The sequence below is a fragment of the Anolis carolinensis genome, chromosome 1 (assembly GCF_035594765.1).
Source record: "Anolis carolinensis isolate JA03-04 chromosome 1, rAnoCar3.1.pri, whole genome shotgun sequence".
Classification (NCBI taxonomy): domain Eukaryota; kingdom Metazoa; phylum Chordata; class Lepidosauria; order Squamata; family Dactyloidae; genus Anolis; species Anolis carolinensis.
Genome location: NC_085841.1, coordinates 8,513,048 through 8,657,226, shown reverse-complemented (window position 1 = coordinate 8,657,226; position 144,179 = coordinate 8,513,048). Strand labels below are relative to the sequence as shown.

General features: G+C 39.5%; 1 protein-coding gene and 5 long non-coding RNA genes across 9 annotated transcripts; all 6 read left to right on the top strand.

Annotated features, from left to right (window-relative positions):
• Positions 1-27,305: 27,305 nt before the first annotated feature.
• On the top strand, positions 27,306-37,378 carry LOC103280089 (uncharacterized). Of its 3 annotated transcripts, none has more exons than XR_507163.3 (4): positions 27,306-27,551; positions 31,504-31,585; positions 36,003-36,132; positions 37,144-37,378. It is a non-coding gene; the product is annotated as an uncharacterized LOC103280089 (long non-coding RNA). The 3 variants fall into 3 exon arrangements; XR_507161.3 differs by having other exon boundaries at positions 27,311-27,547; XR_507160.3 differs by lacking the exon at positions 27,306-27,551 and adding an exon at positions 30,750-31,066.
• A 17,200-nt stretch (positions 37,379-54,578) lies between these two features.
• bd9 (beta-defensin-like protein 9) lies at positions 54,579-58,225 on the top strand. The gene is made up of 4 exons (XM_062970003.1): positions 54,579-54,913; positions 55,780-55,846; positions 57,238-57,364; positions 57,999-58,225. Exons 1-4 carry the CDS (start codon positions 54,896-54,898, stop codon positions 58,012-58,014), a joined length of 228 nt encoding a protein of 75 aa, XP_062826073.1. The 5' UTR covers positions 54,579-54,895; the 3' UTR covers positions 58,015-58,225.
• A 24,862-nt stretch (positions 58,226-83,087) lies between these two features.
• Positions 83,088-92,556, top strand: LOC100562898 (uncharacterized). 2 transcript variants are annotated; one of them, XR_507159.3, is made up of 4 exons: positions 83,088-83,649; positions 88,916-89,003; positions 91,239-91,368; positions 92,133-92,556. It is a non-coding gene; the product is annotated as an uncharacterized LOC100562898 (long non-coding RNA). The 2 variants fall into 2 exon arrangements; XR_010002643.1 differs by lacking the exon at positions 83,088-83,649 and adding an exon at positions 86,345-86,421.
• A 4,710-nt stretch (positions 92,557-97,266) lies between these two features.
• On the top strand, positions 97,267-103,324 carry LOC134296071 (uncharacterized). The gene is made up of 4 exons (XR_010002641.1): positions 97,267-97,431; positions 99,174-99,261; positions 102,721-102,850; positions 103,000-103,324. It is a non-coding gene; the product is annotated as an uncharacterized LOC134296071 (long non-coding RNA).
• Positions 103,325-104,019: 695 nt separating this feature from the next.
• On the top strand, positions 104,020-115,566 carry LOC134296070 (uncharacterized). Its single transcript, XR_010002640.1, has 4 exons — positions 104,020-104,167; positions 110,287-110,369; positions 113,113-113,236; positions 114,581-115,566. It is a non-coding gene; the product is annotated as an uncharacterized LOC134296070 (long non-coding RNA).
• A 1,795-nt stretch (positions 115,567-117,361) lies between these two features.
• LOC134296067 (uncharacterized) lies at positions 117,362-124,599 on the top strand. Its single transcript, XR_010002636.1, has 3 exons — positions 117,362-117,481; positions 119,775-119,904; positions 124,021-124,599. It is a non-coding gene; the product is annotated as an uncharacterized LOC134296067 (long non-coding RNA).
• The last annotated feature ends 19,580 nt before the right edge of the window (positions 124,600-144,179 follow it).

Below are 144,179 nucleotides of genomic sequence, written 5' to 3'. Positions count from 1 at the left end.
ATTTGTGAATTGTCTTCCAGTGTGATTAAAAGATCATTCTATGATTCTATGAAGTAAGGCCAAGTAAAGTCAGGAAAAAAGGCAATGTAGTGACTAAATCACACCAGCATTTTAGTGGCTGCATTAAAAACACTAAGGGGACTTTAAATAAACTTGCTAGGGGCCATAAAAAAGAGTATAGGCTATTGACTAAGAAATTGCATAATCTTGTATGGATTGCAACAAAATGGAAGAACTCAATTTTTCAATGTATTTCCTGGTATTTCCCTGCCTCTCACCTTTACTGTTAAGTTGCTTTAAAGGGGGATTGGAAAGATTCAGCTATACTATCTGCAGTTTAGCAGTGATGAATGATAAAAAGCCACATTTTCTGGCTTAAATTCAGTTGCTACCCTCAAATAAAGTTGTTGAATTGTCTCTCAACATTTGTCACCCAATGGAAGTACTTTACCAGTTTGACATCTTCCTACCACTCAGCAACTGCCAGTGTTATTGTTGGCTTACTGATGTGAAGATGGTAGTGAGGATAATTGATTCAGATTATGGAAAAGCAGATAGACTCACCTTTGCGGGAGGGGAAATGAGAGTATGTTTTGAAATGGATTCTGTCCTCTTTTTTTGCTTGGGAAACCAAAGCCAATGGATCTTCGTGGTGTGAATTGTCTTTCGCTCACTCCAATTCCCACTGGTATAGAATAATAGAATTATAATAATCGAGTTGGAAGAGACCTTGTCAACATCTAGTCCAAACCATCAAAGTACCCTTGACAGATGGCCATTCAGCTTCTGTTTAAAAGCCTCCAAAGAAGGAGCTTCCACCAGACTCCAAGGAAAAGTGTCACTGCTGAACAACAATCATGGTCAGGATGTTCTCCTAATGTTCAGGTGGAATCTCCTTTCCTGGTAAATGAGTCTTCCAAGGACATGGCATCTGCCAGATAGTGGGAAGAGTTTGGTCTGAGAACAAGAACAAGGGAATAGATATGTTGTTCATTGACAGACTTGAACATTCAGAATTTCCCAAAAAAGTACCCAAACCTACAATTTGCTCGCTAGTTGCTTTGGGACTCTTTTATAGAGCTAAAGAGGGATAGAAATAATAACAACAACATCAATTCCATTCAAACCTCTCCTGTTCTTGGGGAATCAGTGCTCTGAAGCCTTAATGCACATTCTTTCTCAAAAAGTATTGGAGTTGGAAAGCCCTGGGGTTTGTTCTCACTACAGATTTACAACACTCACTTCCTTTAACTGCCATTCTATGGATTTGCAATTGAAGGAGGGATGTTCCACTGCCTCACCAAACTACAGTCTCAAGGATTTCATAGAATGGAACCACAGTGCTATGGTTTTGTTTGGTTAGAATCTAGAACAGTCAGTAAAAAAAACTTTACCTCTTTGCCTTCTCCTACCTGATGTCTTCTTTAAAAAATAGCTTGGCGTGAGACATATACATTTTGTCAAATGTATTTTTTTTGTTTCACTATGTTCCTCCAAATCACTTTTCAGGAGTATTAAAGTTAAAACTTTTGGACACCTATGCAGAGGCGGTCCAACCATAAGGCGAACTAGGCACTCGCCTGTGGCGCCATCGCCCCGGGGGCGCCATCGTCCTGGGAGGAAGGCGCCACTCTCTGCCTCCTTCTCCTTCGGACCTCCCGGTGCCCACGCTGGGCCTTCCAGCCGGCGTGGGCCCACCTTCGCACCACGTGAGCCCACCTTTGGGGCCTTCAGAGATTGTGAGGTCTGTGGGAACTTGGAAGCTAGGTATGTGGGGTTTATATATCTGTAGAAGGTCCAGGGTGGGAGAAAGAACTCTTCTTTGAAGCAGGTGTGAATGTTGTAATTAATCACCTTGATTAGCATTTAATGGCTTCAAGGCCTGGCTTCTTCTTGCTTGGGAGAATCTTTTTTTTAGGAAGTGTTAGCTGTCCCTGATTGTTTACTGTCTGTATTTCTTCTGTTTTCAGAGTGTTGTTCTTTATTTATTGTCCTGATTTTAGAGGGTTGTTTTTTTTAATAGTGAGGGCTATCTGGGTTATCTAAGTCCACACTGCCCTATATCTCTGTTCAATATTTAGTGCTAAATTTGCAAATACAGTAGAGTCTCACTTATCCAACATAAACGGGCCAGCAGAATGGATAAGCGAATATGCTGGATAATAAGGAGGGATCAAGGAAAAGTCTATTAAACATCAAATTAGGTTATGATTTTACAAATTAAGCATCAAAACATCATGTTATACAACAGATTTGACAGAAAAAGTAGTTCAATACGCAGTAATGCTATGTAGTAATTACTGTATTTATGAATTTAGCACCAAAATATCACGATATATTGAAAACATTGACTACAAAAATGTGTTGGATAATCCAGAACGTTGGATAAGCGAGTGTTGGATAAGTGAGACTCTACTGTATAGTAATTCCTACATAACATTACCATGCATTGAACTGCTTTTTCTATTGATTTGTTGTAAAACGTGATGTTTTGGTGCTTAATTTGTAAAATCATAATGTATTTTGATGTTTAATAGGCTTTTCCTTAATCCTTCCTTATTATCCAACATTTTCGCTTATCCAACGCTTTTATTTTTCAGTGATTGGCTTTGGGGGGGGCGGCAAAATTCTTTTCGCCTACACTTGAAGAATACCTAGGGCCGGCTCTGCACCTATGTATGAGTCACGATTTGGTTCTCACATTGGAATATGCCGGAATTACCATGATTTTATTTTAAAGTTGGAATTTAGTTGAATCCAAAGCACAACCCTAGTCATAACATAGTGGCAAGGCATCAGGGTTTATAATGGGTGTCTGAATCATTTCTGAATTCTGTAGCAATTCTTTTTATAAAAAATCCCTTCTAAACCAATAAGAGATGTGGGAAATGCTCTAGAAATTTAGGTCTAGAAACACAGGAATTTTCCTTATGTTGAATCAGGCCATACAGGCTGAGTATTCCTTACCCAAAATGCTTGGGAACAAAGCTGTTTTGGATTTTGGAGTTTTTCCTCGATTTTGAAATATTTGCATATACATGAAATATCTTAGAGATGGAACCTAAGTCTAAACATGATGGTCATATACACTTCATGTACCTAATTCCAAGGTCATTTAATGCAAAACGTTTTAGATTGTTTTGTGCATGAAACCAAGTTTGTGTACTTTAGAGAACAAAGGTGTCACTATCTTAGCCAACCTTGTGGATAGTTTTGATTTTAGTTTCATATTTCCAGATAAGGGATGCTCAACCTGTACAGCTTAGTGTTTGTCTATTAACAGAGAGAGTCCTTTCAAAATTCTAGATATGGAGCTTTCCTGGGAAAGTTTGCATGTGCTCCATCACTAATCTACAGCCTCTTCTGACAGTCAGTTTCAATCTATAAATTTTAAATTGGCATTTTATTGGTATGTCTATGTCTTTTAATATATGTACTCTTAATGTTGTAATGTTTTGATCTATGTCTTTTAACTATGTTGTAGTTTTGAGGAGAGGAGGGTTAGGAATATTTTTGTTGTTATTGATAATAATAGTAATGAAAATAATAAATATTAGTATAGGTGTAATGTGCTCGCTCCCATGACTAATCCATGTTTTGAACTAGTTGGAGCTTCTGATCTTGGTACAGAGTGTATAGTGTATTGTTCACTACTATCTTTAGGACTTCTGATTCTGGAATGGGTCGCGGCTGGCATAATGGCCAATGCTGAGAAGAAGCACAGCTCGGAAAACATACAACAACCCTGCACTCCTGACTGTCAAATGTATCTGAGCTGACATTGGGACAGATGACTCTAGGAGCACTTCCAGGCTGCAAACATGGTCTTTCAGGAGGCATGTAACTTTTTGGATTCAGTTACAAAGGATAGACCATAGTGAAACTGGAGGAAGGATTTGAGTAATTCTTTACCCTTGAAGCTGTTCCTAATTATGACCCTGATGGACAATTTTTTTTCCATAGCTAGTGTTTTTCCCGTTTTGCAACATCTCAGCTTGCCATGGCCCTCAGAAACCTTTAAATAGCCCTGTATTGCATCCCCTCTTTGTTCCAGTCTGTTTTCTTCTGTAGCGGTGGACAGTTTCAATTGAATTTCCAACCATGAGACTCATGTACCTTGTCTTTGGATTCCTGTGCCTGATGCTGCTGGTTGTTCCAGGTAATATATGCAATATGTAGACCCCATAGTGTATATAATAAAGGTTTTCTAAATTGGCAAAACTGGACCAACTTTCTGGAGTACTGGGGGAGCTTCAGCTGTGCTGACATCCAGTTTTGATAGCTGGAGAATACTGGAACGAGAGGAATGAGTTGAGAAAGAATGCTAACAAATTGTAGAGGTAAGACTGGTCAGAAAGTAGGAACCAATGGGCTCTGGGCATGTGCAGCGGGTCTATAGAAACTGAATTAGCTCATCACAGAGTTGGAAGGAACCACAAAGTTGTTGAAAATTTCCTTTAAAAATGATGAGAAATCCTCACTTACTAGATGATTGTATCAGATCATCTCTGATCAGAAGGCTGATCATTGTCTTCTTGATTTCCCAGTTCTGATCCAGCCTTATGTGTGTTTAAATGACAGAGTTTCAGATGTAAAGTTATCATTCTGTGTTGCATTGTGTAATAGATAGGTGGGCTATTGGCAGGGCCGTAGCCAGAAAATTTTTTTGTGGAGGGTTTTGAAAATTTTAATATCTGCTTGAGATAGTGCCTGGAGGGACTCTTAATTTTTTTTGCATCCCATAGACTTAGTATGGGGATTTGGTTAACCAGTTAAAATTCATGAGTAAACCAGGTTTTTTTTAAAACTGAAAACTTGGGGGGGGGGGTTGAACCCCTAACACCCCCCCCCCCCCGGCTACAGGCCTGGCTAGACCAGAAAAACGGTGCAAAAGAGATGATTTTCCACAAATGAAACTATCAGGAATTTTGAAACCATATATGCCAGGGACTAAAAATGTAATATCTGGATGGTTGTGGGCCTTCGGTCCTGCTGAAAAGGAATTGGAAATTTTACTTTATGCTGAAGTTGCAAACTAATCTGCTCAATTCTGCTCCATTTTGTTTTTCTGTGTTCACAGGGCTTTCTAAAATAGATAGTGCCAAGGAATGCCGATCTGCCAATGGAAAATGTTACAAGCGCAAATGCCCAAGTAGTTACAAGAACATTGGAAGGTGTTACAAAAAGGTTTACTGCTGCCGGTGAGAGCCAAAAACCCAGGCAACAATGGAATGTAATGAATGATTTTGCCAGGGTGTTCTTTAATGTATATATAAAACAGGCTTGGTTGGTGCTCTTCAAAAAGTAAAGATACCCTGAACAGGATGAAGAAACTCAAATCTTCAGAGAAACATGCAGGTTTTATATCCAACTTAAACTTTTCTTTTTCTATTTTATCTGATCAGAAAACAGTCCTTAGAGATAAGAGTCTAATGGATCTTTGTTCCCAGTGCCCCCATGACTTTTTCCCAAACTGTATTTTGTATTCTGGGATGGAATTCCTTTCCTAGAATGAAAAAAGCCCACCACTCTTGCTAGAGCATGTGTAGCAAACATTGCATCTGCAATATAACAGAATCCTATGGACCACACACAAATGAGTGCGTGAAGATTTTTCCAAAGGAAGAATGCCTGTAAACCAAACGTATAGCCACAAAGCAAAGTGAATAATCCCAATGCACTCTTATCTCTAATCACTGTCTTCTGATCAGAGATAAGAGCAAAACAAAAACTGAAGCTGGATACAGAACCTTCAGACTGCATGTGGCCTGAAACCCAGAGTTGATTTTTCTCTGCTGTTGGTTACAATCTTAGTTTATGTGAGATACCAACCAAGGGAATATCAAGTCATGCTAGTTATTGCTATATGTGTAATAAGCCAGAGAACTTAGGGCATGAGTTTGAAACCAGACTTCCCTGAATGGCAATCTGTCCTTCTGCACCATGATACCTTCAGCTGGTGGTTTCCCGGCTTTTGCATTTTTCCCCATTCTGAAAGGTTGACATTTCTAAAGCTTTATTAGTAGTGCTAAGAATTTTAAAACAAAATCTGCTGGTGCTTTTAGCACTGACCTTTTGTGGCCAGCCCCTTGGAATACATTGAGAATGTATCTGGAATTGAATCCAACCCTTGGGCCAGAAGAGATCATAGGCTATCACTCATGGCTATGATTGTCTTCAAAGTGTAAAGTCTCAGCAGTGGGTCCGCAAATGACTGTAGAAACCTATTTTGGATCTGCATGATTTTTCTCAGTGAAGACATACATTTCCAGATGGAAGGCGGTCCCAACAAGGGTTGGCTTGATTCACCTTCCTCTTGACATATTTCTCTTTTTCACCCTTTATTTATGCCTCTTCAAAATCCACAGCACTGTTTGTAGTAGCTGATCTCCAGTTAGAGTTCTCGAGTGCTACTCAGTTTTTATGACACATTTTTAAAGTTCACTATTTCCAAGATTGCTATCTCATAATTTCTGGGATTCACATTTACAATCATTAAATGACTAAACATAACCCCCTCCAAAGAAAGAACTATTTTTCAACCAAGCTGTACTCCAACCAAAGTGTTTCTGAAGCATTGCAATTTGGAACACTGCAGCATACCCCGGTTGTGAAATATGCTGAGAAAAAGCAGTTTTAACAGATCCCCAAGGGTTCATTGCTGCTTGGTCACAATGTGTCCTGTGACTGGGAGAGGACAAATCTCTTTTGCTGTCTCCCAACATTCAGTTTTCCATTCTTGGGCTGAGAATAAAGTAGCTACTTTGGGAGACAGTGATTGGGCATTCTGACAATGTAGCCAGTCTAACAAAGTTGATGGCAGAGAATCATCATTTCATTGCTTGTGATCTTTGATGCTTCCAGAATACTGACATTTGTCCATCTGTCTTTCTAAGAGATTTGCAGGATTTTTCAAAGGCAACACTGATGGAATCTTTCCAGAAGTTCAGTGACATTAGTAGACAGTCCAGGTTTCACAGGCATATAACAGAATTGGGAGGACAAAAGCTTTATATACAAGCATCTTCATGTCCCTACTAATGTCCCAATTTTCAATCACTCTCTGCTTCATTAAAAAAATGCTGCACTCGCAGAGCTCACGTGGTATGTAATTTCAGCAATTTTCTACCTGCTGTAAGAAAATATTTGAGAACTACACGATTTTCAAAATGTATTCACTGTTTAGAACTAATTTTGTGCAAAATTTACATGTGGCTTTTTTGCAGAGTAAAAAGTTTCATCTGTGCAGAAGACATCATTTTCTGCACAAAATAGCATGTCTCTACAGAAAATGTGGTTTTCTACACAAAATGCCATATGCAAACGCTTATCAGTTGAGGATTTTCTTGTCAGGGTTTTCAACTCTTGGAAAACATGTTTTTTCTTACCATGTTGCAAACATTTTTAATATGCTCTATGAAACACTGGGCAAAAATGATGTTTTTTAAATATGAACTATCTCAACAGGATTCTAGCTGTTGCTTATCACCTTCTGGTTATATTTGCCTAGAAATCTAGCTCTCTCCTCATACATATTCCCTCAAAAGTTGGTGTTGATATCTTTACTGGGTTTCCGTTTGTGCTCAGCCAAACTCTACTTATGTATTTGTGTAGCTGGATTTAAGGGTTGGATTCAAGGGCAACAAGCAGATTCCATGTAAAGGAGTGGTAAATCCATCCTAGAGTTTGAAAAATATGATCCAAGGTGGTAAACTCTATCTTTACAATATGTTTAGTATTTTAGGCAGTGCCTTGATAGGTCTAAAACCCAGAGTGGATTCACCAGCCCATTAACATGGAAAGTACCAGCTGTCTCTGGCTGGATTGCTTAGACAAATCAAGCAGAAGTCTTGTGAAACATAGTACTTTGTCATTTGTGAAAACATAATTTATCTCTCTTCTTTTTATTTTAGCAAGAAGTAAACAACAGGAACATGACCACATTCCAGCAATATACTCAAAATTTATTGGATCCATCTGTGGTGGTAATCAGGAGCACCTTGCATTTAGGACATATGTTTTCCCTTTGACTAAAATAAAATCAAGTTGTAATATCACTTTGTGTCTGTTCATGTAAAGATTTAAATTTTCACTTCACAGAGCTACATGGCGGTTTCAAAATTCTGGCTCATGAATGAATTACAATCTTGAGGGACTGGATGTGCAATAAAAGATTTCTTTGTGCATAGGGCACATCCACGAGTACCTAGACTGCCTCGGAGGAAAATGTTCAATGGCTTGTGTAGGAGAAAATGCATGTGCATAAAGCATCAAGAGGTACTGACTGTTGACATCTGGACATTACAAACAATGTCTGAGATCCTGTATCATCATTGTAACTAGTAACTACGATGGAGTTCTATCGTCACATTTATGACTGGCAGTACCAATGCCCTTTTAGCTGGCAATACCCTGAGTGAAATATTTCTGAGTGCCTGGAGACCAGGTCAGTAGGAAATGACTTCTATTTTTTTCTAGTTATTGGGTGACTTGAGAACTGGCAGATAGAGAGATCACACAGGTTTCAGCCAGAACTGCTTCATCCAAGGAACCCCACAACCAGTAGCATGAGATGGACATAGTTTCCTAATAATAATAATAATAATAATAATAATAATAATAATAATAATAATAATAATAATAATTTTATTCTTATATCCCGCCCCATCTCCCCGGAGGGACTCGGGGCAGCTTACATGGGGCCATGCCCAGACACGACAGCACAAATCAGATAAAACATTAAACCGAGCAGTAAAACTTCAACATGATTAAAAACAGTCATAAAAGTCAATATACACAATAATATTAAAATCCCGATTTGGGTCAAAAGATCCAGGCCAAGGTGCAAAGCAATATCAAGTTATCAGGGAGGGATAATTATACAGCAGGTGTAATACTTAAAGTGCTGAATGAATCCTAAAAACAATCCAGAGGGTCTACTGCTTAATAGGTAAATAAAATGATCCCACAAGGATCAGTCAACGAAGGCCTTCTGGAATAGCCAAGTTTTCAGGCTCTTCCTGAAGGAAAGTAGGGTAGGGACCTGCCTAATCTCCCTGGGGAGCGAGTTCCACAGCCGGGGGGCCACGGCGGAGAAGGCCCTCTCCCTCATCCCCACCAACCGCAACTGCGAAGTTGGTGGAAGCGAGAGGAGGGCCTCCCCCGACGAGCGAAGAGGTCGTGCGGGTTCATAGGGGGAAATGCGGTCTCGAAGGTAGGTGGGTCCCAAACCGTTAAGGGCTTTCCTAACACATTGAAAACCATTTGGTTGGGTGTTGCTAGGCGACAAGGCTGGTTTGGGGATTCACATTTGTCCATTCCAATTAAATGATGAATCCCCAGCATTTAAAATGTATGTGTGTATCGCAGTTACTATATGGTAGGTCTAACTTACATTATCATAAAAGTTAAATAAAATGCCAGCCTACATTCCCACATTTTAGCCACTTGTTGCATGTGTATATGTAGAAATAATAGCTAGGATGAATATTGTTTATTTTTGCTGCTGGACTCTTTTTTCTGGACTTAGTTAATGTAAGATATTAGGACTAAATATCCTATAATGTTTGTCAGAAAATCATGATACCAAGAGGCAGAAATGACATATTTTGATTGACAAAAGGTTGATCCCATTTAAATGGAACACTGGAATTATCAGTGGGTTAGTATGTGCCTTAGGCCATATTGCAAACACTAACTCTTATCCTAGACAACAATATACTGGAATGAAAAGTACTCCATATTCTTTCAATGCATTTTTTAAAAAAGAAGTTCTCCTACATGACATGTAAATTATTGTTGTCTTGGCCAGAGGTGTGAGACCTATAGCTGTGCTCATGGTGTAATATCATGAAGATACATATAAGACTAGCACAAAACCACATGGAGAAAAGTACCGTAATATTTGCTCTTTTTCTTCCAGCTCGGATGGAGAGAAGGCTGATTTTTGGCATGATTGCAAAGGTCTTTATTGAAGCATGCAAATCATAGGAATTTTTTGTCTTCAAAAGAAAAAAAAAATCCTCAAATGTAGAACATGCTTCAAATCAGGAGAAAGCAAAGTAGTGAGAAGTGAGAAGATTTGATATTCAAGTTAACACCCACCATTCAGTCATCCTGCATTAAAGGGTTCCGTCTTGATGCTGCAAATATCCATCTAGATCAGGCATGGACAAACTTTGGCCCTCCAGGTGTTTTGGACTTCAACTACCAGCTGTTGGGAATTGTGGGAGTTGAAGTCCAAAGCACCTGGAGGGCGACGTTTGCCCATGCCTGATCTAGATGCTCCAGTGTTTGCATCTCTTCTGTATGCAGCATTTCCTCAATAGGCAGTCTCCTTCAACCTGGAGTTCTCCAGATGTTTTAGACTGCAACTCCTAACATCCCTAACTTTTGTAAAGGCTGATTGTGTTTAATCGAGTTGAGGCCCAAACCATCTGAGGAGCATTAGGTGAGAGGAGGAAAAGAGGAAAAAATAATTCCAAGAGGGGGACATTTTTCTTCTCTTCCTTCGGCACCTCTCTGGCACCTTGAACAACCGAATGGTGAGCACCCAATATGAACAACCTTGTGTCCACTTGTGAAACATGAGCAATCTCGTGCAACAAAGAGAATGGGAGAGGGATGGTAAGAGTGGCCATTTGGGAGTGCTGAACTCAGTTTGACACTCTTAATTGTCATTTTGCCAAATTCTACAGCAGCTGAGATTGCAGTTTTGGGCAGTTTTCTAAACTATCCCAAGGCTGATATGATCCACTCTGGATTGGCCACAGGATAAATGGACAGTGTAGATCCTTCAAGATGGTTGGCATGACTGTGTCTTGTAGTTTAAGATATGGCGCAGTGTGTTAAAGCACTAAGCTGCTGAACTTGCAGATTGAAAGGTCCCAGGTTTAAATCCCGGGAGCGGAATGAGCGCCCGCTCCTGCCAACCTAGCAGTTCGAAAACATGCAAATGTGAGTAGACCAATGGGTACCGCTCCAGCAGGAAGGTAACGGCGCTCCATGCAGTCATGCCGGCCACATGACCTTGGAGGTGTCTACGGACAATGCCGGCTCTTCGGCTTAGAAATGGAGATGAGCACCAACCCCCAGAGTCAGACATGACTGGACTTAACGTCAGAGGAAAACCTTTACCTACCTTTTTTTTATCTCCCCTTAATCCCTCTGAGTGCTAATCTAATCTGAAACAGTTTCCTTTGTGTACTTGTCAATTTATAATTGGTCTAGACCATTGGTTCTAAAACTTTGATCCTCCAACTCTTCTGGACTTCAGCTCCCAGAAACATCCACAGATTGACCAATGGGCAGGATCAAAGTTTAGGGGGAAAAAAAAACTTAAAACAACACTGTATTACTAAAGGATGTCTCTTCTTCTCCCTGGTTTCACAATTGTGGCTTAATGGTGACCAGATCCAAACAGCAACTGATCAGCCTTTGAGGTTTCTGGGAGCCATACTACTGTGTTTCCCCAAAAATAAGACAGTGTCTTATATTAATTTTTGCTCCCAAAGATGTGCTAGGTCTTATTTTCAGGAGATGTCTTATTTTTTCACGATTCCTTTCTTGTACTCAATGGCTCCTTCCTCCTCCTCCTAGTCTTACTTTCGGGGATATCTTATTTTCGGGGAAACACGGTATATGCCCATCTAGCAACTACTGTATTTACTCGAATCTAATGATAACCTTTTTTGGCAAAATTTCCTTGCACAAATAGGGTGCACATTAGATTTGTGTAATATGTTCATCTTAGTGTTGAGCCAAAGCAAAAGGGGGAGCTACTTCAGGAGCCTCTGGAGCTCCTATTTGAGGGACATCATCTCTAATTTAATTGTCATTGCTCAATGCTATGTAATCCTGAGATGTGTAGTTTGGTGAAGCATCACCATTTTTTTTTTTTTGCCAGAGAAGGCTCAAGGCTTTGCAAAATTACAGCCCCATGACTCCATAGAATTGAACCAAGGCAGTTGAAGTGGATTCATTTTACAGCAGAGATGCGCCCCAAGGTTTTCTTTTCCATTACTAGAAGTTTTAGTGTTCTAACACTTTTGTTATTAAAGAAGGAATTCTACGCAGGCAGCAACTGTAATGGGCATATTACAAAGAGTGCACCATTTGCTGCTGCACATTACGTTCATCAGTAAATACTTTTTTGGTTTCAGGGTTTTGAAAATTGCGGTGCACATTAGATTTGATGACTCATTAGATTGAAGTAAATACAGATATTGCTCTCTCCTACATCAACATAAGTACACTCCCAGAGGTTTATACCCTGCTTGGACTTACCTGGAAAAAGGAAGAATGGTGGAAAACAAAAAGAGGAAGGAAAAGGCTTTCGCAGTTTCAATGCTGTCTTGTCTGGCAATATCTGAGCCTCAATCATGGTGCAGATCTGTCTTCTTCCAATATTTATGAGTAGATTGACAATTGTAAAAGCCTTGATTGTGAAATAGTTGAAATGCGTGGGATATATATGTCAGAGATTTAAAGCATTTTGATGTTCCAACTGAAATGTAAAGCAGAGGCACGTCTATATCTTTTTACTGCTCAGAATTTATGTGATGGGTTGATCTTGGATCTCTCTCTATCTTTCTACATATATGTCTGTTACAAATGAGGCTGAAATGCAATGAATTGTCCAGAGATACTTACAGCTGGCAAAGAATGTAGTTGAACCACATTATATTTGCCTCCCAAACCTGTCCTTGAAGTCAATTTATACAGAAGGGCATATGGTAAGATGTGTGATTGATGATTTCCACATCAGTGGGACAGTTCATCCAGGTCTTAGTCTGAATTTTCAGGTAACTTCCCAAGAAGCTGAACTTACTTGGTGATAGGGCCAACCACCATCGGTATCTCTTTTAGAGTTCAAAAATATAAAATCCAGATTATCTTTTGAATTGGATTATATGGCAGTGTAGATTCAGATAATCTAGTGCAAAGCAGATAATGTGTATAATGATATTCTGCGATGACATTCTGGATTATATGTCAGTGTAGAAGGGTGCTCTAGATATCATTACTTCATGCAACGTTCATCTTCATTTCCATGCCAAGTGGAGACTGCAAATGACAGATCGATGAGGCAAGGTAAGTGCCATGCCCTGTCCCCAGATTGCTCAAGCCCAGGAAAAGTGGGAGGAGGTATGATCCCTTCAGGGCTGTGTCAAGTGGCATTGGACTCATATAATCCAGTTAAATGCAGTTAAATTGCATTATATGAATATATACTGACCATATGGTACATTTCAATTTGCATTATAATGGCAGTATAAATGGGCCTTTATTTTGAAGTTTTTCATTCCCCACCTCACACCCCCTTGATAAGTTTGGTGCACCAGTTGAGTAAAGTCTGTAATGATACCATGCTGGGAATAATCATTTTCTTGAGATTAGTGTTTTTGAATCTGGTGTCTTCCATATTTGTTGGATAGGATGCTAGGAAACATGCTGACTGGGCATGATGGGAGCCTTAACCCAAGGACACTAAGTTGGGAATTGCTCTTTCATTTAGGCTAGTGTGGTCCAACCTGCGGTCCACGGGCCGCAGGTGGACCACCAATTCATTTTTGTTGGCCCTTGCCCTTCTTACTAGAAAAATATTTTAATTTAACATTTGGAAAAAAATCATTTACCCTTCTAACTGCTTTAAGTTTTTAAGAAATGTTTTCTTTCTGGAATGTCTCTGGCCCTCACATTCCTGTACTAAGGTTTGATTAGCCCTTGGGCAACTAAAGATTGGACCACACTGATTTAGGAAATCTGAGCAAACAAGTTTCTCAAGTTAAAGCACTGTGTCAATAAAATGAATATATCAGTACATTCCTTATTTGTTCAAGAAATGGACTGATAGCAGTATGACAGACACACCTGAGCAGCATATTTGAAATTTATTGTCTCTTGCTCTTCATATGGTCTAGAGATTTAGACTAGAAACAATGGAACGACTAGTTGAGCCTTGTGATTTTAATGGAGCATGGTTTTCTTTTTAAATATTATATATGCAAAGTAGAAAAATTGGAAGATCGGTCCTAGAGATATACCAAAATGTAAGAAATACATTATTTTTAAAACTGTAGTAACTGGTGATATTTTACCATAATTTGGGGGAAGGCTGTGCAAATAATAGAACTGAACCTGCATATTGGGTTTATATAGACACAACAGATGGACAAATAGATGTTTAAATATTAAGGAATGCATACAAGTCTGGTGGCAATCAACAGAGTAAACATATATTTATTAGGGTTGTGAATTTGTATGAAATTGCTTACCGTTCCTGTCTGTTTCATTCATATGGCCCCATTTCCATCTACCGCTAATGGAAACAGGCACCTATACAAATGAGCTTTTCCATCTAAGGTCTGAAAAAAACAAAAACAAAAAACCAGACCTTAGGCGGCAAAGTGCCAGGCTCTACGAGCTGGGCCTAGGAGCGCTAGTTGGTTTTTGTGTTGCCATGTTACTTTAAGCAAATAAAAAACACAAACATAGTGGGAAAAGACTCAGGGAGAGGGCCTTCTCTGTCGTGGCCCCCCAGCTCTGGAACTCTCTCCCCAGGGAGGTCAGGCAGGCCCCTACCCTCCTTACTTTTAGGAAGAGCCTAAAAACTTGGCTCTTCCAACAGGTCTTTGCCGACTGATCTCCATAGTAGGATCGACCTGTTGCCTATTTCATCTTATTGCATTCAAATTTTTAGCCAACAATAGTCCCTTGTGTATGCCTTCCCCAGCACTTTAATGGGTACGATAGCTTGGGTATCCACCCCTCCCTGATGATACCGACACAACTTGCACTTTCGGCCCAGTTTCTTTTGGAGCCAACCCAAGATTTTATCATTATATTTATTGTATGTGATTTTTATGACCTGCTTTATTGTTGATTGACTTGTTTTATTGCTTTGTTTTTTATATTGTTGATGTCCGGGCTTGGCCCAATGTAAGCCGCCACAAGTCCCTTCAGGGAGATGGGGCGGGGTATAAAAATAAATTATTATTATTATTATTATTATTATTATTATTATTATTATTATTATGTTGCTAAAACTATGAAAATGGGAAAAAGCCTCATCTTCTTCAATACAGGGTGTCTTTAAAGTCTCTTTACCATTTAAAGTCTCTTTACCATTTAAATGTTAAAGAGACTTTATGGACATCCTGTACACCAGATATAGGGCCGACAGAAAACAAAAGATCTTTCACGTTATTTTGATATTTCTTCAACTGAAAAAGGCAAGAGCATCCATGAAAGCACAGCAATTGAAATGCTTCTTCTGTGCATTGTTGAAGGGTGCTAGAGATCTAAAGCAAGATCACAAAAGGGAAAGAGTAAGACTAAATGTTCTGAAGATTGAGACTCAAGACTTTCCAATTACAGGGCTTATGTCATACTAATCCTGGTGTCTAATATTATCAATACAAGGAATATGATGGTAGAAACACTAGAGTTGTGCCCCTCTTTGAAGACATGATGTACCATCTGTACACTTTGAGATCTGATCTTTGGAGTGTGATACCTATCATAACATAAAGCCAGTTGAGCAAGTGTCCAAGAAACCACAAAGGACAGCATGCTTTGTAATTTTTGTAATAGGATTCAATCACAACTGAATGATCTCCTGGTGACCTTTTGAGAAACACTGGGATCATGATTGGTTGATATAATAATTTTCATGAAGGGGATTCCCGAGACATTATCCCAAGTGTTTCTTCAGGGTATATAGGCTGAAAAATGTCATACTACATCCTGCTGTCTCTTTCCTTGTAGACTTAGTACTGAATTAGTTTGGCCTTAGAGTTGTGTTATAAATAAATGTTATACATTTTGTAATGGATAATAATCTAATTGCAATAAAACATAAAATAAAACTCTTGTGCCGCTTTCCAACACACACAAAATAGAGTGACACACAATTATCATTTGCACCATTCTACTTTAGTAATTGTAAGTTAAAAGTCATGATATTCAAGAAAGTATTCAAACTGGAGACTAGGCTTGTGCACAGATTCGGGTTGGTCGGTTCCTTCAGCCAATCCAGCTTGTTCGGCTTGTTCAGACGGCCATAATGTCAAGGGATTAACAACCATATTTATTCACCTAAAATGGCCCATGTAACTTCTTCCCTTCCATTTGGGAGTACATAGCACATACTTCCTTAATGTTGCTGATTCCCTTGAAGGCAAGAAAGGAAAGGGTCCCAGGAAGGGTACTTCCTTAACCCCCTTGCTGAAGCCCAGACATCCCTGAAAGGAAGAAAGGAAAGGATCCCAGGAATGGAAAGGGGAGCCTTGTAAGTACCCCATTGCTGCCAATTGGCTGGAATTTCCCGGATATTTGGCTGCCTAGCTGAAAACAGATATTTCCATTAGCCGATTTTCGGGGTGCGCCCAAAAACGGATCTGGGTTCCCAATGAAATTCTGATACCAAAAATGGATCGCCCTCCTGCAGAATTGCACAAATCACTGGAGACAAATTCTGGCTTTCAAGCCTCCCAGGTCAAGTGTTTCCATGTTACAAATGAAAACTGCCATGCCAATTTTTCCATCTGGAGTTACAGCATCTATGTTATCCAGTGATGATCTTTATTGATCTTTGTTTTTAAGTTAAACTTTGTAGGAGGCATTGTGCCAATTTATCTGGGAGAAAGGCGTTCTGGGAGTTCCATCTGGTTAAACATGTACAGCAGACTCAGACATACTTGATGCTTGGAGAGATATGAGCAAGGAGGATCTAGTTTAAACAAAACTGTTCCCATCTACGTATGAATGCTAAATGCAGACCTCTTTCATATAGAATCATATTCCTTGGGTTCTCCAGTTATTCTACATTTAAGCTGGGTTCTCCAGTTATTCTACATTTTCTGGAGAGGAGGTGAGTTATTTTATAGCTTGGCATGGCCTGAAGGCATCAAATTCCATCTGATCTAGTTTAGTACTTTGATGGGACAACATTAAGGAATACCAGAGGAAAGCAATGCCAAAGCACTTCTGAATATTCCTTGCATAAAATCCATGGAATCACCATAAGTTGACAGGCAACATGGAGGCATGCATGAACAAAAATTAAAGAACTGAAAATCAGAAAACATTGTTATTATCCTGCTAACTTACCTTTAAAATATCTCTATTTCCTCCTTACAAGCTCAAGTAAGGATTTTTTAACATTTTAATTTTTGTTAGGAGAAGTACAAATGGTTCCTATTCTTTTAGAATACTGCCTATCGACTTCTCTTTTATTAGAGAAAGTTTAAAACAGTTTTAAAAAGCTCTTATAAAGATTAAAACACAACATAACAAAATATTTAAAGAGGCCCTTCTGCACCAGAGAGTTAACATTTAATCTATACTGGTGGTTACCCACAATGGAGTGTTCTCCAGATACACTTCTACCATCTTCCTAACTCACTAAATGGGTGTATGGTATGTTATTTCTGTTCCCACATTGGTTTCTTTGAAAACCTACAACAAACTGACTTCAATGACAATGTTTGCATGACTCCTAAGAATCTATTTCTGTGCCATGTTTAACTGCAGGGCTTCTTAAATATTTTTCACTCATAATCCTTTTTTTCTGATTTTTTTGCATGGGGACAGGAATACAGGTTTATAAAATAGGTATAAAAATCAAACATTTCAGCATTTGCAAAGCTTGCTAAATAGGCTGAGTTGTCTTTTTATGGAATACAGCTAAAGCATTTTCTGTAGAGCCCACTATAAACACAGCACCTTGTTGCTAACAGATTTCTGTAATTGAGTGGCATTCAGAAATGTTTTACTCTCACAATTTTTGTGACCCCAATAATTGGGATCCTCATTTGGGGATGGGACCCACGGTTTAAGAAGCAGTGCTTTGCTGTACAGTAAAGATCAGCTTATACTCAACATTATATAACATCAGTAACTTTGACCTGATAGTCATGCTTACGTTGGTAGAAAAAGGAAGAACAAGGAGGTGATAGGGCCACTGCGAGGAGAAGATGGGGTAATGCTGACAGGGTATAGGGAAAAGGCAGAACTACTTAATGCCTTCTTTGCCTTGGTCTTCTTAGCAACATGGACTCGACAGGGGATTAGGGAAAATCGAACCCCAAATAGGGAAACAAGTTGTCCAGGAACATCTGGTCACTCTAAACGAATTCAAGTCCCCAGGGCTGGATCAAATACATCCAAGATTATTGAAGGAACTAGCGGAAATTATTTCAGAACCACTGACAATCATTCTTGGAGAATGGGAGAAGTCCCAGCAGATTGGTGAATATGGCCCCTCTCTTCAAGAAGGGAAAAAAAGATGACCCAACCAATTACCATCTGGTCAGCCTCATGTCGATACTAGGCAAGATTCTGGAAAAGATGGTTAAGGAAGTGGTCTGCAATAATAGTCAAAACAGATTTAACAAAAACAAGTCATGCCAAACTAATCTGATCTCTTTTTTCAAGAGAGTTACAAGTTGGGTAGATCCAGGGAACAACGTAGATGTAGTGTATCTGAATTTCAGTAAGGCCTTTGACAAAGTCCCCCATGACCTTCTGGCAACAGACTAGTCAAATGTGGGCTAGGCAAAACTACAGTTAGGCGGATCTGTAATTGGCTAAGTGAATGAACCCAGAGTGCTCACCAATGCGTCTTCTTCATCCTGGAAAGAAGTGATGAGTGGAGTACTGCAAGGTTCCGTCCTGGGCCCGGTTCTGTTCAACATCTTTATTAATGACTCAGATGAAGGGTTAGAAGGAATGATCATCAAGTTTGTCGATGACACCAAATTGGGAGAGATAGCCAATACTCCAGAAGACTGGAGCAGAATTCAAAATAATCTTAACAGATTAGAGAGATGGGCCGAAATTAACAAAATGAAGTTCAACAGGGACAAATGCAAGATACTCCACTTAGGAAGAAAAGATGAAATGCAAAGACACAGAATGGGAGATGCCTGGCTCGACAGCAGTATGTGTGAAAAGAATCTTGGAGTCCTCGTGGACAACAAGTTAAACATGAGTCAACCATGTGATGCGGTGGCTAAAAATACTAATGGGATTTTGGCCTGCATAAATAGGAGTATAGCGTCTAGATCCAGGGAAGTTATGCTCCCTCTCTATTCCACCTTGGTCAGACCACACCTGGAACACTGTGTCCAATTCTGGGCATTGCAATTGAAAGGAGATGTTGACAAGCTGGAAAGTGTCCAGAGGACTACAATGATCAATGGTCTGGGGAACAAGCCCTACAAGGAGTGGTTGAAAGAGCTGGACATGTTTATCCTGCAGAAGAGAAGGCTGAAAGGAGACATGATAGCCATGTATAATGTAAGGGGAAGTCATAGGGAGTAGGGAGCAGGCTTGTTTTCTGCTGCCCTGGACACTAGGACACAGGACAATGGCTTTAAACTACAGGAAAGGAAATTCCACCTGAACATTAGGAAGAACTTTCTCACTGTGAGAGTTGTTCGGCACTGGAACTCTTTGTCCTGGAGTGTGAGGAGGCTCCTACTCTGGAGGCTTTTAAGCAGAAGCTGGATGGTCATCTTTGGGGGGTGCTTTGTGTTATGGTTCAGTCTGATGATGATGAAAGGGGATTTGGGGAACAGCAGTTTGTTCCAGGAAATGTGGATCTGCAGTTTGTCCCAGGGAATGTTGTTGATTCAGAAAGGCAGGTGGATTCGGGAGCTGAGAATGGCTTGGGAAAACAGACAGAAGGGAATGTGGAAAGTTCTCAGCTGAGCAAAGATAAGGATGACCTTCTACAGGAGTCTAAAAATTGTCAACAGAGCTCAGATGGGAGTAAGGGGGATGAATGCTTGTTAGACAGAGATTCCAGATTAAAGTTGAGATCAGGCCTCTGTCGCAGTGTGAGAATTGCAGGCAGACGCGGACAAGCAAGAGTGCACAGGAATGTGTTTATGTCTTGCAAGGAGGGTTAAAAGAGATGGAATTTGGGAAAGATTCCAGTCAGAGCAATCTCGCTTTTGGAGAATCAACTCTTGCCTTGTTCAGGCCTTGTCACATGCCTAGATTCTGTGTTTGGATTACTTTTGAAGCTCATGTATTCATGTTATCTTGGATTTTTGGGATTTTGGACTAACTTCTACGAAATCATTGAACTGTGCTTAAGGATTGCACTTACAATGGGTTTTTACTTATTTTCTGCTTTTTGATAAGTTTTGCTATCTTTTTTCCCCAATAAACTGAAAAGACTCAAGCCTGCTGTGGTGGAGTTTGTATGTTGGAGCAAGGTGAACGAGTGCTGGGGTTTGACACTTTGAATGTGATTTACTGCTTCTTGGAAGGGGGTTCTGTGATTCTATATGGTTGTACTGGGATTCATTGTGTGGGGGATCCTTATAAATTGAGATCAGATCAGGGGCTGCTGTGGTTTTATATATGTTTTTATGGATTTAATCTGAATTATTTCTAATACTAATGATTTTAATATTTGTTTATTTTAAATTGTATTGTAATGCTTTTAGTGTTCACCATTTTGAATCTCCTTATGGAGAGAAAAAGTGGGATATAAAAGAACAACAACAACAGTGTTGGAAGTACTGTTGTACAAAAATAATTTTGATACAGTCCTCTCTAAACACGTACTTCTAATGAGGACATGGGCAAGTTACATTTTTGGACTATATCTCTCTAGCTCCCCCATTCAGCATGGCCACTACCCATGCTGAATGACAAATTCTTTGAGTTCTGAGCCAAAAAAAAAAAAAGTAATTTCCAGTATTCTGTACCAGCTAGTTAGGGTGCATCTACAATGTAGAGTTTATGTAGCTTGACACCACTTCAAATCCCGTGGCTAAATGCTATGGAATCCTGGAAGTTGTAGTTGGTGAGGAACCAGTCCTCTTTGATGGAGAAGGCTAAAGACCTTTTGAAAGCAGAAGCCCATGATTTCATAGCATTCAGCCATGACAATTAGCTTGGTGTCAAACTGCACAAATTCTACCGTGTAGATAGATACATCCTTAGTTAAGTATCCCAGCTGGAGCTGGGCAAAGGCACTTCTGACCAATTTTGCATGAACATTTTTCTGTTGTTTCTTAGTCTTCACCTTTTGTGATGTATCGACTCTTGATTGCAGTGCCCAAACTGGACCAACAAGAAAAGCATGGCCATCCCCTTGTTACTTTCTTCCTCCCCCCCCCCCCCCCACTTTCAATCCTCATGATTTGTTGCATCACAACAAAATCATACATAGGCACATGAACAAGGCGTCTTCGACTCCATTCAAACCAGTTTTGACTTTTGATCCTCGAGGTATTTTGGAATGTAAACCTGAGAGACATGGACTGCAATCAGAGACTGTTGAAATATAAAATAATTATAGACAGTTTTCTAATCTCTCAGATTCGTTTTAGATGACAAGCAGTCTGCAAGTTACAAACTAGATAGGTTCTACAGATTTGTTCTTAAATTGAATTTGTATGGAAGTCGATAAAAGTAACTCCAGTACAGATACCCACATGTATATATGGTACTGTACCATTATGCTGGCAGAATCCAAGACGGGGCTAAACAGAGAAAGATAATTCATTTTAAAGGTGGGGAGGGGGGGAGTAGAAGGAGAAACAATTTTCCTCATTTTCGCTTGGTCTATCTCTCCCCCCCCCCCCAAACTTCCCATTTCATCAATGAGGGTTTCCCCCCATTGCAACATGGGTGGGGGGAATAAAAGGAAAAACAGGGAAATGGTTTCATTCCTTCACCCTCACTCTGTAAAATGGATTATCCTTTTCTGTTTAACTCCCTTTTGGATTCTACCAGTGTAATTGAACAATTAAGGTGGAATCAGATGTCAAACAGTGATGCGTTATTGCCCCGATCTCATGTTCTATCTTCACAGCTATGATACTGCACCTTGATGGGAAGCTTCCCACCGGTGTGGAGATCACCTATCAGATATATGGGAAGCTATTTAACCTCAGCAGACTGAAAGCCAAAGCCAAGGACACAACAACATCTCTTATAGAACTCCAATATGCTGATGATAATGTGGTCTGTGCTTATTCAGAAGAAGACCTACAAGCCACTCTAAACACCTTTGCATACAAAAAGCTTGGCCTCTCACTGAACATCGAGAACACCAAGGCACCAGCCAATCCCTATGCAATGCCAGAAATACAGCTTAATGGTGTAATGTTAAAAATGTTGACAATTTCTGCTATCTTGGCAAACACCTTTCTACAAAAGACAACATTGGCACTGAAATACAACACTGTCTGAGCTCTGCAAGTGCAGCATTTTTTCAAATGTAGCAGAGACTGTTTGAGGATCTGGACATTATTAGAGATACCAAAATGCTTGTTTCTAAAGCTATTGCCCTTCCAACTCTGTGAAACTTGGTCCACCTACAAACGTAACTCTCAACTTCTGGAATGATTCTTTCAGAGCTGCCTTTGAAAAATCCTGCAAATCTCTTGGGAAGACAGGAGGACAAATGTCAGCATTCTGGAATAAACAGAGACAACCAGCATTGAAGTCATGATCGTTGTTGGACTGGTCACGTTATCCAAATGCCTGAACACCATCTCCCAAAGCAGTTACTACACTCTCAGCTCATGAAATGACAAATGAATGTTGTTGAACAACAAAAGAGATTGAAAGATGGGCTTAAAGCTAACCTTAAAAACTGTGGCATAGACACAGAAGCAACTCCGGTTGCTCCTGACACACACACAAAAAAAAATAGACACAGATAACTGGGAAGGCACTAATGGAGGAAGAAAGGGAGAAACATGTCAAGAGGAAGGCACATCAAGCCAACCCTTGTCAATAGTTTTACCTCTGTCCTAGGAGCCCCGGTGGCGAAGTGTGTTAAAGCACTGAGCTGTTGAACTTGCAGACTGAAAAGTCGCAGGTTCAAATCCCGGGAGCAGAGTGAGCGCCCGCTGTTAGCTCCAGCTTCTGCCAACCTAGCAGTTCGAAAACATGCCAATGTGAGTAGATCAATAGGTACTGCTCTGGCGGGAAGGTAAGGGCGCTCCATGCAGTCTTGCCGGCCACATGACCTTGGAGGTGTCTATGGACAACGCCGGCTCTTCAGCTTAGAAATGGAGATGAGCACCAACCCCCAGAGTCAGACATGACTGAACGTCAGGGGAAACCTTTACCTTTATTACCTTCCTAGCAGTTTTGAATTTTAACTAATTTTATCCACTTAGAATATAGGTTATGCTTTATATAAAATGTTCTGCTTTTACTTGCACTGTTTGAGTATTTTAAAATTATTCTCATCAATTTCAACTGTTCTAAAATGATTTTATTGTACACCTTGCTGAGATTCTCAGACATAAATAGTAGAAGCTTAAGTCGCCTCTTCCTTCAACTTTGGATATTCTTGATGCCCCCTGCTGGTACAATTTGGGAACATTTGCTTTGTAGGAAAGACACATTGACTCTCCCTTTTCTAGAATTCTGAGATCTGAAATACTCCAGAATCAAAAATTCTCCACATGGGTGGTTGAGACAATGGCACCTTTGCTTTTGTGTATAAAAGCTATGTCTATATGATGTATATGAAACATATTTTGTGTTTGTGTCATATCTCTAAGATATCTCATTATGTATGTATATACAAATACAGAGATTTCAAACTCTGAGACAAAAACCTGAAATCCAAAATTACTTCTGATTCCAAGCATTTCAGAAAAGGGATATTCGACCTGTATTTTGTTCAGCTTCCAATGCTGCAAAATTGGTAGTAAAGCAAATAAAAATTGAACTCTCCCTATGAGTCAAGGTTCTAAAACTGAGAGTTTTGTATTACCTTCCAGCATTACAGGTAAATATATTCAGCCAACGAAGCCATGACCCTGAAACTGTAAGATCTGATCAAGGTGGTTGATGCTAGGGTGACTTGTAGGTCTCTCATGCATTGGGGGACGATGAGTCGAAGTTGACCTGACAAGAGTTTACAACAACAAACTGCTAATATTAAACATCCTTTACCATCCACTTAGGATCCTCCGGTGGCTTAGGGGATAAAAGCCTTGTGACTTGAAGGTTGGGTTGCTGACCTGAAAGCTGCCAGGTTCGAATCCCACTCGGGGAGAGTGCGGATGAGCTCCCTCTATCAGCTCCAGCTCCATGTGGGGACATGAGAGAAGCCTCCCACAAGGATGGTAAAACATCAAAACATCCAGGCGTCCCCAGGGTAACGTCCTTGCAGACGGCCAATTCTCTCACTCCAGAAGCAACTCCGGTTGCTCCTGACACGAAAAAACAAAAAAACAAAAACCATCCACTTCTTCAATATATGATAATGGTAGCAAGATTGGGTGTATAGCAGGGGAGTGCAATTTTTGTTAGTCATTGTAAGTCATATCAAATTTATTACATTCATACTTATGAGGCAATATCTGATATGTGGGTCTGGCCCACATCAAAAACTTAAGAATCAATACCTACCCAAAACTTTTTCATTTGAATTTTGTAAATCTGGGAAGCCTCCCAAAGTCAGTTTCATTTTTAGTGCGAGGAAGCAAAGCCAAGCCAAAAAAGTAAGCTCAATTAAATAAATGGCCTCTCGCCACGAGGAGAGGGAAGCAGCAGGGAAAAGGGACAGTTCGCCAGGAAAGAGACTGAGAAAGCACAGAGTTTTGGGAAATATAGTTTGGGAAGGTGAGGAGCCCTATGCCAGAGAATTCAAAAGGCCCTGCCCTAAACTACACTTCCCAGAATTCTGCTCAGCATCAGAAAGCTTCAATCAGGATAGGGGCGAGATTTGTTCCTCCGTAAGAGCAGCCAGTCAGAGTTCCAATAAATTGTTGAATCTATTTCTAGTAAATAAATCTCTGTGCTGGGCTGGGAAGAAATCCCTAAGTGGAAGTTCTCTTGGTGAATATGAGAGGCATTAAACAAGATAGCTGCCATGACCTTTTTTGTTTTAAAATGTTTTTGTCAAAACTTTGAAAAAAAAATCTCTAAAATCAGTAGATGTGTGAATATTTCTGAAATTTGGGGGAAATGATCTGTTATCTTGTGTCATTGTACAGAAAATTCTAAGAGATAGTTATTGAGTTTTTTAAAATGTTGTTTATTAAAAAAAATTCCTTAAAAATCTGTGGATAAGTGAAACATTTTGAAACTTGATGGGCTAAAAATGGTAAATTTGTTCTACCACTGCAGCAAGTTCCATCCCAATAGCTGTAAAAATGAGGGAGAAAGGAGCCCCTGAAGTTTCCCCACTTGAGCAATTACTATAATAAGAAAAGCAACAACATTTCATAACTTTCGTTACAGTAATGAAATTTTTATTAATGATCCTTTAGGAACACTTTAGAAATGAAATGCAGGTGCCCCTAATTTGGCAATGGCTTTTGAAACATATGTCAAACAGCACTAGTATATAGTCAGAATAATATATTAAATTTGGTCAAGAATTGTGTTGTTCAATCCTGCTTCAGCTATAGCTTCTATTTTGTGTGGGTCAGATGTCTCCTGTAATCTATGCCCAGTTCTGGGCCCCACAATTTAAGAATAATATTGGCAAGCTGGAACATACCTAGAGAAGGGCAATCAAAATGATCAAATGTCTAAAAACCATGAATCCTTATGAGGAATGGCTTAGGGAGCTGAATACATTTAATCTGAAGGAGATAAACTTATGGTATGATAGCCATGTCTAAATATTTGAAAGGGTGTCACATTGAGGAGGGGGGCAAGCTTGTTTTCTGCTGCTCTGGAGACTAGGACATGGAGCAATGGATTCAAATTTAAGGAAAAGAGATTCCGCCTAAACATTAGGAAGAACTGCCTGATGGTTATTGCTGTTTGACAGTGGAATAGGCCGCCTTGGAATATGGAGACTCTATGACCATCTGTCAGGGGAGCTTTCATTGGGCACTCCTCCATGGACTGGATGGACCTTGTGTTTTCTTCAAATTCTGTGACTCTCTGTTCCTGAGGCATCTTTAAGGACAACACCACATATTGTGAATTCCTAGAACATGGGATTTTGAATCGGAGCTAGTGTCAAACACTCTGAGAAGTTGAATCCACTTGGGCATCAAGTATAAGAGGTAAAACTAGCAGTGTTCGAAAATTATGCAGCAGCTCCTTCAGCAGGGACATAACACCACCCAGAAAGCAGGTTTCTTACCCATTTTTAGATTTGAGAGTTATCAATTCACAGAATTCCACCAGGACGTGGAACGTTTTGCCTTATACTATTGATTACATTTTCTGCATAGAAAATGTTTTTCCCCAAGCACAGAACAATTCTCAAACAGAATATTTGCAGTTTGGAACTAATTGTGCGCAAAATTCGCATGTAGCTGTTTTGCACCAAAAAAGAAAAAAAAAGAGAGAGCACTTTTTGCACTAGAATATTCCAAAGCAGAAAAGTTAATTTATGAAGAAAAAATGTGTTTTCTCTGCAGAAAATGTTTACTGTGGCGCAGACGGGAGAGCAATGAGTCACTGACCAGGAGGTCATAAGTTCGAGGCCCGCTCGGAGCTATGTTTGTTTGTCTTTGTCCTGTGTTAAAAAGGCATTGAATGTTTGCCTAATATGTGTAATGTGATCTGCCCTGAGTCCCCTTCGGGGTGAGAAGGGCGGAATATAAATGATGTAAATAAATAAATAAATAAATAAAACCCTAATTACATTTTCTGCATAGAAAACAGTAAGTATGAATCCTCATAAGGGTCTTGGGGTATAGAAGGTGTTGCCTTATCCAGCTCAGGGACAAAGGTTAAATCACTCCTCAAGTGATAGGAAAACCATACATGAGACACTCCTTTCCTGTCATCCCAGTTGGACCAAGCAGAAGGAACTGAGGATGAGTTTTCAATTGATTAACAGTTGAGCCACCTGATTCCCAAATCCAAATTCTTGTCTATATGACTATGACTGTTATCAATAAAAGTTATCACTTTGTTTGCTCCAAATAATAATTGTAGTGTGCATTATTTATAGGGAAAGCAACATGGATCAGCATGGTCTCCCATGGCTTGGAGTATATCCACCTTTTTTCTCAACCAATTTTACATGCAACTTCATGTTATGTCTCATTATAATATTGACTTTGAAAATAGTAGTTGAAGAAAGCAAGATTTAAGTTTAATCTCACGGCGGGGTAATATTTGTGTTTGCCTCTGGCTGCTTTCTTTCTCCCCACCCAGTCCTATCTTTCCACTCTCTGCTCCACTCATTTTTTATTGTCAAAACTGTCAAAAAGAAATTAATAGCTCAGATGGTGGGAGGTGCCAGATACGAAATCAAAAACAGAGGAGAAGCTGGTCTTTCATCCAACAAGGAAAAGACGCACCCCCCCCCCCCCAAAAAAAAAAACAGGTAAAGATAAATATTCCCCTCTTTATATTTTTGGTATGAATTGTACTCCCCTAGATAGCAAACAATTTGTAAAGATATTTTTACAAGGCGCTCCAAGGTTGGTGGATGCCTTCAAGTAACGTCACTGAAGCAATTCCCTGTTACTGGCAGCAGGACAGGGCTTGCTGGGATAGAATCCGGAAACTGGAACTCCTTCCATTCAGCAGCTTGCATCCGAGAACAAGTGAGTGTGGATCCATCAGCGTGCAAACACTGGTATGTAAGTATAATTCAGCAAGCGTACTGAATGCACACAGCTATACTAGTTATTCACATTTACACCAAAGAAGCCTGGCAGCTATGAAGCTGTCAGCTAGGACTGTAGTTTGGCGGCTCTGAAGCTGTTGAGCTACAAGTCCTCATTTTGTTTGCATACTCACTTTCACGTTCTCCTGCATTTTGAGATATTTAAATCTCAGTTGGTTATTATCAAATGTATGAAGAACTCTGCCCAGTCCAAAAAGTTTTTAAAAAGCAAAACAGTAGCAAATGTGATTCTTAGATATCCCTAAACAGTACCTGCTCTCTTTGCTTAGAGAAGGCTGCTGACTTTCTTCTTGCAGTGTTGCTTGTTTTGCTCTAATGCTACTTCTGTTGGGCTCAAGCTAACCTCACAAGTTTTGGGTGGGTGTTGATGGATGGAAACTTGAGGCAGAAGTCACTAGGAGTAGTATAACTGATTCCTGTATCCACAGAGTCTATATCCATGAATTCAGCCATCAATGTTTTAAAAATAATGTTTAAAAATCCAAAAAGCAAACGTTGATTTTGCCATGTTATATATGGAATAGTGTTTTACTCTGACATTATATATATAATGGGGCTTTAGCATCCTTAGATTTTTTTTGGGGGGGTCCTGAAGACCCAGTGGATACCAAGGATCCACTGTATACATCTTTAGGATTATGATTTCATTTTAACTATCATGACATCTCATGGGATTGACAGAGGGATATTTGGGTCTCGACCAAGAGAGAAAAGTGGGACAATGATGATGATGATGATGATGATGATAATTCTTAGTCAGAGTATTCCAGTGCTTTATAGGCTGAAGCCTTAATTCAGTTTGGTATTATCAAGCAAAATGATCTACTGCATTTTGAGTTTTGAAGCTCTTTTTCTAAGTTGTCCACTGAACAGTTACAATAATGAATTCCTGATCTTTTACATAGAATTCCATGTGCTTTGATAGTTGTCAACCAACCAATGGTTAGGGAGGTAGGTTATCTCTAGGCAGGAAATATCCTAGACATTCCTAATCAGTTCAAAGGCAGATCAAGGAATGGGGATCCAGCCTGTGCTAGATGAAGTTATTCTCCCTCTGAAGAAACAGGCTTTCAGTTTGATCATACTACTGAACTCGGACTTTGCACATTTAAAAGTAGTGTATCAAACATGCATGTTCCTTGAGACACTGGATTTGACCATAATGGTAGATGCTTGAGTTTCATCCTTTTGGATTGTGGCAACATGCTCTATGTGGGGCTGCCTCTGAAGGGTGTTTGAAAACTTCGACTGGTCCAAAGAGTTGGGACCAGAATATTAACTGGGGCTGGGTACAACTACCTTATTGCAATAGCTCCACTAGCTACTAGTTTGTTTTGGGATGCAATTCAAAATGTTGGTCATGAGCTATAAAGCCCTATATGGCATAGATCCAGGTTATTTGGCAGAATGCATCTCCTGCCCACACCTTGAGATTCTCAAGACAGGCCGTTCTTTTGGTTCTGACCACCATGGAAAACATGATATACATACTCTACAGACCTTCAGGAGAATTGGATGAAAATGTTCCATCATTGGTACATTACGCCAAAAAAAAAAATGGAATAATGTACAAAAATGCTTAAAATTTATGTTGGAAATGCAAAAAACAAGAGAGAACATTCTACCATGCTTAGTGGACCTGTCTGGAAACATTAAAATATTGGAGACAAATACATGAGGAAACACAAAAAATATTAAACAGGATATTTCTGATGAAGTCAGAGTATTATCTTGTAGAACTAACTGAAAGTATAAAGGACTTGAATAAGAATGACGACATTTTATTAACTTACATTATGACGGCGGCAAGGATGACCTATGCAAAATATTGGAAACTGTAAGAAATACCATCAAAAGAACAATGGCTAGAAAAAATAGATGAAATCTATGATATGGACAGATTGACCTTCCTGTTAAAAGAAAGTAAAGGAAAAATATTAAAAACAACAGATTGGAAGAAATATGAAGAATATAGGTGTGGGGGGGGGGGGGAAGCAAAGGTCTAGAAAATAACTAAGAGTTTCTGCGAATTCGAATATGGATGAGTCTAGAAAACCCTGAAAAGAATAAATTTAACAGAATAATAACAACTTGAAGAACAAAGAATGGAAGACTAAAATACCCTATACCCCGAAACCTTCCCTCTCCCCCCTTCCTTCCTTCCCCTATTATCATACTAGCTTCTAGAACTTAGATACCTAGTTCCCCCCTCTTTCCTTGTCATACCTTTTCTCCTCACAGATTGTACTTTTCCCTTTTATGTAACGCACTCGAAAATCAAATAAAATTATTTTTAAAAAAAGAAAAAAAAGAAAACATCATTGGTGGGAACATAAGAGTGGGCCTTCTTGGTGGCTGCCCCTGGATTTTGGGATTTCCTTTTCAGTGAAGCCAGAATGTTCATCACTCTGTTGTCCTTCTAGTGGCAGACAAAAACTTTTCTATTCAGGCAAGGTTTTAAAGAAGGAAGATGTATAGAATAAACTGGGGAAGGAGGTGCATTACAGCATTTCAATTATTTTTTTACTGTTTTTCAGTGCTTTAAACAATTCAAACTAATTTGTATGTTTAATTCTCTTTTTATATTTATATATTGTAGATTTTAAATTGCATTGTTTTTTAAAGTTGTGAGCAAAAAGGAAAAAAGGAAAAGTATGGTATATATTATACTTTAAAGTAAGTTATAGTAGCAAAGTTCCATGTCAATAGCAACAAAGTTCCATGTCAATAGCAACTCAAGTGATATAATCACATATATTATGACTGTAATATCAGTTTATATATTCCAACTGTACAGATAAGTACATATTTCAATGTCCAATTTTAACAAATATAATCTTGATAATATTCTCAAGGTTTGTGATACTCTTCTTCAAATTCGATCATTCAAAGTAAATCAAAGTTCCATGTCAATAGTAACTCATTCAAAGTAAATCAAAGTTCCATGTCAATAGCAACAAAGTTCCATGTCAATAGCAACGACTGGTCTCCCGGGTATGCATCCAGTTTTGGTGACCTTCTTCAGGTAGACCTTCTTCAGGTAATCCTGGAGTTCCCTCTGTTTGCTTTAGGTAGTATATCTTGCTGCTCTGCTGTCTTATTTCTTCTCATAGAAATAAATGTAAATTGAGTCAAAGTAATACAAACCATACTAGAAATAGACATGTATAATACACCCCAATAATATCTTATATAGTATACAAATATCAAGATTCACAACAAAAAAACTTACATGTCCTTGGAGGATCCTTACATGTAGTATTCTACCTCAAGTTGCGAGCATTCAGTAGTAGTTCTGTAAAGACTTAAGTATTTTTTATCCCATTATAAGAAACAGGTGAAATCTAGCCTATTGTTTAGGCCTTGTGGGGTTAAGGTCTTCAATTTGTGAATCCAAAAAGCCTCCCTGCAGAGGAGTAACTTCTTGATGTCAGTGTCAATTGAAGTCTGTAGTTTTTCTAGGGCAAGGTACTTAAGGTCGTTACAGGAATGAGTGTTGTCTTTAAAGTGTAAATACAGTGTGGATTCTGTGTTTCCTTTTCTAATTCGTTGGAATATGTAAACTGATATTACAGTCATAATATATGTGATTATATCACTTGAGTTGCTATTGACATGGAACTTTGTTGCTATTGACATGGAACTTTGATACTATAACTTACTTTAAAGTATAATATATACCATACTTTTCCTTTTTTTCCTTTTTGCTGTATATAATAGACATCTGTGCATATAGCTTTTAAAGTTGTGAGCCAGTTTGCATCTTAATTTAAAAGATAAAAGTGGGATACTACTGCTGCTACTAACAAAAATAACCATAATTTCCCCTGTAAGAAGATAATGATTCCCCAATCCCCGGATAAATATCAGAATCTGACCCATCTTTGCTTTCTTTCTGCTTCTAGGGCTTTGAGAAGTAAGGCAACTTTCAAGCAATGAGGCCCTTCTGTTTTATTATAATTTTTTCAATGCTCATGGCTTCATCAGGTATATTTCAGTCAAAAGTTGTTATGTTTTGTACTCTGAGATGTTTTGTCTTTGATATTTTTATCTTTCTTCCTTTTATGTATTCTACTACTTTATATGAACAATATCTGGAAGAAAGTTGCTCTTGTTATTACAGTAGAGTCTCACTTATCCAACATTCTGGATTATCCAAAGGATTTTTGTAGTCAATGTTTCCAATAGATCATGATATTGGTGCTAAATTCGTAAATACAGTAATTACTACATAGCATTACTGTGTATTGAACTACTTTTTCTGTCCTATTTGTTGTATAACATGATGTTTTTGTGCTTAATTTGTAAAATCATAACCTAATTTAATGTTTAATAGACTTTTCCTTAATCTCTCCTCATTATCCAACATATTCACTTATCCAATGTTCTGCCGGCCCGTTTACGTTGGATAAGCGAGACTCTACTGTATGTGCCATCACAACATCGCCTGATGCTGTCCATCAGCGATGTTTAGTACATTTGGCTTCTGTCAACTGTCCACAGTTTAGTACATTTGGCTTCTAGTGAGAAATTAGGCTTGGTTTCTTCTTGAAGCCATTTATTTATTTTGAGTGGCTTTTTTTTTTGGCAGACAGTGATAGATTTAGAGCTGTTCTGCAACATCCCAATTTTAAATGAGTCGATTCTCTTCCTGGCAACTCTTTTTACATTTCAGCTTTCACACCCATACATGGAAATCAGCTCAGTCTCAATGTATGAGATACAATTTGTCCTTCAGTTTAATTTCTTTCACTACATTATCCTACACAAACAACCTCTAAAGAGTCACACAGTCCCAAACTCTGTAGAATTTTCTGTCCTGGCAAATGGAGATCAAATCAAGCCCGAGCTACTACTAGAAGCCAAAACCCAACTGAGGCTATTGTACTCTGGATAAATGATTCATCATGTGGCATATCCCACCACAAAATATGATGTTTGGTAGAATAGGGGGACAAAGGAAAAGAAGAAGGTGGGTTACAGAAGACTTGGTATGTATACGGCTTTCTACAGTGTTACGAAAGTAAAATAGGTATGTAATTTTCTCTTAAGGTCTGAAACAGACAAAGTGGAATTAAAGAGAACACAACCAGGACCAAGGAAATGTCTTCATTATGTGTGAATTGTAACTTATAATTCAGCAGCTGGGTGGCTGAACTATGGTTGCTGCATGCAAGTTGCGAATAGTCAGGTAGCATAATTTGCATATTACACAGATTTGTATGATATGCAAATAAAATACATTATGAAAATATTAATGCTATGCAAACGAATCCCCTTAATTGTTGCTCTTGGCAGGGAGTTGGACTGGATGGCCCATGAGGTCTCTTCCAACTCTATTATTCTATCAACATAGGCTGCTTAGTCTATAGCAGTAACACTCTGAATTGACACCAGAGGTGGCCACCCGCTCTCTGCCCAACCCATGGCAAAGTGGCATCTAGCCAGACAGAAACTGGTTTGGTCCTCCTGGACTATTGTCTACCTTTTCCTGTTACTATTGCTGCTGCTGGATGTTCAGAGAGCTTTGATAGATCTCTTGGCTATCATGAGCATCATGTGCAGACATTGGTACTGTGCAGTTCCTTAGAAAAATATATTACCTCCTTCTCAATGGTCATGCAGGTGTCTTTGCTGATGAGCCCATGGTGCCCATAGAATCATAGAATCGTGCCCATAAACTCTCCTGGAGCCCTGCAGTCATCCAAAAATGTTGAACGGAGCAATATAAGGCAGACCTATTCCTTTTGCCACCTGTACAGGGAAAAAAGGATAATGGCAGTGGTTTGGGCAGACAGTGTAATTTATTTTATATTTATGTATTAAATTTATTTCTGTTCCACCTGTCTCCTGCGCCTTAAGTGACCAAGTAAAAAAGAGCGCCTGACAAAGAATTTTGGACATAGAAGCTCAAAAAGATATAGCTACTCTCAGTGGGGTTGCCAACCTAAAATGGCTGAGCCAATATAAATGTACCTTCCAAATTGCCAACTATCTAAAAATCCAAATGCCAAAACACTTTAGGGAGGTATTTACTCGAGATATTTATTTATTTATTTATTTATTTATTTACAGCATTTATATTCCGCCCTTCTCACCCCGAAGGGGACTCAGAGCGGATCACATTAGACATATAGGCAAACATTCAATGCCTTTTAACATAGAACAAAGACAAGACAAACATAGGCTCCGAGTGGGCCTCGAACTCATGACCTCCTGGTCAGAGTGATTCATTGCAGCTGGTTGCAGCTGGCTTGCTCTCCAGCCTGCGCCACAGCTTGATCCGCTTGATACAATGGTTAGATATGGGAGATTTAATAACATCCCTTATAATGAACGGTTCTGTATCTGTGGAGCACCTGAAATTGAGGATTTGGCACATATATTATTTGACTGTAAATTGTTCAGAAGGTGAGAGATTTGTTCCTTGGTCCATATATCAAACGGACAATGCACTGGGAATCGCACAGCAGAACAACATATTTTATGTGCGGTCAAGATCCAAAAATAACATATAAAACGGCTCTGTATTTGAGCAAAACAATTGTTTGAGATCCACATATGTGGGGCTGATTGGGGTAAATTGTAGGGGTGACAATGAATTATGATGTACACACTCAGTTTTATCATATTTATTTATTGTATTGTTACAAGTGTTTAATTTAATTTTTGTATAGAATGTAATCATCGGGTCTTTTCAAGCCTGGTTGTTTAGCTTGGTACTTTGATATGGCCTAAGGGCTAATCAATAAAATGTTCTTCTTCTATTCCACCTTTCTGCTCATAGCATGACACAACCCAATGAATGCACTGGATTCAAAGCCCTCCCCAGAGGATCTTGGATTTCTAACAGATTCATAGAGAGAGTTACGGTCCTCTAACTTGGCCCAAAACCATATGGGGCTTTCTAGGTCAAAACCAGCTCTTTTTCCCCCAAAACATGTTGGCAACCAGAGGAGCTGCTGCAACAGCGGAGTTGTCAATTCCCTGTAGCCAGCCTCAGTTAATAATCTGGCTGTGGTTTTTTGTGTGTGGAGCAAATGGAGTTTCAGAGCACAAAATGGTTTAGACAGAATCCAGTCATGCCAAATGTGGGTCTGCCCAAACACTGAAGCATTTCTCAACTTTCCTTAGCATGGAGCTGAACAGGTTTAACCCAGCTTACCACAAGATAAGGACCAGAAGTTCTCAGCCACTCTGGTTTTTTGTGCTGATGTAGAGAAGCCCTCAGATCTTTGGCCCAAGTCTGCCAAACCTGAACTAGGCTGTTCTTACAGTCATAGGGACATCATAAATTGAAGCAGGAGCATTAGGAGCAACAACAATGGATTGAGTGGAAGTCTTCTGTCCTTCAGTTCTCAAGTCTTTGGGCAACTGATAGGTGAAAGTTTTACCTGCAAAACGTAGCAGAGGAAGATTGCTGCAGTGATCCTTTGCTTGAGTTGAATTGGTCCTCTCCTCATAGTGTTATCTTTCAATGACAAAATGTGGAGTCTCTCAGTACCTTTGATCCTCAAGACAATGGCACAGGACTAGAGTAGAGATATAGGGACTAGATGGTATTTTGGTATCTTTGATGACAAAGCAATACCCCAAGACCTTAGGGCCCAACCAAGAAAAAGTGAACAGCTGCAAGTTTTTCAGCACTTTAGATGTACAGCTATGCTATAGATTTAATGCAGTTTGTCACCACGTTAACTATCATATCCCCATGCTATGGAATACAGGGAGCTGTGAGTTTACAATGTATTTATCCTCTTTTGCTGAATAGTGCTGGTGTATTACCAAATTACGAATAACAATATTACTGTGTGGTTAATAAGAAGGAATAAATAGGAGCCCCGGTGGCGAAGTGTGTTAAAGCACTGAGCTGCTTTAACTTGCAGACCGAAAGGTCCCAGGTTCAAACCCCGGGAGTGGCGGAAGTGGCTGCTGTTAGCTCCAGCTTCTGCCAACCTCAGTTCAAAAACATGCCATGTGAGTAGAGCAATAGGTACTGCTCCGACAGGAAGGTAACGGCACTCCATGCAGTCATGCCGACCACATGACCATGGAGGTGTCTAAGGACAACGCCGGCTCTTCGGTTTAGAAATGAAGATGAACACCAACCCCGAGTCAGACATGACTGGACTTAACATCAGGGGAAACCTTTACCTTTACCTTATAAGAAGGAATATGGAGAAAGGGTGGGTTGGTAGTAGCAAAGCAGTGCCTCTACTGACATGTTTTGGAAAAAAAATGCATATACCACAGTCTTGTTTATCAGATTCCTTGAAAGCCATGGCCAAAATATATTTGTCTCAAAGATACTACCAGATCCTTTCTTACCCTGGCTTTTTTTCTTCTTATGCTGAACTAGCTTAACAAGACCCTGACATTTTTATTTTCCCTTTTCTCTGTGTAGGATTTTCTACCAATATTCACAGGGCTAAGGACTGTAAGGTGGCTAATGGCATATGCAGGCTTTCAACGTGCCTGCATTATCCTTGGGAACGCATTGGAAAATGTGGAGACAAAAGGGTTTGCTGCATAAGGTAAAAGCGAAAGTCCTGAAAGTAGCAGAAGTCACTGAGATATCTTGGAGCTAGGACCCATGTCTAAACACAACATCCATTTATATTCATATACACCTTATGGATACAGCCCAAATGAAATGTTATATACAACATCTTAAATGTTGTTATATACAACATCTTAAACGGAAGCATCAGAAAGCAATGATGTCACACTCTCATACACTCATGTGGACAATTTTGGATTTGGGAGTATTCCAGATTTTGGAATTCTGGATAAGCAATGCTCGGCCTTTATGTTGAGTCTTCCTTTTAATAACCCTACATTATATGATTTTATAGTCAGATATTTGTTACAGTTTAACACGGGCCCATCTACATGGACCATGTACCCTGAAGAGAGTAAGAATTCGCTCTGTGGCTTTACATGATGCAAAGCACTATCTTGACTCTAATTTGGGACAAAGCCACTTAACACAATTTTGCTACACATTGGGAAAATCTGGGGTATGTTCCAAAATTTCCCTGAAGCTTTAAAGAAGCCCTGTTCATCTATACTGGCCCCAAACCTCATATTGAACCAGAAGTCAAAACTGGGTGTCTGGATGATGTCCAGGGACATCCAGAGCTTTGCTTAAAACCTGTGTTGCAAATATCATGGGTTTCAGCAAAACTTTGGAACAGACCCACAATTTGGAGTTAGCTTGGAAAAAGAACTGGCTCCAAAGCAAAATCAGTCGGCTGTCCACAGGGACCAATGCCATCATCCCCTTTCCACTGTGCTATTTCCAGCTGCAATTGCTGATGTCAATAAAGGTGGCCACACCACCAGAGAGAAAGAGGAGGGAAGGATGTTATAATTTGAGACAGAGTGTCTCAATAGCTCCACTGAATCTGGGATCAGTAGGAATATTTCAGCCCCAAATATTGGTGGACGTGTATAGGAGTCCAAAGTTTTCTGGAGCACTTATGTGCTTCTTTATTCAATATGAAAACTCTCATCTATTCCCATAAACTCTCTTCTCCTTGCAGGAAAACCACAGAGAAGCCATATCATAAGGCTCCTTAGGACATATCAGAATAAATCATGCTTTCAACACTGCTCTAATGTGACTAAGTAGCAAGCCTGCACACCTGCTTCTGAAGAAAAAAGCGACCAATGGGAGAAGATGTGAACAATGATCTTGCTTTGTGTTTTTAATAAATGCTTTTATTTGCTGGCCTTGAAAGGAACAGTAAGATGAATAAAGAATAATCAGCTCTGGCATCTCTCTTTGGTAGTAGTCATGCTTATGGGTCTTTGCCACAAAAGAAGACATTCATCTAAAAGAGGTCTTTAGGTCACCATAAGAAAGACAAATCCTGAAATATTATCATGTGTAAAAGAAGACTTGCAGTCCTTCAGGGATATATGTATTTCATTCAGAACAAAACCAAACAACATACTTAACTCTTTTAAAAAAGATTGGTGACCTTTTCCACATTGGAGCTGTTCAAAATCTCCATTCATTTCTTAATCCGTAAAACTCAATAAAGTAAAAAGATGCATTTGAACATTCTGGGAACCAAATAATATAAAGACTGTCTTATAATACACTTGGGGTTGTATCCATTGCTTCCTTTGTTTCCCTTGAAGGGCTTTTAATGTATCAGAAGATTCCAACAATGGAAGGAGAATACGCATATAATTCGGATTTTGTATGGCAGTGTAGAAGGGGCCTCAGTCTTCCAAAATCAGGGATATACCTGTGGATTACAGAGAAGTGTACAAAAGTGTATATTACTTCAAAACCTAGGGGATATTGTTGTCTTATTGGAATGTTTTTAGGATGCTTAATTCTAAGCATACTTCTTCAATTTGAACAAGACTCACAAAGATATTTGCTATGAGGTCAAATGGGCACTTCCTTCATACTTTAGGTTACTGGGCTTATAGTATAGAAATTGACCAGTTTAGTTTGGTTCTTCCAAAGAGGAGGCTTAGGATTTCCACATTTGAAACTAAACCATGATTCATGCCGATTAGTTTGAGTGACAGATTGGTGTAACCTGTTTTAGACAAAAATACTAGCACTTGAAGGTTTTGATTTAAGAAGTGGATGGCATGGTTATTTATGGTATGATAAGAGAAAAGTAGGAAAAAATGGAAATCATTTCACAAGAGCATCACTAATAAAAATCTGGGAAATTACAAAAGAAGATTTTATCAAAAAACACCATTGTGGATATCTTCCATGGAAGCCCAACAAAGAAGAGAAATAGGGTGGGACAATTGGCCAATACATGAGGATATTCTTGAAAAACAATTGGATACTTATTCCTTAAAGTCACGAGAGGAAATAAATTTGAAATATAAAAATGTGTCCTGGTTTCAATATATACCATTAAGGATTATTTTAATAAAGATAAACAATTAGGTTTCTCAGAAAGATTCCATACGGGATAAAATATTAAAGACGAATATGAAATTGATTACAAAAATATATAAAATTCTCCTGCAATGGTCAACAGAAATTGAGCAAGTAAAAGATTGCATAACTAAATGGGCCACCAATATTGGACACAATATAAAAATGGAAGATTGGGAAAAAGGTTGGCATAAGTAATTAAGATATACATATTCCTATGATTTAAAGGAAAATTGGTTTATTTATTTTGTGTCAAAAGCATTGGTACAGCAAATACATTTCAAATAATGGAAATAAAATAAAAAAGAAAAGAAATCACAAGCAACAAAATAGTTTTGGACCAAAAGCGGGCAACAGCAACCACATTGTCTGTAGCTTTAAACAACTCCTCCTCCGTACATGAGGCAGGGCATTGTGGGCAAGCATACATATGCTGAGTTGTTTGTTCAGCTCCACAGTCACACAAGGTGGAGGATTCCTCCAGGTAGTGCCACCTTGTCAAGTTGTCTTTTGATCTGCCCACTCCACTTCTGAGTCTGTTCAGGGACTTCCAAGTTGCCCATTCCTGGTTTGCCCCTGGAGGAAGACCCTCTTGAGGGGCCATCCAGTTAGAATTGCCAGGTTTAGCTGCCCAGAGGGACACCCTTGCTGTTGCTGGAGGAACATCAAGAGGAGTGGTGGTTCTCATGAAGCCCTTCCTTGATTTGAGTCTGGTGGGAGGAGGCTGATAGTCATGCAGTGGGTGGCTTTCACAATGTTCGGCCTTTTTTCTCTCACCGTTAGCAGCAACTTCCCGTCACACGTCAGGAGGGGCAATGCCAGCTAACTTGTAGAGTTTATCAACAGGTGTAGGTTTAAGGCATCCCGTGATGATTCTGCATGTTTCATTCAGTGCTATGTCCACCTGCTTTGCATGGGCAGACTTGTGCCAGACAGGACAAGCATACTCTGCAGTTGAGAAAGACAAGGCCAGGGCTGATGTTCTTATTACTTGTGGGTCTGCTTCCCATGCGCTGCCAGTCAGTTTCCGCAGGATGTTGTTGCGTGCAGCTACTTTGTGCTTGGTGTTCATGCAGTGTTTCCTATATGTTAGTGTTCTGTCTAAGGTGACACCAAGGTATTTAGGATGGAAACAGTGTTCGAGCTCTTGGCCTTCTCAAGTAACTTTCAGTTTCCTGTTGGCTTCGCGGTTACGTAGGATTTTTTTTTTCGTGTCAGGAGCAACCGAAGTTGCTTCTGGAGTGAGAGAATTGGCCGTCTGCAAGGATGTTGCCCAGAAGACGCCCGGATGTTTTTGATGTTTTACCATCCTTGTGGGAGGCTTCTCTCATGTCCCCACATGGAGCTGGAGCTGATAGAGGGAGCTCATCCGCACTCTCCCCAGGTGGGATTCGAACCTGGCAACTTTCAGGTCAGCAACCCAACCTTCCAGTCACTTAGTCCACTACACCATCTGGGGGCTCCGGTTACGTAGGTGGAAAGCGCACACTTGTATCTTGGCAGGGTTAGGCTTCAGGTGGTTCTCTTTGTAGTAGCTGGAGAGATCTTTCAAGGCATTGGTGAGTTGCTTTTCAACTGTTTCAAAATCTTTTGCTTGTGTTGTAAGGCCAAGGTCATCAGCATATATAAAGCTCTTTGTGAGTGGTGGTTGTGGCTGATCGTTCGTGAAGATGTTAAATAAGGTTGGTGCAAGAACGCTGCCTTGGGGTAAACCATTCTTTTGCCTCCTCCATCTGACTGAACATATCGAGGAAGGCTACGAGAAAGGCTGCATCACGGGAACAGTTTTTATGGACCTTACGGCAGCCTATGACATGGTGCAACATAGAAAAATGCTGCATAAAGTCTACCATATCACCCGGGACTTTGACTTTACAAAAACTGTCCAGACCCTCTTAGAAAACCGCAGCTTCTATGTGGAGTTTCAGGGCCAGAAAAGCAGATGGAGGAGGAAAATTGGTACAAGATGTGGTGGTATATGACACAGAATAAACTAGCAAAATGTTATAAAAATGTACAACCAAACGGTTGGAAATGTGAAAAACATATAGGTACTTTCTACCATATGTGGTGGACTTGCGAAGAAGCGAATAAGTTTTCGAGAAACATACATGAAAGAATTTAAAAAACCCAAACTAAAATTGAAGTTTCAAATGAAACCAGAATATTTTTATTAGGTATAACAAATTAATTTTTTAAATATTTACAAATTATTTACATACTTTACCACGGAAGCTAGAATAGAATATGCAAAAAATTGGAAAATTAAAGAAATACCCAACATGGAAGACTGGGTTATAAAAATTATGGACATTATGAACATGGACATCTTAACATATCACCTAAAAAACCATTAAGCTATTTCAATAAAAAATGGATTGGAAATGTTTTAAACACTATATAAATTCAGATAATAGTAAAATATACATTTCATTACATACAAGTTGTGAACAGAGGACTTTGAAAAGAAGGAAGACTATTAGGACTATCCCAAGAGGAAACGACTGGAAGTCAACAATCACCCCTGTTCTCCCCCCTTTCCCTTTTTATATTTACTTTTATAATTAGTTTTATATAAAGAAGAAAAAGAAAGAACTGTATCACTTTTCTTATATTTTATTTTATTGCATTTTTTCTATTTTTATTCTTTTTTGTGTTTTCTTTTCTCCTGCTCTCATTCCTACTATTCTATAATTGAATTGTTCCACCACTTTTATTGTAAAAGGAAAGATAGCACTTACTATTTTTTTCTTTCTTTCTCTTTCTTTCTCCACTATCTTATTATCAATAAAAATGAATTTTTAAAAAGCTGTTGTTTGATAAAGTATTTAGCTCCTTTTGGCCGTACGCATAGGACTTGAAAACAGTGAGTGAACAGGAAAAGGCCCCAAGTCACCCAAGCCAGGACTACTTTCTCCTAAATGGCCTACTCCTTCCAATTGCCACAAAGGAACCCTATCTGGGTTGAAGCCAACCAACAACCAACAAGCAGCAACCAAACAGCCAACCAACCACCTTGTTAGGTAAATGAGGAAATTTCCTTTGCAGAACTCTCTCGCCCTTGGTGTAGACTTAGTGCTGTGACAATGTGTATGCCTCAATGCAACATGTGGGAATCTGGAACACTTTAGGAGGATGGTTTGTGAGAATTGAGATGCTGGTAGAATATATGTAGTCCCATGCAATGGGCACGTCAGTGTTGAAAGGTTGTAGTTTCGTAGAATTGTTTGAGTACAGAATTCACTTTGTAACATTACTGGTGTTCTTTCCATTGAAGAACTCCCTCACAGTTGGTGAAATAGAAAGTCTGGAATTCTTATTAAAAACATAAAAATTGAAAGGGTGAGTGATGAAGTACTTGGTTGAACTACCAATGGGGCAGCTTTTCTAGCAGCATGACACTGGCGTGTACCACATAGATTTGGAAACAAATGTAAAAATAATCTTGTAAAACATTGAAAGTCTGGAAGAGATATCCTGGCAGTGTGAAATTGCCGTGCTCCACATGGGCTGTATGACAGCTTGTAAAAATTGTTGTGCAAAACATTGAGAGGCTGGAAGACCTCTCCTGGCAGTGTGAAACTAACGTGCTTGTAAAATGTCTAGTTTTGTGAACATTTAAAAATTTAAACATTGATGTTCAGCTCTGGGAACCCCAGGATGGGGAAGTTGGCTTTCTGGAAGACCAGCTATTCCATTGAGGCAGGGTCCAACATGTTCCGCCGCACTGTGATGACATCTCTAGCCAGGCTGAACACCCTCTCACTCTGCATACTGGTAGGTGGACAGCTGAGGCATTTCCAGGCAATCATCATCAGATCCGGCCATACTTGGCTACAGATCAACCAGATCAATTAGATAATGGATTGCTGACCAGATCCTCTACTGGCTCCTACCGGTAGCAATTTATGGAAGCCAAGTAAGTCTGCCTTGCAGGTATGGGTGGATGACAACCCATCAAGCATTGCAATGGTCTCTTCAAAGAAACCGGTCCCCTCCTCTTGCTGCTGCTGCTGCCACCACCTAACAGCTGTGGGGACATATGGCACCTCCCAGTTGTCGGCCCTGCCGCTCATGCTCGGGGTGACTGGCATTGCTATTGTGCTACTACCAGGTGTGCCAGGTACTACTTCACCTACTTCTCTGATTCTGAGACAGTATGTGTCCCTTACCAGTGAAACAAGTTTATCCTTCCATTTTGCAACCTCTTTGAGACAGACAATATCCTTTATGCACGGATTCTTCTGACAACATGTGCATCTCACGGTTTAACAAAGGGTCCTGATAGCAAAAGTCAACTTCTTCACCACCTCCTGAACCTGGGGTGTCACCCAGCCAGGGCTTCAAGCATATGCCTGCCCCCTAACCTATCCAGGTGTTTCTTCAGGCATAACACAAGAGGGACCACCTGGCTGAGAAAGGCTCTTGAAGCAGAAACGGTCTCGGTGGAGTTGAGAACGGATATGAGCTGGGAAATGTTTTCCTGCTCCTGTTTGCATTGCACAGCACTGTTGAACAGAATGTTAAGAGTCTGGGGTTCTTAGTAGAGTTGTGGATATGGGGTTCTACAATACAAGAACAGGGATTCCCACAAAACATGAAGCATATCTTGAGAAGCAATCTTTGACAGCAATAGGAGTCCTCAATAGATGGTGGACTACACTCCATTGGATACTTTCAAACAATGGTTTATAGTCTTTTTTCAAGAACACTTTAGGTGTGTGCTTCCTCATGGCAGGGGATTGGTCTAGAGGGTTCTTTTGATTCCTTTCAGTTATACAATCAGGGTTCTGTTTTCCATAATACCAGGGACACTACTAAAAAAATAAAAAAAATCATAACACAATAACTCTAGAGGAAGACACTTAAGATCAGGATAATGTTTTTAATGGTCACGATTTGTACAAAAGTTTAAAAGTCAAGAACAGGTAGTCCCCAGAACAATTAAACATAGTCAACTACAGGGAGACACAGTTGCATATATTAGGAAAATCTGAAGTGGATGTGGCATTATCTTCATTGACATATGGTAAGCAGAAGTAGAGATCTCTTTAGTGAAAGATCCTTGAGTCTATGTATCCTCTTGGGAAACAATGAGTATATTTACATGTTTCTGTATTTTCTTTCTCTTGTTAGTGAAATTGTGATCAACAATATTGGCTACCATGAAGATATATTACATAGCTGTCTTGATTCCCTGCATAACTTTCCTCATTGCTCCTGGTAAGTTCTGTTTAAACTTTATGGGGGAAATTAAAGGGAAGTTTATAATATTGTGGACATATTTCTTAGATAGATGTGCATGTTGGTTGGTTGGATTGAGAAGGGTAGTAACAAATTAAATCTCTGTTGGATAGTTAGGTTTTCAAAGATGGTTTCCAAGCCTGACTTGAACAAACATTCAAATTCTTGATTTTTTTGGTGGTCCATAATAAAAAGGGTGATCCTTGATGTTGGTATTTGGTGTTAAGTTGACTTCTCATAATTGTGACTATGAATGAGAGATCTCCAAGAGGTCCAGGCTAATTTATTTATATTTATTTATTTCAATTATTTATACCCCGCCCTTCTCACCCGAGGGGACGCAGGGCGGCTTACAAGTGGCAATTGATGCCGTTACACTGATATACAATAAACTAAAATGATTAAAACAGTTAAAACAGTCATAAAATAGTCATAAAATACAATATACAAAGTTTAAAACAATGCAAAGTGCTTATGCCATTCATCCACCAGATGTTATACAAGAGCTGTAATTCAGACCGCGTCGAAGCCAACACATGCTTATTCTTCAAATGCCTGCGTACATAGCCAGGTCTTCAGTTTTTTTCTGAACCCCAAAAGGGATGGGGCCTGCCGAATGTCACTGGGGAGGGAGTTCCACAGCTGGGGAGCCACCACCGAGAAGGCCCTGTCTTTCGTCCCCACCCGCCGTGCCTGTGAGGCGGGTGGGACCGAGAGCAGGGCCTCTCCAGAAGATCTTAAGGTTCTTGTGGGCTCATAGGGGAAGATACGTTCGAACAGGTAAATTGGACCAGAACCGTTTAGGGCTTTGTAGGCCAAGACCAGCACTTTGAATTGGGCTCGGTAGCATATCGGCAACCAGTGGAGTTGGCTTAACAAGGGAGTAGTATGCTCCCTGTAAGCCGCCTCAGTTAACAATCTGGCTGCCGCCCGTTGTACTAATTGGAGCTTCCAGGCCGTCTTCACAGGCAGCCCCATGTAGAGCGCGTTGCAGTAATCCAGCCGGGATGTGACCAGAGTGTGGACCACCGTGGCCAAGTCAGACTTCCCAAGGTACGGGCGCAGCTGGCGCACAAGTCTCAGTTGTGCGAAGGCTCTCCTGGCCACCGCCGAGACCTGGGGTTCCAGGCTCAGCGATGAGTCCAGGAGAACCCCCAGACTGCAAACCTGTGTCTTCAGGGGGAGTGCGACCCCGTCCAACACAGGCTGTAACCCTATACCCTGTTCAGCCTTATGACTGACCAGGAGGACCTCTGTCTTGTCTGGATTCAATTTCAATTTGTTAGCCCTCATCCAGTCCGACACAGCGGCCAGACACCGGTTCAGGACCTGAACAGCCTCCTTAGTGACAGGTGGAAAGGAGTGACAGAGCTGGACATCATCTGCGTACAGATGACACCTCACCCCGAAACTCCGGATGATCTCTCCCAACGGCTTCATGTATATGTTGAAGAACATGGGGGACAGTATTGAACCCTGCGGGACCCCACAAGTCAATGGTTGTGGGGCCGAGCAGGTGTCCCCCAATGACACCATCTGGGATCGACCCTCCAGGAAGGACCAGAGCCACTGCAGAACAGTACCTCCGAGCCCCATCCCAGCAAGGTGCCCCAGAAGGATACCGTGATTGATGGTATCGAAGACCGCTGAGAGGTCCAGCAGAACCAGCAGGGACACACTCCCCCTGTCCAGCCCACGGCCTAGGAAAAACTCTAGATCCATTCAGCTTCTGGACAATATATGACATACTGTTCAGTCATCATAAGATCATAAATGGGATGTATGACCTCATAAATCATAAAGAGATTTTCCTCTCTTTTTATAGAATGATCTCTTTTAGACACCAGAGACAGAATGCAAATTACTGGGCTGTAGCTTAATTTACCATTGCATGTTCACAATTTAGGATGAACCTACACTGTAGAATGAATGCAGCTTGACACCATTTTAACTGCCAAGGCTCAATGCTGTGGTATCCTGAATGTCATAGTTTTATACATTCTTACCGACTAATGACATTCTTACTGACTACATCTCCCATGCTTCCATAGCTTTGAGTCACGACAGTTAAAATTGTGTCAAACTGCATTAATTCTACACCCCAAGACAAAGTGTAATGTTGGGTTTTAGAGTTGAACTAGAATTTTGTGGCTTCATGATTAGAATCCATGAAACCCACCGAGCCATCTTAAGCATATCACGCGCTCTTCACCTAAGAGGAAGACAATGGCAAACTTCATTCGAACAGATCTTTTTAACAAGGCCTTATAGTACCACCATTATTTGGTGTTAACTTGAAGACACATGATAGCAACAAGGTGTTTAGCACTTACTACTTACCTAACTTGTTCAGTAGGCTTCCATGGCCGTAATGCAATACAGTTTGAAGGAAAAAGAAGAAATGTTTTTGACTTATCAGAAGGTACAAGAACATTGTTTTCCAGCAGTAACTTAATTTCATCCAAAGAAACGTCAAAAATACAGTCTGGGCTTCTATGATTCCGTTAATCCACCTGCTACATGGATGTGTTTTTTTCCTACTACCTTCTGCTTTACCAGGCATTGTTGTGTTTTCTGTTGAGTCATATTTCTCACGAGATGTCCAAAGTACAACATGCTCAGTTTTGTCATTGTGGCTTTCAGTGGGAGTTCAAGCTTGATTTATTTTAGGGCCATTTATTTATCCTTTTGGTAGACCATAGTATTTAGCTAGTATTTAATTAAATATAGTATTTCTGCATTTTGTTGAGGGGCAAAATTGACTAGCCCTTCTTTACATCTGCAGGGAACACAGAAGAGATCGCAGATACTATGGCGTGTTTCAAGGCTCAAGGCGACTGTGTAAAAAAAGATTGTGTTCTTTTAAAACAGATTGGCACTTGTGATCGTCAATTGCTGTGTTGCAAAGGGTAAGTAATATAAAGAAACTTTACATATGTCTTTTCTTATCCCAACTCCTGAATTTACCCTCTCCTCCTGATACTAAAAGGCAACTCATAAATCAGGACCAAACAGATGGAATCTTGTTGGTACCTTATTAGTCTTGAATTTCTTCTGTAGAACAGTAGAATATTTTGGTCTGATACACAATGTCTCTGTTGTTGTTGTTGTTGTTGTTGTTGTTGTTGTTGTTGTTGTTGTTGTTTGCTTTCAAGTCATTTCTGAGTTATGTTTATGGACAACAGTTAAACAGGCCTGTTTACAAACAATGGCTATGTCTTTGTGTGATATATGATGTTATTTTATGTGATGTGTTTAATAATGTTTAATGTTTTATTAGGGGATGGTCAATTTTGATGTTTTATACTGGTTGATTTTTTTTATCGAGGGCATTGAATTGTTGCCAACACTGTGAACCACCCTGAATCCCCTTCAGGGTTGAGAAGGGTGGTATATAAATACCGCAAATAATAAATATGTTGATTTTAAGAGGATACTATCACATAGTTCTGGGTCTGTGGTGTCCCCAAAGTCATCCAGTGGATTTCATAGCCAAATGGGGATTCAAATCCTGATCTCCATAGGTTTATTTATTTATTTCGTGTCAAAAGCATTGTACAACAAATACATTTCAAATAATGGAAATAAAAAGAAAAAGAAATCACAAGCAACTAAATAGTTTTGGACCAAAAGCAGGCAACAGCAACCGCATTGTCTGTAGCTTTAAACAACTCCTCCTCCGTACATGAGGCAGGGCATTGTGGGCAAGCATACATGTGCTGAGTTGTTTGTTCAGCTCCACAGTCACACAAGGTGGAGGATTTCTCCAGGTAGTGCCACCTTGCCAAGTTGTCTTTTGATCTGCCCACTCCACTTCTGAGTCTGTTCAGGGACTTCCAAGTTGCCCATTCTTGGTTTGCCCCTGGAGGAAGACCCTCTTGGGGGGCCATCCAGTTAGAATTGCCAGGTTTAGCTGCCCAGAGGGACACCCTTGCTGTTGCTGGAGGACCATCAAGAGGAGTGGTGGTTCTCATGAAGCCCTTCCTTGATTTGAGTCTGGTGGGAGGAGGGTGATAGCCATGCAGTGGGTGGCTTTCACAATGTTCGACCTTTTTTCTCTCACCGTTAGCAGCAACTTCCCATCGCACGTCAGGAGGGGCAATGCCAGCTAACTTGTAGAGTTTATCAACAGGTGTAGGTTTAAGGCATCCCGTGATGATTCTGCATGTTTCATTCAGTGCTATGTCCACCTGCTTTGCATGGGCAGACTTGTGCCAAACAGGACATAGGTCAATGATCAGACCACTGCAACACAGTAGCTGTACTCAATTCAAATTTGTGGAAGTAGATTTCACATGAGTACTGATATGGGCACTAATGAACATACACTTTCACACTAATGAATATTCAGTTGCATGCCCAAATTTGGTTGTGAATATTCACAATTCAATAATGGGCAATTGGACATTTAGTATGTAACTCATGGAGTAAAAAATTGCTCTCCATGTCTGAGATGTAGGATCTCTGCTTTTCAACTAAAGCTGAACACATTTTATCAGTCCAGAAAATTTAAATTTGAAAACATGACCTTATGGAGCAGAAGAGCAATTGTCGTACAAATGAATAAATTAAGGTTTCAAAATAATGACATAAGGGGTCACTCAATGAAGTCCCGTGGGGAAAAAATGAGACTTCCCAACTCTTAGCAAAGCAATATTGTTACTCCTTTTAGAATTATCTTTACATTTGGACAACTAAGTACTTCTGAGATAATTTGGATTAGTCCCAGTAATTAGAATTAATTACTTTTACTTCAGTTATTTTTAAAAAGAAAATTTCCAAATCTTGACATTGAGTTATGCTCTGCCATGCAGGATTTTAACACTGTATCACATGTAGAATGAATTGCAGAAAAAGCCACGTCTCCAGAATCTCACATGAAGAAGAAATGATAGGAGACTCATAGCTAAGAAGCTAGACAGGAAAAGAGAGTGAAATACAATCTTAGTTGTTTAGCAGAATTCATGGAGGTGCATGAGGATAAAATCTAAGAAGGAATCAGAAGTATGTGACTGAAAGATGACGCTGATAGAACCTCTTCTGAAAGACCACTTCATGCTGGTGGCTTCAATGGAGGGGGTGAATCTGCCCCAGGTTTTGGCTCGAACATTAAAGAAGTTATCCAAAGTGTGAACTCGACTCTTAAAATAGGCTCTGCATTTTTATTAGCTTTTTAAAAGTTCAGACTGCATGGAGATTCATAACACTACTGACCCAGGAGTTACCAGCTTCTGCTGCTCATACAGTAATAAATGTATTCCTATGAATATTATTCTCATAGAACTCTGCTTTCTATGCAGTATAAATATTCCTTTCTTACTTGTGTGTCTTCATGGTGGCTGTGAGAGAAGGTGAGGGAAACGACGTTGATGTGACAGGGAGGAATCCTTTTTTAATCCCACCGCTGCCACCAATTATGAAGTGATGTGGATGTGGATGATGGTGTGAGGTGAGGCAGGGAAATGGTGAATGCTGTTTCCACTGCTGAGGGGATTATGAATCTTTTAATCCCTCTAAATTATATATAAATCACCTTTATATGAGGGGAAGGATTACAGGGGGAGATCTCTATTCCAAGATCCCAGCCTCTGTTTCTGTATTTAGGGATTTAGATGTTGTGGTTCCCTTTCTGAGGTAAATGTGTCTATTATTCTTCCCCAATTAGGTGATTTATTCAGGTAACTGCCACCAACGTGAGGCTTTTGAATTATTCCCGATGAGATTTGGCTCCACAGACGCAGATGGAATGAAATGAGACAGTTGTTAACAAATAACAACAAGTTTATTTTGTACAAAGCTTCTGGTTGCAGGTTTGATTGATTAACTTAGGGAACTTTAAATAAACAAGTGTTTAATAACTCTTTAACCACCACACAGTAGTCTTTGGTGTAAATCCACTCTTACTCTCCTACTGGTGTTACCAATTGTAGCAAACTCTAACCTCAGCTGAGCCCTTTAATGGACAATGTCCCAACTACAATAAACTATTAATTTAATCAAATCCCTGATCACTAGTCTTCTCTCAACTAGAGATCTTACTAGACTCCCTTTAGTTTACCCTGACTAAAGGTTTCTGGCTAGTCAGCCCTTCCTGACTGAAAAACCTCCAGCCACGCTCACACACACTCTCTCCTTCTCTCCCACACACACTCAAAACTGGCTTCTCTTTTTAAAACTGCTCCTTTTTCCTTTCCTTGGCTCCGCCCACTTCTCCCTCTCATGAGCTAGCCAGCTTCGTCTCCATGGTAACGGCACCACTGTAGAATGAAACAAAATGGCTTCTGTTTCATTCATGTTTCAAAATGGCTACTGTCAACTAAAACACAAATACATACTCCAACAGACAAAAATTAAACACAATAACTATGACTTCTCTACAGTGGCCCAATGAATTTCATAGGGCATTTATACATCCTTCAGTCTCTCTCTCCACAGGGGTAAGGAATACTCAGGGGTGGTTTTGCCAGTTTCTCCCTCTGAAATAGTTTATTGCACCTAGTATTTCTAAGTGCTTTCCCAACTGAGTACAAACCATAGCAAAACCTACTTAGCTTCCAAGATCAGATGCGAATTGGTACATTTAGGATATTTAGGAGAATCTCTTCCTGCAAAGTTTATGTTTATTAATTTCTCCCATGTCTCTGTGTTGTGTTTCAGCTTGGCATGGCAATGAAGTTACAAGGATTTGAAATCTCATTCTAAAAGAAGCAGCAGAAACGAGAATGAGATCAACCGCAGATACTCCACATAACTTTCATGTTTACGTTCAGTTCACACAATTCAGATATTAAAATTCTCTAATTCTTTCCTTCTTATTGCTTGGACATGGTTCTGCACAGGAATGTTTACATATATCCAATAAAGTCTACCCATTTGTGCAATAAATTGGCCAAAGTTTTACATACACAACTAGCAACACAGTGGTTCTTTCTGCTTTACTCCATATGAGTGATCTGTGGATTTATTTATTTATTTCCAGAATTTATACCCCGCCCTTCTCACCCGGGGGGACTCAGGGCGGCTTACAACAGTTGGCAACATTTAATGTCAAGAACATAATAATAAAACAAAAACAGTGCATATAATCAATTAAAACTATAAAAATACATCTTTAAAATACATTATAAAAATTAAAACATATGTAAATTAGATCCATTTGTCTAAAAATCTCATGCTTCAGCCTTCAATCGGACCATGTTGACATTATCATATTACTCGTTAAAAGCTTGTGCACACAGCCATGTTTTCACAGCCTTTCTGAAACCCAGAAGAGTTGGGGCTTGTCGGATATTTGTGGGGAGGGTTGTAACATTCTTTTTCCAAACTCTGCCTAGGGCAAAGATGGGCAGCCATGACCACTTTTATGCTTTTATACTCTTCCCCTCCCCCATTAAAGTGATTGGAAATGCAAATACGGTTCTCAAAATGGTTTTTATTTGGTTAAAAAGATGTGAGAGATCTCATCAACTTATGAAGTAAACATTTCCACTTAGAAACTTTCATAAGCAGCAATCCACCTCTTTTTTTCTGCAATGTTTTATATCATTCATTCCGTCAGCGGCCACCCTGAATAACCAGGAATGTGGCAAAAATGTCCTCTGTGTCAACTAGGAAGAATTTGGAAGGTCCCATTTTTAGGATATGAAAGGTTACAAAAACAGTACTGGTAGGTGACATGTGGATAACAGATTGCACTTTGCCCACCTTTGCTATGTACAAAAGGCAGGCTTGGAGAAATAGTGAGCTTGAACCCAGTAGATTTTTTTATCTGGTTTGTCTCATCATTACAGTACAATCCCAGAAAAGTTGGAACTGCTAGTATAGTCCTCCAATAGGATTATGGAAAATCATTGATCAAATCCTCTTGCAAGTAGTGTAGAGAAGAGCCATCAAATCCATTGTTTTGATCATGGGCAAACTTTGGTCCTCCAGTTGTTTTTGACTTCAACTCCCAGAAATCCCAGCCAGTTTACCAGGAATTGTGGGAGTTGAAGTTCAAAACACCTGGAGAGTCAGTTAGCCCATGTCTAATCTAGTTCATATTCCCAACTCTGGAAGATATGGCAGTCTAAGATTTCAAGCAGGATTCTTTTATAGCATTATCTTGGAAATTCCTGAGTATTTCCTGGGATCTTTCATCCAGTTTTTAACTAATTCCCAAATTGCGCAGCTTCCAAAATCTGGAAGGATCTTTTGGGCTCTATCCCAGTATTCCTACCTCTGGCAGCCATGGCTGACCACGATTTCAAGCAGGAGTCTTTTCTAGCATGACCTGGAGATTCCTGGTTATTTCCTGGTGGACTTCTATCAATTTTTTGACCAGTTCTAATATTGTTCAACTCCCAGATCTGGTCACATGGATATGTTCTGGGTAACTTGTGTTTGTTATAAACTTAAGAAATATTTTTGTTCTGTTTTCTCTTAGCTTGTCACTAGGCCAGATGTCTTTCTTTGGGCTGATCTTAGTAGGCATAAAGTATGGAAACAGAAGGTGTCTAGTTCAGTTCCTCCAATGGTACAATCTCTGTGAGTGAAAGATTCTCCTGACAGCTAGGAGCAAAAGTTAGAAATTCATATTGGACAAAAAAGATATCAAAAAGCCCTTTCCCAAAGCAGCTAACATCAGCAAACAGAAAGTTGAGCTTATGACCCTAAAGTTTAAGGAGCATGGGATTGTAAAGTGTTTAGTTACAGTGTAGTTTTCATTGCAGAACACTGGTGGGCACCACAGTTCAAGAAATATATTGATTAGTTGGAAGAGAGTGACCAAGAGACTTAAAGTTCTGTAAAGAGAGCCCTATGAAGAACTCATTAGGGACCTGGGCATGTTTAGCATGGGGAATAAATACTATTTAAAAAATCAAAATGTAAGGGCTCTAGAGGAAGATAATTCAGATCATTATCTTGGAATAACAAACAATAATACTTTTCGTGATCATGGAATATGTCCAGAAGAGAGTGCCCAAGAGAGTCAATGTTCTGTAAAGTAAGTCCTGCAAAAAACTCATTAGGGACCTGGGCTTGTTTAGCATGGGGTATTAAACATCAAAAAAGGGTCATAATGTGAGGACTCTAAAGGAAGATAATCTTGGATTGAAAAATAATACTTTTTATGATCATGATTTATATAATAGTTTTACAAGTTCTGAACAGGAACTTTCCAGGACATAATTGTAAAGTGGCATTTTAAATACAACCAATGACAGGGAGACACGATGGCATATTGAGAACATTATATTATCGCTTATATATATTAAACAGAAGTAGGGATCTCTTTGTACTGAAGTGAAGGATCTTTAGAAATTGTGAGTATATTTATATGTTTCTATTTAATTGAGATAGAAAGTTTTAGTTCAGTCCTGCACAACATGACAGTAGTAAGAGAGGCTGAAATTAGATAGGCTAAACCATTTCATTGCAGTTTATGAGCGGGTGCCTTGATGTTTCATAAACACATACCTTGTTTCGATGCTTTGGAGGTTGAGTTCAGATTCAGTCACGGGGGGTGCTGTTGCTCCATTTTCAATGATGAAAAGCCATCAGGATTTCTTCCTTCCTTTTGGTCGCCACATTTCTGGTCTTGTTCTTTATGGTGTCGTAAAATGCCTCCCCGTTAATTAGCGGTACCTAATTTCGCTACTTACAGCTCAAGCTGTTTTTGAACTGCTTAGATAAACAGTGAGCTGGGCTTGAAGGTCGGGTGCTCACCTCAACCGGGTTTCAAACTGGCCACGTTTTGGTTGGTAGATTTTATTACTGCTGGTGATTTACCAGCTGTGTAAAGCCCAGCTTAAACACACATTCTGTGTACAATGAACTATTAATAAGTAAAATTGCCACTATCTCAGATACCCATGTAAAAGATTTTAGATTTTGGAATTCTAGATTAGGAACAGTCTATTTCACTGAATTTTGGGGTTATCTAAAACTGATACTGAACCTTCTAATGGCCACAGAATGATACCGATTCCAATATCTGTATGTCGGATCAATAAGAAAAAGTTCTAGGTTTACAATTTCTCCGATTCCTGATGAACAACCATCTTTCTGCTTGTGGGTGATGGATTTATTTGCTCATAATCTTTTAGTGCATGAGAAATTCCAGGTATACTGATTCCAGTTATTGGATTGCTCCGTATGGAATCCAAAATGATATTTTAGTCAATGATAACTTTGGGTGTATTTGCACTGTGGACTTAATGTAGTTTGATGCTACTTCAGCAGCCATGGCCATTGAGCCAGGCAGTTAACGTTGTGTCAAACTATATTCATGTTACAATGTAAAGACTATATAATGCATCCTATTACAGATATCATCTGAAAAGTCTAAGCTATGCTTTCACACATCTTTTGCATACTTTTTACTCCAAATTCATGCTTATTTTGGCTACTAGGAAAAGTTTGGGATTGATTTCATAAAAGAGATCCAAAGGGCTATCTAGTTCCATCCTCTGGCATGAGGGAACATACTATCAATTTCTTTTTTGAACCCATTTATTTCACTTTCTCGCAAACTATTCTAGCCACAAAATTCTCTTCCAGCAGATGGAATGGGAAATAAGGGAAAGCACTATAAAAGAATATTAGATAAAGGAAGACAGTATTATATATGGTTTATATGTCGATTATGACCCTGGAGACCAAGGTTTGAACCTCCAATCAGCCTGGAAAACCAAGTGGATGAGCATGGGCAACTTACACACTCTGCCACAAAAAAAATTCAGTGACGGGTTGGTTTGTCACCAAGAGTAACAAACCAGTTGAAGGCACACAACAGCAACAATATATAAAATGCTCAGAAATGAAGTCAAATTCTGAAATAACTGAGGTCACAATGTTGAGGATGTTCTTCCCAAATCAGGATATTACCATAGTAGCAGTAGTTATGAGCACTTAGTGAACCACAGAAACGCAACCTAACAAGCACACACACCACAATATTCAGAAATAAGAATGAAGAAACCACAAGTCTGAGATGATCAAATAGGTCCCATCAACTAGAAAGTCATGATTCAGACAGCTGCAAAATGCTCTCCAGGTTCCTACTGTTGTGTTAATAAAGTCAAGATCCCTTTGCTCTATAGGTTTTAGCGACTCTATAGGTTTTAGGTAACAATGGGGAAAATTCAGTGATGAAATCTAAAAATGGGGTAAGTACACCTGCAATTCAATGATGAGATCTGAAACTGGGGTAAGCAAGCACACCTGCACTTTAAGAATGGTAAAGAAGCTTGAAGTTCTCTTAATCTTTCTGTTCCTCCATTATGCTTCCTGTCTTTTGCCCTTGTTAAAGTCTCCTCTATTTTCCTTTCCACCATTTACCCAGCTCTTAAAAGACTCCTTATTCTCTTCTTGCTTGGCAGAGTTCCCTTTTCAGCTCTTTCTTCACTCCTTCTCAGAATCTCTGCGTACATCCTTCTGTTTTTCACAGGCTTTTCTCAATAGGTTTGTCTTAAGAGGATCTAATTCACCATCTCTACACCATCACATGCATCTCGTTTCTAATGGGCAGTAAAACTTGTTTTGTAGTGTGACTTCCATATTTCTAAATTTTCTGTTCTCTTCTACCCCTCTTTTTTCATGCCTTGGTAAATCTTAAGTGACTCTTGTCACAAAAACTGTGGTGATACAAATAATGTTGTTGTTGTTGTTGTTGATGATGATGATGATTTATTACCTGCCTCTCTCTATAGCTCAAGATGGGGTACAACATTGTTAAAACAAGAGATAAAACACATTCAATACAGAGTCCAAATATAAGTTAGAATCCATTGAGGAAAAATAGTTCAATATTCAAAAGTTAAAATTAACTGCAGAAACCTGCCGGAAGAGACGGGTCTTCACTTGTATCTTTAAATTCTGACAGTATGGCATACCTACTTTCATTTCAGTTGAAGAAAGAACTTGTTATTTCTAAAGCACAAGAGTTGGAACCCATTCAACATATTGCTGAGTTTTCTGCTTATCAATTTGTATTGCCACCTTTACATTGTGCTGTATTTTCTTTCTCTGTTAGTTGGCTACAATGAAGCTGTATTTTACAGTTGTCTTGACTCTCTGCATAACTCTCCTCATCACTCCAGGTAGGTTAAATTTAAACTTCAGGGTTGGAAATAACATAAGAATTTAGTGATGTTGTGAACATATATCCTAGACAGGCATGTTGTTGATTGGATTAAGAAGGGTTTTATCTCAGTTTGACATTGTTCTCAAAGATGCTTTTCAAGGTTAACCTGAACCAGCATTGAAATTCTTGCTGTTTTTTTTCTGCTCCAAGTGAAACAGGTAATCCTTGATGTTGTTGATTTCTAAATATGGTGACCATAATGTGGGAAATCCTCAATTTTTGGGGCTCCAGAAACAGGGCCAGAGGCTTATGAGAATATCTGCTCTCCATTACAGCTGTTGGCATGGTTTGCAGATGAAGGGTAGTAAAAGTTTTGGAAATGGAAGTGTATTGCATGACTTGTCCAAAGTATGTTTACCTTATTTTTGTCATTGTGGCTTCTAGTGAGGGTTCAAGCTTGACCTATTAATTGATCTTTATGATGCACCATGGTATCATAGCTACCTGAAATAATATTTCTACATTTTCTTCATGGGATAATTTTTTTACAAATTTTTATTTTTTAAAACACAAAAAATACATACCGTAGACATACAAAACATTTACAATTCCCACCACCAACACAAGGATTGTTTTCTTTTTACATATTCGTTTCTTTGTGAGACAATCTGTATATCTTTATCTTTATCCATTTCCATCCTATATACTATATAACATTTGGATCTTATTTCTTATGGCTTGATCTCCAGATTGATTCATGATATAGTTCTTTACCCTTGTCCATTTTTCTTCCATTTCTCTTGTTCTATTTTCATTAGTTTTTACAACATTTAGTTTCACATTCATAATTTCAAATTCCATTTGCTCCACCATATATTGGTACCATTTACTTACTGACCATTTGGATTTATCTTTCCACCCTAATACTATTACTGCTTGTGCACATTCAATTATTGCTTCTTTTATTTCCCTTTTATTTCCCATTTCCTCTCTTTTCCCTAATACCGCTATTTCCTAGTATTTGATTTGACTTTATTTATTTATTTATTTACAGCATTTATATTCTACCCTTCTCACCCCGAAGGGGACTCAGGGCAGATCACATTACACATATAGGCAAACATTTAATGCCTTTTAACATAGGACAAAGACAAACAACATAGCTCCGAGCGGGCCTCGAACTCATGACCTCCTGGTCAGAGTGATTCATTGCAGTTAATTGCAGCTGGTTTGCTCTCCCCGTCTGCGCCACAGCCCCGGACTTGTTTTGTATAGTCTGCCAAAAATATTGTACATATTCACATTCCCATATCATGTGCATAAACCGCCCTTTCTGATGACATCCATGCCAGCACTGACTACTCCCATTGATGGGATAAATTGACTACTTTTTCTTTACTTCTGCAGGGTTCACAAAAAAGCCAAAAATAAAGAATGCCTCTGATTGTGTAGATGCAGGTGGTACCTGCGAAGAAAAGAAGTGTACCACAAAAAAGCTTGGCAAGTGTGACAAGAAATTACTTTGTTGCGAAGGGTAAGCACCGTTTAAGAAAACTCTACTTATATCTTTTAACATCTCAACTGCTCAGCCCAAACCCCCATACTGCAAGGCAACTGATAAATCAGAAACAGACTGTTAGTGTCTTATGAGTATCTAAGTTGCATTGTAGAAGCAGTGGGATATTTTTGTCTGATATTGAATGTTAATATTCTCCATTTTGTATTTCTTGTAGTTTGTTTTCAAGTCATTTTTGAGTTACAGTGTTTTCATGACAGAATTCTGGGTCTGTAATTCTCTCAAAGCCATTCAGTGGTTTTCATAGTCAAGTGGAGATTCAAACCCTGATTTCCAGAGTTTTAGTCCAGGGGTAATTCTGCTTAGGTTCAAGATCAGACAGGATCTGATGCATTTTAGGGTATTTAGGCCGTAATGAGGGGAGTGGGTGGAGTTTGTATGTCTTCAGGTTTACTGTTGGGGTTACTTATGATTTTCTTAGGCAAGGAATACTCAGAGGTGGTTTTGCGTTATCTTCCTCTGAAATAAATCTTACACCCCCTGGTATTCATTGGTATCAATTATCCAACAACTAAACAGTGCAGGGTTTTAAGGAGAAATTCTAACTGAACAGCCTATGTTTATTAAGCTAATCCATGTCTCTGTTTTTCAGAGTTGATTATTCCTAAAACAAGCAGCAGGAACCGATGAAACCCAACCCATTGTTCATTCAACCACTGCATATTGTTGCAACTGCAAGTGCAGCGAGTCTACCTGTGGCCACAGAACATAAGTTTTACATGCACAGCATTTAAGATTTAACACAATGGTTCTTTCTGCAAAGTGATTTTCTGCTTTTATGCTCCACCCCCTTCCAAAAATAAAGTGAATGGAAGTGCATTTATGGTTCTCAAAAATGTTTTCTTCATGTTAAACAGAACTGAGAGATCTCACAACCTATTTAAGAGAGGCAGTGCCATCCTTCTTCTCGAGGCTGCCTGAGCCTGGGAAGGAGGGAATATTGTGTAAATAGGAAAGGAGATCACGGAAGGTCATCTCAGGAGTCTGCTTCCACAGGCCCCATACCTCCAAACATCCAGATCTTGAGGGAAGGTCCAGATCTTTACAGGTGTTTTTGTAAAAACCTGATTAAACCGAGTAAATTCAGTTTACTGAAGTTTGAAATGGATTAGCCTGAAATGTCATCTGGATGCCTCAGGCTAATCCTTATTTAGCTCGGGTTTTTAGGGCTGTGTAGAAGGGCCCTGGCCAAGAAACATCACAAAGTAGTCAATATGGCACAAGGTATTAATGAAGATCAACACATAAGCCATCTGAAATTCCATTCTGGGAGAAAGGCAGGGTATGTCAGGGTATTGTGTATTGTGAAATGTTAAAATCAATCTGGGTTATTAGAAATGCCTTATGTGTTAGTTTTTCGGCAAGGCATTTCAGCAGTTATGGAGTTAATGAGAGTCTGCTATGATTGCCGTATCACAGGACCAATGGGGTCAAGTTTGTTTTGACCGGGACTTTCTTTCTTGTCCTGTGGAATGCAGAGGAGGTTTCCTGAGCAGTGTGTGTGTGTGCATGAATTCGCTTCGGCAAGAGCACTCATGGAGGAAGGACTGATTTACTCTATTTGTATATAGTCATGTAAATAAAGATATATTGCCGTTGGATTTCCAACCGAACCCTCGTCTGCTGGAGTGTGTTTGTCCAGTGCTGTTTTTCCACATGGGGAGACAGTCTGGAGAAGGAGGTGAAGACCGGGATGGTGAATTTTTGGATTACACTCTGCTACCCATCATCCCCTGACAGGGTATACATCCAATAAATAAATAAGTAAGTAAGGTAGGAGAGGTTGAAGCCATTTGGTTTTGCCTAAGCTTTCTGGGAAGGGGAGGCTTCAACCCGTTCCTCCAATCTCCTTCTTGATATGTTCGTCAAGTAAAAATTATTTTTGCCATTGAGGTGCATTTTCGCTTCAGAATCAATGCAATTTGACACCACTTTAAGTTCCAGGGCTCAATATTATGATATGATGGGAATCGTTGGATGATCTTTAGCACCTGAGAGGGTGTCTTGTAATGAATATATGATGTGTGGTTTGAATGAAATTGTATGAGAGGTGTATGGGGTTGGGGCAAATAGAGGCTAAAGATGCCATCCCAAGAAATGAAATCTGGAAAACTGCCAAAGTCTGATAAAGGAAAGCTGCTGACACTGACGACTAGAGGCAAATGGCTAACAATTGGTAGAAAACAACTTGTTTACATTACCAGAGATAACAGCGCTTTTAAGATAAGGAAGACATAGTGGTTCCTTATGTTAAAAAAAGAAAACCAACTTCAGTTCAGAAGGAAAACAAACATCTGTCTGGAACTGATGGAATGAGCATGTTTTAGCTGGAAAACAACTTGTCAGTCATTTACAACATCAATAAGAAATTCGCTATATAAGAGACCTTTTTTATTTTCCAAAAGCATGTCAGACAGTAAGGGTCTGGTTCACCCGCCATGTTCTCCAAGGGATGGAGAGAGATGGTCTATTTGTAGGATGGCAGATTTGCGTGGAAGCAATCTGGCCTACATTCTGCACCATACACAAGCAGCCTAGCTAGTGCAGAGAAGCACACATACAAATGAATAAAATATTATTACATATAATATTAATAATAAATCTACCTATTTTCCCTCAGATCCTTCTGTTATCAGCTTAGTGTGTGTTGTTGTGTGTGCCTACTTATTCTCCCCCAAATATAAAATATAACAAAAATCCATTTGTTCATGTTTGTTCTACTCTGTCTTGTTCTGTCTTTTTCCTGTTTCTGCATTGTGTGTGCTTTTGCACAAGTAGTGCACAAAAAAAATCACACACACACAAATTGCTCCATAAGGAATCCAAACTGATATTTGAGTCAATAATAACATTGGGTGCATTTGGGCTGCAAAATTAAGGTAGTGTGGTACTAGTAACAACCATGGCCCATTGAGCTAAAACAGCTAAAGAAGTTTCAAACTATATTCATATTACAATTTTAATATTATATAAATGTAGCCTGATACAGACATCATTTGAAAGGTCTAGGCTACTTGCTGGTTTTTTTTCCCCCCGGTGCACTGTAAAAAAAGAGTAAAAAGAGTAAGAATAGATGGAACTCACTGGGGCCTCTTCCACACAGCTGAATAAAATCCCACATTTTCTGCTTTGAACTGGAATATATGGCAGTGTGAACTCAGATAACCCAGTTCAAAATAGATATTGTGGGATTTTCTGTCTTGATATTCTGAGTTATATGTCTGTGTGGAATGGCCCTGGCTCGTCTTAAGCAAATCACCCTCTCGGATGAAAGAGAAGCCAATTGCAAACTTCTTTTGAATAGATCTTATGTAGACCTTATTGGAATTTGGAATGAACTTGAAGATACATACAACAAGAAGGCTTTTAGCCTAGTTCAGTAGGTTTCCATGGTCTTGATACAGAGAAGGTCATAGAAACTACTACTCTTCTGTAGTAACTGTCATATTTTCCTTCGGTTATTCCCTTGAGATATCTAATCCTCTAGACTGTTCCACTATTTTATGTCCCTGCTCCCCGTGGTTTTATTCATATGTCTTTCTCACCAAGTTTTAATTTAGTGTTCATGTGGCCTGCCCTGGTTTTTATTGCTTTTTCTGAATTTTGGATTGTAATGTATGTTATTATTTATTGTATTGTTAAATTGTGTTATGGTATGTTGTTTTATATTTTGTCATATTGTATGGTTTTGGGCATGGCCCCATGTAAGCTGCCCCGAGTCCCCGTTGGGGAGATGGTGGCGGGGTATAAATAAAGTTTTATTATTATTATTATATTCTTTGAAGAGCAATAGCTTCAGTTCATTCAGTTCGACATTCACAAAGGTCACCACCATTTGGAGTTAACATGAAGACACTTACAACAACAAGGCATTTATCACATACGCAACTATTTCAGTAGTTTTCCATGACCTTGATGCAATGAAGTTTGAAAGAAAAGGAGGAAATGTTTCTGACTTATGAGAAAGTACAAGAACATTGTCTTCTTCTTTTCTACTGCACAAAGTTGTGGCAAGAAAGCACAACTGAGGCAACAAAATATGTGTGGGCCAGTTTTTGCCCTCATCCAGTCCATTACTCATGTCAGAAACCCGTTGAGGGTAAGGACAGCTTCCTTGGCTTTAGCTGGGAAGGAGTAGTAGAGTTGGGTGTCATTTGCATAGCCATCACACTCCAAAGCTCTGGATGATCTCTCCCAGGGGTTTCATGTATATGTTAAACAGAATGGGGGACAAACCAGAACCCTGAGGAACCCCACAGGACGATGGTTATGGGTTTGAATAGGAGTCCCCCTGAATCACCTTTTGGGTACGGCCCTCCAAGAAGTAACAGAATGACCGTAAAACAGTGACTCCCAGTCCCATCCCAGTGAGACCATCCAGGAGTATACCATGGTCAATGGTGTCAAATTCCACCAAGAAATACCAATAGGAACACTCTCTAACTCTCTTTATAGGTCATCCACCAAGGTGACCAGTGCTGTCTCTTTTCCTGAAATGGATCTATCAATGGGTTCATATTACAACACAACTTCCATAATCACAAAGCCTATATACATGATTTCACTTTGCCATTGTTTGAATCATTCATTTATTCACTTACAAGCTTTACCCCCCCCCCCCTCCTCAGTATCACTGTCATTGTTTTATTGAAAATAAGAGAGTTTGCTATTATCCATGGTTTCACATATATATGCAAAGTCTTGACACTTAATTGCTGAAAAGGGATTCCTAGTAAATAAGAAAAACATCTTGATTGGAGTTGTTTGACAGTGGAATGGAGGACTAGTAGGTGATGGAGTATCGGTCATAGGGGTTTGCAAACAGAGGTTGGATATCTCAGGAGGACTTTAGTTATGTACTTCTGTATGGCAGAAAGTTGGACTAGATGGGTCTTATGGTCCTTTCCAATTCTACAGCTCTGTTATTCTGTTTTCCATAATAGCAGTGAAACCACTTAATACAATATCCAAAAAAGTTCACAGTGTGTGGATTCTACAGGATGATAATTTAGATCTTTATCTTGGATTAAAAAAACAAAACAATATTATGCATTTATAACACAGCCAATGAAATGGAGACACAGTGGCATATGGGGAACATGACATTATATTAATTGCTCTATGGTCAACAGAAGTAGGGATCTCTTTGTAATGAAGTGAAGGATCGATAGAGATTGTGAGTATATTTATATGCTTCTTTATCTTTTATCCAAAATGTTTGGGACCAGATGTGTTTTGCAGTTTATAAAAATTGGGAGTCCCTGTACTTGCATATATGTGCATAATGGCATTAAGCTCTATGATGTTATTGCTTTAATGAATGTATATAAATGAACATATACATCCACAATGAGACTTTTGGGAGATGAGATTCAAGTCTAAACACAAAATTAATTGATTTTTCATATACACATAGCCTGAAGGTAGTTTTATGTACCACATTTATCATAATTTTGTACATGAGGAGAAGTTTGTGTACAATGAACCATCAGTTAGTAAAGTTGTCACTGTCTCAGCCATTGATCTGATGTGACCAAATTTGCATTTCGGAATTCTGGATCAGAGATGGTCAAACTGCATTACTGAGTTTTTGGGGCTATCTTATCTAAAACTGATACTGACTCTTCAAATGGCCACATAATGATACAGAACAATTCAGTATGATTTCCATATCTGTATGTCTAATCCACAAGTAAAGAAATTCTATGTTTACAATTTCTCTATTCTTGAAGAACAACTATTTTTCTGCTTGTGGTTGGAGGGGATATTTATGACTTTATGGCTAAAGCATGAGGACCTTGGGTGAACAGATTTAACCATATGTCTCATATTTTATATTGTATTTAATTGTTCTTAATGGATTTTATATATTGTTATGATTTTAACTATGTGTTGGCATCGAATTGTTGCCAAATGTGTAAGCCGCCCCGAGTCCCTTCGGGTGAGAAGGGCAGGATATAAATGTTGGAAATAAATAAATATTTGCTCACAATCTTTTCGTCCACAAGAAATTCCTGGTATACAGCTTCCAGTTATTGGATTGCTCCATATGCAATCCAAAGTGATGTTTCAATTAATAATAACTTTGGGTTCATTTGCACTGTAGAATAATGTAGTTTGATGCTACTTTAACAACCATGGCCACTGGGCCAATGTAAATGGGATGGAAAATTAGGGAAAGAGCTAGAAAATTATCTAATATTACATATGTTTTAAGTGTTCAAACCTCACTTGGCTGTGAAAATCTGCTGGATGACTCTGGGCAGCTTACACACACTCCGCCCCAGAAAATCCTATGATGGGTTAATATTAGAGTTACCAAGAGTTAGAAACTACTTGAAGGCACATAACAGCAACAATGTCCAAAACGCCCAGAACTGAAGTCAAATTATGAAATAACCGAGGCTACAATGTGGAGAATGTTCTTCCCATATCAAGGTACCCTTGATATGGGAACCCTAACCAAGGTACTACAATAGTAGCAGTAGCTATGAGCACTTAATGAACCATAGAAAGCCAGTCTAACACATAAACACCACAATATGCAGAGATCAGAATGAAGAAGTCACAAGTCTAAGTTGAACAAATAGGTCCCATTAATTAGGAAGTCATGATACAATTAGAAAGTCATGCTGCAAAATGTCCTCCAGGTTCCTACTCTTATGTTAGTAAAGTCAAAATATGGAACTTCCCTTCGCCAGATTAGCAACTCCATTGTTTTATAGCCAAGGGAAGAATTCAATTAAGAGATGAGAAACTAGGGTAATTAAATGATGAAGCAATCCTGGGTAACCCTACAGTAAAATAATACCATAGAAAGAGAGGTCTTCCAGGAAAGGGCTCATTTCTAGCTGGGAATTGAAGTAGAAATCCCAGCCTCTCAAAGGTTTTGAATAAAGCACACCTGCACCTGTCTTTTGTCTCCTCTATCTTCCTTTCTACCACTGAACCTGCTCTTAAAAGAATCATTTTTCTCTTCTTCCTTGGCAGAGTTCCCTTTTCAGCTCTTTCTTCATTGTGGTGTGACTTCCGTATTTCACAAATCATGCTATGTTAAAAATGGTGGTGATACAATACACCTCGCCCTATAGATCAAGGTGGGGTACAACATCATTAAAAGAAGAGATAAAACGCATACATAACTGTATTTATTCAAATGTAAGTTAAAATCCATGGATAAAATGAAGTTTACATTTGACTAGGTAGACAGTCCTGAAGACATGGGTCTTCAGTTGCATCTTAAATCCTGACAGCTGATTCAACTGTCAAATCTTTTCCAGCAGGTCATTCCACAGTGTGGCATACTCACTTTAATTTCAATTGAAGGACAACAATGACATTTCTAAAGTACAGGAGCTGAGACCCATTCAACATACTGCTGAATTTGCTGTGCTTACCAATTTGCATTGCCACCTTCATATTATGTCCTATTTTCTTTCTCTGTTAGTGAAATTGAGTTTACCAGTACTTGGCTACCATGAAGATATATTATACAGTTGTCTTGATTCTCTTCATAACTCTCATCATTGCTCCAGGTAGGGTTAGTTTAAACTTTAGGGGGAGAAATATAATTGGAGCTCTGTAGTGCTGTGAACATATATCCTAGTTCAGTGTGCATGTTGATCGGTTAGATTGAGAAGGGTAATAAGAAACTTCATTTAAATTGGACATGGCATTTGGTTCTCAAAAATGCTTTTCAAGGTTGACTTGAACCACCATCCACATTCTTGCTGTTTTTTCCTCTATCTACAGTAGAAAAGGTAATCCTTGATGAGTGGTCCCCAGTCTAATTCAATGGTTCCCAACCTTTTTTTGACCACTTTCACCGGGGACCACTCTTCAACATCAGTACCAAAAGCATTTTGGTCAACTTTAGATTTGGTTTGGTTATTTGGAGTGCTGATTCAGAAAATTGCATTGGCTAGACCACATCAGCTCTAGTTTCTGATATAGAACATATACCATCCTGGAGTCATCATCTCCTCACCCACAGAAAACCATATTTAATAATGTAGAACTGATGTGGTCTATGTAATGCATTTTTCTGAATCAGCACCACAAATAACTTCAGGAACAGGCCCTGGGGCCAATTTTTCCTGCATGTCTCATGGACCTTATTTTAGGTCTCGTGGCCCACAGGTAGGGAACCAGTGATCTAGTTGAATATTCTCAAAGGTCCAGAAAATTTGTAATTAATGTGAGGACACCTACAGAAACAATTAGCACTTATAAGGGCAATTAGCACTTATACAACTAGTTAAGTAGGTTTCCTTGGTCTTGATGCAATGGAAAAGAAGAAATGTTATTGATTTATTAGAAGGTATAATAACTTTGAAGAGCAGTAGCTTCAATTCATTCACACAAATATCAAAAATACTGAGCTTCTATGATGCAGTTGTGAGCGCAAAGAAGGTCTGCTCTGCTAATCTCTGCAAAGCAACTGAGCACACATATATAGTCCAAGGCTGACACAGTAATCAATCAACCAAGCAAGGATGAGACAAGAGGGTAAGCTGTAAGTCAGTCCCAATATTCCAAAGCCAAGTTATCTCACCAACACAGTTTCAAGGAATGCTCCATGATCCAAGTACAGTCAGTCTTTCCAGAGGGTTGTTGTATGTTTTCCGGGCTGTATGGCCATGTTCCAGAAGTATTCTCTCCGGACGTTTCGCCCACATCTATGGCAAGCATCCTCTCAGGATGCCTGCCATAGATGTGGGCAAAACGTCCGGAGAGAATACTTCTAGAACATGGCCATACGGCCCAGAAAACATACAACAACCCTGTGATCCCGGCCATGAAAGCCTTCTACAACACGTCTTTCCAGAGTTAAAGGCACAAGATGCTTAAGGCTGCAGCTAAAAAAAACCTGATATAGCTGGGTATTCCATATTTCAGGTATTTATGCAGATCTCTCAAGTGCTTCCACATGCTGGCTCTCTTCTCAGCCAAACGACTAGGTTTCTGTACTTGAATATCAAGTATCCTAGGCATAAGAGTAGTCCAGAGTTTTTCCTATTAATTTCAATGCCAAGCAATCTCACCAAAACAGAAAGTGTTTACCAAAACATAGTCCACTCACCCAAGTCCAATCAAAAGTTCACCAGCAGATGTTCCAGCTGTAGCAATTGCACCAACATTGCTCCCAGCCACTAACTGATCCAGCAACTTATGCCATTTGCCCAAGTGCCATTTTCCCAAGTGCTTTCACCTGTTGGTCCTCCTCTAAGTCAACCAACTATATCTCCTCAGTTGAATGGCATCAGTCCTTAATTGCAGTCTAGCTAGAATACTTAGTTCCTGGACTGCTTCCTGAAGCTCCTGATCTTGCCCTGATTCCGTATCCCTATTTTCTTGAGGCTGCTGCTCCTGCTCTACAAAGGTAGGTTCTTCAGTGTCAGGCTGCTTATGCTGAAGCTCTATGTTTGCCCTTAACTCATCTTTGTCTTCATCAGAATCCCTGACACATGGGTCCTGGGTCCAACGCCTCAGAACAGTCTTCTGGCTGATCTGATGAAACAGGAAGGAGGAGCTTCATACTAGGAAACCACATGGCAGAACTTGCTGAAGAGCACAGCAAGAGGGAGCTTGGTGCAGGCACCTGATCAGTGCTGCAACCAAAAGAGACCCATATGAAACTTCAACCCCAGATGCCAACCGTCCCCAACTTGTGACAAAGCAATATAGAACTATGAAATACAAGAGGGTGTGAGGGAGGAGAGAACTCGAAGGCAACTAAGCATGGAGTAACAGCAGTGCCTGCTTATATACACAGCCGGTGGACCAGAGGGAAGAAGTCTTCCCTGAGGTCCACCCGCCCTGGCCCATCAGAGCAAACCAAGAGGTTTACAATGGACTGTGGAATTTATAGCTACCTGACATACTATTTCTGCATTTTCTTGATGGGAGGAATTGACTACTATTTATTTACTTCTGCAGGGTGCACAAAAAACCCAAGGATAAAGAGTACTGTGCAGTGCAGACATCAAGGTGGTACATGTGGAAAAAAGTGCACCATGGCAAAAAAGATTGGCAAGTGTGACAAAAAATTCCAATGTTGCAAAGGGTAAGTACAGTATAAAGAAACTTTACTTACATTGTTCCCTCACTTATTGCTGGAGTTAGGTTCCAGGACCACCCGCAATAAGTGAAAATCCGCGAAGTAGGGATGCTATATTTATTTTAATATTTATACATTATTTTCGTAGTTATACACTATTTTAAGTATTTATCAACCAATCATGTGTTGATATATCTCCTCCTTCTCCTCCTGTTGCCGCTTGGGCTCCTTTTCTCTCCCTTTGGCTTCTGCTTCCTCCCTTCCTTAGGTTGTACATTTTAATTTTTTATGATTTATAATATTCTTTTAAAGTTTATTGAAAAACCACGAAACAGCGAATCCGCGAAAAGTGAACCATAAAGTAGTGAGGGAACACTGTATATCTTTTCATATCCCAAGTCCTGAATCCAAACTCCCATACTGCAAGGCAACCAAATCCTGTTGGTGCCTTATGTGGGAGAAAGTTGTCATATTTTTGTATGATACCAAATATTTTCTTTTTGTTTTTCTTGTAATTTATTTTCAAGTTTCTCACTTCGTGGAGAGAGGGCAGGTTACAAATAAAGTATTATTATCATGATGATGATGATTATTATTATTTCTAAGTTACAGCAATTCTAAGGCACCCTATGACAGAATTCTGGGTCTGTGATTCCCCCAAGTTGTTCAGTGGGTTTCATAGCCAGTGGGGATTCAAATTCTGGTTTCCAGAGTTTTGGCCCAGCTTAGGTTCAATATTAGACAGGACCAGATGCCTTTAGGGTATTTTAGGCCATAATGATCTGGTATGTATGTGTGTGTGGGGGGGGGGCTTGTTTCCCTGTTCACTGCTGCTGCTGCTCAGTTGTTTAGTCGTCTCCGACTCTTCGTGACCTCATGGACCAGTTCACGCCAGAGCTCCCTGTCGGCCGTCACCGCCCCCATTTCCTTCAAGGTCAAGCCAGTTACTTCAAGGATACCATCCATCCATCTTGCCCTTGGTCGGCCTCTCTTCCTTTTTCCTTCCATTTTCCCCAGCAACGTGATCTTTTCCAAGCTTTCCTGTCTCCTCATGATGTGGCCAAAATACTTCAGCTTTGCCTCTAATAGCCTTCCCTTCAGTGAGCAGCCGGGCATTATTTCCTGGAGGATGGACTGGTTGGATCTTCTTGCGGTCCAAGGCACTCTCAGGATTTTCCTCCAGCACCAGAGTTCAAAAGCATCTATCTTCCTTCGCTCAGCCTTCCTTATGGTCCAGCTCTCGCATCCATAGGTTACTATGCGGAATACCATTGCTTTCACTATGTGGACCTTCGTGGCCAGTGTGATGTCTCTGCTCTTCACTCTTTTGTCAAGGTTGGCCATTGCTCTCCTCCCAAGAAGTAAACGTCTTCTGATTTCCTGGCTGCAGTCTGCATCTGCAGTGATCTTCACGCCTAGAAATATAAAGTCTGTCACTGCCTCCACGTTTTCTCCTTCTATTTGCCAGTTATCAATAGGTGTGGTTGCCATAATCTTGGCTTTCTTGATGTTTAACTGCAACCCAACTTTTGCACTTTCTTCTTTCACCTTGGTGATAAGGCTCCTCAGCTCTTCCACACTTTCGGCCATCAGAGTGGTATCATCTGCATACCTAAGGTTGTTAATGTTTCTTCCAGAAATTTTAACTCTGGCCTTGAATTCCTCAAGCCCTGCATGTCGCATGATGTGTTATGCGTACCCTGTTGACATATGGCGATAATATGAATTTCTTAGTGTGTTCTTAGGTAAGGAGTACTAGGAACTCCTAGTATTCATTGGCATATGTTATCCAACAACTAAACAGTGCTGAACCCACTCAATGAACAAGGCTGTATGGGAGCTGGCGTTTTTAGGATTTTTAGGAGAAATTCTAAAGCCTGTGCTTATTAAGCTCATCCTTGCCTCTGTTTGTGTTTCAGAACTGAGTGGAAAGACTAAAAAAAGCAGCAGGAACCGATGAGATCCTCATTGTTGCAACTGTTTCTACCTCTTCACCTTCCAAAGATGGAGAAGGAGAAGGTTCAAGGTCACAGTATTTGGATGTGAAGATTTCCTAATCCTTTTATTCTTACTGTTTGGATGTAGTTCTGCATAGAGGTGTAGACATATTATATGCAATACAAATGCAGTGGATTTACCTGTGAACACAGAATGTAGACCAAAGGTTTATGTGCACAACATTCAACACACTTTGAAATGATTTCCTGCTTTTATGCTTTAGCCCCCCCCCCCTACCAAAATAAAGTGATTGGGAATGCAGTTATGGTTCTTGGAAATGTTTTCTTTATGTTAAACAGAACTGAGTTCTTGCAACCTATTTAAGAAATCAATAGTTTTACTTAGCGATCTCCAGGATCAGCATTTTTTTCTCTTTTTTTCAGGACAAACTTAGTGATGGAAACGACAGATACATGCATGTAGCTTTAGGCCCATATTGGGTTCATTATGTTGGCAACAGAGGTGGTGGGAAAACCAGTGAAAAGACTGCAAATGGCCATAGCAGAAGCCTAGGAACCACATTAGCCCTCCAAAATACTGCAGGGATCACACTTTCAGAGTTCTCTGGATGGAGGGGAACATACTGCCATGTCACAGCATATTAACTTCCCATTTTCGAAAAAGATATCTACTTGACGTAAAATGGCCAGAGAGCAGGAAGGTGGTGAAATGCCTTCCATGCTCTGTAGGAGACATTTCTAAGACCCCATATTTTAACCCAAAGGTTAGAAATATTATTGGCAAGCCATATGTGACCCACAGACCACAACTTGCCCATCTTTGCTGATTAGGAAGGAGGTCTTAGTGAAATAGCTAACATGGAGCAGATTAAAACTCAGTTGCTATTAATATAGAAGCTTGTTCATCAAGACACAGTAGCAACTCACAAAAAGGAAACATAAATTTACTCTTGCACAGCAGAGTTCAAAACAGCAAAATAAGCTGGTGGCATTACATCAAAATAACAGCCCTTCAGAGTAACAGAACTCACATAGTCTTTGTATGCAATCATACCAACACAGATGGCATAACTTCTCCAACTTCCATCCCGAGCGAGGGAGAGCATCATGTATCCCAAAAGACACCCAGTTATACCTCACCGAGAGTGTCCCAAACATAGTCCTTAGTGAGCACATCTATTGAACCTGTGTGTAATAACCACCAGAATTAGTCCGTTTCCTCTTAACACAACTGGTGCTGACAAAGTAGTAATCCCACACAAAATTTACTGCCAGTTTTACAGAAACTTTAACAAACTGGGACAAATGTGGCCAAGAAACATCACATAGTCAATATGATGTGAGGTATTAATGAAGAGGAACACATAAGCCATCTTGAATCCTATTCTAAGAGACAGGTGGGGTATAAATTCAATGAATAAGTAAGAAAATAAGGTAGGAGAAGCTGCAGCCATTTGGTTTTGCCTAAGCTTTCTGGAAAGGGAAGGATTTAACCCCTTCCTCCATTCTCTTTCCCGATAAATTTGTCAAATAAAAAATGCCTTTGCAAATGAGGTGTCTCCATAGAATTTGACACCACTTTCACTGCCAAGGCTCAATATTATGGAATTTTGGGAGTTGTTGGATAATCTGGAAACAGTCCGGAATCCACGCTACACCCCTGTTGGATGATCTTTTTGCTTTCTTTACCAAGAAATGATGCAAATCTTATGATGGCATTTCACGTGGTATCAGACTGGATTAATTCTACAGTGTGCTGGCATTCAGTTTGAGGCAACTGAAGTAAGCAGAGGACAAAAGCAGAAAGGTGGAGGAAGAGAAAGAATCCAGGACCTTTTGGACTCTAGCCTGGTATTTCCAACTCTGGCAGTCCTGGCTGTCTAGAATTTCAAGCAGGATTTTTTTCTAGAACCACTTGGAGATTCTGTCAAGATTTAGATAGATGGATGTGTAAAGGTAAAAATCCATTCTGCTAATCATGTAGTGTCCAAAACCAGGCATGAAAGGGTTAAGACAGAGGAATGGACATGACATGCCTAGACTCAGAGGAAATGCATAAATGTAACTGTCGCACCTCAGGCTAAGTTCACCTTGCTATAGATACCCAGTCAGACACACAGGTAATATTTTGAGGTTTTTTATTAAGCAAAGCAGAATATAAATCAAGCAATCAATCAAAAGGTAGTTCAAAGTTGTAATGAAAGAGTCAATAGGTTCACAAGGTACATAAATGTCTAATAATCCAAAAGGCTAGATCAATAGGTTCAAAGAGCATGGCAAGAACAATAATCCATAAGGCAAGGTATTAGTCCATAGAGTCCAAAGAACAAGGTCCAAGAATCCAAGACAATCCACAAGGCAAGGTATTAGTCCATAGAGTCCAAAGAACAAGGCCCAAGGATCCAAGAACACTGGCAAGGTAAAACATCCACACAGATGAAGCGATGAATTGCTCTGACAAAGAGTAATCTGCAAACGCACACTTTAATAACAGCCCAGGAAGGCGTTTCTTTTCCCACAGCTAGACTCTCGTTTGCGCGCTAAACGCTCACTTCTACGAAACTGGGAACCCATCCAAGACAAACGGTCCTCTCTGGATAACTCATTGCTTGTGCTACCGTTATCTTGCACCTGGCCTGGAGCTAAACCGTCTCCCTCATTATTTTCCAAAGCTGAAGTTTCTCCATCATTTCTCAAGGGAAGAATGTCAGCCTGACCGTTATCTGTTTCTCCTGGAATCAGCAGTTCATCCTGCTCAAACCGAAACTGCATGTTTGAGCTGGCTTCAGCCTCAGACTGCTGATCTTGAATCCCAAAACCAGAATCCCCTTCATCTTCATCCAGAATCTGGCCAGCCTGTGGCTGGGATACAACAGTAACATCCATAGGCTGACGTTGAATAATGAGAATTGATAAGCACGAGTGTAAATGTCTTGGACACCATGGTTTATTCCTCTTTTACTCAAGTGAGTGGGAACTTGTGTATAGTTTGGGAAATGTAAATAAAGATATAAAGCCATTCTAAGTGAGCAGAAAAACGAGGTTGCTGTGTTTGTTTGAAGTGAAAGCACTTCAGCTATAAAATCCTAACATATTCCTGGGTATTTCCTGGGGAAATTCCACCCAGTTTGTAACCACCAGTTCCAATGTTGCTTAGGTCCCAAATCTGATGTCATGGATGTGTTTTGGGTAGCTTGTGTTTGTTATAAATCTAAGAAATATTTTAATTCATTTCCACTTTGCTTGTTACTAGGCCAGATGTCTTTCTTTAGAATGATCCTAATGGGCATAAGCAGAGGCGGTCCAACCGTAAGGCGAAATAGGCATTTGCCTGTGGCGCCATCGTCCCGGGGGCACCATCGTCCTGGGAGGAGGGCACCACTCTCCACCTCCTTCTCTTTCGGGCCTTCCAGCGACCGCGCTGGGCCTTCCGGCCGGCGCAGACCCACCTTCGCACCACGGGAGCCCACCTTTGGGGCCTTCAGAGATTGTGAGGTCTGTAGGAACTTGGAAGCTAGGTATGTGGGGTTTATATATCTGTAGAAGGTCCAGGGTGGGAGAAAGAACTTTTCTTTGAAGCAGGTGTGAATGTTGTAATTAATCACCTTGATTAGCATTTAATGGCCCTGTGGCTTCAAGGCCTGGCTTCTTCTTGCCTGGGAGAATCTTTTTTTTGGGAGGAGTTAGCTGTCCCTGATTGTTTACTGTCTGGATTTCTTCTGTTTTCAGAGTGTTGTTCTTTATTTATTGTCCTGATTTTAGAGTTTTTTTTTTAATACTGAGGGCTATCTGGGTTATCTAAGTCCACACTGCCCTATATCCCTGTTCAATGTTTAGTGCTAAATTTGCAAATATAGTAATTCCTACATAACATTACCATGTATTGAACTGCTTTTTCTATTGATTTGTTGTAAAACATGATGTTTTGGTGCTTAATTTTTAAAATCATAATGTAATTTGATGTTTTATAGGCTTTTCCTTTATACTTCCTTATTATCCAACATTTTCGCTTATCCAACGCTTTTATTTTTCAGTGATTGGTTTGGGGGGGGCGCCAAAATTCTGTTTGCCTACACTTGAAAAATACTTAGGGCTGGCTCTGGGCATAAGGCATAGAAATAGAAGTTGTCTAATTCAGTTCCTCCAATGGTACAATAGCCATGAGTGAAGGATTCTCCAGACATCTAGGAGCAAAGGTTAGAAATTCATATTGGACAAAAGGGACATTCCAAAAAGCATTTCCTTTCCCAAAGCAGCAAACAGGAAATTGGAATGGATCTGTGGAATGAACTACAAGCTAAACTCCGTGAAATCCTCTTCAGTTCTGAACCATTTGTGAAATGTCTTTTGAAACTCATCTCAGTTGCATTTGTAGCTCATGCTAGAACATTTCCTCTGAAGAAGTGGACTATATGCACACCAGATAATTAGAGGGGATGAAAGGTAAAAGGTAAAGGTTTTTCCCTGGCATTAAGTCTAGTCATGTTCGGCTCTGGGGGTTGGTGCTCATCTCCATTTCAAAGCCGAAGAGCCGGCGTTGTCCGTAGACGCTTCCAAGTTCATGAGGCTGGCATGACTTTATATGTTTGCCACTACCTGCCACAAGTCAAAAAGGTAACTAAAGTTTAGGATAAATGGGATTATGTAGTGTGTAGCTAAAGAACATTCAAATAAGGTCATAATGTGAGGACTCTAGAAGAAGATCATTCAGATCTTTCTCTTGGAATAAAAAACAATAATACTTTTCATGATCATGGGATATGTCCAGAAGAGAGGGCCCAAGAGAGTCAATGTTCTCTAGAGTAAGTCATACAATGAACTTATTAGGGACCTGGGCATGTTTAGCATGGGTTATAAAACTTTAAAAAAGGCCATAATGTGAGGACTCTAAAGGAAGATAATCTTGGATTAAAAGATAATATTTTTCATGATCATGATTTAAATAATAGATTACAAGCCTTGAACACGCCCTTTCCAGGACATAATTGTAAAGTGGCATTTGTAATACAACCAATGGCAGGGAGACACGGTGGCATATTGAGAACATTATATTACCTTCGCTTATATATATTAAACAGAAGTATGGGTCTCTATGCATTTAAGTGAAGGATCTTTAGAAATTGTGAGTATATTGATATGTTTCTATTTAACTGAGATAGAAGGTTTTAGTTCAGTCCTGCACAATATGGCAGTAGTATCAATAGTAACGGTAGTTATTAAAACTTAGTGAATTACAGAAAGATGATCTAACTAATACACACCTCATAATATTAAAAAAAATGAGAATGAAGAAGCCACAAGTTTTAAGATGACCAAATAGGTTCTATCAACGCGGAAGTTATGACATAGACCACTGTAAAATGCCCTCCGGGTTCCTACTGTTATGTTGATACAGTCAAGATACGGAACCTCACTTCACCAAATTAATGACTCTATAGGTTTTAGGCTGCAAAAGGGAAAATTAAATGATGAAATTCAAAACCGGAGCACGAAAGTAATTTAATGATTGAACAATCCTGGGCGTCATTATAATAAAATCTTAGCATAGAAAGAAAGTTCTTCAAGGAAAGGGCTCATTTCTAGCAGGAAAATGAAGAAGAAGTCCCAGTCTCTCAAATGTTTTGAATAGAGCACACCACCTAAAATACCAAAAGAGCTAAATGAACTGATTGCCAACCTGGTAACAGCAGCAAGATTGTTAATAGTCAAAAAAGTGGAAAGAAGGATGGGGGAAGGGGAGAGTGTCAATTGGAAGAATGGTATAGGGAAATTTGGTATTGAGAAACAATAAATTGACATGTAATATTAAGAATACAAGAGGATTACAAAAAGGGATGATTTGGGGAAGATATGGGGAAAATTTATAGACTTTGTATATGTAGAAGGTAAGAGGAACAAATCTGTGATAGAAACAATGGATTTTTGGGAATAAGTACTGCAATTGTCCGGATCTGGGGGAAGGGTCAGCATTAGGTGAAGGGTCAGCAAGGAAAAAATAGATAGAGATAAATAACAAGTTAAAGCGCTGAGCTGCTGAACTTGCGGATCAAAAGGTCCCAGGTTCAAATCCCAGGAGCGGAATGAGTCCCCGCTGTTAGCCCCAGCTCCTGCCAACCTAGCAGTTCGCAAACATGCAAATGTGAGTAGACCAATAGGTACCGCTTCGGCGGGAAGGTAACGGTGCTCCATGCAGTCATGCCAGTGGCCACATGACCTTGGAGGTGTCTACGGACAACGCTGGCTCTTCGGCTTAGAAATGGAGATGGGCACCAACCCCCAGAGTAGGTCACGACTGGACTTAACGTCAGGGGAAACCTTTACCTTTAATAGAACTAAAGGGTGAACATTTTATAGGTGTCATGAGATACATATTTCTGTGTCAAATCAATTATGGAAAATAAGCATTTTTAAGTACTGAATATGTAAAACTCACAAATTATTTAAATAATAATTTAAAATGAATAGAGCATGCCTGCCCTTCCTTTAACATTCTGACAGCTGATTTAGCTGTTAAATTCCTTGCGGCAGGTCAATCCACTTTCATTTCAGTTGAAGAAAGCCCTTGTCATTTCCAAAGTACAGGAAACATACTGCTTCAACATACTGCTTAGTTTTCTGCTTACCAATTTATATTGCCACCTTTACATTGTGCTGTATTTTCTTTCTCTGTTAGTGAAATTGTGTTCAAGAATATTTGACTGGCTACCATGAAGCTATATTATACAGTTGTCTTGATTCTCTGCATAACTCTCGTCATGGCTCCAGGTAAGTTAAATTTAAACTTCAGGGGGAGAAATAACATGGGAGGTCAGTGATGTTGTGAACATACATCCTAGATAGGTGTGCATTAGGGGTGTGCAAATTTTTGATTTTAAAATGTAAGTCATATGTAATTTGTAAGTTTTTTAAATTTTATATATATGAATAGATATTAAGACACATGGGGGTGGGGGCCCAAAAACGTAAGGATCAAATATCATCCAATATTTTTTCATGGGAATCCTCAATGCTCGGAAGTCATTTTCCATTTTCAGTGTAAGGAAGGCAAAGCCAAAAAGACTGCGATTTCTCTTTAAATTAAGGAGATAGATGCTGGGAAAGAGACTAAGAGAGGACAGAATTCTGGGAAATGTAGTTTGGGAAGGCAAAGAGTCCTATCCCTAGCATCTTAGGAAGTATGGGAACTTTCAAACAGGCCCAAAACATGGAAACTGTCTCGCTTTTACCTGAGGCTTCCAAACGACCATTACGGATAAAGGGGAAAGTGGCAAACCCCTTCCACCAGCCCCCAATTCCTCTCCCAAAACTTACTGCATAGTCTTCTAGGTGCATCATTTTCAAGTGGCAGGAAGATTCTATGGAGGAGTCTGGGCAGCCTGCAGCCCCCCTTAGGTAAGTTTTCTTGGGGGAATGGGGGGCTGCGGGGTGGTTGGATACCATCCTGCATCAACCTTTGGTCTAAACAACGCCTCAGGTAAACACAAACTAATTGAGAGAAAACTGGGCTTTCCCAGTTGACTTTGCATTAATTAAATACCTGAAAGATCTGGGCCTGAAGCTAAGAATTTTTCAGATGAGAACCCAGTGGGGATTGACTCCTCGGACCCCGTTCCACTATCCCTGGGGTCAATTCCCACAGCCATCCAGGTTTTTTGGGCTCCTCCCCTCTGTTTCCCATTCTTCCCCCAAAACTAACCAAAGGATGCCTAATGCAGGCGCCTCTGCTCAGTCCTCCCAGAAGTGCCATTTTCAAGTGACTCTATGGAGGGGTCTGCACTGCACCTCAGGTAAGTTTTTGGAGAGAATGGGGGACAGGGGGGTGGCTGGATACCATCCCAGGTCAAACTTTGGTTGACCCGGGATGGCATATAGCCACCTCTTGAGGGAAAGCCCAGGGTCTTGGGAGGGGGTGGGGACCAAAACTCAGGAGGAAGCAGATTACTTCAACACACTTCCTCCTGGGTTTTAGGTAAGTGTAGAACATCTCTAGAAGGTACAATATGACATCAAATATAAAATTCTTTATCTAAAAGCATCCTCATGGAAATCAATTGCAATATTATCAATAAAGTAGAGTCTCACTTATCCATCATAAGCAGGCTGGCAGAACATCGGATAAGTGAAAATGTTGGATGATAAGGAGGGATTAAGGAAAAGTCTATTAAACATAAAATTACGTTATGATTTTACAAATTAAGCACCAAAACATCATGTTTTACAACAGAGCGACAGAAAAATCAGTTCAATACATGGTAAAGTTATGTAGTAATTACTGTATTTATAAATTTAGCACCAAAACATCACAATGTATTGAAAACATTGACTACAAAAACATTGACTACTAAAAGGCAAATTGCCTTGGATAATACAGAACGTTGGATAAGCGAAGGTTGGATAAGTGAGACTCTACTGTACGTTGAGCCTGAATTTTCAGCATTTTCTTGATAGGAGAAATTGAATACTTCTTTTTACTTCTGCAGGATCCACAAAAAAGCCAAAAATAAAGACTACCGCTCAGTGCTTAGAGGAAGGTGGTACATGTAGAAAAGGGAAGTGCAGCAGTGCAGTGAAGATTGGCACATGTGGCAAGAAAACACTATGTTGCAAAGAGTAAGCATAGTATAAGAAAAGTCTAATTATATCTTTTCATATCCCAACTCCTGAATCCAAATCTCCATACTGCAAGGCAAATGATAAATCAGAAACAAACAGACAAAATCCTATTAGTGCCTTAGGTGAGTGTCAGGATGCATTCACACAGCGTGGAAAACACACACCCTCCTGGATTTTTACTGCAATTACAATAGTCATTTATCATTTGTTGCCATTTGTTCAGCTCATTTTCTGAAATTTGCAGAGGTAGCATTCTAAATATAAAGCTTTTTATGCCTCACACGAACATGAATTTCTTCAGGCCAATGCAGGAAAACCCTGCTTTGTCCCAAAGTAATTTGAAAGTGGATTAGATCAGGGTCTTCCTGAAAGGCCCACATCTAACCAACTATAGCCGCTGTCTGGACTGCCCCTCGGAAGTTCTGGGAGTTACAAGGGAGCAGCCCGGAAATCTCAGAGGGCTCTAACCCCCTCCCCAAACCCCCCAAAAGACTTTAAAAAAGGAAATAACTTACCTGGCTGGCATTTCCGTGTTGCCAGAGATCTCCTGGCTTGTAGAAGTGAGGTGGCAGTAGAGGACAATTGCTCCTGCCCCCTTTCTCCTGGTGCATCATTTCTATGCATCAAGAGAGCTTTGGCAGCAGGGAAATGCCACCTGGATGGACACCCCTCCGGGAAAGCGTGGATATTGGGCCAGTTTGAGGACTGAAATATAGGCCCAATCGGGTTTTTTGAACCCGATTGGGCACGCATTAAAGTCCATTCCGGAATCTCCCAAAGTTGCAATGAAAAAGCAGTGGGATATTTTTTTCTGGTATCGAATCTTAATATTCTTTTATTTGTTATTCTTTTAGTTTATTTTAAAGTTAATTTTGTGTTACAGTGATTTTAAAGGAATGTTATGACAGAAGTTTATTTATTTATTTACAGTATTTATATTCTGCCCTTCTCACCCCGAAGGGGACTCAGGGCGGATTACAATGAACACATATATGGCAAACATTCAATGCCAACAGACAAACAACATACATTAGACAGACTCAGAGGCATTTTTAACATTTTTCCAGCTTCACGATTCCGGCCACAGGGGGAGCTGTTGCTTCACCATCCAGTAGTGGCTGGACTTCCGCATTCCTTTCCTCGTGTTTTGCTGGCAGTTTTATGGTGTTGTAAATTAGCCTCCCGCATAAAGCGTAAATTCCCCTAATTGACAGGTGCAACTGTCTTTCGGGGCTGCATAGGTCAACAGCAAGCCGGGGCTATTAATGGTCGGAGGCTTAACCCGACCCGGGCTTCGAACTCATGACCTCTCGGTCAGTAGTGATTTATAGCAGCTGGTTACTAGCCAGCTGCGCCACAGCCTGGCTCTGTGATTCTCCCAAAGTAATTCAGTGACTTGTATAATCAAGTGGGGATTTAAACCCTGGTTTCCAGAGTTTTATCCCAGGGGTAACTCTGTGTTAGTTCAAGATCAGACAGGATCTGATGCCTAATCCCTCTCTATCCTCCTTTAAGAAACAACTTAAGACTTGGATGTTTAGGTTGGCCTTTGGTGAGACAGTCACTGGATGACCAACCTCAGTTGGCATTATAACTCTATCCTGAATTTTATTAGGTCCCTTTTATTTGGGTATTTTAATCTGATGATGCTGTTTTTATACTGCTGCTGCAGTCCCCCCATCTATGAAGTTGACTGAATTGTACTTGGCGGTTGATTGATATTATTACTGTTGTATTAACTTTTGTTTTATTGCCTTATTGTGTTTTATCTTTTGTATATTATGTAATGTATTTATGCTGTTGTTTTTGTAAACTATGCTGATTGGGTTTTGTCCCATGTGAGCTGCCCTGAGTCCCCGCGGGGAGATGGTGGTGGGGTATAAATAAAGTTATTATTATTATTATTATTATTATTATTATTATTATTATTATTATTATTATATTGTATGACACAGCAAACAAGATAGATATGCTGGATTTCTTCTTATTATTATTTCACATTATTATTATTATTATATTGTATGACACAGCAAACAAGATAGATATGCTGGATTTCGTATCACAAAATCACAAGTCGAACACTTCCCAAGTGTCTAGTATTTTCGGATGATGCGTGCAGATCCTAATAATAATAATAATAATAATAATAATAATAATAATAATAATAATAATAACTTTGTTTTTATACCCCACCCCATCTCCCCGGAGGGATTCGGAGCGGCTTACATGGGGCCATGCCCGACACAACAATACAATAACAGCAATAAAACAATAAAACAAATATCGCATCAATAAAACATCAACATCAGTAAAACAATCATAAAAATCAGCATATAGCATAAAATGTTAAAAACGGGAAGCTAAAACACAGATCTGGCCAAAGTGCAGAAAACTTCAACATGGGAGAGGTAGTTTCCTAGCTAAAAGTCAATAAAGTGCAAGGTAATAATGGCCAGTAGGGTGGCCTTTTGCAGTTGGCAGATCGTAATTTTGTCAATGTCTATTGTTTCCAAATGCCGGCTGAGATCTTTTGGCATGGCACCCATTTGGAAACAATAGACATTGACAATTATTATTATTATTATTATTATTATTATTATTATTATTATTATTATTGTTATTATGCCATAATGTACTGATCTGTGTGTGTGGGGAGGGAGGTTGTATGTTTTCATGTTTCCTGTTTACATATGGCAACAGCATAGATTTTAAAGGGTTTTCTTAGGGAAGGAATACTTAGAGGTGGTTTTGCATTTTCTTCCTCTGAAATATAGCCTAAACCCCTGGTATTCATTGGTATCAATTATCCAATAACTAAACAATACCAAACCTGCTCAATTAACAAGGCCTCGTAAGAGCCAGCACTTTTAGGGCTTTAAGGATAAATTCTACCTGAACAGCCTAGGTTTATTAAGATAATCCATGTCCCTGTTTGTGTTTCAGAGTTCTGGATTATTCCTAAATGAAGCAGCAGGAACCGATGACACCCAAGCCGTTGTTCATCCAACCATCGCATAGCTATCGTCATTGTTGCAACTGCAAATGCAGCGAGACTACCTGTGACTACAAAACATAAGCCAAAGTTGTACACGTACAACATTTAACATTCAACACAGTGCTTCTTCCTTCTTTAAACCAAACAAGTGATTTTCTGCTTTTATGCTCTAGCCTCCCTCCCAAAAATAAAATCTTTGAAAATGCATTAATGGTTCTTTTTTAAAAAATTTAATTTTAAAGTTACAATAAAAGTGGTAGAACAATTGTATGGATAGGAAAAGGGTAGAAAGAAAGAGAAAAGAAAAAAGAACAAGAAGGTTTCCACAAGGGGAAGGAGAAAAAGAAAAGAAAAAGGTCTAGAAAAAAAATCGGTACTTCCAGATTTTCTGAGTTGCAGTTCAAAATTTCTTGGTGTCTTTCCCTTTTCAGCATTAGACTTCTTCTTCTTCTTCTTCTTCTTCTTCTTCTTCTTCTTCTTCTTCTTCTTCTTCTTCTTAAAATTACCTAACAGTCTGTGGGTTGTTTTGAGTCCATCTTCAGTAAAGTTCTATTTTTTCATTCTTCAAAAAAAAAATTAATTTGTTCCAGTCTCTCATTCATCCTTGTGGTCTATTCTGTGCCAGTATTTGTGTCTATGAGTCCATATTCCTGATGTCTAGGATTCTTAATATCCATTTTTCAGTAGAGGGAATTTCTTGAGTTTTCCATAGTTGGGCTAGGCATATCCTAGCAGCAGTTGTAAAATAGATGAACAGTTTATTTGTATTTAGGTCCATTTGAAAGTCGGTGAGTCCTAGCAGAAAATATTCTGGTTTAAATTCAAATTTTCTTTGTATTATTTTTTCTATGGACTTCAAGCCAGAACTTCTTCATTTTTTTTTTACAGGAAATGCATTTATGGTTCTTAGAAATGTTTTCTTTATTTTAAATACAACCATGAGATGCTTCATTTCCTCTTAGCTTGTCACTAGGCCAGATGTCCTTCTTTGGGCTGATCTTAGTGGGCATAAAGCATGGAAACAGAAAGAGTCTAGGCCAGTGCCTCCAATGGTACAACTCCTGTGAGTGAGGGATTCTCCTGACACCTAGGAGCAAAAGTTAAAAATTCATATTGGGCAAGAAGGATATTGAAAAAGTTCTTCCTTTCCCAAAGCAGCAAACATCAGCATATAGGAAATTCATCTTATGGTCATTATTTATTTATTTATTTGTTTGTTTGTTTATTTACAGTATTTATATTCCTCCCTTCTCACCCCGAAGGGGACTCAGGACGGATTACAATGGACACATATATGGCAAACATTCAATGCCAACAGACAAACAACATACATTAGACAGACTCAGAGGCATTTTTAACATTTTTCCAGCTTCACGATTCCGGCCACAGGGGGAGCTATTGCTTCACCGTCCAGTAGTGGCTGTACTTCCTCATTCCTTTCCTCGTGTTTTTCTGGCAGTTTTATGGTGTTGTAAATTAGCCTCCCGCACAAAGCGTCCCTAAATTTCCCTAATTGACAGGTGCAACTGTCTTTCGGGGCTGCATAGGTCAACAGCAAGCCGGGGCTATTAATGGTCGGAGGCTTAACCCGACCCGGCCTTCGAACTCATGAACTCTCGGTCAGTAGTGATTTATAGCAGCTGGTTACTAGCCAGCTGCGCCACAGCCCGGCCCCTTAAGTGGATTGGAATCTTTGAAACGAACCACAATCTGAACTCCATGGAATCCTCTTCAGTTCTGATCCATTAGTGAAATGTCTGTTGAAACTGCATTTATACATAGGTTATGCTACAACATTTCCTTCAAAGAAGTGGATTGTGCTCTGAAATTAATTAGGGGGGATGAAAGACAGCTAAAATTTGCCTCCTGAGACAAGCCAAACTAAAGTTTAGTGTGCATGGAATTGTGAAGAGTGAAGTTATAGTGTAGCTTTCACTGTCGGACACTGTAAAACACCTCAGTCCAAGAAGGATATTGCCAAGTTGGAATATGTCCAGAAGAGAGTGACCAAGAGTGTTGTGGATGAGTCTCTGAGTATCAGTAACAACAGGGAGTTGGAAGTTAGGCAGGCAAAAAGGTCTACTCGGGAAAAAGACTCTGTTGAGGAGCAACAGCAGAAGAGAATGCGGCAAACACTTACTGAACCCACTGAGGAAGGATTTGATGTGGATGATGGGTTTGGCAATAAAGCAGTTTCTATGAGAAGTGATGGGAGTGACACTGATGGGACTGGGGATGAGATAGATTGGACAAAAGTAGCAGAAGTGAGAGAAGTGTGTGAGGAGCCTACAAGTAGTGACACATTCAGAGGGTTTGTTGGGGATGGAACTTGGAGGGAGGATGATCTGTCTGCTGTTTGGGAAGATGTAAGTAGAAGCAGGAGAAGGGCTGCTTGGCAGACAAGGCAAAGAGAAGCTCCGGCAGCAGAACTGGCAGCTGAGCGTGCGGTGTTGTCTGATTCTCGTTTGGAGGAGAATGCAGGAGCAGCTGAGGGTGGGGCGTTGTCTGATTGCTGCTCAGAGGAAGGTTTGTAATATAAGGTGGGTTGGTTGCAATGGGGACTTTGCGACTAGCAAAGTGTATGCTGAGTTGTCTGCTACACTGGGTCGTGACTTTGGTGAGTCTTGGGATTCCTGAACTTCATGGATTCTTTTGGGATGTTGCTACTGTTTCAGCTGGGACCTTGGATCACTTCTGGACATCACTTTCGCTCACTGGCCCTGACCTTGGACTGGATGTTTGTTGCTGTGGATGACTCCTGGACCGGCTTGACTATGACTTTGTTACATCCTGGAACTGGTTTGCTGAAACGACAGCGAGTGTTTTCTTTGTTGTGTATTTTGGTTAGTGGGTTGGGATTTCTTAGGATTTTGCGACTCTTTGTTTTGCCTCCATTTGGACCCGTTGGCTGTGTTTTGTTTTTGGAATACTTTGTTGCTGTTAGGCATTTTTGATTCTTTTGAGCTGTACCTACAATAAACTGTGGCTACTTTACACTTGGGACTGATTCATGGCATCTGTACCTTGACAAAGAGAGTCAAAGTTCTGAAAAGCAATGAACAACTGATTAGGGACCTGGGCATGGGCATGCTTAGCATAGGGTATAAAGAATATAATTTTTTATTATCATGATTTCAAAAAAAGGTTTACAAGCCTTGAACAGAAACTTCCCAAGACATAAATTTTAATTAAGCATTTATGACACAGCCAATAGCATGCAGACACGGTGAGATATGGGGAACATGATATTATCTTCCTTGATGTATGATAAAAACAAGTAGGGATCTCTTAGTGTAACGAAGTGAAGATTTGTAGAGATTGTGAGTATATTTGTATGTTTGTATTTGATTTAGATAGTTCAGGCTTGCACATCTTGGCACTAGTGAGGAACTGATATTAAATAAACTAAACTTCTTTGGGCCACAGATAGGTTTTTAGCATCTCACTCTGGGTTTATGAGAGGTGTCTTTCTCTCATAGAATCATAAAATCATAAGAGTTGGAAGAGACCTCATGGGCCGTCCAATTCAAACCCCTGCCAAGAAGCAAGAAATTGCATTCAAAGCACCCCTGACAAATGGCCATACAGCTTAAAAGCTTCCAAAGAAGGAGCCTCCATTCACTCCTGGGCAGAGAGTTCCACTGCTGAACAGCTCACACAGTGAGGAAGTTCTTCCTAATGATCAAGTGGAATCTCTTTTCCTGTAGTTTGAAGCCATTGTTTTGTGTCCTAGTCTCCAGGGAAGCTGAAATCAAGCTTAATAATAATAATAATAATAATAATAATAATAATAATAATAATAATAATAATAACTTTATTTTTGTATCCCACCTCTATCTCCTTGAAGGGACTTGGGGTGGTTTTCATGGGTCATTACAATGACATGGGTAATTACAATAAACAGAGTAAAACACATCAAAATAAAAGTACAAAATTATAAACATTAACATAGTAAGATTAAAATGGAGACCATAGTATAGTTAAATATAGCTTGTTCTCTCCTCCCTATGACTTTCTCTCACATATTTATACATATTTATATATGTTACACAGAATGGGGGACAAACCAGAACCTTGAGGAACCCTACAGGACAATGGTATTGGGTTTGAATAGGAGTCCTCCTGCACCACCTTTTACGTAGGGCCCTCCAGGAAGGAACAGAACGAATGTAAGACCGTCCAGGAGTATACTGTGTTCAATGGCAAGATGGCCCAGGAGTATACCATGGTCTATGGTATGAAAAGCCATCAGGAAGTACCAATAGAGACACACTCCAGCTTTCTGCATAGGTCATCCACCAAAGTGACCAAAGCTGTCTATGCTCCATAGCTATGCCTGAAATGGATCTATTGATGGGTTCATATTACAATACAACCTTCATATCCACAGAACCGACATACACAATTTTATTTTGCCACAGTTTGAATTATTCATTTATTAACTTACAACCTTTACCTCCCTCTCAGCACCTCTGTCATTTGTCCTATTGACAGTAAGAGGGTTTGGTAATATCTATGGTTTCACATATACAGTAGAGTCTCACTTATCCAACATTCTGGATTATCCAACGCATTTTTGTAGTCAATGTTTTCAATACATCGTGATATTTTGGTGCTAAATTTGTAAATACAGTAATTACTACATAGCATTACTGCGCATTGAACTACTTTTTCTGTCAAATTTGTTGTATAACATGATGTTTTGGTGCTTAATTTGTAAAATCATAACCTAATTTGATGTTTAATAGGCTTTTCCTTAATCCCTCCTTATTATCCAACATATTTGCTTATCCAACGTTCTGCCGGCCCATTTATGTTGGATAAGCGAGACTCTACTGTATATGCAAAGTCTTGACACTTAATACCTGAAAAGGGATTTCTGGTAAATATGAAGAAAAATGTCTTGATTGGAGTTGTTTAGCAGTGGAATGGAGGACCAGTAGATAATGGAGTATTATTTGTAGGGGGATTCCAAATACATATTGCATAGCCTTCTCTCAGGAGTGCTTTAGTTGTGTACTTCTGCATGGAAGAAAGTGGACTAGATGGTTCTTGTGGTCCTTCCCAATTCTACAGTTGTATAATTCTGTTTTCCATAATAGCAGCAAAACCACTTACTTCAATATTTTTTAAAAAGGTTCATAATGTGAGGACTCTACACGATGATAATTAAAATATTTATCTTGGATTAAAAGCAATAATACTTTTCATGATCATGATTTATATAAAAGTTTAGAAGCCTTGAATAGGCACTTCCCAGAACATAATTTTAATGCAGCATTTATAATACACCCAATGACAAGGGGACACGGTGGCATATGGGGAACACGATATATGATAAATAAAAGTAGGGATCGCTTTGTAACGAAGTGAAGGATTGTTAGAGATTGTGAGTATATTTATCTCCTTTTTATCTTTCATCCAAAATGCTTGGGACCAGCTGTGTTTTTCAGTTTATAAAATTTGGGAGTCCCTGTACTTGCACATATATGCAGAATGGTATTATGCTCTGTGTTATTGCTTTAATGAATGTATATGAATGAACATATATATCCATAATGAGAAATTTGGGGGATGAGATCCAAGTCCAAACACAAAATTAATTCTTGTTTCTAATACAGATATCCTGAAGATATTTTTATATACCATATTCCTAATTTTATTCATGAGAAATAGTTTGTTTACAATAAGTCATCAGTAAATATAGTTGTCACTATCTCAGCCACTGATGTGAACAAATTTGTATTTTGGAATTCTGGATTAGAGACGGTCAGACTATGTTACCAGATTTCGAGGTTATCTAAAATGGATCTACACAAACACAAGATGGTCTATGTACAAAGAAAATGTGTTCAAATGGCACATAATATTATTAAAGTTCCCTGTACAAAGCTCAATTTGACAGTACCAGACAAAATGAAAAGGAGCAACAGCTCTAACACAAAAGTTATCCAAGTCTGATATATGGTTCCAGTGTATATAGGCTTCAGGAATACATAGTCAATGAAAATGTCTTTCAAACAAAGTAAACAGACGGTCGGTCATGTTGCTGTATACTGGAATGAAGAAAATAATGATGGAGCACCGCTCTCAAAAAAGTGTTTGTAAGTAAAGTCCAAATAAAGTCCCAAGTCTACAGGGGTTCCTGGGTATTTTTGTACCCTGTTTCGGGGAGAAAATCCCCTTCTTCAGGAGTTGGTATACTCAGCAACAATGAACTTATATCTAAAACAAAACATAGAGTAACAAGTATTTTTCCAGCAGTATTAACAAAAGTAAAGGAAACCCATACAGCAGTTATATACTCACATAGTGCTTAACTGCTTACAACAAGTGACTCTGCTTGTGGGACTTAATGAATCACTTAATTTTAGCTGTTTCCTTTAAGTTACCAAGTACTTTTTAAAAACCTGTGAATGAACCTCCAGAATCACTCGCAGTGGAAATCACCACTCCTGAAAATCTTAGCATACAAAGAATGGACTTCAAGGAAAAGACTGATTTCTAGCTGGGAACTGAAGCAGAAATCTTAATCTTTTGAGTGTTCTGAATAGAGTCCAATTGCACTTCAAGACTGATAAGGAAGCTTGAAGTTCTCTTACCACTTCATCACACTGGGGCTTTCTGCACCTTTGAGGGATGGGGCTTGCCAAGCAATATCACATAATACCTGGCGGGCCATGCTCCATTTAGTCCCCTAATGCCGAAGAAATGTTGCAAGATGCTTCCTCGGCAACTATGTTGAGATAAGCGGATTTTGGGTGCTCCTGTGTTTTTGGTGCCTTTGTTCCCATTACCATCTCTTTTTTCATGCCTTTCTAAATTTTGAGTAACTCCTGTCACAAAACCAATAGTGAGGCAATAGTACTACAATGACAACGATGAATATTATTACTACTACTACTGTATATACTCGAGTATAAGCCTAGTTTTTCAGCCCTTTTTTAGAAAGATTCAAAAACATTTAAACTACTGATGCCTCAATTAATGTAATTTTATTGGTATCTTGGCTTATACTGGAGTCAATGTTTTCCCAGTTTTTTGTGGTAAAATTAGGTGCCTCGACTTATATTCGGGTTGGCTTATACTCGAGTATATACGGTAATTTATTACCTGCCACTCCTTTGAGTGGGGCACAACATTAAAACAAGACATAAAACACTATAAAACACATACAACATGATGCACAACATTAAAATACAAGTTAAAATCCAATGATGAAATACAGTTTAAAATTTAGCAGAACTGGAACAATATATTATAGAGTTGCTGATGATGGACAAAATAACAATGCACTTAAGAGGAGAACCTTTAGAGAACTTTGTTAAGGAATGGCAACCAATGATCCAACATTTCAATGTAAAATTAATCTAAAATGTACATAGAGGAAGCTAATAGACTGAAGGCAAGGAGGAAACGGATAGAAATTTGGATATTATAATATTATTATATATACTATACAAATAGAAGCCTGTGACCCCTTATTGTAAATATATTGTCTAATAAATGATTATGAAAGACTAATAGATGAAAGTATTGCACTGTATGCAACAAACACCTGCAATGTATATATATTTGAATGAGTGAAAATAAATAAACATTATATAGCAAAAAAAAAATTCACAAGTTAAAATTGTCTGGGTGGCCTGCTGGAAAGGATGGGTTTTCAGTTGCATCTTAAATTCTGACAGCTGATCTAGCAGTCAAATTCTTTTTGGCCGGTTGTTCCACAGTATGGCATATTCATTTTAATTTCAGTTAAAGGATAGTAATGTCATTTCTAAAGTAGAGGAGCTGGGACCCATTCAACATATTGCTGAGTTTGCTGCTTACCAATTTGCATTGCAACCTTCATATTATGCCATATTTTCTTTCTCTGTTAGTGAAATTGAGGTTACCAGTACTTAGCTACCATGAAGATATATTATACGTCTGTCTTGATTATCTGCATAGCTCTCCTCACTGGTACAGGTAGGCCAAGTTTAATTTTTTTTTTGGAGGGGGGAGGGATTATATGGGAGTTCTGTGATGTGAACATATATCCTAGACAGGTATGTATGTTGGTTGGTTGGATTGAGAAGGGTAGTAAGAAACTTCATCTCAGTTGGACATTGCCTTTGTGTTCTCAAAGATGCCTTTCAGGGTTGACCTGAACCAACATCCAAATTCTTTCTGTTTTTTTTTACACAGTAAAAAGGGTAATCCTTGATACAGTAGAGTCTCACTTATCCAACACTCGCTTATCCAACGTTCTGGATTATCCAACGCATTTTTGTAGTCAATGTTTTCAATATATCGTGATATTTTGGTGCTAAATTCATAAATACAGTAATTACTACATAGCATTACTGTGTATTGAACTACTTTTTCTGTCAAATTTGTTGTATAACATGATGTTTTGGTGCTTAATTCGTATAATCATAAACTAATTTAATGTTTAATAGGCTTTTCCTTAATCTCTCCTTGTTATCCAACATATTTGCTTATCCAACGTTCTGCCGGCCCGTTTATGTTGGATAAGTGAGACTCTACTGTATTGTGATCTAACATCAAGATGATTTCTAATTTGGTGACCATATGAGTGAAGTCTAAAGTAAGGGGAAACTCCTTAAGCTCCAGCTAGCTTTGAGTCAGTGGTTGACATCTCCCATGATTTTATAGCATTGAACCATGACAGTTAAAATGATGTGAAGGTGTTTTAATTCTACATTGTATATGCATCCTGAGACACACTGTGGTGTAGGGGGTTGAAAGGTTGGATTAGGATTTCATGGATTCATGGTTAGAATATCTTAGGCCAATCACACTCTCTTGAAGTAAAGGAAAGACAATGGCAAACTTCCTTTGAATACAGCTGACCAAGATCTTATCATAAGGTCACCATCATTTGGAATGAACTTGAAGTTACATACAACAAGGCTTTTACTCGAATCCAGTATTCTTTCATTGTCTTGATGCAGAGAAGGCCATGGAAACTACTACTTTTCTTCTTTGAAGAGAAGTACTTAAGTTCATCCAGTTCGACATCCTGAAAGGTCACCATCATTTGGAATTAAAGTGAAGCCACATACAGCAACAAGGCATTTAACACACAACTAATTCAATAGTTTTCCATAGCCTTGATGCAATAAAGTTTGAATGAAAAGGAGGAAATGTTTTTGACTAATGAGAAGGTACAAGAACATTGTCTTCCTCTTTGAAGAGCAGTAGCTTCACTTCATCCAAATGAATATCATAAATACAATCTGAGCTTCTACGATTCAGTTAATCTACCTACAATTTGGAAGTCCTCCTTTCCTACTGTCCTCCACCTTACCAAGCATAAAATACACCAGCAAAGACAAAATTCTTTAGCTAAAAGCATCCTCATAGCAATCATAGAATCATAGAGTTGGAAGAGACCTCATGGTCCATCAAGTCCAACCTCCTGCCAAGAAACAGGAAAATCGCATTCAAAGCAACCCTAACAGATGGCCAATTGCAATAATGACCATGTTTAGCCTGAATTTTCATTGCTACCAGGTTGAAAGGAGAAAGAGAATTGTTTTCACAAATGAGACAAAAACTTTTTGGACACATTATTGTAATGTAAGTTAGACAGAAGAGATCCCAAGTACAGTGATATCTTGACTTAAGAATTTAATTTCGTAACTGAGCTCTTGACTCAAAACATTCTTATTTCAAAGTGAATTTTCCTACTCAAATGCATTGAAATGCTGTTAATCCATTCGGACCCCTGAATTTCCCAATTTTTGTTACTTGTTTTTAAATAAGAATGTAGAAATGCACATTCACATGAAACAATAAAAGAACAAGATCTACTTTAAAATGGTCGAAGCACAAAGTTGTGGCAAGGAAGCACATTTGAGGCAACAAAATCTGTGTTGGCCATGGCCAGTGTAACAGCAAGGCAACATCTGCACATTTACATGGAACGATATATAAAACAGATCAATTATAAAATAGTAGATGCTCAAAGTTGTGGCATAATGGTAGAAGCATCATTTTCTTCATACTGTACTCATTTCAGTCTCCCTCCCTCCCTCTCTTGCTCTCTCCCCTCTCTTCATGAAACCAAACATACCAGGAAAAAAAGCAGAAAAATCAACTAACCCAAATTTCCTCAAAGCAGAAAAGAACAAAGCAGATAGCAATCTCCCATTTTCTTGAGGGCAGAAATTACATAAATTTCCTTTCTTTTTGCAGAGTGCACCAAAGGGAAAAAAATCAATGATTCTTTTGAGTGTTTAGATGCAGGAGGTAGATGTGAAAAAAAGGAGTGCTTCTTATCAAAAAAGATTGGCAATTGTTCCAAGAAAGAGATATGTTGCAAAGGGTAAGTACAGTATAAGAAAACTATTTAAATCTTTTCGCATCCCAACTCCTTAATCAAAACCCCCATATTGCAAGGCAACACAGAAATCAGGAACAAAAAGAAATAATTCTGTTGGTGCCTTATGTGCGTGTAAGTTGCACTGTAGAACCAGTGAGATATTTTTTTTCTGATGTAGCTATTCTTCTTGTTGTTTTCCTTGAGGCTTGTTTTCAAGTTATTTCCTAATTAACTTGACTCTCTCATCAGCCAAAAGCATGCCCACACTTCTCATTGAAAGACTGGTATATTTACAGTTAAAATTATTATTGGTTTTATATATTGTATTGTTCCTTTATGGGTTTTTTTTGCATTGCAAATAAGAAATATGCAGTGTGCATTGGAATGCTTTTATGTTTTTTTTCCCCAAACTATAGTCTAGCCCCCAGGCTGAGCGACCGTAAACTAGCCCGTGGCTTGAAAAGTTTGGGCACCCCCTGCCTTAGAGCGTTTAAGCCATAATAAGCTGATATGTGTGTGTGGGCTTGCATGCTTTCAAGTTCCTTATGGTGACTCCGGGAATTCCTTTTTGTCCGTTCCTTCCTTTGAAAAATATAGCCTATAACACCTGGTGTTCATTGGCAGTCTTACATCCAACTACTAACCAACAATGAACCTCTTCGCTAACAAAGTTGTATAGGATCTGGTGCCTTTAGAGTTTTTAGGAGAAACTCTACCTGCACAGCCTATGCTTATGAAGCTCATCCATGTCTCTGTTTGTGTTTCAGGAATTCATGGGACTGAAGTTACAAGGACTTGAAATCTACATCTAAAAGAAGCTGCAGGAACTAATGACTGAGACCAATGACTGAGATCCAACCCTTTTTTCATTAATCAATTGCATAGCTATCCACATCATTGAAATTGCTTCTGTCTCCTTGCCTTCTATAGATGTGGAGAAGGAAGATTCAAGCTAATTCTTATGATTCCCTAATACTTTCCTTCTTACTGCTTGGATGTGGTTCTGCACAAAGTTGTTCGCATATTTTAACAAATAAAGTGCAACGGGTCTATCTATGAACACAGAACTTAGGCCAAAGTTTTATATGCATGACATTCAACATACTGGTTCTTCCCGCTTAAAATCATACAAATGATTATATGTTTTATGCTCTAGACCCTCATCACAAAAATAAAGTGATTGGAAATGCATTTATGGTTCTCACAAGTGGTTTTTTAAAAAATGTTAAGCAGAACAGAGAAATCTCACAACCTATTAAAAAGGGAATAGCTGCACCTATTTATTACTTATTATTACAACATTTCTACCCAACCCTTCTCACCCACAAAGGGGACTCAGGGCGAAAATTACTACCTTTGTATCGGAACAGAAAAAGCTTAGTCTGGAAATTCTGGATGGTTGGGAGCCACAAATGCATGCATTCATCCCTAGAACTATACTTTGTCCACACTGGGTTATTATCTATCTGGCTGGAAACTTGTGGGCTCACTATGATGGCATAATAGGTAGTGGCCATAGAAGGCAAAAGACTAGAATTGGCCGTAGCAGATATCTAGGGGCCACATTAGCCCTCCAGAAGAAAGCAGAGACTACACTGTCCAAAGCCACCCCACAAAGACTCTTTGGATAGATGAGAACATATTGCCATGTCATATCCTATTCACTTCATATTTTTTGCAAAAAGCTAGAGAGTAGGAAGGTTGCAAAAATGCTTCTGTGCCCTCTAGGACATTTTAAGACCCCATATTTTACCCCAAAGGTCAGCAAGCCACATCTGCTCCAATTGTCAATTGTCAACTGGGACACATGTGGCCTAGAAACATCACAACATACACAGCTCTCCATGGTTGAAAAGAGGCAGAAGTGTCCTGAAATGAGGAAACTCCAGCAATCTGATCTCATCACACGGAGAAATTTCTCCCTCGTAAAACACTTCAGCCTCTTTTCAAGCATGGAAAGGCACGGAGCTAGTCATATGTTCCAGGGTTGAAAAGAGGCAGAAATGTCCTGCAAGGAGGGAACTCTGAACATGGGCTAGCCATCATGTTCAAAGCACCTACCTCTTACGACACTTTACTGCCATGTTGTGATGACTCATGGGCCATGTAGTCCCGTTCCTAGCGCTGTTGTGGCAGATGAAGAGGAAAACTTGGGTTTTCCACCATTTCAGCCAGAATTGGAACTTTCCCAGCCAGAACTGGGGCCCTTGCACCTGCAGGAGGATTGTCTTCCAGAAATCTGCCAAACAAGCCCTGAGTCAAAATCTCCCCCATTTTCTCGCCGTAGTTATTATCAACAACAAAAAGGAGTTCAACAGGCTAATCGCAGAAGCCTGAGAATCGCAGCCAGGCATTCAGCTGATTAAGACTGTTTTCATGAGAACCTTTAGGGAGTCATGCATCTGGACACAGAGATTGACTTTCGGTTCTGGTTCCCCAGAGAAGTGTTCTTTGGTGGGAAAACAAGACCCTATTTAGGTTCTTTGCCCTGAAGGAATTTTGCGGAGTCAATTCGTCAGCAACTGGAGTAGGTTGTGTGTGGACAGCGCTACTCCCGTTTCCAAGCCTTCGTTCCTGTTTCCAAGCCTTCGTTCCCGTTTCCAAGCCTTCGTTCACGTTCCCAGCCTTGTTTTGCTTCACGGACCTTGCTTTGCTTTCCAGGACCTTGCCAAGTATTTACCACGGATCTTGTCCCTGTTCCTCGTACCTTGTTGCCTTGTATCAAGCCTTGTGTTCCAAGAATCAAGTTTACTTCCTAGCCTTACATCAAGTTCCTTGGACTAAGAACCTTGTCATCTCCCCTCACTTTGCCTGGCAAAGTGGGTGTTTCGGTTATTGGATTACAACCTTGGACCTTAATATTTCATATTGGACATTGTTTCTTTGGACTAATTTTGACCTTTCCTGAAAGGTCTACTTCTGAACGCTTGCTTTTATTAACTTTATACATTTCCTTAATAAAGATATTAGATAGATTCTGGCCTCTGTGTTTGGTTATTGGTGCTCTGCAGCCTGGGTCGTGACACATGTTAAGGTAAAAGTGAAGGTTTCACCTGATGTTAAGTCCAGTAGTGTCCGACTCTGGGTGTTGGTGCTCATCTCCATTTCTAAGCCGAAGAGCCGCTGTTGTCCGTAGACACCTCCAAGGTCATTTGGCCGGCATGACTGCATGGAGTGATACCTATTGATCTACTCACATTTGCATGTTTTTGAACTGCTAGGTTGGCAGAAGATGGAGCTAACAGCAGGCGCTCACTCTGTTCGCCGGATTCGAACCTGCGACCGTTCGGTCTGCAAGTTCAGCAGCTCAGCGCTTTAACAAATAGGTGTGATGGGAACCATCAAAAGTTTCCTGTCCTCTTTCATTGCCCAGCCATCCATAGTCTCTTGTATCCTATGGGCTTTGATGCAGAACCATAGGATCTCATGGAAAGAAATGATTGTAAACTGGTGTCAGTGTCCTTTAATGTAAGGGGCTTTGGGCAGGGCAAGGAATCTCTTAATTTTTGGATATTGTTGTTTCTCTTGATTAAAAACAAAAAAAAGTTATACTGATCTTGTGATGACTGTAAGATGAATGCGTTGTCAGTTCTTAGGTTTCCACATGTGAGTCTGATGGGGAGGCAAAAAGTGAAATGGGGCTACTGATGATATAGGCAGGGCGATTCTTTACTTATAAAGGGACTTATGCTTTCCCCTCTCTATGTGATGAGGTGGGTGGTTCCCATTATGGAAAAAAGTGGGGTATAAAATAAGGTAGGAGAAGCTGCAGCCACTTGGTTTTGCTTAAGCTTTTTAGGATGGGAAACATTCAGTCCCTTCCTCCATTCTCTTTCCTGAGAAGTTCAACAAGTAAAAACTACTTTTGGAATTGAGGTACATCTGCGCTTCAGAATTTAAGTTCCAAGGCTCAATATGACAGAATTATGGGATTTGCTAGACAATCTTTAGCTTTCTATGCCAAGAATGAGGCGGCTCTTTTGATGGCAGCTCAAGTGATGTCAGACTGGATTAATTCTACAGTGTAAATGCACTCTTAGCATTTAGTTTGAGGCAATGGAAGTAAGCTGAGGACAGAAGCAGGAAGGTGCAGGAAGAGAAAGAAACCAGGACATTTTGAACTGTAGCCCAGTATTCCTAAATCTGTCACCACGACTTTCTAGGAGTTCAAGCAGGATTATTTTCTAGCACTACCTGGAGATTCTTGGGTATTTCCTGGTGGACTTCCATCCATTTTTAACCAGTTCTAATATTGCTCAGCTCCCAGATCTGGTGACATGGATGTGTTCTGTGTTTGTTATAAACCTAAGTAATATTTTTGTTCTATAAACATGTTATAAAGCACTTTATAACTTTACTATGGCACTTTAGTTCAATTTGGCCACTCCATACTATCCCCCTCCAACATCCTGGTGATTCATTGTATTTTATTTTACTTTTACCTACTTTATGTTTTAATGGGCTTTTATGCTTAATGTGATGTATTGTTTGCATAATGTGATTTTACTGTGTTTTATTCATTGTAATATGTTTTAATTGTTTTACTTGTTTACTGTGTTCGGGCCGTTGTCCCATGTTAGCCGCCCCAAGTCCCTGAGGGGAGATGGTGGTGGGGTAGAAAAATAAAGTTACTTACTTACTTACTTACTTACTTACTTACTATTTCCTCTTAGCTTGTCACTAGGCTGCATGTCTTTTTTTTTGAGTTGATCTTAGTGGGCATAAAGCATGGAAATAGAAGGTGTCTAGTTCAGTTTCTCCAATGGTACAATGTCTATGAGTGAAGGATCCTTCTGATGCCTAGGGCGAAAAGAGCTTTTCCTTTCCCAAAGCAGCAAACATCAGTACAGTAGAGTTTCACTTATCCAAGCTTCACTTATCCAAGGTTCTTTATTATCCAAGGCAGTCTGCCTTTTAGTAGTCATTGTTTTTGTAGTAAATGTTGCAATGTTTTGGTGCTAAATTCGTAAATACAGTAATTACTACATAACATTACTGTGTATTGAACTGCTTTTTCTGTCAATTTCTTGTAAAACATGATGATTTGGTGCTTAATTTGTAAAATCATAATGCCATTTTATATTTAATAGGCTTTTTTTCTTAATCCCTCCTTATTATCCAAGATTTTCGCTTATCCAAGGTTCTTCTGGCCCATTTATTTTGGATAAGTGAGACTCTACTGTATATAGAAAATTAGTTTTATGTCTGTTTGGTGGATTCAATCTGTGAAATGAACCACAAGCTGAATTCCATGACATCCTCTTCAGTTTTGAGACATTTGTGAAATGTCTTTTGAAGCTCATCTCAGTTGCATTTGTAGCTCATGCTAGAAGTTTTTTTCTGAATAAATGGACTATGCTCAGAAAATAATTACAGTAGAGTCTCACTTATCCAACATTCTGGATTATCCAACGCATTTTTGTAGTCAATGATTTCAAAACATCGTGATATTTTGGTGGTAAATTCGTAAATACAGTAATAACTACATAGCATTACTGCATATTGAACTACCTTTTCTGTCATTTTTTTTGTATAACATGATGTTTTGGTGCTTAATTTGTAAATTCATAACCTAATTTGATGTTTAATAGGCCTTTCCTTAATCCCTCCTTTTTATCCAACATATTCACTTATCCAACATTCTGCCAGCCTGTTTATGTTGGATAAGTGAGACTCGACTGTAAAAGGGATGAAAGGCCACTTGCCACAAGCCAACATTGTAACTAAAGTCTAGAAGAGTGCATGGGATATTGAAGTGTGTAGCTAATGAACATCCAAAAAGGTCATAATGTGGGGACTCTAGAAAATGATAATTAAGATCTTTATCTTGGATTTAGAAAAAGGTAATATGTAATATTCATGATAATAATTTATATAAAAGTTTACCAGTTGTAAACAGGCACTTCCCAGGACATAATTTTAAAGTAGCATTGGTAACACAACCAATGGCAGGGAGACACGGTGGCATATTGGGGACATGATATTATCTCACATATATATACACACACATACACATACATACATATATGGATCTCCTTGTAAAGAAGAGAAGGATCTTTATAGATTGTGAGTATATTTACTGTTTCTTTTTTATTTAGATAGAAAGTTTTAGTTTTGTCCTGCACAACATGGCTGTAGTAAGAAGCTAGAGCTCTTCTGGCTGCAGATAGGTTTTTAGTGCCTCACTCCAGGATTATGAGAGGGTGTCGTTCCCTCACCGCAAGCAGTAAAGTGGACTTGTCTCTATTTCCCATTCTCCCCTCAGTGTGGGGGCAAGTTGCAGTCCTTTTCTGAGAGAAAGAAGTGCCTCCGCTATTGGCTCCACTGCTTTTCTTTTCTCTTTGCCTCTGGGGCGTATCCAGACAATGCCTAAAATGCGTGCACTCCCGTATTTTTCCCCGGGGTGTCCAAAAAATGTATTCCTTCGGGACAAAGCAGGAAAACCCTTTTTTGTCCCAAATTAATTTGCCAGCTGGAAAGACTTGGTTCTTTTTAGCTGTAGGTGTTGTCTGGACTGCCCCCTCAGTAGCAGTACCACAGAAAGCCAATCTAACACCCCCTCACACACACACACAATATGCAGAGTTGAGAAGGAAGTCTAAGTCTAAGATGAACAAAGAGGTCCCATCAACTAGGAAGTCATGATACTGACCACGGCAAAATGCCCTCCAGGTTCCTACTGTTGTGTTAATAAATTCAAGATAAGTACCCTCCCTTTGACAGATTAGCGGCTCCATAAGTTTTAGATAGCAAAGGGAAACATTCAATGAAGAGATCAGAAAGTGGGATAAGCAAGTAATTAAATGGCAAAACAATCCTGGGGCACCATCTAGTAAAATCTTAACATATAAAGAGTGGTCTTCAAGAAAAGGGCTCATTTGTAATGTGATTAATATATACAGAATTCTCTCCCACATAATTCAAATGCCTCACAAAATAATGAACCCCATCATCATCATCATCATCATCATCATCATCATCAACAACAACAACAACAAACTTTGGAGGTTTTTTTAGCAGATGCTGGATAGTCATCTGTCGAGGGTGCTTTGAATGTGATTTACCTGCTTCTTGGCAGGGGGTTGGACTGGATGGCCCATGACTTCTCTTCCAATGCTATTATTCTATGATTCAAAGAAGAAGAAGAAGAGGAAGATGGCGGCAGGGCGCAACATTGTTAAAACAAGAGATAAAACTATTAAAACACATGCAACACTCCGGGCTGTGGCGCAGGCGGGAGAGCAAGCCAGTGCAATTAACTGCAATGAATCACTCTGAGCAGGAGGTCATGAGTTCGAGCCCCGCTCGGAGCCTATGTTTGTTTGTCTTTGTTCTATGTTGAAAGGCATTGAATGTTTGCCTATATGTGTAATGGTGATCCGCCCTGAGTCCCCTTCGGGGTAGGAAGGGCGGAATATAAATGCTGTAAATAAATAAAATAAATAAACACAATATACAGAGTTAAAATACATACAAGTTAAAATCCATTGAAGAAATACAGTTCATAAATTAAATTTGCCTGGGTGGCCTGCTGGTTAAGAGATGGGTCATCAGTTGCATCTTACATTCTGACAGCTGATTTAGCTGTCAAATTCCTTCCAGTGGGTTATTCCACAGTGTGGCATTGTTGTTTATTCGTTCAGTCGCTTCTGACTCTTCATGACATACTCACTTTAATTTCAGTTGAAGGACAACAATATCAATTTTAAGGTACAGCAGCTGTGGTCCATTCAACACACTTTTAAGTTTGCTGCTTACCAATTTGCATAACCACCTTCATGTTATACCATATTTTCTCTGTCTGTTAGTGAAATTGAGGTTACCAGTACCTGGCTACCATGAAGATATATTACACGTCTGTCTTGATTCTCTGCATAGCCCTCGTCATTGGTCCAGGTAGGCTAAGTTTATATTTGGGGAGGTGGCGTTACATGGGAGACCTGTGATGTTATGAACATATATCCTAGACAGTTATGCTTGTTTATTGGATTGAGAAGGGCAGTAAGAAACTTCATCTCAGTTGGACATTGCATTTGGGTTCTCAAAGATGCCTAACAAGGTTGACTTCACCAATATCCACATTTTTGCTGTTTTTTCCTGGTACAGAGTAAAAAGGGTAATTCTTGAAGTTGTTATTTGATGTCAATTTGTTTTCTAATTATGGTGACCATATAAGTGAAAGAACTCCAAGAGGTCTACGGTAAGGGGAAACACCTTTAGCTTCAGCCAGCTTTGAATAAATGGCTGACATCTCCCATGATTTTAGAGCATTGAGCCATGATAGTCAAAATTGTATTAAACTGCCATAATTTTACAATGTAGACGTATCCTGAGACACAGTGTGGTATAGGGGGTTGGAGCATTCGACTAGGTTTTTATGGATTCATGGTAAGAATCCATGAAATCCAATGGGTCATCTGAAGGAAATCACACTCTCTTGGCCTAAAAGGAAGACAATGGCAAACTTCATTTGAATGCATCTTACCAAAATGCATTTATGCAAGGAAGGTTGTGGAAACTACTGCTCTTATTTGAAGAGCAGTAACTTCAGTTCATCCAGTTGGAACTTCTCAAAGATCATCATCATGTGGAGTTAATGTGGAGACACATACAGGAACAAGTAATTTAGCACTTACTCAACCAGTTCAGTAGGTTTCCATGACTTTGCTGCAATGAAGTTTGAAGGAAAAGGAGGAAATATTTTGACTTATCAGAAGGTCCAAGAACATTATCTTCCTATTTGAAGAGCAGTAGCTCCACTTCATCCAAATAAATATTAAAAATATGGTCTTGGCTTCCATGATTCAGTTGCATACACAAAGGCAACAACCCCTGGTCCTAATGATGACACACAGCACACTAAGTTTTCATAACAAATGCCACAACATGTTTATTGGTTACATCTGAACTAGTGTGGGCAGCCATACATGGGTCCTAAATCCAATGGCTTGAACAGCTTACCTCATGATCTGATGATAAAGGAAGGAAGAGCCTTGTCCTGGGAAACCCTACAGTAGAAGTTGCCAAATATGTAACCTGGCAAGAGGGGACATGGCACAGTCACCAGTCTGGTGCCACACTGGGTTTCCTGCACAACCTTGCCCTGATAACCAAAGAATGACCTGTATAAGGCTCCAACACCCTATCCAGGGCCTATGCCAACTGCACCATAGTTGTGGCAAAGCAGTATACAACAGGGAAATACAAGATATATAAAAGAGGTACAAAAAGGTGGGAGGGAGGGGAGAACTCGAAGGCAACTAAGCGGGAGAAGCAGCGTGCCTCCTCATGTACACAGCTCAGGTCTTCCCTTAGATCTTCCTGCCAAGAGGCTGAGAGGTGAGTCCGTAGGAGTGCATGGAGATCTGATGCCATGTGGGAAGAGGGGCTAAGATGGTGAGCGTAAGGGAGCACCCTGCCTAGTAAGGAAAGGGATGTTGGACTTACCCTTGTAAGACACAGTCGCGTCCACAGAAGTTGCTTTACACTTTAAAGTCCTCAAGGGGAAGCCGGAAACATATGTTGCCAATTTCCAATAATGGTCCAGCTTCCCTTCATCATTCTCAAGGACTCACTTGAGGAGTCCTCGTTGTCTCTCTCCTGTCTACTGCACCCCTTCTTGGCTATGTTTTCTTTCTCTTTTTCTGCTTCCTCTTGCTCACACCTCGATACTCTGCTTTGGACAGAAACTCTTTCTTACTTCTCTCAAAATTGTTCTCAGAACTGCTTTAACGATCCTTCCTTTCCCTCTTCTGGTACCCTGTGCTGCTCCCAACAGCCATTAGGTGATGGTGCTTCTGTAGCCTGCTCTGCTCCTGCAGACCCTGTGTTCGCTTTTGATTCCAGCTTCCCCATCCTTTCAACCAGCATTTCAATGTTCTTAGATATTCCTGCTAACAACCTAGGATTCTTCTTGTGACATGACTTACTGCTTTTTTCCCTTCCTTCCTCTGAGTGGTTGGCCTATGTAGCTGCTCAATGACCACTGTCTACTGTCTGGCTCTAGGCCCCTGTGATACCTTACCCAAACTCTTTTTGGTGACAATGTTTTGTTATACCCTCATTCTGCTTATGACATTTAATATACAGTAGAGTCTCACTTATCCAACATAAACGGGCCGGCAGAACGTTGGATAAGCGAATATGTTGGATAATAAGGAGAGATTAAGGAGAAGCCTATTAAACATCAAATTAGGTTATGATTTTACAAATTAACCACCAAAACATCATGTTATACAACAAATTTGACAGAAAAAGTAGTTCAATATGCAGTAATGCTACATAATAATTACTTTATTTATGAATTTAGCACCAAAATATCACGATATATTGAAAACATTGACTACAAAAATGCGTTGGATAATCCAGAACGTTGGATAAGCGAATGTTGGATAAGTGAGACTCTACTGTACTTAAATGAAGAAAGTAGGCAAGCCGAGGTAAGCAAGGATGTCCTGTCAGGGGTTAATTGCACCTGGAACACCCTGATTTATTGGTGATTTATTGTTTCATCCATGCCGTTGAAACCCGGAAGACTTGACCTATTGGCCCTGCAGGCAGTCAATCAGGGCTGGCATGCAGTTAACTCCTCTGCTGCTGAAAAGCTTGCCGGAACACAGATGCACAATCCAAACAGCAAACAATTGATCTAACATTTCACACTAACAACAAAATACATCAACATGTCCCTGTCTGAAAGACTGAATAATATCCTGGCTAAAGGATGGAGGTGTTGGCCTGCTCTCCTCCCCACTAGACTGTGAAATAGCTAATTGTGTGTGTGTGTGGCGGGGAAGCATGAACTGGCCACCTTTCCTGGGCGAGCTCAACTCCTGCTACTCTGTTGCACTGCCAACAAATGGAGGGTCACAAAGAGGTGTGCAACTTAGAAAAACATCCCACCTGGCAGTCTGAGGAGTGCACTTGGAGGAGTGTGCAGAGACCCTGTGCCCCTTGGGTGAGACTAAAGAGAGCCCAAGAATTTTGGTCTTGGTTCTGAATATAATATTCAGAAGAACAAATAATGTTGGAAACCCCTAATTTCTGGTGCTCCACAAGTACACAAGTGGAGGGCCAGAGGTGTATGAGTTTGTCTGCCACCCATCACAGCTGTAGACATGGTTTGAAGATGAAGGGGAGTAAAACTTTTGGAAATGCAAGTGTCTTTCATGACACGTCCAAAATATAACTATCTAATTTTTGTCATTATGCCTTCAACTGAGAGTTCAAGATTGAGTCATTCTTGGATAAATTTATTGCTCTTTATGGTGGACCATGGTATTCATCGCTACCTGACATAATATATCTTCATTTTATTGAGGGAAGAAATTGACTATTTCTTCTTTACTTCTGCAGGGTGCACACAAAAGCCAAAAATAAAGGATACTGCTCACTGTTTAGAGGCAGGTGGTACATGTGAAAAAAAGAAGTGCAATTTGGCAAAAAAGATTGGCAAGTGTGACAAAAAAATGTCATGTTGCAGAGCGTAAGTATAGTATAAAGAAACTACATATTTATTTCCTATCCCAATCTGTTAATTAACAATGAGATCTGGTGCCTTTAAGATTTTAAGGGAAATTCTGCCTGAACAGCCTATGCATATAAAGTTCATCCATGTCTCTGTTTGTATTTCAGAACTAAGTGGTATGTCTAAAAGAAGCAATAGGAACTGATGAGACCCAGCCCATTTTTCATTCAACCATTGCATAGCTATCCACATTGTTTCAACTGCTTCTACCTTCTAGTTAATACCATTCAGATATTACGATTCACTCATTGTTTCCTACTTACTGCTTGGATGTAGTTCTCCACAGAGGTGTTCATGTTCACATAATATATCCAATGCAAGGGCAGTGAGTCTACCTGTGAACACAGAAGATAGGTCAAAGTTTTATGTTTAATGCTGTGATTATTCCTACTTTAAACCATACAAATTTAAAATAAAGTGATTGGAAATACATTGATGATTCCCAGAATTTTTAAAATGTTAAACAGAACCAAGAGCTCTCACAACCTATTAAGAAGGGAATAGTTGCGCTTAACTATCTCCAAGAGAAGCATTTTTCCTCTTTTTTCAGGACAGAAAAAGCTTAGTCTGGAAATTTTGGAGGTGTTGGGAGCCACAAATACACGCACAGAGCCCTAGGGCTGTACTTTGTCCACCCTGATCTAGGATCTAACTGGCTGGAAATCTGTGGGTTTACTACGTTGGGAATATAGGTGATTGCAGAAGAAGGGAAAAGGCTGAAAATGGCCATAGCAGAAGTCTAGGGGCCACATTAGCCCCCCAGAAGACTGTGCGGGCTACACTTTCCAGAGCTCTCTGGGTGGATGGGGACATATTGCTACGTTATATCCAATTTACTTCCTTTTTTTAAAGAAAAAGACATCTACTTGACATAAAAAGGCCAGGGAGAAGGCAAGTGGCAAAAATGCCCTCCATGTCCTCTAGGAGGCATTTTGAGACCACAGATTTTACCCCAAATGTTAAAAAAAAAACCAGTATTGTTAAGCCACATTGATCCACAGATGGCACCTTGTCCATCCCTGCAGCTTAGGAAGGGAGAAGTAGCCAACGTGGAGCAGATGAAGACTGGGACATGTGGCCAAGAAGCATCACAATATAATCAGTATAGCACAATGTATTAGTAAGAATACATGAGCCATCTTTAATCCCATTCTGGTAGAAAGGCAGGGTATAAATTCAATGAATAAATAACTTATTAGAAGCTGCAATCATTTGCTTTTGCCTAGGCCTCTTAAAACGGGAAAGATTCGACCCCTACCTCCACTCTCCTCCCTGGTAAGTCCATCAAGTAAAAATTACTATTGCACTTGACACAATTTTAACTGCCAGACTCAATGTCATGGAATCATGGGAATTGGGGTTAACTTTCTTTGCCAAATAGTGATACAACCCCTATGATTCCATAGCACTGAGCCATAACAGTTAAAGTGGTATAAAACTGGATTAATTCTACTGTGTAGATTTATACTTGGCATTCAGTTTGAAGCAATTGAAGAAAATGAGGGACAGGAGTGGCAACATAGAGGTGTTTTCTAAAAATCAATCTCCCTTTGAAAAAGATGAATGAATCATATGGTTCTTATTAAATATATTTTTTTATTAATTCAATAAATTCCACAGTTATGAAAGCCTTTTGTTCCTGTTCTTCAAAAGAGTTCATTTATTACATCTGCCCAGAGCCCGGACATTCCAAACAGTATTATTCCCATTATCTACAAAGCCCAAAAGCTCTTGGGGTGGTGTAAGAAAAATACACCTGAATGATACATTCATCTGAAATCCTTTCACCTGAAGAATTTTGCCCTAAACCCCAGAGCTATGCACCCTGAGTTTTCCCTTCTTACTTCATTCATGAGTTACAGATGGTTATAAACAAAGGTAAATAATACGATCCTCTTGTTTTTAAATCATGTTTTTCCTGTTAATTCTGTTTATCTGGTTGAGTTCATCTCTCAGCGAGGCATTGGAATAGTTTCAAACGCATCAACATGAAATTATAGTTGCACTAGACTGGATCTGCCATATTCCTATCAGCACATACAAGTTCCATTTAATATATAACTCATATTATTTACCTTTGTTTATAACCATCTGTAGCAAGGTATAACAGGCGATGGATCCACACCACTCCTAAAGCCATTAACTAAATTTCAGCATCAGAGGAAGATAAAGAAACCAGGATATTTCTGGAAATACCTGGAAAAGTATGAAAATTGAGATTACATGGGACTGTTCATGCCAGACTAAGGCCATTTGAAGATATGTTGCTATAAAACCTAAATATTGCAAACCTGCCGCCAGATCCAGTTCCACAAGTGTGACACTTCTAGATGTTTATATATATAGCAGATTGCTAATACATATCTAGCTTTATTTGGTTTATTTTAATTTTTAAATATATCTAACTGGAATCCTACTGATGAGCTTGGTTGCCAAAAAAGAATACACCATAGCAAAATTTTAATCTAAATTTGACATACCCAGAATATTATTTTATTTCATTAACATGCTGTCAAATACCAAGGTCCTCAGGACACAACAAAACACTTAAACATTCAACAAAGGAGTCTTCTAAAATTTTAAATAATAACAAATTTAATTTGGCATAAGATTCAATATATTTCATCAGAAGGCAAATGAATACTCTTTTGTTTTTGCTTAATGGGCTTTTCCATCCTTCCCAGAAATCAGTCAATCAAGCAAGAATATATAAACAGTATTTGCCACAAAGACAAGATAAAACAAATATAAACCAAAACGGATTAAAACAAATGTTAAAAAAAAGGCACCTCACTTGATTTTGCCCATATGACGTCATTCACATTATGGAACTATTGGTCCATTTTATGCTGCCATGGTTCCATCCTATGTAATTCTGGGATTTGGGGTTTATTGAGGAACATTTACAATTCTTAGCCAGAGAGCTGATGAATGGGACCAATGTGAGGCTATCTAAACACCAGATTATTTGGTGCCCCAACACTGTAGAATTAACACAATGTGACACCACTTTAACTGCTGAGGTTTAATGTTTTGGAATTATGAGACTTGTACTTTTACAAGGTCTTTAGCTTACTCTGCCAAATAGTGCTCTTATATCACCAAATTGTTCCTACCAGAAAACAATTACCATATATACTTGAGTATAAGCCGACCCAAATACAAGCCGAGGCACCTAATTTTACCACAAAAAAAAACTGGGAAAACATTGACTCCAGTATAAGCCGAGGGTGGTAAATTTCAGAAATAAAAACAGATACCAAGAAAATTACATTAATTAAGGCATCAGTAGGTTAAATGTTTTTGAAAATTTACATAGAGCTCAAATTTAAGATAAGTCTGTGCAACTCTGATTCAATCGTTATTCTCGTCTTCTTCAATGTAAATGTGCTTATGTATCCTTTTAATAATAATAGAGTAAAATAATACATGTAATAATAATAACAATAATAATAAATACAGGAAAATAATGCATGAAATAATAAATAGAGTAAAATAATAATAATAATAATAATAATAATAATAATAATAATAATAATAATTATTATTATTATTATTATTATTATTATTATTATTATTGTATGCCGCCTCCATCTCCCCAGCAGGGGACTCGGGGCGGCTCACATGGGGAACAAGCCCAATATAATCACATAAAATCATAAAATAACAATTTAGACATCAGACAACACAATTTAAAAACAATTTAAACAGGTCATAGTTTTGCAAACTGGGAGGGATTTGGGTAAACTGGGAGACCTTTATATCCCTTTAAAACCAATATGGCTGGTCTAACTCAGAAAAGATTGGGACATAAATCACCCAACCAGACCCAAAAAAGAACGATTCCCTTCCTAAAATTATTATTATACAATGTAACAATTTTTTTAAAAAATGTAATAATGTAATAATGTACATTATAATAATGTATAATAAATGTAATAATAATAATAATAAGATCAGAGTGAAATAATAAATGTATTAATAATAATAAAAATAGAGTAAAATACATGTAATAGTAGCAACAATAATAGAGAAAAATAATAAATGTAATAATACCAATAATAATAGAGAAAAATAATAAATGTACCATATATTCTTGAGTATAAGCTGACCCAAATATAAGCCAACCAGGACCCTCACCCGAGTATAAGCCGAGAGGGGCTTTTTCAATCTTAAAAAAAGGGCTGAAAAACTAGATTTATACTTGAGTATATACAGTATTAATTCCCAAACGATATTCAAAAGACTCCCCTCCCACCAATAAAAACAGTCTCACACATGATGTTGTGATAACTAAAGGCCACAATTAGTTTATTATTTACAATTGAAAACAGGGTTGGAAGCCATACATGGATCTGGGATCAATGCACTAAAAAAGATGGGGGAGCAGTGCAGGTTCCTATTATTTCCGCCCCGGGACATTGGCACCACGTGCCTTTGAGCAGCCACATGGGAGACCCCCCCCCCCCCAAAACATACTGGATACAGGACCCATGTCAACCATCCTCAAGTTGTGACAAAGATACAAAGAAAGAAGCAACAAAGTCAACAAAATAGAGGGTGGAAGGGTAGGGAGTGCTCAAAGGCAACTGATTAATCACTGAGGTCATATAAAATGAAACAAAGGAAAGAAAGTGTACATTTGTAAATAAAAAAAAGGTATTTGCCATCTGGCAGAAGGAAAGAATTGTTGATGTCCGGGCTTGGCCCGATGTAAGCCGCCCCGAGTCCCTTCGGGGAGATGGGGCGGGGTATAAAATTATTATTATTATTATTATTATTATTATTATTATTATTATTATTATTATTATTATTATTATAGAAGAGAGAGGGCTACCAGAATAAATTCCACAATCTGGAAGCAGCCACTAAGGCCCCTTCTGCATTGCCATATAAAATCCATATTATCTGCTTTGAACTGGATTATATGGCAGTGTAGACTCATATAATCAGTTCAAAGCAGATCGGGGTGGATTATCTGCTTTGAGAAACTGGATTATATGTTTCCCAAAGTGTGACTGTAATGGCAGTGGACCTCTTGAAGCTTTGCCTTGAAGCTTCGTCTTGAAGCCTTGACACAAAGTTCTTAAAATACAGTCTGGCTCACACAGAGAGACACAATATTTCAGATTATTCTCATTCATCCTTCTACAGAAATGAAGCTGGATCTGTATGGCTTTTCCTGTCCACTATCAGTAATTAAATGGTAACAGGAGAGGGTGTTCCAGAAGCAAAAAAAGTAGATGACACACTTATAGAGGTTGGAGGGTATTGGAGGCATACTTGGAAAGCTTTATATTCCCTGGTATGTTGCATGATCTTGACTTAAGTGGATTAGTACCCCAACTTCCACAGTGAATAAGAAAAATAAATAAAAAACACATTATTTTGCCACATTGGATATTATTTTTTTATTTATTTACAGTATTTATATTCCGCCCTTTTCACCCCGAAGGGGACTCAGGGCGGATTACAATGAACACATATATGGCAAACATTCAATGCCAACAGACAAACAACATTCAGTTTTTTAGTCAGACACAGAGGCATTTTAACATCTTTCCAATTTCATGATTCCGGCCACAGGGGGAGCTGTTGCTTCACCATCCATTGGTGGCTGTTCTTCCTCATTGTTTTCCTCGTGTTTTGCTGGCAGTTTTATGGTGTTTTAGATTAGTTAAATTGGCCTCCCGCATAAAGCGTACCTAAATTTTCCCTACTTGACAGATGCAACTGTCTTTCGGGGCTGCATAGGTCAACAGCAAGCCGGGGCTATTTTTTTAATGGTCGGAGGCTTAACCCGACCCGGGCTTCGAACTCATGACCTCTCGGTCAGTAGTGATTTATAGCAGTTGGTTACTAGCCAGCTGCGCCACAGCCCGGCCCCCGGATATGATAGAAGTAGGGTGATGTGGTGTCAGCTTGGTTTGAAATATACATTTTCTTTGGAAGAAACCATTATTTAGTTTCTCTGAGTAACATGGCTGCTTTGTGCTGAAGACTGAAGATACGTGAACATGTTTATAGATTTTTTATAGAACATTGTCTAAATCTCTGTAGAGTCTTTGGTTTTGGATTCATGACTTGGTGAGGATTGACAGTATTTAAATATCAAAGCATCTTAGTTTTGGCATAGCTGATGTAGGCAGAAAAATAATTGAAATGTTCCTTTATCTCAGTGTGGTGTAGATGATTAGAAAGAACATGGGCACATCTTGAATCAAGGATGTGGGTGAAGATAATTATCTCAAGAAGGTAAATTCCAGTTCAAAGAAAAGTGGAAATGATATCATGTAAACTGAAAGGGTTGAATGATCTCACAACTGGCAAAACTTATTATGAAAGAGGCATAATAAGCAAATCTAGACTACAGGGTTCTCCAGTATCTTGGTAAGTAGTCTTAGGAAGCTTATTTCATGTAACTACCATCCTCGTTATGTTGTTGTTAGTTTGGAACTGGAAATGCACTCAACACTTAATGGGAGAATAACAAGAGCCTCTTAGATGTTTTTATTCTAGGATTCCAATGGCAGTGGCAAAGCTCCGTTATCAGGAAAGAATGATGTCTTGAAGTATTTGTGATTTATACTGGGAAAAAGTACATTACTAGGTGCAAGTCTCAAATTGTTCACATTTCAGTCTGATTTTTTGAAATTGTGCTTTGCAATGTTCCATTTGAATATTAAAGCTGGAAAGTAAAGAACCATGACTTAAATCTTAGTTCAAAAAATCCATTTTAGAGGATCATTGTGACAGATTCCCATGTTTGCAAGCATAAATAAAAGTCTGAAAAACAAGGAAGTTATAGCATGCGTGTTAAATGCTGCAAGACTGGAAATAGTGAAAACATAGAAAACATGAGAAGACCTCTCTACACAAAAGTGGAGTCCAATCAGCACTTTCAGAAAAGATAGCATACAAAGTGAGACTAGCAAGAGGAGAAATAAAAGTTTGTCAGAATGCTCTGTACAGCCATGCACATTACATAGCTTTATGTTGTTATTGGTATTGTACTTGTCTATCTTCAACTTGCTTTTGCTTATGGTCACCTATAATGGATTTTATGGTGCTGAGAATCACAGAGTCAGTTGTAGTTCAATGCTCAAACGACTACTCTACACTTAGCTACATAGCAGAGACTTTTTGTAACTTCTTAGTGAATTGCAAAAATGCATGAGACACCTGCAAGAGTTCGACAATGCAAAACAGGGTCTCCCAATGTTTATCTGTAGCCAGTAGCATGTATACGTGACTGATGTAAAATGTCTCAGCACTCATTGGGACAAATATGCATTGCTTCCATTATCTGGCAGAACTATCTACAATTTCTAAAGCATATACAATCTGGTTGAAAAATCAGCATGTTTACAATGGACCCATATCTATTCTCTTAGTGATAACTGAATACAGCTTCCTGCCATGAAGATCCTGTATATTTTCTCCATGATTCTATTCTTATCACTTATGACTGCTCCAGGTAAGTTGCACAAACCCAGTTGAAAGAAATGTAAATAATAAGTTTTGAAAAGTCAGCACATTATTGTCTGACAAATCAAGAGATGCACATGTCAAGAATAGGATGGACTGAATAGATGAAGAACCTCATTGTTTTTATTGAGTGTTATTTTTAGTCCCTAGTAATAGACCATTGAGGAGAGGGAGTATGTATGTTTTGATTGATGGATCTACTGTAGTTGAGATTTTCACTTAAACATTAGGAAGAACTTTGATAGAGTATAAGAGCTGCTCAATAGTGCAATTGTTGGCCTCATAAAGTGTTTGTCTCTTCTTTTTCAAAGATTTTTAGTTGTCCATCTCTGGGGAATGTTTTAACTGTGTTTTCTTGCATGACAAAGAACTAGATTGCTCTTGATCCAAACCTATGATTAAACAACTTTGCCCGCTCTTATTGGCCTTCAAAGGCTTTGAGAAAAGTAATCTAGATAATAGCTGTTAAAGTCTGGAGAACTAATTAAAAGAAGCATTAGAATATTTTTGGGGGCAAATTTCCCATTTTCTAATTTTGAAGGTACTGACATGATTTGCAAATTGTTCATAATCCAGTTATCAGGTTGATTTCTTCTGATTTGGTGAGAAAATTATGTCCAAGAGCCCTCTTCCCCCATTTCCAAACTTCCCAAGATGGAAGATGCTAGGAATGTCTTTGAGGAACTTCTACCATAGTGCCCTAGACTTTAGGCCATAATAATAATAATATACTTTATTTATATACCACTCTATCTCCCCGAGGGGTCTCAGGGCAGGTTACAGAACACTTATACGGCAAACATTCAGTGCTGTTATACATTTAACAAGGACAGACAATATATAAACAGAGGTAAAGGCTTTCCCCATCTTTTCCCATTTCCGGCATCTGGAGGCTGTGCTCGACTCCTGTCATGGGGGGGAAGGGGGTGCTGTCACTCCATCTTCCATACCGAGGAGCTTTGTCATCCTTAGATGCCCTCCCGATTGAATTGTGCGCATGTCCTTACGGGCACTTTTTATTACCTCCCTGCTTAAAGTGACACCTATTTATCTACTCAAATTTCTGTTTTCAATCTACTAGGTGGGCAGGGAGCTGGGGCTGATGGCAGGTGCTCATCCCATCCCAGGCGTGAACTGCCAACCTTCTGATCTTCAGGATTTACTGCAGCTAGTGTTTTAGCCTGTTTTGCTAAGCCTGCAATGACCAGGGAACTCCATTTCTAATCTTCATGATGATTGATATATGTGTTGATATATGATTGACAGAGTAACATCTCCTAACATCTTGCAAACCAGAGAGAAAGAACAACAAAACTAGGATGTCATGAACAAAGAAGCACACCACACACACTTGTACATTTTATTTTATTTGTAAAATAAGAAATGTTGTACAGGCTCACTGATTCTGCATAGTTTTCCAGGTTTCAGGATGCTTCATCTCATGGCTTGGTTTTTCTGTAATTTTAATGAGTACATCAATCATTGGATTGAAGGGAGGCATCTGGGGCAATTCTAATGAGTCCAGTCTATGTTCTCTGGTTAGATATAATGAACCGTGAAGAACAATATTCAAGTACACACAGAACTCTCCAATTTCAATCTATCTTAGCAACTTGACACATTGCTATTATTTAGGCTAACAAAAATGAACCCAAGCCAAGATAGTCTATTGTATCAATATTCTGAGACTGAAGTGGTGGAGGTCCAAATCTTTTACTCTAAAACCAATCTTCCCAAATTCAAATTCAAAACAATGAGTTTCACATTTTTGAAATGTGAAACTAGGCCTCCGGTAGCCTAGGGGATAAAAGGCTTGTGACTTGAAGGTTGGGTGGCTGACCTGAAGGCTGCCAGGTTTGAATCCCACCCGGGGAGAGCACAGATGAGCTCTCTCTATCAACTCCAGCTCCATGCGGGGACATGAGAGAAGCCTCCCACAAGGATGGTAAAACATCAAAACTTCTGGGTGTCCCTTGGGCAACGTCCTTGCAGACGGCCAATTCTCTCACTCTAGAAGCAACTCCGGTTGCTCCTGACACGGAAAAAAAAATTTGAGAACTACAAGTTGTTATAGCTGGAAATGCAAAAGACAAGCACTGAACTGGGAGCAGGAGGAAGGCACAAGGGCATTGGAACCGGGGTCTGGTTGCCTTACATGTTCATAACTGTGGCTTATCCACGATCTAGCTCTTTGTGTCCCATCTCAAAAAACCTCTTCCAGGGCTTCTACAGTGAGGAGGGGAGGAAGGGGTCAGTGATTCAGAGGCAGCAGAAGTGGCTGGTTTGTTCCAATGAGGGACAGAAACCTATTGATGCCTTATGTTTGTGCAAGTTCCCCTACTGCCCAGGAATATCCACATTTAATTCAAGGTTACTGAATTTAAATTGCACATGAGGGGCCATTGTACATGAAGGTGTACATTGTGGTGTATGTGCATTACATATGGGGCATAGGCTCATGTGCAATTTGGTGTGCACGTGATTACAAACCTGGTATCTAGGTTCAGTTGCACGGTGTTACTATTCCACTCAAGTGTTGTGTAGTACAATTAATGAATAATCATGCAGGTACAGTTTTATCATGTGCAATCCAGATAGATATTTCCTGTTTTGCATGGTTGCATCTGGAATGGAGAAATGATGCTTGCCTGTTGTCGATTGGGAGTTTGAAATTCCTTATATATCTTTTTCCAGATTCCGTAAAACTATCCTTCCTCTTTTTGCTCATGCAGGATATTCACATTATTTTCATGATGATGACAAGTGTATAAGTGTAGGGGGCAAATGCAGGCATTTACCATGCTACCCCTTAAGAGAGATTGGCCACTGTCTCCTTAATACTTATTGCTGCCAAGAGTAAGTATGAAACATGGTGTTTTATTTTTTAATTCTCTATCCCAGATTTTGAGTCCAAACATTCTGCCCCATGCCCCCCAACATCCTGATTTGACTGGGATGATCCATCTATCCATCACTTTTATTTATATTCCACTTTTCTCCCAGGCTGGAGTTCAAGGTAGATTGCTAAAAGACAGAGACTACAATATAATGTATGTAGATAAACACATTAAAATTAAAACCATGTTAAATAACAATCAAATGAAAACCAATTAAATACTTACTTTAAAAGCTTTTGCTTGTTAACAATCAGTTTTCAAGGGCTTGGTGAAAAAGGAAGCTTTTAACCTCCCTCTAGAAGGCTGCACTTTGATGTTGCTTGGCCTCGTTTTTATCTGGAAGGCATGCTCACAAGCTTATGAAATGGCCCAACTCATTAATCCTCATTAATCTATGCCCAAATATCTGCCAACCTGTGGAATAAATTGTATCAAAACCTAGAGAGAGCAGCACACTGGAGTATGCCATATTGACTATGGGAAAGGAGGATATGCCACTTACAGGTACTTTTTTTGACTTTGTGGAGGAGTTTTTGCAGTGCAGAAAACTACAAACTGGAATACTCCCTGCAAATAGGTTTTTTTTTTGCATTTAAAATTGGTGGGTTACACAAATAATAAATATTTGGTAAAAAATATTTATGGAAAGATTTTTGGCTCTCAAAGTATATGGTTTTGTCTATCCCTGATGGTCAACTATTCTTGATCCAAAGCAAGCTTGGGCAACTGCAATGATCCAAGAGTCCATTTTCTGCTCCTGAGATCCTCTCAGACTACCGCAAAATGAGGAAACCAGTCAAAAGTTAACAGAAATTCAACTGGGATGGCAACATCAATGATCCAAACCTTTTTCTTTTCCACAACTGTGATGTCTGGTGTGTTGTGTTCCAGAACTTTGTCAGTCTGGATTTGGAAGTCTCACAGTATCTTTGAATGCTCATTTCCCAATACTTTTTCAGGTTTGTGATCCCACCAGTTCTTTACTGCTGGGAGGTGGTACTTGAGGCATAAGTACCAATGAATCATTTGGGCCACATAGTTGTGCCTCTGTTTGTAGTCTGTCTGTGCGATTTTCTTACAGCAGCTGAGGATATGATCAATGGTTTCATTAGCTTCCTTGCACAGTCTGCATTTTGGGTCATCAGCTGATTATTATTATTATTATTATTATTATTATTATTATTATTATTATTATTATTATTAGTGTAGCATTCTAAATACAGCTATTCCCCTGCCCCATAACACCCATTTCCTTTTTTCTTCACTTTTGTTGAGCTCACTAATGTTGGTTTTCATGTCTTAGTTTGAGATGAAATGGGTCACGCTCCCTTCTCAGATCCTGGATCCTTACATCTGCTGGAAAGAGCAGAAGCAAGTATACCTCTTGGGAATCTTCAGTTATTTGTTACTATCACTTCTCCATTGCATCCACCATTGCCCATCTCCATCACCTCAAAACCTGCAGCCCCTGAAGAAGAAAAGAAAAGAAAGTCCCGATATTTCGTTGTGCCTTGTGAATTTTGATGTTTGGGTGAGGGACAGTGGCTCTATTTTGGAGTTTGGCTCCATCTTGAAAGGAGCGACCCAGATTGCCCAATCTATTTTAGGGAGGTGGCATGACTTCTTAGATATTAGTTTTTAATATTCAGACTAAAACCTAGACTGGATTTTTCACTTCATGGACATGGAAGCCACTGGTTCCTGCTGCTGAAAATGTAGATGCCCAACTGTCCCTGTCTATCTATTTCTTTACTGTTCAAAAAGATTAATCATAGTAGTGTTTTTGGATGGATGTTTCTTCTTATTCAGCATCAACATCAATAATTTAAACTGAACACATGATAGAAAATTGAAGTGATGCAGTTGTCAATATTGAAATAACCGGCTTGCTTGATTTCTGAAAATACTAATCATAATAAACAGTTTAAGATAGAACTGAACTTATATTGGACTACATTTTGAAAATCTAGTTCATAATTCATTGGTTTAGAACATGGAATTAATTGGTAATTACTGCCCCCACATATGTGGAATATTTGAAGGTCCTTCGTTTTCTCTAGGTCAGATAAGTTCTGGAGAAGAACTCCTAAATAATGTTTTTGTACCTCAACCTCTCATTTCAATGGATATGATCACTGATATCACTAGAAAGTGCTGGGGAAAGAGTGTGAATCGCATTGAGAGACACCATCTGTGGGGGTGACATAGAAATGACTATAAAAATGTGCAGTGTTTTGCCAGAAATGTCTTATTTTAAATAAAAAATATTCCTAGCACGGTGTCCCACCAGGTGAGCCTCTCGTCTTGTTCCTCTCCTGCATGGAGATTCCCTAGGAGTTCATGCCCCAACTCTACTGACTGCATAGTACATTGAACTTATAACAACTGTTTCTGTTCTTTTCATCACAGCACTTTCTTTCTTTTACTACATGTCGCTTGTTGTATTTTGGGGAGGGCAACACCATGAAGTACTGCAGTGGGTGACACAAACTCTAATGACAATACTGGATATAGGGCCCATCCAGATAGGCCCATATCCCGGGACCAGTCTCAGTTTTTACCGGAGGTGTCCAAACAACTGGATGGTCCATGAGGTCTCTTCCAATTCTATGATTTTATTGTTACAGATATAATATAAAACTATTACCAAATTACACCTACCTCTACTTTCACCTACACTCTGATACATACAGCTTCCCAGTGTCTTGAATTGAAGAAAGTTCTCCCAAAGCACATTCCTATACAATCATTTTATTTCCAATTTATTTATTTCCAATATTTCTATCCCGCCCTTCTCACCCGAAGGGACTCAGGGCTGCGTAAAATTTTAAAATGTATCCTTCTAACTAAGAATTGCCAATGAAAAAGGTAACCATGCTTATTGGGAAAATATTCATAACCTATTAGGATTATGATACCAATATGGTTAGATATTGGTGCAGAGTAGCAAAACTCAGAAAACTAGGGGTTTATGTGAGCAGAGGTGAGAAAAAGACAAAATAGCCAGCCTCCCTTTCCCTTTAAAGAGTCATGCGCATAAAATAAGCATCAGAGACATCAAAAGTAAAATAGTAAAAATATGTTTACTCACAATCTTATATGATTATGGTCATACAGGTAAAAACATCTTAGTTCCAAAAGAATACAGTTCAGGATGCTACATATCTCTTAACAAAGAATTAACATCAGCATGGCATGGCTAGATCAAGAAAACAGGAAGAGCAGAGAGAGAACAGGAAGAGAGTCTCCCCTTTTTATGCCCCAAATTCTAAAGGTGTACATCACTTCCTGTTTGTCCCCAGAAAGGATACTCCCCTTTTCACTTCACATGCACAACCCCCAAAATGGTGCCATAAACTTTGGAATGCAGCTTGGCCTCAAGTTACTAAGCCACAAACAAAACTAACTACATAAACCATCCCACATTGAAAATGCATGCATGATTGCTTAGATAACCCAACAACGCTCCATGCAGTCATGCTGGCCACATGACCATGGAGGTGTCTACAGACAACCTCGGCTCTTTGGCTTAGAAATGGAGATGAGCCCCACATCCCAGAGTCAGACATGACTAGACTTAATGTCAGAGGAAAACCTTTACCTTTACCTACTGATGCCAAATGGTATATGCTCCCCCACCCCAGCATTTTTCAAACAGTATTCTTCAGCCAAGTTCTAATATCCCAGATTTCCAAAATAGACTTATTTCTTTGTAGATGAAGTGTTATCCAAGAATTATTAAACCAAGGATTGAAATCTTATTAGTTCCTCCAAACAAAAGCAGGACTCTTGAATCACTGGGCTAATGGTGGCTGGAAATGTAAATAAATCCCATTGGTTTTAGTGAATCTACTTTACTAGATTACCCAAAAGTATATGGCTAGTTAGATGCAAACTCATATTTACAATTCAGTGACTCATGAAGTTATTGCCAATTTAATACTTCATCTCTTTTTCTAATCTTGCCTTTTAAAGGAGTGGTACAATAGAGATTTCTAAAATTGCCTCAAGATCATTATCACATGATGTATCTCAGTAGTACCGAGAATACTATAAATGGTAGCCATTCCATCTTTAGAAGACCCAAAGATTCAAAGCACTGCTTTTGCCTTTTCTGCTTGTCCATCTTGAGATCACAACTGTACACTGAAGATGGGGTGCCTTTGCATTGGGCTTCTACTAGGCATGGTCTTGTTCTCTGCAGGTAAGGCCCACATCAACATTAAAACTATTTAAAAATAGAACTATAGAAGAAGAATGCTGAGAAAGGGTCATTTTCAACAGGGATAGACAGATTGTAATGTATGAGAAGGATCTAGCTGAAGCAGTGGTGACTATCAGTCCTAAGTAGATGAACAAATTGTTAAAGAATCTACTTCAATTGCAACTAAGTAGTATTTAAGAAAAATCAGACATTAGGACTGTGCAATCGATTAAAAAAATGTTTCAAAATTAGGGGGTGCCAGCGTTATGTTTCTAAAGTGTTTCTAAAGTATTGTTTCTTCTTCCCTCATTTTTACAGCTATTGAGATGAAACTTGCTACAATGGTAGAACACGTTTACCACTGTTAGCCCATCAAGTTTCATTTATCCACGGATATCTGGGGATTTTTAAAGTTTGTATAAACAGCGTTAAAAAAAGCTATCTCCTTGAATTTTCTATACAATGAAACAAGATAACGGGGATATTTCCTGCCACCTTTCAGAAATATTCATAAATCTATTGATTTTAGGAAATATTTTAAAGTTTTGACAAAAAGTTAAAAACCCCACAACAACTATCTCATTGAATGTCTTTCATATTAACCAATAGAGCTTCCATTTAGGGATTTCTTCCCAGCCCACCACAGAGATTTATTTACTAGAAGTATCAGTCAGTCGTCCTCTTTGCAGATTCAACAATTTATTGGAATTTTGGCTGGCTGCTGCTACGAAGGGACAAATCTCTCCCTGATTGAGGCTTTCTTATGCTGAGCAGAATTCTGGGAAATGTAGTTTAGGCAGGGCCTTTTGCATTCTCTGGTATAGGGGTCCTCGCCTTCCCAAACTGCAGAATTCTGTGCTTTCTCGGTCTCTCTCTCATCAAACTCTGCTTTCTCCCTTCTGCTTCCCTCTCCTAATAGTGAGAGGCCATTAATTTAAAGAGGAATGGCAGCCTTTTTGGCTTTGCTTTGCTTGCTTGCATTGAAAATGAAACTAACTTTGGGAGGCTTCTGAGGTTTATAAAACTGAAATGAAAAAGTATTGGGTAAGTTTTAATTATTAAGATTTTGGTGCCCTCATGTTTGATATTGCATCGTAAATACAAATGTCATGAATTTGAACCGACTTATGAGGACTAACAATAATTTTGGATGTGATAGTCATTTTAACTGTTCTGATTTGGCAGACGCAGTTCTAATTTATTCTTTGTCATCCTAGGCCTCATTGACACTGCCATATAATTCAGTTTCAGAATGCAGATAATAATAATAATAATAATAATAATAATAATAATAATAATAATAATAATAATAATAATAATTTATTTATATACCGCCCTATCTCGGACGGGACTCAGGGCGGTTTACAGTCATAAAAGCAAACACAAACATTACATAACAACATAATACACATTATTAAACAAAGTAAAATAGTACAATTATAACAATAAATCACACTTACATGACCAGATTAAGGGGACGGGAACCATAAAACCAATATATTAAAATGTATCATTTTAGGATAGGGAAATCTTGTGCAATATATTCAGGCCCAGAAATCGGCGGTAGTCCAATGTAATTATTCAAAAACCTGCCGACACCACCAGGTCTTCAGTTCCTTACGGAAACTGGATAATGTAGGGGATTGCCTGATCTCTTTTGGCAATGCATTCCAGAGCCGGGGGGCCACTGCTGGGAAGGCTCGTTCCCTCGTCCCCACCAGCCGCACTTGAGACGGTGGTGGGAGCGCGAGAAGAGCCTCCCCAGAAGATCTCAAGGTCTGCACTGGCTCATAGGAGGAGATGCGATCACGGAGATAGGTATCTGCATTGAATTGCATTATATGGTAGTGTAGATTTAGCCCCTATTTTTCAACTGCTTTTAAAATGTCTTAGTTTCCTTCTCATCTTTTTTTTTTTTTTGTCCTCAACATGCTTCAGTTGCTGCTTGCACTCACTTCCCACAGCAGGGGAAAAGAGGATGAGATGTAATCTTGCCTTTTCAGTTGGTTCAGACAAAAGCAAACGGATCCATCCTCTTGTGCATTCTTCCACAATCATAACTTTGACCAGCTTGATTGCATGAGGGTATTGCTTGACTACACATGTCCCAATTTGCACAAAATGTTGTGGGGTATGCATTTTGTCCACCTCCTTTGGACTGTTGTGCAATGAAGTATTTGATTCATTGGATTGCAGAAGCAGCCATGGGGAACTCCTAATTGCATAACAGGGCAATAAGGAATCATATTGGCAAATATACAGTCCTTTGCAGAACATCTTTTCTCTTTCACAGGACTGACTATAGAAGGCCCAGTTTCCCTTGAGGAGTGTACAAGTCTTGGTGGGACTTGTATGCCTTACGGATGTGCGGAAAACACCTTCCTTGAAAGGTGTCGAATGTATGGTTATATCTGCTGTTCAAAGTAAGTTCAGCAGAATTATGTTCTTGTAGAGCAGTGGTTCTCAACTTGTGGGTCTCCAGATGTTTTGGCCTTCAACTCCCAGAAATCCTAACAGCTGGTAAACTCAGAAGCGGCCCTAGGCAATTGTAGATGAACCTAGTGGCCGCACCCCCTGAAATTGCACCCCACCCGAAGGCCCTGTACATACCGGCGGTGGCGGCGGTGGCGGTGGCGGGGGGGACCATCGGCTCCTGCCCTGCCGAACACAGAAGGCCTCAACTGAGGCGAGCAAAGTTCTGCGCATGCGCACGAGTTCCGTCGACCAAAATGGCCGATGGGACTCTTCTGCACATGCACAGGGGTTCACTCGCATGGTGATGTAAGGCACGCAGCATGCCTTACGTCCATGCGAGCGAATGACCCCCTGCGCATGCGCGGAAGGGTCCCATCTGCTAAAATAGCTCATGTGCGCAGGGCTTCCATTGCTTGCATGGATGGGCGGCTTGGGTGCCTTACCCGTTCTGTGCGAGCTACCGACCCTGTGCACATGTGTGGAAGGGTCCCATCAGCCATTTTGGGCGATGGGACCCTTCTGCGCATGTGCAGGGATTCTGCCCTGAAAAAATAAAAGAGAGGTGGTGGTGGGCGACAGTGGGGCCATGGCGGCACCACGTTTTCACAGGGGTGCCTCGAGTGCGCCCCCTGTTGGTGTGCCTCGCCTAGCCTCGCTATTGGACCGCCTCTGGGTAAACTGGCTGGGATTTCTGAGAGTTGTAGGCCAAAACACCTGGGGACCCACAAGTTGAGAGCCACTGTTGTAGAGGAATAGAAGAGGATTGTTTCTTTGCTTTAAAAGTTCATATGCTGCATAGCAGTGCTATTGGGAGGAATGTGAAACTATAAAGGCAAATGACCAAAGGGAACTGAAGTAGACCCTACGTGTTGTATGAACATTCCATTGATTAGAGGTGAATCTACAGTGTAGAACTCTTTTGGTTTGATACCACTTTAATTGGCATGGCTCATAGCATCGTAGAATTGGAAGACACACGTAGGTAATCCAGTCAAATCTCTGCCATGTATGGAAACACACACAAAGAACTCCTGACAGGTGTCTATCTAGTCTCTGCTCAACCACCTCCCACCAAAAGTCAGTTCTTCATGTGGAGGTTCTTCATGAACCAACCTAGACACAACATATTATTTGAAAACACCAAAATGTTGGACCACTCCTAAAACCTCCATGTCAGACAACACAGAGAAGCCACTGAAATCCACAAGCATGTGGACAATTTCAACAGAAAGGAGGAAACAATGAAAATGAACAAAATCTGTCTACCAGTATTAAAACACTCTAAAATCAGGACAGTAAATAAAGAGCAACACTAAAAAAGGGGGAATTCCAGACATGAAACCATCAGGGCCAGCTAACACCACCCAACAAAGGATTCCCCCAAGCAGGAAGCAGCCAGGCTTTGAAGCTATAAGGCTTTTAAATGCTAATCAAACTGGCCAATTGCAACATTCACACCTGCCTCAGACAGACAAGAGTTCTTTCTCCCATCCTGGAAATTGCACAGATATATAAACCTCACTTGCCTGGTTTCCAAAAGACCTCACAACCTTTGAGGATGCCTGCCATAGATGTGGGCGAAACGTCAGGAGATAATGCTTCAGGAACATGGCCATACAGCCCAGAAAACCCAACAGCAACCCAGTGATTCTGGCCATGAAAGCCTTTTTTTCCAATACTTGTTCTACAAATATTCTCCAGATACTTTCAGTTATTTTTTCCATAGTCCCGTCTTTACTTTTAAACTTGATGTTAGTTTATCATTTAACGCCATTCCCCAGACTTCTTTATACCATTCATCAATTTGTATTGTCATTTCCCCTTTCCAGAATTTTGCTACTAATAATCTAGCTGCTGTTAATATGTGTATTAATTTCTCCCTTATCTTTCCCTTCATCTCTTTTAATTGATAGCAATATTTTCTGACTGATTCCTTCTAATTTCTGTATTCATAATATTTTCTATTTCCCGTATAACCATCTCTCAAAAATCTTGCATATAGTTTCCTGACACTCTCGCCAACATTTTTCAGTATAGTTTCTGTTCATAACGTTTAGTTTTCTCAGTGTTAAATACCATGTCCAAATTAATGTATAATAATTTTTATTCTAATTGACATGTTTTGCTTTCCATATCTCTTCCCATTCTTTCTCAGTTATTTTTATTTCTACTTATTCCTCTTAATGTTAGTCTTTCTCCCTGTATCCTTAATTAATATTTTATATATTTTACTTGTTGTTCCTTTTAATTGTTCATTTTTCTCTTTTTAATCTTTTTAGTATGATTTCCTCAAATTGTGTTATTTGTTTCCTGGTTTTATTTCGGACCCACCAATTTCTATTCCATTTTTTCTAATTGGATCCAGTGGAGTCATGAAATATTTATACCTCTCAGTTCATCTCTCATTTTTACTTTTCCCATTTTTCATTAGATCCAATTTCCTACCCTTTTTAGTTCCCTTTTTCAAATTCTTTATCTAATATTTCCTTTAATTCCTTTGAGAAATTCCTTTCCATTAATATTGGTGCTAACATAGAATTCTTCCTAATTACTTGTCCTTTATATTACTCCATATTTCCATTATATTTTAATAATATATTTCCAATCTGTTTAGTCTTTTTCTTTAAAATTTCCTTAGAAATCTATTGTCCTTTCTTCATTCTTTCCTTATTCCTGATTCTATCTATTCTAACCTCTCTCTATCCATCACCTTTTCTGCAACATATTTGGTAGGCCTAATCCTCCTTCTTTTTGGAATTTGTAACAGAGTTGTTTATTTAGTCTATTCTTTTTCCCATTACAATATTTATTTATTATTTGTTATTATTTATTAATTTCTTTTATGAAATTATTAATAAAATCATTCTGAAAAAATATTTTTAGGTAGAACTTTCATTTTTACTACTGCTATTCTACTGAACCATGATAATCATGAAATTTTATATTCATTTAATGTCCCCTCTATTCTTTCCTTAGTTCTTCTAAGTTTTTTTTCTTTCTATAGCTTTTAGATTTTTGGTTGTGGTTATTCCAAGGTATTGTATATTCTCTTTCATGCATATTTTCATACCTTTCCTATCTGCTTTCTTTTAAAATTCTTCCTCCTCCTGCTTAATATAAATAGCATTGCTTCTGATTTATTCCAAATTATCTTCAATCCAGTCACCAATTGAAATCTTAAGAAGGCGCCCTATGGATATGAAAATCAGTTCTATTGAGCGGCTTTGTAGAGACAATAACAACAGCACCTCTCATCTTCTGATTACATTTGAAGACACAACAACATCAAAAGAGGTGCTAACATACAATGCGTTGTTAAACTATTGGGGTATTAGGAGGGTCTTCCATGATACAACTATACGGCATCTTATTGCTGGTTGGAAGACAAATTCCCGAACTATAAGAGTACTTAACAGCCCCAAAGACCCCTAGACTTGCCTTCAAAAATTCGGATGTTGAACCAAGATTCTGCTTTGTCCCCAACTCTGGAACGTGAAGATCACCAACCCCAGGCCCAAGAATTGCCCCCTATTAGGGCTCCCATGGTCTTGCTGACACAGCAATCCCCTCATTAAGGCCCCTCCGCATTGCATTCCCCAGCCCCATATCAGTTGAGAGGTATTGCTCTCGAGTCCACTGCTCTCCAAACTCTGCTGCGGGGAGTTCTGGGCCCAGGGGTCCACCATCGAGGGAAGGGGGAGACGTGGTCAAGTTGGCCATTCGAGGGAGAATCACAAAAGAGTTCTTGCGACCCTGGATCAAGTTAAGCAGGATAGCAAACATGACAGGTCCTCCAGTCTTAAGGCTCTGCTGTTAAATGCTAGGTCCGTTAATGGTAAAACGTAGGTTATCCAGGATTTGATCCTGGATGAAAAAACGGACCTAGCTTGCACTACCAAGACCTGGTTGGACGAGCTGGAAGTGTTAACCTTACCCAGCTTTGCCCACCATGTTTCGGAGTGCATCAGAAGGCCAGGACTGGGGGGCGGGGAGGCGGGGTTGCGGTGATCTATTATTATTCTAGCTCACTGATCAGATGCCTTATTCTCTTTATTTATCCATAGCTAAGAACACTCGAGCTGGCCAGAATTGCAGCCTACCCGGGCATGGTAAACCACCCCCCCATCAGAATCTATTAGTTCTTAGGTTTGTTGCCCCTTCATGGTTCACAGGTTTTCATGTCAAATTTCTTCTTTTCTTTTTCAGGGCTTTTTTTACTATCCTCTTCCAGGAGATCATCACTCTTCCTTATCTGGAAGTGGGAAGCCTCCTTAAAATGCCTTGTAGAGTATTACATGGCTTCTCCTTTCTTGTCCTTGGCTCTTGGAGCTTCTGCCTTGGGTCATTCATTGCTGCTGTTGCCTCCATCTCTCATGCAATGAAGGTGCCTCCTTTCAGCCCCCTCCTCTTCCTCCTTCGCACCTGGGCAACATCCTTGCAGACGGCCAGTTCTCTCACACCAGAAGCGACCTGCAGTTTCTCAAGTCGCTCCTGAGACAAAAAAAGTCTATGTGATCTGTTATTAAGAGAAAGATGAACAAAAATGAATACAATGGGGCTGGATTGACAAACCTTATTGCCATGAGAATGTGAATACATTGAACTTCTCTGAATAACAAAAGAGAGTACAGCCATACTTGTGACATTAGCTGGTCCCTGCCTCACCTGTACAGCTGGTTTTCACTGTGTGTGGACATTCCTTAACAGGAGAAAAAGACATGTGTAATGAAAACACCCTATTTCAGGAACCAACCGAAGGAGCACTGCTTCATGCCTTCCTCCATTGTGGGAAAAACATTGCCAGTGAAGTTCAGCTTAGGGGAATTCATGCAGTTCTGCCTGGTTAATAAGGAGAAAGGTCAAGAATGATGGCCTTGCATAGAGTTGCCTTTCCTACATGGTTATGTTAGTGACAGTCTGGAATTGTTTGCATCTTATGCATGCTTAAATCATTCTATAATAATAATAATAATAATAATAATAATAATAATAATAATAATCATCATCATCATCATCATCATCCTTTATTTGTACCCCACATCCATCCATCATAGGGACTCGGGGCGGCTTACACAATGACATGTAATAGTGTTATAACATATACAATATATAAAAGAGTGATGGCATCAGGGCAGCAGACAAAACAACAAAACTACAGGCCCCCCAACCTCGAAATTTGACAACACAACCCATCATTCACGGCTCTAGGTTGATACAACAAAAAGAAAAGAAAAATAAAGTCCTAATTACAGGGAGAGGAATAATAGTTTTTATCCAATTGCTGCCAGTTTGAAGGCTAAGCTCCGCCCACTTGGTCTCCTAGCAACCTACTCAGTCCAGGGGACAGGCACAGTTAGGCCTCACTTAGGCCTCTTCCACAGGTTATCAGATTTTAACTGGATTATATGACAGTGTAGACTCAAGGCCCTTCCACACAGCTATATAACCCATTTAGAATCTTATATTATCTGCTTTGAACTGGATTATTTTGACTCCACACTGCCATATAATCCACTTCAGTGTGCATACTAAACATAAAGACAACCATACAACAGACATTCAATACCACCACTACCTCAACAATTTCTCACCAACACCACCAGACAACGCCACAGCAACGCATGGCCGGGCACAGCTAGTACAATAATATATCATTCATAACACAATAGATGAAAACCAACGTATAAAATTAATAAAAGCAAACTTGATTAAATAGAGACAGTAAAATATGGCCATAGCCATAATTAAAAGATCCATACAATGGTTCAGCATGTCAACTGTAGTACCTTAAATGATGTGAGGTGCTATTATAATGGCAATTAGGTTGGCAATTGTCTAAACAGTGTGAAAAGCCTGCTGAAACAACCACATTTGTAATTATTTTCTGAAGTACTGTAGTGTAGGGGCTTGCCTAAGTCCCCTGTGGAGGGTGTTCCAATGCTGGGGAGCCTTCATCAAGAAAGCCCTCTCTCTCGTCCCCACCAACCGCACTTGAGATGGAAGCGGGATCCAGAGAAGAGCCTCCCCTGCAGATCTTAGAGCCCATGCTGGTTCATGGGGGAGAACTGGATGGACATTTTGTCTGAAGCTCAATGCCTACTTTCAGACAGATAAACAGTCACAGATAAACAGTAGTACATGCCATGCTGTTATGTATAGAGATGTGTCTGCTCCATTCAAAGCAATCTGTGCATGTCTTAGCTGAAAATGATAGCATTAATCTGTCAGCGACATATCCAATTACATTTTTGATTGCATAATCAGAGTGAAGGTTTAATTGTCAGTTCAAGGGTCACTTAATGCAACATGTGCCTTGCTCCACATATAAAGATTTAGGGCCTTATCAGACGGGCAAAATTGCCCATCATAGGATACTTCCACTCTATTCGAGGCACGGAACCCATCGGCTCTCATTACTTGACATAGATCAACTTCCTGCAGGGCTCTCTGTGTCAAATGGAGTGGAAGCGTGGTAAGGGCTGCAGCAGCAACATAAGCAACAATGGGGGAGGGGGTTGAAGCCAGGCAGTGACACTTCTCCCATGGGATGGGGTCAGGGGTAAGGTTGGCAATGTGGGGTGTGGGGTGATTGGCTCCCCATGCCTCCTGCCAGGCCCCACTGGATTTGCCACGATGCATGGAAAATCTGAGGCCCCTAAACTACTAAGCCATGAAGTAGGAACTCAACCAAATGCAATTTGAAACAGTGAACAGATGGACAAGGGATTCAAAGAGGAGAAATCTCTATTAGAGAAGAGAATAACTGGTGTGTATGCATCTCAAGAAGAGATGAGATATTATGTAAAATTCGGGTCCTTCCCAGTTCAACTTTCAAGAATTTACTAGCTTTAGTACTACTGGCTTCAGATTGAATGTGCTTTACTGCTTAGATCAAAACAAAATATATTTTGGGTTGTTGTTTTCCTTTTTTTGGACTGTATGGCCATGTTCCAGAAGCATTCTGTCCTGCCGTTTCACCCACATCTCTGGCAGGCATCTTCAGAGGTTGTGAGGTATATCAATATACCTCACAACCTGTGGGGATGCCTGCCATGGATGTGAGTGAAAAGTCAGGAGAGAATGCTTCTGGAACATGGCCATACAGCCCAGAAAATGCACAACAACCCAGTGATTCCGGCCATGAAAGTCTTTGACAAAATATATTTTATTCAAAATTTTCCTAGACCACCTGAGAAATTCCTTCCCACATTTGGGAAAACAAACTCTCTGATTAATCAAATATTTTTATATTATCTAGGTCTTCATATCTTTCCAAGTGGGTTGGGTTCCAAGAGGTTGCAAAGCAATCCATTATTCTATTTCCAGTCCATTGGGTTGTGAAAACATGGTGAGTTTAATAAATTATATTGAACATTGTGTTTCTTAAGAAATTATGACCTGGGAGTGCTTCACATTGCCTCATTGCCTCATGATCATTGATGTGCAATGTTTATGTGTCAGTACATCATAGAGCCTTATATACTGGGAGCCATTCAGCCTTCTAGAAAACACAAGATCTTCACATCAGAGTTTTTATTTCCTCCATTACTGTCCAGTTTGAGATCCAAGACTCACAATGCAGGCAGGCTGCCTTTTCATTACTCTCCTTTTAGTCACAGTCTTTTTTCCCACAGGCCAGGTGTACATAAACATTATGGCTATAAAAATCAAACCAATGGAAGGAGAGTGTTGAGAAAGGGTAACTTAAAACTGGGAGGCCAAATTTGTACTCTGTGGAAAGGATTCAATGCCTACACTAAGATTTAGCCTCTTATGGCACCGTCAAATATTTATCAAGGGAGAGAGGCACAATATTTTTTTGAAGAGCACTTCATTACAGTTCAGAATTTGAATTACAGAATTGGAAATTACCGTGGAGGTCATGTTGTACAACAACTTTTTCAAGGTGCCATTTCTAAAGCACTTTGCAACTCCAGTATCTCTGAGAGACAGCCATCCAGTCTCTGGTTTAGTACCATGTTTCCCCGAAAATAAGACAGTGTCTTATATTAATTTTTGCTTCCAAAGATGCTCTAGGTCTTATTTTCAGGGGATGTCTTATTTTTCCATGAAGAAGAATTCACATTTATTGTTGAACAAAAAAAAAATGAACATTTATCATATACAGTACAGTAGTTGTCATCATAAACCAGCATAACCAGACAAACTGTGAATCCTATCAAGAATTTCTTGTTACTACCAATATTTCCATGTACAACACTTTATGGTACGTACATTTACCGATCCTGCATGCTCTGGAGTTCTGTTTGGTGGGCATGCTTCCAAACAAAAACGTTGCTAGGTCTTACTTTCGGTGGAGGCCTTATATTTAGCAATTCAGCAAAACTTCTACTAGGTCTTATTTTCTGGGGATGTCTTATTTTAGGGGAAACAGGGTATTTCAAGTGGTAGAAACCTCTTTCCTTCTTAAGTTCTTCTGTTGAACAGCCTTCTCCATGACATGAAGTCTTTCTCCCATGACAATAAATAACCATGACAGCAACACACTTAATTTTAAAATGTTGTTCATTAATGCCAGATTGGTGTGCTTTGCTGTACTTAGTGTCTTGATATGATATGTATATAAAATATATCGTATTTCACTGTATAATAGTTGTCATCACATAATAGTCACATCCCCCCTTCTTGCCCCCCCCCCAAATTTGTATTTTTTCTTAATCACACAATAGTCATACCCTTCACTTGCTAGCCTGCACACCTGTCCACTTCCAGCTATGGCATTTGACTTGGATGGTGCTTCACTTAGCCAAAACTACAGGGCTTCACTTGGCTACTGGGCACGTGTGTGTGTGTGCTTCATTCAATTGTGTGGTCTCCCACTGTTAGCTCCAGCTCCTGCCAACCTAGCAGTTCGAAAACATGCAAATGTGAGTAGATCAATAGGTACCGCTCCAGTGGGAAGGTAACAGCGCTCCATGCAGTCATGCCGGCGACATGACCTTGGAGGTGTCTACGGACAATGCCGGCTCTTCGGCTTAGAAATGGAGATGAGCACCAACCCCCAGAGTCAGACATGACTGGACTTAACATCAGGGGAAACCTTTACCTTTACTTAATAGTCGCATGTCCTTTTTTAACCAAAAAAGGGGATAAAAGTGTGACTATTAAGTAATGAAATAAGGTAACTTCTGTCTGTTTCTGTTATGTTGTGGGGGCAAAAGAGAGATATTTCTATAAAGATCGTATCTCTACATACTAGTATGAACATTTTTGCTTATTGGTACTACTGATATTTGTGCTTTTGCAATCAATTTATTGGAATGTTGTGTGATGCTGGCTGAGTATCAGAAAGATGTGATAAACAGCATTCCAGTAATTTCTTCTGTCATTCACATAGTTATATACTCTCTTTGGCTGTAGGCAACATATTTCCTCCTGTTTTTGTTCTACACCAACTCTCCTTAAAATGAACTTGTGACTTGGTCACCATACCTACAAGTTTTGCAATCCTATTGCTTGTGACACCCCTGGCTGTGAGAGCACTGGGAACCAATACACCGAGGCCAATAAACAATCTAATATTAGAGTTTAAAGTTTGTAATCCAAAAACCAAAATGCACTCAAACTTCCAAGCAGTTTGAGTGGGGAAATGTCCAAGTCTTTTTCTAGAGTTCAAAGCAAGTCCAAGGCAAGGAAATGAAGACAAGGCTGGATACACGGCACAACAAGGCAAGGCTGGAATCACGGCAAGGCAAGGCAAGGAACACGGCTAGGCAAGGCTCGGAAACACGGCTAGGCAAGGCACGGCTAGGCTGGAAGGTAGTGGATCCAAACGCGGTCCACACTTGGCTGGAAGTGAAGTTAATCCTCCAACTGACACGTTGACTCCGCGCTGGCTAGCCAGCGCACAGAACTTTTAAAGAACTTCGAATCTTCTCACAGAACAGGTGTCTCAAATGCTCTTTTCCCAAGGGAAAACAGCTACAACAACATCTTGGCCAGATGCAATCCTCTCTTAGAATTCTCAGGGGAAATAGGTTAATCAGCAGATTCCTTGGCTCCTAATCGCGCGCTTCGTCTCCTGTCAGCTTTCTCCTGTCTGTTAGTTTCCACAAACATCCTTCTATCAAAGGGAGGGGAACTGGGAAGAGAAGACTCCATTTCAAGGGCCTTTTTAATGAGCGTTGAACTAGAATTGTCAATAGGGAACATCTGGAACAGGGCAGAGTCTTGCTGAAACGGCACAAAACTTATTTCCTCATCACTGTGGTCCACAATGGAGTCAGGTTCACGGCCCGAGGGTCCATGGGACATCACATTGCTATTCAAATGTATTCCCAGACGAATGATAATAAGCACTGCCAGATAACCACTGATAAATCTTTACAATTGAATGCCTTGTTGGCCCTAGCAACTGCAATTTGACCTTGAAAATTGATGTCTTAGGCGCTGTATAATTTTTAGCTTTACAAATAATCTCAGTGGACGGAGGTTAGGGAAACTTTTAATGGATGTGTGAAAAACACCTTTCTTCAAAATTGTAGACTTTATGTTATGGTTGAGCCTCATGGCTCTACTACTGGGAGACGTGGGCGTAAGACTCCTCGAGAGTCAGATACTCTCGAGGAGCGAGAAAGGAAGCGGCTGCGAGATATCTTTGCAGAACCATCTGACGAGGATTCTTTTGAGGGGTTTACTGAGAGAATGGAGGAAGAGATGGTTAGCTCGGAAGAGGATGACATGGAATGGACTCGTGTAAGGGAGGATTTGGGTGCCACTGGCAATGATAGTATGGAAGGCGATTAGGATTAGACCCGTGGACAAGCTGGAGGGATGGGACGGGATCCACAGCTGGGGATGCTGTGGGGCGTAGTCAAAGGTGTTCCAGTTCTGATGAGGAAAGTGATGAGGAAACGCCCGGGCTAAGGAGAACAGCTGATAGCGATGAGGACTTGTAACTGGCATAAAATGGGGTTTGGGAGCAATAGCAAATTGCGTTGGGCAAGGTAATCTGGACGAACGCTTGGGATCTGTGTGGGAAGTTTTCCTGAAGACGGGTGTGTTTCGTTTGCTGACTACGTAAGTTATCCTGGACATTGGGCTCAGACGGCGGGAGGAATTGTGTGGGGTTTTGTTGTGCAACCTCTGCTTAATCTTAATAGCTTTGACCTTCCGTCGTCTTCTTGACGGACGCCATCTGCTTATTCTGGACTTACGGACTGACTGACTACGGCCTCGGATTCTCCTACCTGTGTCTATCGTTGGAACTGGTGAACTACAAACGTCTGCATCTGCCTTACGACCTTCGGAACGGATTGGGACTTCGCTGACTGCTTCTGCCCTCGTCTGCTGTGTTTGTATCGGGAAATTGCCTGCTGTGTGGAGGAGTAACCTCTAAGTTACTCAAACATAGCTCTTGGCAGCAGAGAAGCATCTGCTGCCAATTAGTTGCATTCCTTTGAACTTTTTGTTCACCAGCTTCTGTTTGTTTATTCCCAGGCTGAAGCAAGCTGTTTTGATTTAACTCGGATTAAACTCCGGTTTAATCCGGTTTATCTTTTGAACGTTTTTCTTGTCTCTTTTTACTTTTAAGGCCAGTGTTTGCCTAGCCCTTGTCTTTTACGGGCATTTTTGGTTCTGTAACTCCAATAAACTTTGTTATCTTTTATCTTGTGGCATTCTTTCTTTGACACTTTACAACTTTCACTGTTTAAAGTGAGTTCAGAAAAATGGCCATAGTGAAATACAATACTGCAGATTTCACATTCATATATTCATAGAATCATAGAACATAGAATTGGAAGAGATCACATGGGCCATCCAATCCAACCAGTCCTGCCATGCAGGAAAAGCACAATCAAAACACCCCCACAGATGGCCAACCAGCCTCTGTTTAAAAGCCTCCAAAGTAAGAGCTTCCACTGCCATAGTTCTTACAGTTATTCCTCATGTTCAGGTGGAATCTCCTTGTCAATTATTTGAGCTCATTGCACTGAGTCCTAGGTTTCAGGGCAGCAGAAAACAAGTCTGCTCCCTCTTCCTTATGGCATTCTTCAAATATTTGACATTATTGATGGTAATGTGGCGCAGGCTGGTAAACAGCTGCTGCAATAAATCACTCTGACCATGAGGTCATGAGTTCGAGGCCAGCCTGTGGCGGGGTGAGCACCCATCAATTAAAAATAAAATATAGCCCCTGCTCGTTGCTGACCTAGCAACCCGCAAGATAGTTGCATCTATCAAGTAGGAAATAAGGTACCACTTATAAAAGTGGGGAGGCAAGTTTAACTAATTTACAACATTGGAATGAGGAAGTGAGGAAGTGCCATCAGAGTGGATGATGAAGCAGCTGCTCCCCCCTGTGGCCAGAATCGAACATCCCCTCAGGAGAAGGTTAAATTGCCTCTGCGTCTGTCTGTCTGTTGTCTCTGTCTCGGTTTGATGTGTTTATGGGCATTGAATGTTTGCCCTAAATGTACATAATGTGATCTGCCCTGAGTCCCCTTCGGGGTGAGAAGGGTGGAATATAAATACTGCAAATAAATAACTAACTTTTCCAGACAGGTCATTCAAACAGTGAAAAGATATTGACAATTTGTTCGTGATATACTGGGATGTGAAAAGCCCCCCATTGTGGCACATAAAAGAACACAGAACTTGAAAGACATGTTGGTACACTCTAACATTGACCATGATTCTCAAATTATGAAAATTAGACCTAATTTGGTAGGAAATTTTCCTTGTCACCACTGTGCCATATGTCCTCAATTTACTCATACTAAGGTGTTTCAGATTCCTCATACTAAGATAGTTCATCAATTGCAACATTTTGCTACATGCACCACCAAAGGAGTCATTTATCTTATTACTTGTTCCTGTTCCTTGATGTATGTCGGCCAGACCAGTAGGCAAATTAAACTCCGTGTAACAGAACACAAGAGTAAGATCAGGAATCGGGCCATTGACTCAAGCCTGTATAAATATTTCAATAACATGAGCCATAGTCCTGAATCATTCATGGTTCTAGTCCTAGAGGTAGTTACTTCTTCTTCAAACACAGATTTATGCACCAAACTACAACAACGGGAAGCCTTCTTGATATTTACTCTTAAAACCGTTCATCCTAAGGGTCTCAATGATTCTATTTCATTTCAATGTTTTCTGTGAGCGTGTTTATACCTTTGGTGAAGTTCAGATAGGTTCCTTTTATGATAAACTTGTTTCAGATGGCTGGGACATAGCCATATCTATATCCATACTGGGCCCCTTTCAAATTCTATATATATACAGTGAGTTCTACCTGCTTCTCCTGTGCTTGCCTAAGGAATCAAACTAGTAGCAGAGCACCCTTGTAGGAGAGTTTATGTGAGTATACATGCTTCTGTCTTTAATGCTTTTACTATACCTTGTAATTTTTATTCTGTACAAGTGTTTCTAGCCACTCATATGTATTCCCTGTAGGTCCACTCCATCGTTGATACTGATACATTGAATTTATTTACTTGAAGAATGTGCTACATTGAAAAATTGACTATTCTAGGTTTTCCATACCATCATATACTACCGCCTGAGGAAGACTACACAGCTGAAACCAGTCATGGATGGTGACAAACCTTGGATTTATTTAAAACATTGGATTAAAAAAGGATTTGTTAACTTGGACATATAGGTTGGATTTACAATTAGTGATTTACACAGTCCTCCATGTGGAACATGAACTCTGGTTGTCATTGGACTCACAAACCCTTAATATGCTTTCTATGAATGTATGTGTGTTTGTAACACATTGATTATATTTTGGTTTAGAGATGTGTATTTTGAAGCATTTAGTATATTTTGAATCTCTATAATACTTGACTGTATATTGAATGTTTTATGACTATATGACAGGCCCGGGCTGTGGCGCAGGCGGGAGAGCAAGCCAGTGCAATTAACTGCAATGAATCACTCTGACCAGGAGGTCATGAGTTCAAGCCCCACTCGGAGCCTATGTTTGTTTGTCTTTGTTCTATGTTAAAAGGCATTGAATGCTTGCCTATATGTGTAATGTGATCCGCCCTGAATCCCCTTCGGGGTGAGAAGGGCGAAATATAAATGCTGTAAATAAATAAATAATTAAATAAATAAATAAATATAGCATATATAGGAAATACTGTCTTATAGTTTATATTATTAGATTCCTGGTTATAGTGGCCTCTTGCCTTTGCATTTCGGGGAATCCCTTCTCTGTATTGTTTGGGAGAGGTTACACACAGGATTGAGTCCTCTAACTCATTCTAACTAAAGTAGACCTATTGACTCCAAGACTGCTATAAGTTAGCTCACTATTGAATAATTGATTCAGTGAGACTACTCAAACTGGGGGCAATCCATGGGACTAACACCATTGTCATGAATAACTCACTTTTAAAGAAACTGCAATAAACTGGTGAACATAGATTCAGGATTTTAAAACATACTCAATGAATTGAATAGATGTTAAAACATTATGAGCCAGTACTGAAACTTAAATACTATCTAGGATTTTGCACAGGTTTTATGTATATACAAGTACCCTAGTTATGATGATAAATGGTGGGTCCTGCCCGCTGAACACTCCTGGCCCATTTGCAGGTGCAGGGTATTACCCTCAAATCCTTACACGTTTCAGGTCCAGCCAATCTTCGCGACCGCATCTGTTTTTATGAACCGGCATGGACCCTGAGGTCCACCAGGGAGGCCCTCCTCTTGGTCACACCGCATTCACAAGTACAGTTGGTGGGGACAAAGGAGAGGGCCTTCTCGGTTGATGGCCCCTTGGCTCTGGAACGCCCTCCCAAGGGAAATTAGGCTTGCCCCCTCCCTTCAATGTTTTCGGTCCAACCTAAAACTTGGCTCTTTAACCAAGCTTTCCAATAGATATAGAGCCCAAAAGGTTCAAATTGTAGACTCATTAGTTTTCTCACTGAAAGCACTTTATCTGACTGGTTGGTTGTTATCCATCTTATGTCTATAATTACCATAACATTTTATTAATGTGCATTTTAGGGTTGATTGATTTTACTGTGGTATTGTTATGTATTGATGTTGTGAATTATGTTTTCCTTTGATATTATTGTATCTGTATTTATTGCACCATATGTATTGTTACATTATGAGTGCTTCGTAAGCTGCCCTAAGTCCCTTTTGGGAGATGGTGGCAGGATAGAAATAAATTGTTGTTGTTGTTTTAATTATTATTATGACACAGCGAACAGGATAGATATGCTGGATATTGTATCACAAAATCACAAGTCGAACACTCCCAAGTGTCTAGGACTGTGTGATGTATTTTCGGATGATGCGTGCAGATCCCAGTAGGGTGGCCTTTTACAGTTGGCAGATCGCAATTTTGTCTATTGTTTCCAAATGCCGGCTGAGATCTTTTGGCACGGCACCCAGTGTGCCCATCACCACCGGGACCACCTGCACTGGTTTCTGCCAGAGTCTTTGAAGTTCAATCTTGAGGTCCTGATAGAAGCTGAGTTTTTCCTGTTGTTTTTCGTCAATGCAATTGTCACCTAACGGCATCAATGATCCAAACCTTTTTGTTTTCCATAACTGTGATATCTGGTGTGTTGTGTTCCAGAACTTTGTCAGTCTGGATTCGGAAGTCCCACAGTATCTTTGCGTGCTCATTTTCCAATACTTTTGCAGGTTTGTGATCCCACCAGTTCTTTACTGCTGGGAGGTGGTACTTGAGGCATAAGTTCCAATGAATCATTTGTACCAATTATTATTATTATTATTATTATTAATAATAATAATAATAATAATAATAATAATAATAATCTCAAAAGCTAGAGCTGATAGTGGAAACTGGCACTGTTTTTGGAATCAGCAGACCAACTATACCCAGAAACTGGTCTAAAGTTTGAGGCACCAAAATGTGCTATCCAATGACAGAGAGAGAGGAGATGGAAAGAGGGAAAGAGTGATCGGGAGAAATATGTTTTCTTTTTAAAAAATATTTTGAGATTTTGCAGGATTACATAAACATAGACTAAGGGGAAGAAGGGGGAATGGGTATTAGTATTCAGGGTAGGAAGGGGGGGATATGTTTTCTTAATTGGACATCAAAATTTAGCTGGAGGAAATGTTCCCAAAAAAAAAAGGTGAAAAGGGGATATTACCCCTTCTTAGGGAGACAGAATAAAAATATTTAATTCAGCCTACTTCCTTCAGCCAGTGGTTGCCAGAGAGTGAAGGGCGAGGCAAATTCTTCAGTAATTGATTCAGCCACAAGGACTGTGAGAAATAGAGTAAGCTAAGTAAATACACAAATCAGTTAAGTCTTGCAAAATTGTAGCTGGCTGCTGCCCTTCCAGCTGAGCAAGAGACTTGAAAGCATACCTTTTCTCTTACCTGGACCTGAATGAACCATTTCAGGAGAATTTGCCTCTTTCTTTCCTGCTTGGAGATAAGCCTTGAAAACTGTAGATCCAACAACCATGATATGTTAGTTAAATGTTATAATAGAAGCATTGAATTCACAATGAGATTTCATTGACGTGCATGCTTCCAATTAATATACATTTCCTCATTGACTGAAGTGTCTTGATGTCATTTCTCTCAAAGTCTGGGCACATTTATTTATGTATAATTTTTTTAAAGAAAAAAAGAAGAATGACTGACCATGTAATTTTCTTTTAAATTACAAGAGAATTGAAGGCAGTATGGCCCCCATATCCACAGAACTGACACATGCAATTTTACTTATCTGTAATTTCACTTATTCACTCGGGGCCTTCTGTGCAAGTTATTAGTGTTGTGCTTTTGTATGGAATTGCTGTTCATTTTGTGTAGTTTCATTCATTTGGTCTCATTTTCATATTTGTTCCCGCTAACGAAAATGGGGCACCTATAGGAACAGAATTTTCACCTGGCTTATGAAAAAATGATAATTTTTGGACCATTGGCTCTGCAATGGGAGGGCTCCCGAGGCTCCGCCCCCACTCAGTTTTTGGGCTAGAGGGGTGAAAATTATTATTATTATTATTATTATTATTATTATTATTATTATTATTATAAAATTTGATCCCTTTTAGCCCACCAATTTTTAAAACATTTGGATCTTCCCCAGAGTACTATTATTATTATTATTATTATTATTATTATTATTATTATTATTAACACCCATTGATACACATCAGATGTCATGGGGAAGCAGACCTCTATCAGACTTAACTTAGGGTCCCAGGATAGCTATCATTATTTACAGTGTTGTTGTATGTTTTCCAGGCTGTATGGCCATGTTCTAACCCTAACCCTAACCCATGGCCATACAGCCTGGAAAACATACAACAACCCTGTGATTCTGGCCATGAAAGCCTTCAACAACACGTTATTTACAGTATATTAATATTTTTATTAACACCCATTGGTGCACATCAGCTGTAATGGGAAAGCACTGCAGCTCTCTGTTAGTACCTGCTTATTGTTAAGGGGCCGAAATGAAAGGAAAACTAAAGCAAGCACGATGACTGTGCGGCTTTTATTTTCGTGTCGTCTCTTGTTTCCTACGAAAATGTCTTCATTCATTTTGTGTAGATAAATGGTTGAAATGAAACAATAGCACGAAGGAAACGAAGGAAAAAAAATTGTGCACATTTTTACAAATTACACCCTTCTCTAAGTACTGTCACCTATCCCATCCCAAATAATATTGTTCATAATTATCTTCAGCTTAGTGTAGCCATATGAAGTCTAGGAATATATCCCCTGCAGATATAGGATTTGTATTGTATGTTCAAATACATGATCTTTCTTAGATTAAAAATCTTCCAAGACATGTATTGAATAAATAAGGTAATTTATTTTCCATTCCTAACCTCCATAGTTCATTTTGCCAGTCATGTCTAAAGTTGTATTGGAATAACTCTGCATTTTATCCCTTCTGCTTCTTAAATGGTAAATTCTTCTGGTGGGGTGTATAGGACTCCATAGAACTTTAATTCATTCATTGACCTCTCCGTCCATAAAATGTGGGGTGCATAATCGATTTTTTGCTCACCTTCAGTAGAAGTTTAATAAATTATGCATCCATCTATAAAAGGTCAATAAAACCTGACACATCTCATGTCCTATATTTTATTTTCTAATGAATGACTGTGATTTTGGGAATTCATTCCTGACATCTACATCATTACCAAAAAAAAAAAAAAAAAAGGAAAAAAAGAAAAGAAATGTGAAATAACTAAGTAGGAAATGACAAAATGTGTTGATTTTGTTTTCTATATTGTTTAAATAAAGAATGTATTGGAAATTGCTAGTTCTGTTTAGTTTCATTTTTACTGCCATGTACCAGGTTCCTAATTTTCCCCATCACCATCACTACTCCCCTGGGGACCTAACTCTTCACTATGGCCCCATATACACTACTCTATATCCCAGTGATCCCAGATTATCTGCTTAGCCCAAATTATATGGCAATGGGGACTGATATAATCCAGTTCAAAGCAGATAATCTCTGATCAGATTCTTGGATGTAGGGCAGTGTAGATCCAGCCTAAATTTCATTTTGAAACTAGCTAAGAATAATTTCAGTAAATTTGTTCCCACTTCAAGAAAGTTTGTAAAAAACAAACAAGTTTTTTTATGGAGGCTATTTGCTGTTTTGAACTTACCTAGTGCAAAACTCCAATGTGATTGCTTTGTGCAGGAAATAGTATTTTCTGCATGGAAATATTTTGACGCAGAAATAGTAATTCCGCTACAAAAAATCCCATTTACTATACAAAACAAAAAACATCAATATGTGAGATGTTTGTATAGACCGAACTTCTGACTACAGCACTTTCTGCATCAAATACAATATTTTCAGTACATGAATTAATGTTTATGCATTGAAAACAACCATGTGTAAATTTTGTGTAGAATAAAACCTAAATTGCGAAGATTTTCATCAATCCTTGATTTTTTTAATCAGCATTTCTCAACACTTTAAAAAACACTTGAGACACTAGTTACTTATTTTTCAAGATTAGAATTAAATTGCTTCACAAAATGCACAGTGGGTTGTAGACAGTAGTCCAGTGTTTCTCAAACAGGGGTTCTCCAAATGTTTTGGCCTTCAACTCCCAGAAATCCAAATAGTTGGTAAACTGGCTGGGATTTCTGGGACTTGTAGGCCAAAACACCTGGGGACCCACAGGTTGAGAACCACTGCATTAGTCCCTGTTGAAGAAAGAATCCCAAATGGGGATCAGAGGATTACACTGAACATGGAACCTAGCCTCAAATCAGCTTTCAGGATCCCTTCCTACACCATTTCCTAGAGAGATGTGGATCACTGCAACAGAGGCATTTGGGGTGACAGGTAAGAATGAAGCTAACCACAGTTATCCCACAAAGAGAGTTCATTAGCTTTTTGCTGCCTATTAGGCTTGAGCGATCCATGAAAAAATTGATTCTAAACTCGTTTCAAAAGTAGGGGGCGCCAGCGTTTCGTTTCTGATGTCATTTCCGAATTTTGCCCCCCAAAAAATTCGAAATTAACGAAAATTCGTTATTTTCTAAATTAATTCGTTAATGGCGGACGCGCATGCGCAGTGGCCAAAAAAACAGCACGAGGGGAGATTTTACAGGACTCTCCCGCCCTCATTTTTTGAGTGATCTTCTTCAAACTTGGTACAGTGGTAGAACACATTTAACACTGATAGCTCACCAAAATTTGGAACGTTTCCCTTATCCTCTGATTTTTGGCGAATTTTCATAGCTTTTATAATAAACCATTTTTTAATAATTGCAGAAATCTGTTCCTGGTTTGAAAGTCTTATTTCCTGTTAAATTGGGTTGTCTTTACTGTGAAAGTCATTGTTCTACTTCAGAAACTTTGTTTTTGTGGCTGAAACTTTGTTAAATTGGTGTGTGTGTGTATATACTGTGTGTGTGTGTGTGTGTATATATATATATATATATATATATATAGTCCCTGCATATGTGTGTGTGTGTGTGTGTGTGTGTGTGTGTGTGTATAGGTAAAGGTAAAGGTATCCCTTGACGTTAAGTTCAGTCATGTCTGACTCTGGGGGTTGGTGCTCATCTCCATTTCTAAGCCCAAGAGCCAGTGTTGTCCATAGACACCTCCAAGGTCATGTGGCCGGCATGACTACATGGAGTGCCATTACCTTCCCGCTAGAGCGGTACCTATTGATCTACTCACATTGGCATGTTTTCAAGCTGCTAGGTTGGCAGAAGCTGGAGCTAACAGCGGGCACTCACTCTGCTCCCGGGATTTGAACCTGGGACCTTTCGGTCTGCAAGTTCAGCAGCTCAGTGCTTTAACACACTTCGCCATCGGGGCTCATGTATATATAATATACATACACATACACACAATGTGGAGAATATGTGGAAAGGTAGATAGATAAGTTGGGAGCCACAGCAAAGGCACCTTCCTGGGAGCAAGGTCTAATAATAATAATAATAATAATAATAATAATAATAATAATAATAATAATAATAATAATAAATCCCTTACAATATCCAAGATGGCTCACTGCTACAGAATCTTGGGAGCTTTAGTTTGGTATGGTACCATTATTGGCAGAGAAAGCTAAGCTGTAGGAGTTGAAATCCAATCATTTATCCTCCCTATAGAATCAATTTTATATGCATTTTTAGCTACAGAAAAGCCAAAATCAGGACAGTAAAAGAACAACACCCAGAAAATGGGAATTCCAGACAGGAAACAATCAGGGCCAGCTAATACCTCCCAACAAAGGATTCCCCCAGGTAGGAAGCAGCCAGGCTTTGAAGCTGCACACTTCACACTTGCCTCCCACAGACAAGAGTTCTTTCTCCCACCCTGGACCTTCCACAGATATAAACCCCACTTGCCTAGCTTCGCACAGACGTCAATACCTCTGAGTATGTCTACCACAGATGTGGGTGAAACGTCAGGAGAGAATGCTTCTGGCACATGGCCATAGAGCCCGGAAAACTCATAGCAACCCAGCCAGTAGGCTGTTGCTGAACAACCTATGAACTTTTAGCATTAAAGGAAAAAATGCCCAAGATTTTATCACTTAATACTGTTGGCATGTCTGGAGAAGAATAGAATGCTTCTATACCAGGCAAGGGCAAACTTTGCCCATGTCTGGAGTTAGGAATTGTAGGAGTTGAAATCCAAAACAATTTGACAGAAAACTGGGAGTTGTAGTTTGGCATGGTACTGGCTCTCTTCTGCAGGGAAGGCTAGGGACTTTGTAAAACTACAGCTCACATGGCATGGCACTGAATCTGTTGCAATTGAGCTGGTGCCAGAATCCTTTCCGGGAGATCTCCTCAGTGGAGATATCTCTTAAAGGGATATCCTCTGGCTCTAAGGATTCCGTTTAGGAAGGCAAGCCTTGTTTTGGTATTCCCCTTTAAGCCTGGATGAAGAAGCAAAACCAAATGGCGGCTCCAGGGCGAGGCAGGGCGAGGAGAAGGCCAAGCGCAGGCAGGCATGGCTCTTCTCTCTTCTCTTCGCTCCCTCCCTGCTTCGCGGAAGGCTTCTACTGAGCCGGTGTGGTCCGGGGGGGGGGGGGGCGATCCGAAGACATCAGAAACAAACGAAAAAAAGGTACTTTTATTATTCAAATTCATAATATTTGTAAGGCAGTGAGCAGATGGTTCAATATCAATTCAAAAGTAATTACGAAACGAATTTTAAACGAATTTAACGAACTAACGAACAATTTGCTCAAGCCTACTGCCTATCCATGCCCTTGGGGTGCTTTTTGGCAGCTCCCCATCTGGTATTCTTTACCGCACTTCAGCAATGTGCTCTGCATTTTGCCTTGGATCTGCAATACACTGGGATTTGTGGCAGCACATTTTTGGGTTGAACTTGGACCTTCCTTAGACTTCTTTTAATGCTTTGTATATCCTTAGATGTGTTCTGCAGCACATATTGGCACTGTGCATTTTGTGGGCAAGTCAGCCTTGAGTCAACTTTGAACTGCGTTATATGGTCATAATTGGGACTCAAGTTGTAGAGGGCTTTAAAGGTCAGAACCAGCACTACAAACTGACCGGTTGTCTGAGAATAGCAGTTCATATTTTTCTCATACTTAGAATATGTCCTCAGAAAATTTATCTGAAACTAAATCTTGCTTTAAGACCATAAAGGGTTTCCCAACCCAGGGTTTCTATTTGTATAAATATTGAATCAATTCCTAGAAAAATCTCATATAACTTTTTCAGCTTGACCATCTTGACCTAATGTGCTGACGTGTCCCACCAATCTCCTGGTACAATGCTATGAAAAGATGGACATGTGTTTTGATTTTTATTATCACAATGTTTTCACACAAAACTAAAGGACCAAACTTGTTATAAAGCAAACATCAATGACCTTTTGATTCTTGGCATCCAGTTCAAAGTACCTTGTTTTATTAGATTTCATACCATTGGGCTAACTATACTAAGCATGCTAAATGTGTTCTTAACCAAAAAAAAAAAAAACCCTTCTCCATGATGGGCTAGTTTTCTCAAGAGAATGATCAACAGCCTTTCCCATTTGGCTTCAGTTGTGTAATATACACTCACCACCTTGTCATGTGGCTCCAAATAAACTCCTAGGATTTTTAGAGCCAGCTTTGGGAACGGAGCCCCATTGTTGCCATCAGCTGACGTCACCTGTGGATCTGCCATTAACCTCCCCCAACCAGGGTAGAAGTGTTGCCAGACTCTTTCCTCAGCAACATGGGAGGCATGCAGTGTTGCACAAGCTCCAATGGAGTCAGCAATGGGCCTCCTCAAGAGGGTGGGAAAAGCGTCACGATAGGGTGACAGATTCATCCTGTGGCTCCCTCTTTCCTCCCTGAAAGCCAGGCGAAGCAGGTTGCTTCACCTGGCCTTTATGATAAGGTTGTCAGATTGTGTTATGATCAAGAGAGTATGGTAATGTAATTTTAAGAACAGGCCAAAGGCTCTATGGAGAGGTGGAGTGATGCATTTCACTGCATCACCAACATGTTGTTGTTATTTATTTTGTTCAGTCGCTTCCAACTCTTCATGACCTCATGGACCAGGCCACGCCAGAGCTTCCTGTTCACCCCGAGCTCACTCAAGGTCAAGCCAGTCCCTTCAAGGATACTGTCCATCCATCTTGCCCTTGGTCAGCCTCTCTTCCTTTTTCTTTCCTTTTCCCCCAGCATCATGATCTTTTTCCAAGCTTTCCTGTCTCCTCATGATGTGGCCAAAGTTCTTCATCTTTGCCTCTAATATCCTTCCCTCCAGTGAGCAGCCATTGGGCATTATTTCCTGGAGGATGGACTGGGTGGATCTTCTTGCGGTCCAAGGCACCCTCAGGATTTTCCTCCAGCACCAAAGTTCTAAAGCATCTCTCTTCCTTCGCTCAGCCTTCTTTATGGTCCAGCTCTCACATCCATAGCTTACTATGGGGAATACCATTGCTTTAACTATGCAGACCTTCATTGCCAGTGTGATGTCTCTACTCTTTACTATTTTATTGAGATTGGTCATTGCTCTCTGCCCAAGAAGTAAATGTCTTCTGATTTCCTGGATGCAGTCTGTTTCTGCATCACCAATAAGGTTGCCCTGTATATGTATACTAGCTGTGCCCGGCCACGTGTTGCTGTGGCTAGGACTTAATTTTTCTTTTCTTTTTGTTGTATGAACATAGAGGCGTGGATGAGAGGTTGTGCTGTCAATTTTCGAGGTTGTGGGACGTTTAGTTTAGTTGTTTTGTCCGGTGCCGTGATTCCATTACCCTTTTATATATATAGATTTCTAGGACTACCTCAAGATTATTTTCTCATGGATTTTCATCAGTGGATAAATATTGCTGTGTATCCAGATATCAATAAAATTGAAAAAGACATGAATCTGCATGTCACTGGGTCAAAACAAAGCACAAAAATAATCATGATCTAGTTATACATATGATCACATTCCAATTGGGTTTTTCCCCCCACTACTTCACTAATACATGTGTATTGCTATAAATAGAAAACAAAATCACTGAGTGCAGTGAAATCTACTGCAAACAGAAATTGTTTAAGTTCTGCAGTCAAGAACGATAGAATTTGATGGGATGTACTCTCAAATATAATGCTTCAGTGTTCTTGAAACACACACCAAGTGAAATCTAAAGACTGAAATGACAAAGGCTTCATTTTTTAAAACATTTATTTCACACTTTTTACTTAAGTACTGGAAATGGTAGAGGAGCATATCTTTCCAGGGACACTACTTAGGGTTAATATGTTCTTAAAGTGGTGACGTAATTAAA

What these genes read in the sequence shown, in the direction of transcription:
- bd9 (XM_062970003.1), top strand. An exon ending in AACTCTCCTCATCACTCCAG is followed by an intron (nt 55,847 to 57,237) that starts GTAGGTTAAATT and finishes TTACTTCTGCAG; the next exon opens with GGTTCACAAAAAAGCCAAAA.